We start from the raw sequence: 144,179 nt of genomic DNA, 5'->3' as shown, positions 1-144,179 counted from the left end.
TGAAGATTTTCTACATTTCAGTTAAACCTTTTTGTAGTCATTTCTTATTACTTTAGGCGATGACTTGTGTGTTAGAAACTATTTGAGTGATCAAAAGATCCTCAAAACATTCTGTCACTCTAGGATATTCCAATCGAGTCATCTTGACAGATTCTATTTATATCCATCTTTCATCGTCATTAACCAAGACTTGTCGAGCTACTTAAAAGGAAAATAGCTTGACCCTATTCCTCAAAGAGCTTGTCAAGTACATGCATAATGCATTCTCAAACATTCTTCGTGGAATTATGTCGAGGAAATGGAGGACATGAATCACTGAGTATAAACTCCAAGCTTTCAGCGATGAGAATCTTATCTATTTTCATTTCTGGTCTACATAATTTAGGCATTCGAGTTTACTTTCTTTAAGGATCGCAGGCAAATATTAAATGACATAATGAAGATTTGACAAATAAACTTATTATCACATACTCATGCTCAATACATAATCGCAAATAACCACAAAACAATTATGTATCTTGCAACTGTAAAATTAAAATTTTGTACCCTCAAGCAGAGGTCAATACGCATTAAAATTTTAGCAATTTTACTGGTCACAACATCGACGAATAGTCCAGAGACCGCAGCACGGCATGGCCGCCAAATGTTTCCTAAGCACGACCATCGGATTTAGCATTACAGAATCTTGTTTCTACAATACACACCCATAACAATGCTCATGTGCCGATAACAAAACCAAGCTATCTCATAAGTTCTGTTTGAACTTCTGAAACTTGTAATTTCTTAGGATTATTGTCCCCACAACATGGGTGGCGATAATATTAGAAACTACTTTCTAGTTCATACTATTTATACTTGAGAAGTCTGCCCTTATGAACTTGCTATTTCTTAGGATTATTGTCCCCACAGCATGGGTGGCGATAATATTAGAAACTAGCTACATAAATTTGCAAACCAACCGATGGAGACCGTATACAACGCACTTGTTGTAATCATCACTTAGATATTTTTATATGGTTTTGCATAATTATCACATAAGCAGATAAAACAGATAATCCACTTAAAATATATAAACACCAAATAAACAGATAAATCCATTTAATGCATGGCATTTAAACGCACATGATAATTATCAAAAAATATTTAATCTAGTCAAGGGAGAATCAATTAAATAATTAGGTTTTATCTTGGATAATAATTATCCAAATTCATTTATGATTTATCAAGATAGAGTCAACTATCTAAATCCACTTAGGATTATTCTAGATTTTATTTCGATAAAATCAAATCCTACAATTCAAGATAACGTTGATCTATGATTATCATTATTTAAATATTGCTAGGATATTACTAGATAGAAACAATTCCATCATAATCCATTAGATAAAAATAAAATCCTATCAACCAAGATTAATATCAATCTCAATTCTATTTAGAATAGACATTTAGAATATATCAAATATTACTTAGGATTTCTTAGATAAATAAATTCATCTAAATCCAATTAAATAAGGATTTTCTTATAGAGTATATATCTTTATCCTAATCTATCTAGGATATAAATCCAAAGGATAAAGATAAAAATTGGATTAATTAATGCTTATTTTAATCCATCTAGGATTTGTCTTAATAGAATTAAATCTATTCAAATCCATAAGATAAAATAAATTAATATAAATGTTTATCCTAATTCATCTAGGATTTATCTTGGAATAAATCCATATAAATCCATAGAATACGATAATATTATATTATAATTGTCCAAATCTATCCAAGATTTATCTAGGAACAAATCCATATAAATCTACAAGACAAGAATAAAATATTATATTATAACTATCCAAATCCATCTAGAATTTATCTATGAATAAATTCATATAAACTCATAGGATAAGAATAAAATAATATTATCAATATCTAAATCCAACTAGGATTTGTCTAGGGATAAATCCACATTAATCCATAGGATATAGATAAAAAATTAGATTGTCATTATCCAAATTTAACTAGGATTCATCTAGGAATCAAATCCCTACAAATCTATAAAGTAAGGATAAAATCTTTAATTAATCCATGATTTAATACAAAATCAAATCTTATAGAATATATAAAATCCATGAAAGATATATTCAAATCTTATTTCTAAATTTATCTTAATTATTTTCCAAAATTAATACCAAGGGTTAGAAACCCTAATCAAATTTGGAAACTGAAGTCACGGAACGAGACATCGTGATGTCGCGCGGCTGCTTACGGAGGGACGCTACTGCTTCGTTTCTGACGCTGCTCCTGCGTCACCTCCGACAGCCTGCTGGGCATCGCAGCAGCTGCTGCCCGGAACTCCGGCGTTGCTTCATCCTCTCCGGCGCCTGCTGTTGCTGCATCGTCATCGCTATTGCGACGTCGGCTTCGTAGCGCTGCAACTCGCTGCGCGCGGAGCTCCCACTGCTCCATAGGCGCTGCATATTCACTGCAGCTGCTGTCACAACAGCCCGCTGACAGCTTGCGACGTTCTCGCAAATCCAATTTCAATTCACGACAATGAATTGTATATTACTAATGATCAAACATTTAATACAATTCAATCACGTAAAGAATCTAATCATATTGAACATATCATGATTAGTAATCATTGCAATACGTCAAAAAAAAAAAATTACTTATTATATTCGTGAAGAATATCTCAGCGACGTGCAGCCCCTGGCGCAAGCGCCAACTGCAGGTCCTTTCCGTACTTCGTCGTTTATTGTTGATACAACTAAAACACACCACAAAGAAAACATGCATTCAAGCAATTCACATAACATGAAATTAATCCACATAATCAGAGCTAAAAACTTGTCTCTGATACCAATTCATGGAGTTTGGTGCCCCTTGCACAGTGGAAGAGTTGTACAAAACAAATAAATCAGATACGGATCAATTTGACCGATTATGCGATTAATCAATCCACATGTTAAACCGATAATTGCATGCAAGAACGCAAATAATTCATGTTCATAGAAAGAAAATCCTAAACATGAATACTACGGTTTTAGAGTTACCGATTTGATTCTCCAAAGAATTGACGATTGCTCGCGCCTTCTCCACGATGATCTTCAATACTAGACCACGGATCTTCTGACTGGTTCCCGAACTTTATCTTGATATCAGGGTGGGCTGATCTTATCAAAATACTAGGACTCGAATAGAAAAGACAGAACTTTTTCACGGAGGAGAGCTGGAAATCTCACGGGGGAGAAAATCATGAAAATTTCGACTCCTACTAAAGAGAGGAGAGGGACGAAAATTATCAATGAAAAATATAAGTGTGTTTTCTGTCTCCTTTATTCTCCTATTTATATTAAATTCATATTGGGCCCAGTCAGGGATTTATGGAAGGTTTTGGATATGAGCTCCCCCAATTAGCTTTTTACTAATTAAATTGAACCTCAATTTAATATAAGCTTTTAATTGGAATATTACGAGCAGCCACTACAGAAGTAATATTGCACTCCCCATCCAAATCCGAAATTACAAGTAATCTGGGTTTCCATTATTTATATTATTTATTTCCCACGCTTAAGATATAAATGTTCATTAATTAATTAATATCTGCTATGGACTTAATTAATTAACATCTTATTAATTCCAAGAGTGGACTTAGCAAGAAACACTTATTTATTATTCATAGAGTAGTAAAACTCCAACTGGCCAGTTTCCCGAATAATAAAATGTGAGGACATTATCAAACGAGACTCACCTCGTGCGCGATTCAACATTATAGCAATCCTAGCACCGCTAGATATTAATCACCACTACCCAATATATCAGGATTGGTTGCGAAAAACCCGCACCATTTGATAAGTCAAAGTAGTGCAAAATCAATACCGTATGCTCAATGCTAACGTATGTAGATTAAGAAATAATATTTTATCAAGACCTAGTCTTTCAGTAGATAGCATAAAGACACGTCTTGCTGTTAGATCCATTCAGTGCTATACCACACCAACGTCATCTTATTTCAGAAAGGCTTAGAAATAATCGGACTGACATTGCAACCTTTCACGATAGGTAGTCTACGCCTATCTGGGTTGTGAAATTCTTCTTTTTCTTTTGCAAAGCATTGCATAGAACCGACTGTGTTACCTTAAAGTGGACGACGCCCACAACTAGTCTACTAAGCAAAAGACTTAGACTTTGTTTGCTTCTTATACATTTAAATGTTTATAAAATATCTTATAAATGCACAAGCAAACACAATGTAATAATATACTGATTCTATTCGTGCGAAACTGCTCGAATAAATTTAAATGTAAGATGATTCTAATGAGACGGAATTGACATTAATACCCCTTATTTTTATTTAATAATTTTCTTGATTAAAAATATAATCCATGTGACATTATTTCAACCACTTGATCTCCTAATCTAATGGGTAAGATTTGGTCTTAATTTGGGATTGCTAATTAGTTAGCAATGGATCACTGCCCTCCTAAGTCATAATTAAGATCTCCTAAATATTTTCCATATAATATTAGACGTGATTTAGGAGTAATATTTATTTTCTAAATATTAATCAAATCTTAAACAAAATCATGTAATATTTTGTCATATAATATCTTAAATTCACCCTATACTCTTAATTAAATCCGTCATACCGTAAATAAGGTCCGAAGTTTGATATGCCAAAAATTTTGGTAAAGTAAAAATAGATTTTTACGCATAGAGAATTTTGGGTATGGTACTACTCCACGTAATAAAAAATAAGTTTGAAAGTATAAAAGCTTTTAAATTTAATTAGTCATAAAATAAAAGTTCAAATTTTTAAAATATCATTTTGAACTTTATCGGATATAATGCGTTATATGATTTGTTAGATAAAATTTTATATCTTTGAAATATAGAAAGGACAATTCAATTTGAAATTTCCAAACGTTTTATGATTTCTATAGTTAAAAGATTATATAAATGGAAAATGTTTTTAGTGATATCTTTACAAATATAAAAGGGCAATATGGGAATGAAATAATACATTAATAAGGAAACCAGTTTAACATTTGAGGGCATTTTGAGTGTACAATTTTTTATTAATATATCTTTACTCTACAAAATACTATTCCCTCTGTCCCAAGGTAGATGTCATACTTGGGAGATGTCACGAGATCTTAGGATATGTTATTTTGTGTGTTAAGTGGTGAGAGAAAATATAATTTTACAATTGATGTGAGAGGGAACTTTTTCCAGAAAAAGAAATGTGACATCTTTTTTGGGACAAACTAAATAGGACTATAGACCGGAGGGAGTACTATTTAGGCGTGATTTGTATTAAGCATGATTTTATCATATTTACTTTTTAAATCTTAATTAAAATCTCCTAAGTATTTTCCATATAATATTAGAGAGATTAAATAGGCATAATGAAAATATCCTAGATCTTTTCTATATAATATTAGACGTGATTTATGAATAATGCTTACTTCTAAATCGTAAATAAAATTATATACTAATATTTTTTCATATAATATCGTAAATTCACCCTATAATCTAAATCAAATCACGGTTATAATACTCATTCTCCGTCCACCTTAATTGTCCACTTTTGCTCTTTTCGTCTTCCTTATTAATTGTTCACTTTCACTTTTATTGTAAATGGGAAGTAGACTTTACATTCAACTAACTCATTCTAGTCACATTTTATTATTCAACACGAGATTTTATGTAGTTTTATTTTGGGTGTTAAAGTGGAGAATAAATTAAGGGAGAGGAAATAAAGTAGAGATAAAAAGGTTTTCTACTTTTCGTAATAGGTCATCTTTGTTAGGACAAACCAAAGAGAAAAATGAGCCATTTTCTATAACATCCCGAATTTCCGAACCCTAATTTTAGAGCCCTAAAATTTATTATTGATGACGTGGGAGATGTGAATTATTTGATAAATGGATTTATTGCATGAGTTTCTTTGACCGGGAAGTTTGAAAAGTCAAACTTGTTGGCTATGTGATGTGGCATGTAATTTATTAACTTATGAGGTAAATTATTCGTTTAAGGGTGAGTGAGAATAGTAGGGAAATTTTCCATTAATACTAGCCACCAAAATATTGAGATTTTCTAACCCTTGGACTTTTGGAGGGGGAATTCTATTTTCTAGATTTAATTTATTTCTTGGGATATTTATCCAAATTAAATCCAAACCCCAATTATTCCTTATTTTTATTTGAGAAAATCGAGCCCCTTATTTTTCCTAGGTGATTTTCAAAAATCACCCATGTAGGGAAGGAAATATTATTTTGCTTGTTTAATTGATTTCTTATTTGATTTCCTTCCATACCTAGAATTTAATATTCTACCAAATCTTTCCATACCTCAAGAGATCCTGCCATATCTTATTTTAGTTGATATTAAATATCCATGCCTTATTTAAAAGGCTACTACACGCCTATTTCCCTTCCTCCAATGGGAGAATTTTTATTTTATTTTGCTCCATGATATTTTATTCTACTCCGTAAAATATACCAACCCATAATTTTGGCTAATTAGGAGCCATATATTTCAAAAATTACCATGCTTGATACCCTAGAGCTTATTTTTGGTATTTCTTCTTCCCTACTCCATAATATTGTTTTATTTAATTGTGGAGAATAAATCTTACCAAACATTCTATTTATTTACCTAAAGATTTTATTGAGTTCTATAAATAAGAGAAACCCCTAACCCTAAGCCCCATAATTTTCGCCCCCTACCCCATTATTTTCGCCCCTCCCTCTTCTCCACACTCTCTCAATTTTCTTCTACTTTACTCCATTGATCCTTCATCCTTTGAGAAGAATTAGAGTTTGAGCCTCAAGATTTTTGAAGAACCAAGTCTTTACTCCGTTTCTACCGTTCGTTTTTCTTAAAAAGGTATTCTTATATTAATCTTCTTCTTCTACTCGATTTCTCTCCTTCTAACCGATTAATCGGTATTCTTGAACCCTCGTGCATCTTGTTTGAGTGAAAGTGGGATAAAGGGGATATGGAAATATGTATGCATGAGTGTGCGTGTGTGTGTTGTGTGTATGTTGGCAAAATACTCTTGTGTGACATATATTGATGTTAGATCTAGAGTTGAGATGCTAATAGAACTTATGCGATGAACATGACCTTGATTGATTAATGATGCTAAGATAAATCGGTGGGAAAAAGGGAAAAACGTTGAGACATGCATGAGTTAGGAGTTTGTATTGAATCTGATTTGTGATATGTGCCTATGTGATTAAAAAGGTGAAACCTCAGTTGCGAAGCCGGATAACAAAGGAAAGAACTTACTTGAAACCTAAGCAGTCGAGGTGGGCTTTATTCTTAAACTCTTTTATGTGCAAATATATGAATGTGGAGGAATAAGGGTGGTTTAACTGTTATGTCATGCCTATGTCTGTTTTTGTTGTGATATTGTGCACCTGACGCCTAGTTTGTGAGTTCGCTCCATTGGGCTATAGGGCTATGGATATGTTTATACGAATTCGGGTCTGAGTATGGGCCGCAAACCCAACCAGGCTGTGTACACGAGGGGATCGGGAGCCGTCCTTGCTAGTCGGTCGGTCTCGTGGGCGAAAAGTGTGGCCACACTTTCGTCGCACTATGGAAAGATTGTGATTGTGGAAAATGATGAGAAAAGTGGGGAGTTATTTTGACTGGCCAGTCTATGGAAAATATATTTTTGTGATACTCGTGATATTCTCTTTTAACTGCTTAAAACTCGAGTTCACTTGGTAAGGGTGGCATAACTTATAAAATGTTTTGGCAACGAGTTCACTGAGTATTTCAAAATACTCAGCCCTGCATGTGTTTTCCTTATGTGCAGGTTGAACGATGACGAGCGGTGGCGGGTGTTGAGCAGGATAACTAATTAAGATGGATGTTTTAAACTTCAAGCGTAGTTGTGTCTTCATACATAACTGCTCTTTCTCTTGTTCGTTTTCCGCTGAAATTATTTGAAACACTTTGGTATTTTTTGGATATTTTGCACTTTCCTTCGGTTTAAAGGCCTTAGACCTTCTTGTGGTTTTTATCTTGGAAACTATGTCATACTCTTGAGTTTTTTATCGTAATTTATGATACTTTCCTTTTTCTTATTTAAGCTTCTAGGTTAAGTTGTTGTTTTAAATGCTCTGATAGTTCCTTTAAACTTTTGGTCAAAACTCTTAAAATGAAACCCTAGCCTATGTTGAATTCTTTAAGCCCGTTTTGGTAGCAGTCGCCGCATTTATTGTACCCTAGGAGGGCGGGCTGTTACAGTTGGTATCAGAGCCTCAGTTCTTTCCGCTCTGGACCCAAGAGTCTTTTCAAAAATTTAAGTTGTCCTTGTAATCATTTTTTTTTCTAACGAACTGAATATGGAAGGCTCAACACTGCAACTCGTCTCGTTCAACCATGAAGAAAGAGGTACAAAATATTTCTATGATTGAAACTTTATGCTCTTGGAAATTTCGGTGGAAAGTGTTATTTTTGTGAAAAGCATGCCATAAGTGTTGGAAAAATTGTGAATGTGAAGCGATGCTTCCCGAATGATGATCGGTCGAATGTGTATGAGAACTTGTGAAAATTGTGAAATGCGAATGTGATTACGTGTGATTATGTTGAAATGTTGCGATGCTTAGACCTGGACTTTTGAACCTAGCATGCCTTAGCTATACGATCACAGCGCTTGTATCAACAGTAGAAACGCGGAATAACTAGTATGAGACTTCAAGATATGCTTGAAATTATAGAGTGCCTAAGGAATAGGCCAGACTGAACGTGCTAAAACGTAGTTGTAGGTTGACAACTGCGGTATCACTTTCCTGAGTGATGAAACCAACGAAAATAAGTATATTCCGAACTTTGGTGTGTCCTTACAATGGCGAGATCATACCTAAAATCTAATAAAACTATGCAGTCTTGCATACCAGGCAATCGAAAAAGACTTTGAAGATGCGACCATCAAAAATAGTTATTTTCGACGATACGATGAATCTCAACTTGGAATCCACGGTTTCATAGAACGACGTTACCATGATCAGGATCGGGAGAAATGTGCGAGGGAGTGCGACCTTCGTAGTTAGAATGACCGATTTTTTTTTTAAATCAACAGTACTTACTTGGATCCTAAGTTCTTTTCGGGACGTTTTGAATGACCATGAGCCCTTATCTATTTAAACACCTTGGTTGACTCACAATTTGCAAGTGACATCCCTTATTTCTTTTCTTATATCGAGTCATGACTCACTTGGCTTGAAATTGTGTTTGCCCTTGTAACCTTGGGCCTCTTGCTTGAGTAGTATTCTTTAATTCATAAGAACGATATCTGATTTTATGAGCTTCTGTCACTGAACTTCATTCCTAAAATTGTTTGTAGTTATGATCTTCAGTATGATCACATTCAGACCTGTTTTTCTTCAAAAGATGGAATATTCTTCTTGGAACTTTGGTTCACTCCTTTATTTTGTAACCATGTTTGTGGCAAGCTCTTTCTGGCAGAAGTGAAATTCTTTTTAGCTCGGTTTTGATTTTTCTTTCCTCAGCACCAAGTTAAGGCTATCATGTTCTCTTCTTCCTTAACGGTTCTGAAAAGTTCCAATCAATTCGAGTTACCCTCAACAAAACCGTTGAACCATTATCAGTGCTACTTCATGACATTTGTCTATATTTCTAAATTCTGACACGACTGATTGTTTTAGGCCTTGACATGTTTGATCAATAACCGCTGTCCAAATTTTTTGCAAATTTTGATCGGACAGTCTGGTATGGAATTTGAGATTTCTAAAGCTTTTATTCACCCCTTTTCGCATTTGCGTCACCCCTTTTCGTTCGTTGTACTGAGACTCCTTTGAGACCACATTTTGAGATTCTATGGGGAATTCGCACCTTTTATCTCGCTATGAGCTACTTCTAGTTTTTTCTACCTTATTGCGTGAACCTACTTGTCCGTTCTATTTTCTTCCAAGTATCTTTCATCTTGTTGTGCAACTTGATTATGTCTTTTCTTGCGCAATTGTTTTCCTACAATAATATGTTAATTAAATTTCAACAAAAAATGATTGCTTTAGGAATCTTACTCTTTCTTTTTTTGTGTTGTTAAAATGTAGTAATATATCTCTTTGTCTTCTTGGTTTAATCTTGTTGTTATTCTTACAATTCATTCGTTGAATGGAGAGCATAGGGCAAGGGTACTCCTTTTCTCGGCACGAGTTCTCGTTTTTATCTCCTCCATATTGTTCGTCTTGTTACCACCTTTTTTCTTGGCATCCACTTCCTCAACCACTTGTTCCTGTATGTCACATGCATTACATTTTTTCACAATAACACAATAGACATTTATATATCTAAGGGGCTCTATTTATAATAATACCTCTTCAAGGGTATTCAGCTAATATAATATCTACCAATTTTATACATAACATTTTCCAGAATATCAACATATAAAAAAATATATTCCTTTCGACCTTCAGATTCTTCGTCTGTTCCCTTGGCTTCATTGTCAAACTCCTCATTTTCTGCTCCATGATAGAATGTAGGAGTGGGTGGTTTGTCTTCATCCTTTTCATTGTATCACAAATGTTAAAAAAAAGTTGAATTAGTAATTTTTTAAACATTAAATAAGTTAATGAGATTTAAAATAAATAAATAAATAAATTGTTCCGACTAACTTACTTCTGGAAAATCTTCATTGAAGCTGAAACTTGGGAACTCTTCCTTGTTTGCCAATTTTTTACTCTCTCGTGCCGCCTTCAAAAGGATACTTATCCATTCTAGCCAATCAGTGTTTTCACATTTCTCCCGTGACATAGCCTGGCTGAGTGAATCCACTGGGTCCATCTCCTCGTCACTTCTTCTATCTTTCATTCCAATTGTATTACGTATAGTATCACAAACAATCTTGAAGCAATCCATTTTTCTGACATCAAGAGGAGTATCTTGTAGAACTCTCACCACTGTTACCAAAGCATCTCCCATGGATTTCGTTGCTTTCATTACATTGTTCATATGTTTTTCTTCCCTCTTGGTTGAGCTGCTTGTCTCACTTTCACTCTGTTTTCCTTTTCCCTCATTTTCTTCTTCAGTAATATCAATGATAATAGGCTTTGCATTTGGATTATATCTTTTATCCATGCGCCCACATCCAAATTTTCCCACCTTCAACTCAGCGTCCAGTCTCTTCATCAAATTTTCAGTATTCCAGCCCTTGTAGGTAGGATAGGTGCGAGGAACTGTGCGGGAGAAATGTATTACCCTATCCACGTAGAATAGCTGCACAATTCGAAATAATATTTCAAATTTCAATATAAGTTTATGATAATATCAGTAATGTAGTACAAAGATGTTCTTATAAAAATCTTACCACCAAGAATGAAATTGGTCCACTGAAAGGTGATTTTTTTTCTGAATTTGTCCAAAGCACATGTTCTCGATCCAAAATTGACATCAAATATCCACACCAGTTTATATCCCTGATATTTTCCACTTCATTTATGAAGTGTTGAATCTTAGGCTTGATATTTCCACAGGTTGAAGTCTCAATCAGTGCTCCCTCCACTAATAGCAAGAAAATCTTCTTGAACATCTCACCTCCAATTACGTTTTTCATCATAACTTTCTCAACAGCTTTCTGGTTCATATTCCACTTTCCACGTGTAAAACCTTTTGCTACATCATCCATCAATGTATGCCCTGTTGTCTTCCTAGTAGCCCTCGCAACAGGTTGTCTGCCCTTGGGGAATCCTAGAGTCATCTGGACATCTTCTTCTTCGATATACAATATTCTCTTATTAGCCAAACGTATACCACGACATACTAGGTCATAGTTATCCAGTATCCAGTAGGCTAATTTACCTGGTATCCTTTTAACTTTGAACTGGAGTAATGCCCCAAATCCCATTTCCTTCACAGCAGCTTTTTGCCTATCATTTAAACGTCCCAACATATCAACAAAATCTTTGGTTGTCTTCTTTATGTTCAATGTTTCTGTCTCCTCCTCATCTTTTTCTTTCACCGCCTTTATAGTTTATTTCTTCATCTTCTGTTCCCCCACCTTTTCCTTCTTTTTTTCTGACTTCTCTCCATGTTCTACCTTTTCCGTTTCTTCTTAAGAATTGCCATCAACTTCCTTTTTATCCCCCTGTTTCTGTTTTGCTGCTTTTGCCTTTTTAACTTTTTCAACAAAAGACATTAAGTTCTCATTGTTTTCAAAGTCACCATCTTCCTCTGGTCTAGATCGTTTCCCTGTGGCTGTAATTTTGGTAAACATAAACCATGATTAATTTAGAAACAAACTCATGACAAGTACTACAATCATTCTAACATGCTGTTGAATTCACAAATATCAACATACAACATACATTTAGCTAAGACATCATCAACACATATCTAACTCAATATCAACATAGGGCTTACCCATTATCAACATTTAGCTAAGACATCATCAGCATATACCTTACCCAATATCAACATATAGCTTACCCAATATCAACATAGGGCTTACCCATTATCAACATTTAGCTAAGACATCATCAGCATATAGCTTACCCAATATCAATATAGGGCTTACCCATTATCAACATTTAGCTAAGACATCATCAGCATATACCTTACCCAATATCAACATATAGCTTACCCAATATCAATATAGGGTTTACCCATTATCAACATTTAGCTAAGACATCATCAGCATATAGCTTACCCAATATCAACATATAGCTTACACTTCATCAACATATAGCTTACCTAATATCAACATTTAGCTACCTCAATATACATATTTGTACTAGATACAAAAGCTTTCTAATATTAACAGAACTTCTAAATAATTCATTATAGCTTCAATCTTTCAGAAAATGAAGATTCACATTCTCATACGCTATCAAATCAGAAATCAATCTACCAACAATACAACTACAGAAGCTTATAAACATATTTCACTAAAATTTGAACCCTAATTCTTTATTGAAATCTGAAATCTCAAACTGCAATGCGAAAAATCAGAAATCGTTAAATCAAATTGAAAAATACCTTTCGATTCAGCAGGAGCATTTTCTATTGAAACCATTGCACCTTTTTTGAAGTCGTTCACTACAAAATAAATCTATTAGTTTCATTTCTATTGAAAATTTAGCAAGTTTAAAGAAAATTTTAGAGTTTAAATTTCATATATACCGTCGGTTTTCTTCAAATCTGTGAATCTGCCCTAGGTTGAGCTTTTCTTCGTAGGAGAAGGTGAGTTTTCGAGCTGTTCTTCTGTATTTGAGTGAGAGATATGTGTTTTGAAGTAGTGAATCTGGTTTTGGACGGCGAAAGAGATTGAAAGAGGAAATGACGTGAACGGCGACGAGATTGATAGATTCAGAGAGAAAATGTAGTGAATGGGGATTAGATTGAGAGATTCAGAGAGAAAATTATGAGAGATTTGAGAAAATTCTGAGAAAACGAGGCGACATATTGAGAGAGAAAATGGAGTGAATGGTATGGTTGTTGAAGGTGGAGTGAATGGTTTGAGAAATGAAATTGAATGTGCACGTTGAATTTTATGTAAATTGTCCATTTTACCCTTTCGTTGAGATTGTTAATTCAATGTATTGATATTTTTTTAATTCAATCTCAGCCTTTGATTTTTAGATCAAAGGGTCCATATTTAGTCTCAATTTGGGATTAAAGCTCAAAAATCTTGTTCCTATTTATTAAAGCTCAAAATCTTGTTCACAGAATAAACCCTAATCTGCTGCTTCTAAGTGTGATTGAGTTCTCCATTAATGGAGAAAGATTTCTTCACAAATCTACCATCAGAAATCATCACCGACATCCTCTCACGCCTCTATTTCCGAAGCATTTCAATCAGCAAATGTGTTTGCAAATCATGGCTCAATCTGCTCGAATCCGAAGATTTCAAAATTAAAACCCCACCGGACCTAGTTTGCTTGAAGTCGATGAGGACAAACCTGTCTCGTTGCACGATTTGTGAACTTGAAGACGAAGCCGATTTGAAGAGTCACGATATTCTCTACTTTCCGTTCATAGATTTCAATACACCTAACGGAAGCAGAAGAATGAAATTTATATCGTGCTCCGCCCTCCTAAGGAATACACCTCACTTTATAAGTCTATTTTTTATTTTTGCGTGAGCAAAATAAGTGGGCAATATAAGGTGGTCTATATAATCTTTGAATCCGACTATTTTCAAGTATACACCCTTGGAACAGGAATATGGAGGCGCGTTGAAACTGGCGTTGCTTCTAGTTTAACATACTTTTCTTATGAACATGTTGAATGTAATGGCAACCTCCATTGGTTAGTACAAGATTTGGGTCAATACTACTTTCGGATTCTAAGTTTTGATGTTGAAACAGAATGTTTTAGCATCTTCTCAACTCCTCCGGCTCTTCCTTTAGATGTAGTTGTGGACTGTAAATTGGAGTTTACTGTTCTAAGGGACTGCCTATGTCTTTGTTACACACGGGACTATGAAATTATCATCTAGCTGATGAAAGAATAACGAGTTAAGGAACCTTGGACCATAAAGTACAAGTTGAGTACTGTTGGTTTTGATGCCTATGGTGGTTGGGTTGACACGCTTGTTTTCCCTATCAAAGTTTTCAAAGGTGGCGACGTTTATATGCTGCTGAACCGAAATGACCTCATCTACTACTCCAACAAGACAAGAACTACTCAACGAGTAGGTATGTTTAATGATGCAGATGCAGGGTATTTCCTTAACTTTGCCGCGATTTTCACACCTAGCCTTTTCTCACTAAAGAGTTTCGGATTAGAGAATGTGATCTCGTTCTAAATCACAATGTTAGTCTATATTTGTGTCTTGGTCGTGTTCGTGTAAAACAGTACAATTGTACAAGGTTTCTTTATTGTGTGGTTTCTATATCTCACTTCCCCTACCAAAAAGTAGTAAAAATGAAGTGAGACGATTAATATGCGACGGACCAAATGTAAAACTAGAACACATATTGTGGGACAGAGGGAGTATTATTTATTCATTGTTTCATTGCATAACATTTCTGTTTTAGCATAAACTATTCATTGCTATGGTCTTTGCAGTTGTACCAGATGAGTTTATGTTGAATGTTTTTATTATCGTGTGGTGTTCGCCTGTTCGGATATGACCATTTGATGCTTTGTTGTTATCTTGCTAGAGTGATTTCAAGTTTTGGTATTTCACCCATGCCCGCATTTTAAAAATAGGACCGAATATTTAAGACTGCTTGAATGATGATGAAAAGAAAGTTAATAAGATGTAGTACTACTATTTTTGGATTACAATCTAGCTAGTTCAAATGATGATGAAAAGAAATTTAATTTGTAAGACGATTTGCCTTAAACTAATAAGTTGAAAGTATATAGGACTATACAGTAATTAATTAACTACTCCTCCACCCACTAATGATGGCCACATTCTTGAGTGGAAGGAGATTTTAGGAAGTGTTGTTAGGTGGAATAAAGTAGACCGGAAAAAGGTAGTTGGATATTTTAATAAGGAGAGACGAGATAGGAGGTTATTTTCAAAATTGAAAAGTGGTCATCTTCATTGAGACAAACAAAAGGAGAAAATTGGCCATCTTGAATGCGACAAAGGGATTAATGATCATTTTAACTAATAGTACTTAGTACTAGTCGAATTATGCCAAAAATATGTTCAGAGTACACTAGTGGTCAAACAAAAATCAAAAGACTTTCTTAATAGGAAGGCAAGAGTCTTTTTACCTCCATACTTTTCTAATTCATTTCACAACATATGCAACCCGTTTATTAAACAAATTTATAAATTTCACAAAATGAAGAAACATTTCTTCACAAATTATTTTCCATATTTTCCATATAATATTAGTCATGATTTAGGCCTGATATTTATTTTCTAAATCTTAATCAAATCTTCAATAAAATCTTGTTTTTTTCATATAATATCATAAATTTATGCTATAATCTTAATCAAATCACGATTATAAAGATTTTATAGATAAATCTTCAAATCTGTTCATATACTTCATATTTTATTTTAATTTTCGTTAACTGACGCCAATATCACTAAATCATGTAACTAAATCACGCCTAATCATCAAAATTGATAGCTCGCGTATTTCAATATATAAAATATCAACAAAAGGGTAAAACAGTCAATCTGATATACTGTAATAATTTTCACTATTTTTTATATCACTATAACGTACTACAAATCTCAACGCAGTAACATAAGAATATCATTACAAATATCATTGAAAATATCAATACAATTTTATTGATATTGTACATGCATTATATTTGTTGATGCATTTATTGATATAAAATATTATTGTCAACGTATACGAAAATTGAAATAAAAATTATAAATTTTCTTCATCCGATCATCGTATTAGCTTTAATTTGATATGATTTTAAAAGAAAGACAAAGGAAACGCATGTAGAAGTATAAAAACTGATGACAAGAATACTCAATTTCTACCAATAATGGAGGTTGATTACTTCACAAATCTACCATCAGAAATCACCACCGAAATCCTGTCACGCCTCTCTATGAGAAGCCTTGCTATCAGCAAATTCGTTTGCAAATCATGGCATGATCTGTTTGATTTCGTCAAATCCAAAATCAAAACCCCACCCGCCCTAGTTCTATTTTACGAGGGTGCACGATTTTCGAAATTGAAGACGAAGACGAAGCCGATCTGGAGAGCCATGATCTCCGCAACCATCCGCTCACAGATTTGGAGATCCCTTACGGAAGCACGATCGATTGAAGGTATCACTGCTAATGGATTGCTTCTTCTCTACTCACCATCAGTTAATGGTATTTGCATATGCAATCTGATCACTCGTGAATATACTGAGCTTGGTTACCCTGATGGCTACACTCCGTTCCATTCGTTGCAATTGCAATTTGGATTCGGTGTGAGCAAAATAAGTGGGCAACATAAGGTGGTCTGCAACAATAAAAACACCGACTGTCATTATGTATACACCGTCGGAACCAGAACATGGCGGTGCGTTGAAGCCGGAGCTGCTCCTGGTGTCAGGTTCTGGGGTCAACCCATTTTATGTAATGGCAACCTCTATTGGAGAGTATTTGATTCGAGGATCCACATATGGCTTTGCTGTGGTTTTGATGTTGAAATAGAATGTTTTAGCATCTTCTCTTTTCCTCCCCCTATAGGAGATGGATGGAGGAATTTATCTGTTTTGAGGGACTGCCTGTGTTATTCTTATTATAACGGATGCCAAGATGAAATTGTCATCTGGATGATGAAGGAATACCAAGTCCATGAATCTTGGACCACAGAGTACAAGATGAGTACTAGTGGTTCAGATTTATCTTTTCGTGCGACATGAGAGGGCAAAACAATTCCCACATTGGAGAATGAACAAGACTTGCAAGTGTATAAATGGGCTACCCCTACTCCATTAGTATGAGGCCTTTTGGGGAGTACCCCAAGAGCAAAACCGTGAGGGCTACCTGTAACGCCCCCACTTTTTGGACCCTAATTTTCGAACAGTAAAAAGAAAAAAAAATTGTGTTTAATGCAGTGAAGTCCGTGAATTAATTGGCAAGTATATTTTGAGTATTTGCTATTCTTGTGACCTAATTTGATTTAGGTTTGAATGTGAGTTGATGGAATTAATTTTGTTTATATAAATAATTCTTTTCCATGAGGAATATTTATTGGACTCAATTTCGTATTGGATCCGATAAATTTAATAAATAATACAAGTCCAATCTTGCGAAAAATAAATTGTGGGCTACACAATTTGAAATAAAATACTTAGGGTCTTGAGCCCAAATTAATATAATTAAATCTTACGCTACCTAAATTCTTTTTCTTGAGCTAGAAGGTATAATTTGAAATACGCCAAAATCAATCCTCCTCCAATCTTTCACGCTTTACTCCATAATCTGCAAATCATGTTCCAAAAATAAACCTCCAATTATCCTTAAATTTCTTTATTTTGAGAATCAATCACCATAAATTACCACCTCTAAATACACGGCTATATATTCTTTTACCCTAATCTGTTCCTTCACCCTCTCCATAACCGTTCCCCACCCTACAGAATATCTTCCCAGAATAAATCATCTATCCATCAAGCAGTATATAAATCCACATACCCTAATTCCCCACCGCCGCTCACTCGCACAAGTCACAACACCATTCTTTCACAATCTCAAACACTCCAACAGTGACGAATTCGACAGAGAAGAAGCATCACCCAACGCCTTCATCTCCTTCCCGTCGCCGACGCTAGACTCCGAAACTTGGAGGAGCAAAAGAAAGCGGCAGCAACAACAACTCGTCCATCCACCAATCTTCTCCACGTGCAAACGGTATACACCTCCCTCACCCAAACCTGACTTCTTACTACTGCATCCATGCATCGCACCCTAATCTGTAATCAATCTTCAAATCGAATAAATCGAAACAAACCAAATTAAAGAATCGGACTTTAATTCATGAAACCAATTGCATAACTTATCTGCGGGGTTATCCGGGGTGAAATCGGGGTTGCCGGGACGAGGCACAGTGGACAGCGACTGCCCAAACTGACCCGGACAGCAACGGCGCCGAATTGGGGCCGACAGCGGCTGATCTGGAAGCAGAGCCGATGATTCTGGAACCGCGATGATCGAAGGCTGGCGACGCACGAACAGCAGCAGAGGTCGACGAGAGCTGCTCCAGTTTTTGGGTTAAATTGTGGAGAGTGGAAGAGAAATCAATAGAAGGAGTGATGGGTTTTGGGATTCTGCTTCTTCAAAACAGTAACTGCAAATTGGGGAAGAAAGATGAGGGAGAGAGAAGGGGGTATACGCATGTGGATTGGGAGTATTCTTTTTCTTGTTTAACTATTCTTTAATATTTTAGACTTGGGCTCCTACAAAATTTTATTTGAGTCAGGAGGTATTATTGGCTTGGGCAGTATTCATGTTTATCTTTGGGCAATAATTACTTGGATTGAAATAGAGTTAATTAAATCTACGGGGACTGAATTATCTCTTGCAATTTTTGTTGGGGACGTGCGCGATGCTTTTGGTGACCGAAACTAATCGAACGAATTAAGTTTATAATCGGAGAAAAAAAATTGTAATCCGATCGATAAAAATAATCGAAGCCTTAGGATGCATGCATCTTATTTATTTATTTGATCCATGATGTTGATCTATGTGTTATTTAAATTCAAAGGTGATATCTTGCAAGTGAATCGTGATCGCAATGAAAGAATATATTTCGGATTAAACACACGAGGTGGGCTCTCTTTTTAAATAAGGACAATGTCCTAACTATTTTATGGATGGGAATGAAATGCGAAACTGTTTATCATGCCGTACTTTATTTTAACGTGCCTATCTGAAATGGCTTTGCCATTTATTATTTAAATCGAATTCGGGTCCTTGTAGGGCCGCAAACCCTACTTGGATTAGTGTACACCTATGGTAGACCGTGTGTCAGCGTACGGGTTGGCCGGTCTAGTGACTTGGTTTGTGGCCACATTCCAAGTCATGTATGAGCAGATATGGTAAACGTCTGTGGGAAAATGATTGCGCAGTCGTGATTTTGAACAATGGAATATTTTGGTGCCTCGGGTCTTTCAAAAGCTAAAACCCCGATGGTGACCTAACAATGGCATGATAAATATAAATATTTTTGATAACTTGTTTTGCATCAAGTACTCAGCCCTGCATATGTTTTCCTTACGTGCAGGTTGAGCGGCGGCGAGCTAGGGGTGGTGTTGAGTCGAACCTGAATTATTGTTGGATTTTATTTTGAACTCCGAGGGTCATCGTGTCTTCATACACGACGTCACTCTTACTCTTGGATGCTTCCGCTGAGATAATACTATTTTTCACAACTATGTTTTGAACCCTTTTACTCTTGAATTATAAATGATGATAATTGTTGATCTTGGATTTAAAACCTAAGCATTTACTCTGATTTTTCCCTCGACATTTGAATATTAATTATCTTTGTCAAACTCTTTATTGAAACCCTAGAAAATTCTCCTTTCTTAAAGTCCCATTGGTCGCGACCTCCCGTATTTATTAACCCTAAAAAGGGCGGTCGTGACAAAACCGTGAGGGCTTTGCCCAAAGCGGACAATATCATACTAATGTGGAGTTCGGGTGTGCGCACGACATATATGCATGTTGAAGCAATTAAACTTATTAAAGATGGTAATGTTTTGATGTTGCCGAACCATTCTATTCTAGTCTACTACTCCAACAGCACAAAAACTCTTCAACAAGTTAATATGTTGAAGGATGCAGATGCAAAGAAGTATTATGCCTTGATTTTCAATCCTAGCCTTCTCCCACTCGAGAGTTTCGGATTCGAGAATGTGATCTCATTTTAGTCCATAATTTTAGTCTACATTTGTGTGTTCGTGTCGAAGATTTTCTGTTTGTGTAGTTCTCCAGTTCTAAGGCTTCTTTGTCATTTTTTGTTCGGGTTTGGCCTTGTTGCGTCGAATAAAAATTGTAGCTTAATTTACTCATTCGAATGAATTCCATGCGAATTATACACACAGTTGTTACTTACAATAGGGGAATTATCTAACACAATACATCAAACAATTAACCACACAAATACAAAGTAGTTCCAGGTTTTGATTTTGATATATATTCTTTTAATGAGAAGTTGCATTCTCGCAATTAAAATTACCGTGTAGGCAATATTAATTTACTGACAAAAAGTGCTTAGAAGAAGCAAAATTCCAGGTTTGGATCGGTCTAGAAAATCCAATTTGAAAAATGGGCCACTTTTTTATGATCAAATATTCAAATGTAATTTTTTGTGAAATTATGTGAAATTTTGAAAAAAATAAAGATATGTTTTAAAATAGTGCAAAAATATTTTTTCACGGCCTAATTCCCAAAAAAACATTGAACATATTAATTTGATATTGACAAATGCATAAAGATACCATAAGACACTTTTTCTAATATTCTTAAATTAAGAATAAAGTTACCTTTTCGGTTCTAAAAATTTTAAAATAAAAATGTGCGCAATATTATTTTATTTAAAAAAAAGTAAATAAGCTAAATGAACTAATACCCCTATAAAAAGTGATGAGAAGAACCCTAATTCTTAATTCACAAAATATACGCCTCTCTCAATTTCTACCGTTAATGGAAGTTGATTACTTCACAAATCTACCAATGGAAATCACCACCGAAATACTGTCACGCCTCTCTATGAGAGGCCTTGCTATCAGCAAATCAGTTTGCAAAGCATGGCGCGATCTGTTCGATTTCGTCAAATCAAAAATCAAAACCTCAGCCTGTGTTTGTTCGCTTAACGTCGACGTACGGGACGTACTCAACTCGATGCAGGATTTTCGAAATTGAAGACAAAGACGATTTAGAGGGCCGTGATCTGGACTGCCATCTGCTCACAGATTTCGAGATCAAAGGACTATTCGACATTGTCAGAGGAATACGGAAAGGTATCACTGCTAATGGATTGCTTCTTATTTACTCAACATCATTGAATCCTCTTTACATATGCAATCTAATCACTCGTGAGTATACCGAGCTCTTCCACCCTCTGGGACCGGATCATGTGATGCAATTTGGATTTGGCGTCAGCAAAATAAGTGATCAATATAAGGTGATTTGTATCAATACGTTCCCTAAATCCGACTCTCATTATGTGTACACCCTCGGAACAGGAACATGGAGGCGCCTTGAAGCCGGCACGGCTTCTGGTTTCGAATTCCATTCAGTTGGATGCATAGCATGTAATGGCAACCTCCATTGGATAGTAGTTGATTCGAGTCATATCAAATGGATTTGTAGTTTAGACCTTGAAACAGAGCGTTTTAGCATATTCTCTCTTCCTAATGCGGGAATTGGAAAGGGGGAATTGTGTGTTTTGAAGGACTGCCTTTGTTATTGTTACACACGCTGCTATGAAATTGTCATCTGGATGATGAAGGAATACCAAGTCGATGAATCTTGGATTATGGAGTACAAAATGAATACTTTTGATTTGTGTATTGATTGGCATTATAAATCGGTTGAAGTGATTAAAATTTTTAAGGATACTGACATTTTGTTTTTGCGGGACGAAAATCGTCTATGCCACTACTCCAACAAAACCAAAACTCTTCAACAAGTCGATATGTTTGAGAATGCATATGAGATAGGTCATTCTCTGGTATTTACTCCTAGCCTTTTCTCACTCAAGAAATTTGGATTCAAGAATGTGATCATGTTTTAGTCCATAATTTTTTTGTGGGTTAATTGCACCATACATACAATATTTCATCTGTATTTCAAATTTGTACAAAAAGTTTCATTTTTGTTTCAAGTTAATACAAATTCGTGTAGTTTTTAGGTTCTATGGCTTCTCTGTCATTAAGTGTTCGAGTTTAGTCTTTTCGTATCGAATAGAAATTGTAGTTTAATTTATCCCTTGGAATGAATTTATTGCGTTCTTATACACAAAGCTGATACAATAGTGGAATTATCATACTTCTAATTTCCATTTCATGAGTCGTTATGTGTAAATAATCTAACACTAAATGAAACCATTAACCATAGGGATGTCAATTCAACCCGAAACCCGTGGGCCGGCCCGAACAACCCGGTAATATGGGCGGGTTAGGGCTGTAATTTTATTACCCGAATACAAAACGGGCTAAACGGGTTGGCCCGAATGGGTTGGCGGGTTAAACGGGTTGGCCCGAACGGGTTGCGGGTCGGCCCGATGGGTTGTGGGTTTTAATTATAAAATATTAAGTTTTAGGGGTTTTTTTTTTATATTTTTGAATCCTCAATCTTCATTCTACACAATCATTAGTCTTATTCAATCTTCATTCTACACTTTTCCACTCGATCCCACAATATTAGCTTTCAAGTTCCATCTCAATTCATTATTGCACCGTCCCATCATCTGCTTACCACCACCAAAACCAATCAAGACAAAATTAAGAACTAACCCATCAAAATCTTAATATATTTATCATTTTAATAATGATTCATGTAAGATATGATTTTTAATTTTCATAAAGAATTAGTTACGAACAATGCCATAATAATGACACGAAGACAAGCTTTAATTTATATTGTAGTTGATCGAGATGAAAGGCTTCTTTCCAAGTATTATTGAAGAAAACTATGAAAATTTGAAGATTTTATATGATTCTAAACTAAAAGGAAAAAAGTATCTAAAATTTAAAATTATTTTATAGAAGAAAATTTTGATACAAGAGATTATTTTCGAAAGCTTTTAGGCCCGAATAGCCCGATGGGTTAGCCCAAAACCCGACGGGTTAGGTTTAGGGTTGAAAATTTATGACCCGAAAAATCCATAACCTGAATGGCCCGCACCCAAATAGCCCGGCGACCCGAGTGGGCTGGCCCGAACCCGAACGGGTTAGCCCGATTGACATCCCTAATTAACCATACACATACATATTAAAAATAAATCATAGAATAATAGATTTTTTTTGGTAAAGAGATTTTTTTTATTATTAACTGAGAATAAGATTCAAAAAGTAGAAAAAAAAATAAGATTTGTAAGATAGAAATCGATCGTTGTAGCTTATTCATCCGGAGCTTGTTTGGGGCATCTAATGAATCAAAGGTAATTCAATTCTTTTAAGTAAATTATAGAAAACATAAATTATCAGAGTGGTCATTTTTTTACGGTTCGGTATAAAACCTAACAGCTATGTCACTGTGCAATTAGCGTAGACCATTAGTTTTTTGATAGAATCGTAAAAAAAACTACTTCAGTGACATTTTATTTGATGTGGACCCAGTTTTCAAAAAGTAAATGTTTTGAGCTAAATTCGTATTTGAGTTATATGTTTAGGACCAAAATTAATAATTACTCTATATATTTAAAATTTTCTCCGTAATATACAAAAGCATAAAAGAATTTTAAAAGAAAATGAAATTAGGATCCTGAACATATTAATATGACAAAAATTAGAAAATTGAAACTTTCCTTACCAGGTGGAATCTTGAGAATCAAGGTGGAAGTGTTCTTTCAGATTTAGTGTTAAGAATTCTTCTTTGATTTTGATTTGTTTCCTTCTAAATTAGCGGCTGCGCAAATTAAAATAGAAAAGTGGACATCTTGAATTATGAATTAGAATAATAATTAATATATAATATTAATTTTTAGAAAAAGCAAATAAGCTAACAAATAAAATAATATAAAAAGTGATGGGAAGAACCCTGATTCTTAATTCACAAAATATACCATTAATGGAGGCTGTCACGACCACAACTCCCTAGTGGTAGTGATTGCATCTATACGTGACTAAATAACACTTTAAAAAAAACAATATAGTGGGATAAGCATAACTGATAAGTCGAATATAGGACATTAGTCTCATAGGCGAAAGTGAATCAAAGCCAAAATAAAGTCAGAGTGCGGTTTAGGCTCATAAATTTCTAGTACAAAATCCTAATGCAGCGGAAAAGTCCAAGACAAAGTAGTATGTATGGAGACATACTACCTTGGGCTACCTATCTACTTATTTAAGGATCGTACCCAACACCTTCGCCTCCTCGTACACGTTCAACCTGCACATTAGAAAAGAAACATGCAGGGCTGAGTACTTGATATACTCAGTGGGCACATTGCCAAAAACATAATTTTCGTAAAAGTTTTGTCAGCCAGTTGAGTGAGCACGGGGTTTTAACTTAAAAGGCCCGAGTCACTAAAAGTACTTTTGTTTTGTAGTATTGATTGCGCAATCACGTAACATAGATACCATATCTGAAACGTATGTGAACCGGGAATGTGGCCACATTCCACGACGGTCACTGGACCGGCCAACTGAAAGCTAGCTCACGATCCCCATATGTGTACACTAGTCCGAGTAGGCTTTACTTCCCTACTGGGACCCGAATTCGATTAAACATAATTGGCATAGCCAAGCAAATAGGTAATCCATAAAACATAAAATGGCATGACAAAACATAAATAGCACAATTTTCACATAATCATGCTAAAAGGCAAGTTCACATTTTGAAAGAAATGTCCACCTCAAAAGCTATCTCTCTAGCCAAACAAACTCCTTGAGTTGAATTCACACGACGCGCGAAGACGTCCCTTTAGAAATCATAGAAATAATATTTAATTAGGCTTACTAAGCCACATGAACTCAACATGAATGCATCCTAATCATTCTATTCCCTTCTTTTACTTCCTTAACTCGCAAAAGTCTTTTAGCGCTAACTACTCGAGCGACTTAAATCATTTGGAGGTTTTAACAAAATTAAACAAGTGATCAACTAAAACCCATCAATTTCATTTATCATCGTGGAATCTAACTAGTGGCCCAACTTAGAGGAATTAATACACAAAGGTAGTCCATTTCTCTAATTGATTTTCTTAGTACCTGTTTTTTTAATTAAAGAGGCCCAACATGCACTCCCTTAATTTAAATCCTCTGGCCCAAAGACAAAAAAATAAAAAGAGGCCCAGACTTCTCCTAAATTCCATCGGTTCTTACTCTCTCTCTCTCCTTTCCATTTCACCAAATCGATTTGGGGGAAAAAGAAATCCCTAGACTCATCTCCCTCCTTCCTCTCGGTGAAGGCGCCGCTCCACCCGGGTTGCCGGAGCGACGCCGGCGTTTCCCCTCGGCGTCTCGCGTCGCTGCCCATCGCCGGATGAATCGCCGTTGTTGCTCACATCTCCGTCACTTCCCACGGTGGCTCTGCACGGTCGGTTTCACCGCCGCCGTCGCGCCTTACTGGAGCTCGGCGGATCTGTGGCGTCAGGACAGAGGAGGCATTGCCTCCGTGACTCCCTCTACCGTTACTCTCGTTCGATCCCCAGCCGAACCATCTCCACAGCCTTCATCTCCGGTGAGGGATGATCGGCATCATCGGGATCTGTCTCTCCCTCTGTCTTGCCGCGACGCGGCTGTTGTCCGAGAGCTTGGAAGCTGCTCGTCACGGCCTCCCGATGCCGTCGCCGACGCTGCTCAGTCTGCTCCTCAGACCAGCGCCGACGCTACCGTGCCTCGCATCCCTCCGTCGTCGTCCAGATCGGGCAGCCCAATACAAATTTTTTTTTTTAAAAGCTAAGTCCTTTATACAACTTCTTTTAATTTGTTTGGCAGAAGCTTATGTTTTGGGATGAAGTCTTGTGTAAGCTAATGTTGTGGGAATCTATTGAGCTCTATGTTCTCTAAGTTCTTGGCTAAACTGTGTTGTTCTACAATGATGCAAGAGGGACTTGTTGAGGGGGGGGTTACCTCACAAAATTGACAGTAGCTTGAATCTCTAGTTTCCAAATTTTTCAAAGTTTACACCTTCTCCGAAGCTCCTAGTTTCAGTGTGAGGGAAAAGGTGTGAGCTTGAGTTGAGCAAAGAAATGCTTGTGGGAAGAAGAAAAAAAATAAAAAAATAAAAAGTTACCTAGGGGTGTAGGAGCCGTCTGCAAGAGCTCTTCTCCTCACTCACAACTCTCTATTGTGGCTGAAAATTTTATGTGGAATTATGTTGTTGAGAAGTGGAGAGGGGAAGTGAGAGGGGCTGCTTTTATAAGCCTCAAACCTTGGCTTCTTGTAGCAGATTCTTGGGCAATGGAGTTCCTATATTTGGCTACAATTTTAGTTCCCTTTTAAGCTTTATGATTAGGCTTCCATGACTACTTTGGTGTAACTTATGAGGCTTCCTTCTTGGCTGCTCCAAAACGTCTATATGGGTCAAACTTGGGCTGCCCCTTTTTTTCAAGATCCTTACTCTTTTTATCTTACCACATTAACCTATGAATTTGCTGGACTTGTACTTATTCTATTTTTGGTGGTACCTTGGCAGGTTGATGTGGAGGTTCTCTTTTGGCAACCTCTCTGGTCTCCAAGACCGAGAAGGATGTGAGAGGGGAAGAAGGTTTACTTATCATTTTTTTTTTTTTTTTGTCTCTTATCCCCTTTGATTAATCCTTCATTCTAGGTTAGAGATAGATGAAAGTTGTACTCCCATTTCCATGTAATACTAGGTATTGGAGTTGTTAAAGAAGTGTATAGTATTCTTTATTTTAGTATTCTTCAATTAAGCATCATGATCATGCTGTGGAAATGGTCATGCATAGTTGAATCTGCCTATATGTTTACTCCCAAGTATAAATATATATATATATATATTCATTATTCATTTACTTTCATACTTTACAAATTCTTTATCATTCCTTTAATAGAAGTGCCCCCCTTTGATTTCTCCATTTTGAAATTGTTCAAGCCCTTTATTTATGAAACAAAATACTTAGCATTCAAAGGTCGAGATTACAACGAGAGTTCTATGAGCACACAACTTCCAAAAGAAGCTAATTAAGTTAAAAGTTTCCGATTTACCTTGAAATGAAAGAATGAAATTCCGGGGCGTCACATTCCACCCTCCTTAAAAGAAATTTCGCCCCGAAATTTGTGCAGCTCTACTCGAAGAGTTCTGGGTATCGTTCCTTCTTCGTATCCTCCGGTTCCCACGTAGCTTCTTCATACCCGTGATGCTTCCACAGAACTTTCACTGTTACAATAGATTTATTTCTCAACTCCTTGACCTTCCGGTCCAAGATAGCCTCTGGCTTCTCTTCATAGCTTAAGTCTGGCTCCAAAACCATTTCTTCTTGGTGGACTATGTGTTTGGGGTCGAACACATATTTCCTCAATTGTGACACGTGAAAGACATTGTGTACATTTCCGAAGCTCGGTGGTAGCGCTAATCTATACGCCACAGGACCGACTTCCTCTAGAATTTCGTAGGGTCCGATGAAACGCGGCCTTAACTTGCCCTTGACGCCGAATCTCGTAATCCCTTTAGACGGGGATACCTTCAGAAAAACTTTGTCTCCCGCCATGAACTGCAAATCGGTTCGGCGAACATCAGCGTAAGACTTTTGCCTATCTTGAGCTTCCTTGATTCTTTCACGGATCTGTCGGACAATTACTATCATCTCCTCTACAGAATCCGGTCCAAGCATTTGCCTCTCACCGACTTCATCCCAGTAAAGCGGTGATCTACATTTCTTCCCATATAATGCTTCATACGGAGCCATGTTAATAGTTGCCTGGTAACTGTTGTTGTAAGCAAACTCTATAAGTGGTAGCACTGGCTCCCAATTTCCCCCGCGGTCGAGCACTACGGCTCTCAGCATATCTTCCAAGGTCTAGATTGTCCTTTCAGACTGCCCATCAGTCTGTGGATGGAATGCAGTACTGAAATTCAATCTGGTGCCCAGCTCTTGCTGCAGGCTTATCCAAAATCTAGAAGTAAATTTCGGATCACGGTCTGATGTGATTGTTACCGGTATTCCATGTAATCGTATGATCTCTTGCACATAGATTTGAGCTAACTTGTCCGATCCGTAAGTGATACGAATTGGTACGAAATGAGCGCTTTTGGTGAGGCGATCTATAATCACCCAGATGGCAGTGTTTCCTCGTTGGGACTTTGGCAGTCCCGTCACGAAGTCCATCGCAATGTGTTCCCATTTCCATTCTGGAATCTCTAGGGGTTGCAATTTCCCATAGGGTCGTTGATGTAGGGCCTTCACTTGTTGACACGCTAGGCATCTTTCTACAAACGACGCTATGCTCCTCTTCATGCCATCCCACCAAAATTGTTTCTTCATGTCTTGATACATTTTAGTACTTCCGGGGTGAGCAGTGTAAGGTGTTTCATGTGCTTCACTCATGATCTCATTTCTGAGTGCCTCGTCATTGGGTACACACAATCTTCCTTCAAAAGTGATGGCGTTATCCGCCTCCTCGCGGTAACTCTCTTCTTTTCCCGTCCTCACTTTAAGACGAATTTTCTCCAATGCTTCGTCACTCCTTTGAGCCTCAACTATTCTGGCCCTTAAGTCTGGTTCAATCACTAAGGTGGCGATCCTACTTTCCACCGTCTCTGGTGCTGTCACTACTTCCAGTCGCATCTTAGCAAACTCGCGTAGGAGCTCCTCATTCTGCGTGAGGAAAGTGGCCAATTGGGGTGTAGCCTTCCTGCTCAAGGCATCTGCCACTACATTCGCCTTGCCTGGGTGGTAATTTATACCACAGTCATAATCCTTGACTAATTCGAGCCATCTGCGTTGTCGCATATTCAAATCCTTCTGCTCGAAGAAGTACTTAAGGCTCTTGTGGTCCGTGAAGATCTCACATCGAACTCCGTAGAGGTGATGTCTCCAAATCTTCAGGGCATGTACCACTGCCGCCAATTCTAAGTCGTGTGTTGGGTAATTTAACTCATGCGTCCTCAATTGGCGTGATGCATATGCAATCACCTTGCCATTCTGCATCAGTACGCATCCGAGTCCGATCTTTGATGCATCTGTGTACACCACATAACCCGCTTCTGGAGCTGGCACGGCTAGGACTGGTGCAGTGGTCAGCTTTTCTTTTAACAGCTGGAAGCTTGCTTCACACTCCGGCGTCCAATTGACCTTAGCTCCTTTCTTGAGCTGTTGAGTCATTGGTCTAGCTATTTTAGAAAATCCTTCAATAAACCTTCGGTAGTATCCAGCCAAACCCAAGAAACTTCGAATCTCATTAGGTGTTGTTGGTGACTGCCAACGTTGTACTGCTTCCACCTTTGCAGGGTCCACGCGGATCCCTTCTGCCGTTACTATGTGTCCAAGGAAGTTCACCTCGTTAAGCCAGAACTCACATTTGCTAAACTTAGCATAGAGCTTCTCGGCTCTTAAAGTCTCCAAGGTGGTCCTCAGATGTTCCTCGTGTTCCTTCTCGTTCTTCGAGTAGATAAGCACATCATCTATAAAGACTAGGACGAACTTGTCCAAGTACGGGTGGAACACGTGGTTCATTAGGTCCATGAACACTGCCGGGGCATTTGTAAGCCCAAAAGGCATTACAGTGAATTCGTAATGGCCATATCTGGTGCGGAACGCAGTCTTGGGTACATCGTCCTGTCGGACTTTCAGTTGGTGATAACCTGATCTCAAGTCCATTTTTGAGAATACACCCGCCCCTCGAAGTTGGTCAAATAGGTCATCAATCCTCGGTAGCGGATACTTGTTCTTGAGCGTCAACTTGTTCAACTCTCGGTAGTCGATACACATTCTCAGTGTTCCGTCCTTCTTCTTCACGAAGAGCACTGGTGCGCCCCATGGTGACACACTGGGTCGGATAAAGCCCAGGTCTAGTAATTCCTGTAACTGTATCTTGAGTTCTTCTAACTCTTTAGGCGCCATTCTGTATGCTGCCTTCGATACTGGAGCAGACCCTGGTTCGAGATCGATTGTGAATTCCAATTGCCTGTCTGGCGGCAATCCTGGTAGTGCGTCAGGAAAGACATCTGAAAATTCTCGTACCACTGCTACATCCTCTATCTTTCGGTCCTCTTTCTCTTCTCCATTCAGATAGACGAGGTATGCAGGACATCCTTTCCTTATCATAGTGGTCGCTTGTAGTGCAGAAATTATGGACTTTCGTCGCCTCATGGAGATTCCGTGAAAGATTGTGGGTTCCTTTCCTGGGTATTGCAGCGAGATCTGCCTTTCCTTACAAAGAATGGTAGCGTAGTTTTCGGCTAACCAATCCATTCCCAATATGATGTCGACGCTCCACATCAACATCACATGCAAATTGTGAGCCACTAACTTAAGGTTTCCCATGGTGAATTCTACGTTCGAGTAAGTTCGTGAGATATCTATAAGGCCTCCTACGGGTGAGGACACCCTCATCTTATGTTCGATTGCAACAGTAGGAAGTTCTAAAGTATCCACGCAAGGTGCTGATATGAATGAGTGGGATGCACCAGTATCAAACAAAATGGCAATAGGTATGCTGAGGAGAGTTCCCATACCTGCCAGATTGCCCTACTCCTGGTTCCCTTGCTCCATCTTGGGTTGTTTCTGCCTCAGTGCAAAAGCTCTGGCTTGAGTGGGAAGCCTCTGACATAACTGCCGCTGGTGTTGTGGTGCTGGGGGTAGGGTTGCCTTTCCTCTCGGCTCAGCTTGAAGTGCCCGCAGTTGCGGACGCTGCCCCTGATAGTTCTATCTCCCTCTTACTCCAGCATTCTTATCTGGGCATTCTCTAGAGAAGTGTCCGCCCTTTCCACAGTTGAAGCACCTATCAGTCCCAGCCCTGCACTCCTCATGATGATTCTTTGAGCACTTAGCACAGGGAGGGGCTCTAGTTTGGTGCTCTACCATCTGATTCGGAGCGGTTTGCCTTCCACCATTCTGTGGTGGCTTCGGAGCAAATTGTTGTCTCCTATTCTCATGTGGGGCACGATCTCCATCCCACTTCCTGTTCTCTCGGAAGTTTTGTTGTTGCTGAGGTGGTGTTGCGGCAACAAGCATAGTTGACTTCTCTTTGGGCATGGCTGCCTCAATATCCAAAGCTCGACTCAGTGATTCGGGGTATGATAACCCTCCAAGGCTTGCTAAGGCCATCCTTATTTCGTACCTCAGACCGGCACAAAACTTATCAGCCATCTTTTCATCAGTATCAACTTGGTCAGGCGCATAGCGAGACATGTCGCAGAACATTCTGTCATACTCAGTAACGGACATCCGTCCTTGTTTCAGATTATAGAACTCCACTTCCTTGGTCTTACGGTAACTCTTCGGAATATACTTATCATACATTCCAGTCTTGAATTCATTCCAAGTCATCAGAGCCAGTTGCTCCGGGGTCATAGTTTTCTTCCGTGCCTCCCACCAGAAATCAGCTGACCCTGTCAGTTGGAAGGTCACACAAGTCAAGCGTTCCTGGTCATTGCAGTGCAGGAAATTGAAGATACGCTCCAAGGCACGTATCCAGTTCTCGGCCGCAGCCGGATCCCCTAAGCCATTGAACACTGGGGGGTTCTGCCTCAGAAAAAGTTCTTCCACTCGCCGCTCCTGTGGAGGTGGAGGCGGCGGAGGAGGTGGTGGGGTCATTCCTCTCCCCGCTCCATTTCCTCGTGGTACATTTTGTGGCACCTCGCCATTCCTTCTTGGCACATTCTCAGGCGTTCCAGCACACCGCCTTGGTCGTCCGACACGTCTCCGTGGTGGCATTCTGATTAAGACAAGGGTTAACATGGATTTATACTCGTTGAATGTCATGATCGTACGCATTAGATTCATTAAATACACCATTCTTTTGGACATAAGGAGCAAAATAACAAATAGCGAATAACATAGCCAAGAAACATCACATGTCATAAGTCAAGGGGAAATTGCCTCCAGTGAGGACTTAATATCTGATACATGCGAGGGCAAAAGGGAAATAAGAAAGCTCCTACAAAGTTCGATACATGAAATAAGGAAATGTAATGCTAAGCTACTGCAACGAACACGTCTGAGGCCCTTCAGATCAATCCTGCTCAGAGTCGCTGCTGATCCACATCGGGTCGCTATGACTAGTCCCCTGGTGGAGCACCTCGATCGGAGACAGCAGCTCCTCGGGGTGCCCTGGCACTACAACGGGCTCTGGTGGCTCTGGGGCTGCCACTGGTGCCATGGGAATGTCGGTCCTAGCGGCCAAATCCCTGCGCAAACGCCATATGCGGTGGTATAGCTCACAGAAGGGAGTCAAGTCCACCGGGTGGTGGGACAGCTGTAGCACCTCAAGGTGGGGCTCCACTGGAGGTGGAGGTGTCTCTGGTGGAGGTCCGGCCGGTGGTGGGGGAACGAACTCCATCCCCAAGTCAGCGAGGCCGCCAATCTGTGGCTCCTCCTCAGCGGGACCATCCTCCCTCATCTCGCTCCACTCCAAAACCTCCTCGGGCTCCTCATCCGGGTCCTCTCCCTCGGAGTCCTCCTCACTGACCTCATCGTCGTCCACGCCCTCCTCCTCTGAGTTCTTGTCGTCATCCTCATCCGCCGCGCGGCTCCCCATAGACTCGGTCTCATCACTCGAGTCGGGCGTAACCTCTACTCGGCCCCTCTCGCGGGCGGGAGCTCGAGACGACTGTCCCTCCTCGAATACTCCGCCTGCACCCCGCATGAGGGCCAAGGGTGGCAACCTGCGGAATCCCTCACTCCCGGGCGCCTGCGTCTCTGGTGGGGGCCCATCACCGAAGTGGAAGCACCCTGCTGAGACCGCGCTCAGGAAACCGGACATATCCCCAATAGGCTCATACGTGGGAGGTGGGGACGACGTGTACAACTCGGCAGTGGCCGTCATCCAACTCTGCCAGTCCTCAGGAAACAAACCGACGAGCCTCATGATACCCTCGTAGGGCTTCACCCCATGACAGTTGGCCTCCTCCCATAACTTCGCGTAGTGAGCCAAGAACTCCGCCAGCGTATCCCCATGGCAGCGGCGGTAGGACCGGAAATAGCGAACCACTGCCTCGGAATCCGCGCCAGCTCGGAGCGGCCTACGATGGGTGTAGCGCTGTCGTGCCATCTGTACGAAAGAATGGGCTCTCAAAAACGCGAAAAGAGAAAATAAAGTATAGAAGTAATATGCATAGTGAACTATATAGTACTAGCCGTCGTATCGATAAACCGTTAGGGTTTTCCCCGATAGGGGTAGATTGTATTAGTATTCGTTTTGAGTGACACGCGGGTCCTCAGAATTTTGGACGTTCTTCCTCCTTTTTAAACGTAAAGGTCGTAATATAGTATGTCGTAGTTCGCATTTATTATTCCATATTCCAATAAAAGTTAGGGGTTCGCCCTAACTTGCATGTTCCCATTGATTTCATCGCTCTTGGAAGCGGTGAAAGAGTTGTCATTCACAACTATTTGTTCATAGGTATTCTAGTCTAATATACTTTCTTAGGCACTCTAGATTCGCATGCATAGTCCCAGATATGAGTTATTAACACCATCACCATAAGTTCAAAGATCACATAGTTGATCATGCATAGCACATTACACTTAGTGTCCAAAAAGCAACTCCTAAAGTTTCATGAAAGATACATCTTCCTCAAAAAGGTGGTATAGTTTTTGCATGACTAAAACATTATTATATATTATTTTTTTTTGAAACCTTTCAAGAAATATAGGTATTTACCTCCTTTGTTGTGGTTGAACGCGACGAGTCGAGGTGTTGGGTCCCTTTTAAACTTTCCACTTTAGTCATATTCTAGTCTAGTACTATCATTCTAGACTAAGGCTTGAAAGAAGGTTCTTGGGTCCAGAGCGAAAGAACGGTGCTCTGATACCACTCTGTCACGACCACAACTCCCTAGTGGTAGTGATTGCATCTATACGTGACTAAATAACACTTTAAAAAAAACAATATAGTGGGATAAGCATAACTGATAAGTCGAACATAGGACATTAGTCTCATAGGCGAAAGTGAATCAAGGCCAAAATAAAGTCAGAGTGCGGTTTAGGCTCATAAATTTCTAGTACAAAATCCTAATGCAGCGGAAAAGTCCAAGACAAAGTAGTATGTATGGAGACATACTACCTTGGGCTACCTATCTACTTATTTAAGGATCGTACCCAACACCTTCGCCTCCTCGTACACATTCAACCTGCACATTAGAAAAGAAACATGCAGGGCTGAGTACTTGATATACTCAGTGGGCACATTGCCAAAAACATAATTTTCGTAAAAGTTTTGTCAGCCAGTTGAGTGAGCACGGGGTTTTAACTTAAAAGGCCCGAGTCACTAAAAGTACTTTTGTTTTGTAGTATTGATTGCGCAATCACGTAACATAGATACCATATCTGAAACGTATGTGAACCGGGAATGTGGCCACATTCCACGACGGTCACTGGACCGGCCAACTGAAAGCTAGCTCACGATCCCCATATGTGTACACTAATCCGAGTAGGCTTTACTTCCCTACTGGGACCCGAATTCGATTAAACATAATTGGCATAGCCAAGCAAATAGGTAATCCATAAAACATAAAATGGCATGACAAAACATAAATAGCACAATTTTCACATAATCATGCTAAAAGGCAAGTTCACATTTTGAAAGAAATGCCCACCTCAAAAGCTATCTCTCTAGCCAAACAAACTCCTTGAGTTGAATTCACACGACGCGCGAAGACGTCCCTTTAGAAATCATAGAAATAATATTTAATTAGGCTTACTAAGCCACATGAACTCAACATGAATGCATCCTAATCATTCTATTCCCTTCTTTTACTTCCTTAACTCGCAAAAGTCTTTTAGCGCTAACTACTCGAGCGACTTAAATCATTTGGAGGTTTTAACAAAATTAAACAAGTGATCAACTAAAACCCATCAATTTCATTTATCATCGTGGAATCTAACTAGTGGCCCAACTTAGAGGAATTAATACACAAAGGTAGTCCATTTCTCTAATTGATTTTCTTAGTACCTGTTTTTTTAATTAAAGAGGCCCAACATGCACTCCCTTAATTTAAATCCTCTGGCCCAAAGACAAAAAATAAAAAGAGGCCCAGACTTCTCCTAAATTCCATCGGTTCTTACTCTCTCTCTCTCCTTTCCATTTCACCAAATCGATTTGGGGGAAAAAGAAATCCCTAGACTCATCTCCCTCCTTCCTCTCGGTGAAGGCGCCGCTCCACCCGGGTTGCCGGAGCGACGCCGGCGTTTCCCCTCGGCGTCTCGCGTCGCTGCCCATCGCCGGATGAATCGCCGTTGTTGCTCACATCTCCGTCACTTCCCACGGTGGCTCTGCACGGTCGGTTTCACCGCCGCCGTCGCGCCTTACTGGAGCTCGGCGGATCTGTGGCGTCAGGACAGAGGAGGCATTGCCTCCGTGACTCCCTCTACCGTTACTCTCGTTCGATCCCCAGCCGAACCATCTCCACAGCCTTCATCTCCGGTGAGGGATGATCGGCATCATCGGGATCTGTCTCTCCCTCCGTCTTGCCGCGACGCGGCTGTTGTCCGAGAGCTTGGAAGCTGCTCGTCACGGCCTCCCGATGCCGTCGCCGACGCTGCTCAGTCTGCTCCTCAGACCAGCACCGACGCTACCGTGCCTCGCATCCCTCCGTCGTCGTCCAGATCGGGCAGCCCAATACAATTTTTTTTTTTTAAAAGCTAAGTCCTTTATACAACTTCTTTTAATTTGTTTGGCAGAAGCTTATGTTTTGGGATGAAGTCTTGTGTAAGCTAATGTTGTGGGAATCTATTGAGCTCTATGTTCTCTAAGTTCTTGGCTAAACTGTGTTGTTCTACAATGATGCAAGAGGGACTTGTTGAGGGGGGGGGTTACCTCACAAAATTGACAGTAGCTTGAATCTCTAGTTTCCAAATTTTTCAAAGTTTACACCTTCTCCGAAGCTCCTAGTTTCAGTGTGAGGGAAAAGGTGTGAGCTTGAGTTGAGCAAAGAAATGCTTGTGGGAAGAAGAAAAAAAATAAAAAAATAAAAAGTTACCTAGGGGTGTAGGAGCCGTCTGCAAGAGCTCTTCTCCTCACTCACAACTCTCTATTGTGGCTGAAAATTTTATGTGGAATTATGTTGTTGAGAAGTGGAGAGGGGAAGTGAGAGGGGCTGCTTTTATAAGCCTCAAACCTTGGCTTCTTGTAGCAGATTCTTGGGCAATGGAGTTCCTATATTTGGCTACAATTTTAGTTCCCTTTTAAGCTTTATGATTAGGCTTCCATGACTACTTTGGTGTAACTTATGAGGCTTCCTTCTTGGCTGCTCCAAAACGTCTATATGGGTCAAACTTGGGCTGCCCCTTTTTTTCAAGATCCTTACTCTTTTTATCTTACCACATTAACCTATGAATTTGCTGGACTTGTACTTATTCTATTTTTGGTGGTACCTTGGCAGGTTGATGTGGAGGTTCTCTTTTGGCAACCTCTCTGGTCTCCAAGACCGAGAAGGATGTGAGAGGGGAAGAAGGTTTACTTATCATTTTTTTTTTTTTTTGTCTCTTATCCCCTTTGATTAATCCTTCATTCTAGGTTAGAGATAGATGAAAGTTGTACTCCCATTTCCATGTAATACTAGGTATTGGAGTTGTTAAAGAAGTGTATAGTATTCTTTATTTTAGTATTCTTCAATTAAGCATCATGATCATGCTGTGGAAATGGTCATGCATAGTTGAATCTGCCTATATGTTTACTCCCAAGTATAAATATATATATATATATTCATTATTCATTTACTTTCATACTTTACAAATTCTTTATCATTCCTTTAATAGAAGTGCCCCCCTTTGATTTCTCCATTTTGAAATTGTTCAAGCCCTTTATTTATGAAACAAAATACTTAGCATTCAAAGGTCGAGATTACAACGAGAGTTAGCACACAACTTCCAAAAGAAGCTAATTAAGTTAAAAGTTTCCGATTTATCTTGAAATGAAAGAATGAAATTCCGGGGCGTCACAGAGGCCGAGTACATCACAAATCTACCATCAGAACTCACCACCAACATACTCTCACGCCTCTCTATCAAAAGCCTTGCTATCAGCAAATGCGCTTGCAAACCATGCACGATCTTTTGCAGTCCGACGATTTTGTCAAATCAAAAATCCAAACCCCAGATTTTCGAAATCGAAGACGAAGACGATTTGGAGAGCCATGATCTTCACTGCCATCCGCTCACAGATTTGGAGATCAAAGGACTAATGGAAGGCATCAAAGGACTAAGAGGTATCTCTGTGAATGGATTGCTTCTTATGTACTCAAGATCAAGGAATCATCTTCACATATGCAATCCGATCACTTGTGAGTATACCGAGCTCTGCTGCCCTGACAAAGACACCCGTGGTCATGTGTTGCAATTTGGATTTGGTGTGAGCAATATAAGGTTGTCTGTATCAATGCGTTCGGAAAATTCGACTCCCATTATGTATACACCCTCGGGACAGGGACATGGAGGCGCCTTGAAGCCGGCGCGGCTTCAGGCTTCAAATTTCATTCGGTTGAACACTTGTTATGTAATGGCAGCCTTCATTGGATGGGATATGATTCGCATCGCATCAATTTGATTTGTGGTTTTGACTTTGAGATAGAACGTTTTAGCATCTTCTCTCTGCCTCCGGCTGGAATTGGAATTGGGAAATTATCTGCTTTGAGGGACTGCCACTCTACAACTATGAAATTGTCATCTAGATGATGAACGAATACCAAGTCGATGAATCTTGGACCATAGAGTCCAAGATAAGTACTAATGGTTTTGGTTGCTACTTTCCTAGGAATTATTTATCTATTGAAGCAATTAAACTTTTTAAGGATGGTGACGTTTTGATGTTGGTGGACAATTCTATTTTGTTATACTGCTCCAACAAGACAAGAAATCTTCAACTCGTCGATATGTTTAAGGATGCAAATGTGAAGGGTTGTGCCCTGATTAGCCTTCTCTCACTCAAGAATTTTTTATTCGAGAATGTGATCTCGTTTTAGTCCATAACTTTAGTATACATATATGTGTTCGTGTCGATGGTTTGTTTATCTGTGTAGTTTTCGGTTTCTAAGGCTTCTAAGTCGTTTAGTGTTCGGGTCTGGCCTTGTTGTGTCGAATAGAAATCGCATCATTCGAATAAATTCATTGCGATATTTTACAACATAGTTGCTCAATGGAATTACCAGACTTCTAATTTCTGTAGTAGTCTGTTTACATTCTCGTTACTGTTACTATTCTGCAAAATTATCATGCCCGCCGGGCAATATGCTACTTATACCGACATATTATCGAGGGCTTACAGTCCTTCCGCCTTTCACTCCGTATCATATGTAGAGATTTTTTCTCCCTACAATAATCAGTTTTCAAGCGAGGGAGACGAATCAGATTGTGATTCGAAGTAGTGTTTAGTGCTCAGCGATGAGCTCAATTGTTGGTAATGTGTGTAGCTGTGATTAATAAAGATCAAGTCACTTTTTCTTCGATGTAAGTTCTTAAACCGAACCACGTAATTCTTGTGCTCTTGGTGTATTTTTTGTCCAAATTCTTTGATTCTTAATCCCATAATCGCTTTGTACATTCCAATTGTTCATCTATGTTTTATTCTCAATTTAATTTTCACACTAACTAAGAATAATATTTGGAAAGTAGAAAAAAAATAAAATTTGTGAGATTACAATTTTTACACAAACTTATTCAGGCTATCATGTAAACTTCTATAAGCCTCCGATTGGTTCACGGAATTGGAGGTGTGGAATTAGAATTGAAGTCTTCAATTCCAAATCCCGTGTTTGGTATCATAAAAATTCTTTGATTTGGAATTAAATTACAATTCCAAATCCTCTAATTCCACAAGTTTGAATTCTATAGCAAAAGTAGTAGTATTGCAAATATTTAATAAATTACACACATTGCACACATTCTTACACACACTACACACACATTCACATAGTGCAAGTATCCACACACACACACACACACACACTACACACACATTCACATAGTGCAAGTATCCACACACACACACACACACACTGCGCACACTCACACACATGCGTGCGCGCACGCACACACACCTTGAAAAAACACACATGACACATGCACACTCATACACACATGGCATGTAGTGTGTGTATTGTGAGTGGTATAGTGTGTGTATATAGTGAGTTATGCATGTGTGTAGTGTGTTTTTAGCGACTGTGTGTAGTATGTGTGCGCGCGCACGAAGTGTGTTTTTAGTGAGTATGTGTGTGTGTATTTTAATGATTGAGCAACGTGTGTAGTGTGTTCTCGCTCAATTTTTGAAATTCAATTCCATATCAATTATTTCATTTTGTCATACTAAGAATTTGGAATTGAATTCTAATTCAATTCCATGGAATTCCAATTACCACTATTGAGGAAAATAAATACAAAATTAGTTGGATTTAAATAGTAAAAAAAGAACAAATACTATTAAGGAAAAGCCCTAATTACCTCTTGAGAAAGCATACTCAGCTCTGCCACGACTACCATTTCTTCTTCAAGCAGTGATTCGATTCAATCCATCAGTGGGGCGTGATTACTGTACAAATCTTCCATTTCTTCTTCAAGCAGTGCTTCAATCCATCAATCGCGCGGCGTGATTTCTTCACAAATCTACCATCAGAACTCACCACTAACATCTTCTCACGCCTCCCTCTCCGAAGCATTGCAATCAGCAAATGCGTTTGCAAACCATAGTGCAATCTCCTCGGCTCTCTCGATTTCTCCAAATCCCTTCTTTCCTATTCCGAAACCCCTCCTTTGCAAATAGTAGAGTTCCAAATATTTAGTAAATTACACACACTGCACATATTCATACACAACGCACACATTCACACGTTCTTACACACACTGCACACATTCACACACACACATTCTTAGACACACACTGCACTCACTCACACACACATTCACACACGTTGCACACATGCACACTCATACACACATGTGGTATTTAGTGTGTGTATTGTGAGTAGGAACGGAACCAGAAATATAAATTGGCCGGTGCTGAAATTTAATAAAATAATAATATTATTACAATATTGAAAATAATAATAATATTTAAAAAATAGATAATATACTACTATGTATATAATTCGATTTACTGTTTCGTTAAAATCAAAATACATCTATACAAAGATGTATTAGAATCAAAACTAAAATAGTTGTTGTAAATTAGTTATTCATCTTTTAATTGATTCTACGTCATGAAAAAAATAAAATAATGAAATCTATAAAATTGATTATTAAATCGATGAATATTGTGTGCATTGTACTTTAAATAGTTTAACATGAAATATTAAGTTTATGGTGAGGAGATTGAAATTATTGTGCTTGCTAACTTTATATGCTTTTAAGAATTAAAATTTGGACAATTTGGTGACAAGTTTCCCACTCGTGGTTGAAAAAATGAAAATAAAATGTGAAGAAAAAAAGTAAATTAAAAAGAAAAGAACAAAATTCGTAAAAAAGAATTTCTCAGCTTGACAAAAGTGTAATTGTTTACACTTGGGCCTGGTTAAAATTTAATACTAGAAAATAGTCCTAAAAATATGATAAAAGTTAAGGCCCAACAACTAATAATACTACGTGATTTGAAGCCCAATTATAAAACATCTTCTTTCCTAAAATTTTGTGCGCCGCTTACTGTAAGTATTTTGGATTCATACTAGGGCGCCGGGGTGCCGTCACGGAGGGAGACCATAGGTGAGAGGTTTTTGGGACCGGCCAAGCCCCCGCTGGTGGTTCCGTCCCTGATTGTGAATGGTATAGTGTGCGTAATGGCGGATCCAGACCCCGGAAATGGCGGGGGCGGAATTTAGTAGTTTAAATATTAATAAATTTATTATTTAAATATTAAATATTAAATTTAATAGCATTATTTTAATAATAAATTAAATAATATTATATTAATATTTTAGTAGCACTAGCTTCGTTAATAAAATATAAACATGTACTATTAGCCTACAAATATGTATTACTCCCTCCGTCCCAATTTAGGAGTCCTGGTTTATCATTTTTGGGTGTCCCACTTTAGGAGTCTCGGTTGGAATTTTCCATAAATGATATTAGGCCTCACATTCCACTAACTTTCTTCCACTCACATTTTATTGATAAACTAATATAAAAAAGTAGGACCCACATTCCACTATCATTTTTCACAACTTTCCTTTATATTTCTTAAATCTCGTGCCGAACTCAACCGACTCCGAAAGTGGGACGGAGGGAGTATTCATTTTAAAATATAAAATTATTGAAATTATTATATGCATTCAAAACCATTGTAAATATTATATACAAAAGTGATATAAGGAATGTAGTAAATATTTAGATTTCAAAAATATTTATTTTGTTACATAGAGAATAAGATGCGAGATCACAAATTATAAGTACTTTAGGAAAAAAAAACTTTAACAAAAGATTAAAAATGATTTTTAACTAATAAATAAATATAACAACAAAATATATGCAAATTAGTAAAAGTTTAGATTTCATAAAGTATTTAAAGGTATTACTTTGATAATAAGAAGAAATATGAATTTGTAAAAAGAAAAAAAGTAAAGAATGGAAAACATATTGTTCTTGATTAGGGTTGAACCCTAGAGCTCTTAGTTAAAAATCCAACAACCAAACCATTGGGCTACTACGTTTTATATGAAATTTATTGAAAACAAATACATCTCTACACTCCACGGAGGGGGCGGATATGCTATTTTTGGCTCGATTCAAAGGAAAGTTTAGGCTCTCCAAACGGCCGGGAGGGTGCAACCGCCCCCCTCTTGCCCCCTAGATCCGCCACGTAGTGAGTTATGTATGTGTGTGCATGTATGTGTGCGTAGTATGTTTTTAATGACTTTGTGTAGTGTGTGTGCGCGCGCAGTGTGTTTTTACTGAGTATGTGTGTGTATTTAATGATTGTGCAATGTGTGTAGTTTGTTCTCGCGCAATTTTTAAAATTTAATTCCATATCAATTATTTCATTTTGCAAACAAAACAATGACTCGATGGATTTGACATAGATCAAGCTAGTGATATTCATTATCTCTTGAAATTATTTTCATTTTGTTGAAGATTACTTTAAATTTGAGGAATTGTTTCCTTATTTATTTATATGTTGACTTACTTTCCTAGAATAGAGTTCATAGAAGTTCTATAAATAGCTTCTCTTTATACTCCTAGCAAGTTATCTCCAAAAATAAAGTGTATATGATGGTATAAATAGTAGTAGCCTTCGGAGAGAGGGGATTATTAGGCCTCTTCAGAGGATAGTCTAGGGTTTCTTCGGAGTATTTTTCTTCTTTTGAGTTTGGCTTTTCTCTATTTTCGTTATTTTTTTGTCGAATTGTCTTTACTCCATATCAACGGTTGCAGTGAATGATGGTTTCTACTCGCTCCTTAGAAGCATGCTCAGTTGACAAGCCATTGGGTGTGGAAAGGATTGGAGAGAAGGCAGCGTTCGAGCTAACGCCAAGTTCAGTATCATAAACAAGTTCGATGCTGCTGTTCGAGATTCGTGCACCACACATTAATCACACACCAACAACACAGAGCCAACACAACCCTTACTTCTTCTTGCATCTGCGGAGATACTGTTTTTGATTCCTTTTTCTACCAAATTTAAAAAATATAAAATTAAATGGATTTAAAAAGCAAAAAAAGAATAAATAAGACTCCTGTTAAGAAGAAACCCTAATTACCAATTCACAAAGCAAACGCAGCTCTGCCGCAATTTTCATTTCTTCTTCTTCAAGCCGTGATTCAAATCCATCAATGGGGAGGGGTGATTTCTTCATAAATCTACCATCAGAACTCACCGCTAAAATCCTCTCACGACTCCCTCTCCGAAGCCTTGCACTCAGCAAATGCGTCTGCAAACCATGGCGCAATCTCCTCGGCTCCCTCGATTTCACCAAATCCCTTCTTTTCGATCCTGAAACCCCTCCTTTCCTAGCTTGCTTGACGCCGGCGAGGGCTGACGATAGGATTGGCTCAACTCGTTGCACAATTTTAGAAATCGAAGAGGAAGTCCTATTCGATTTCCTTGATGAAGAAGATGAAGAAGAAGAAGACGACCAAATTCAAAATCAAAATCTCCACGAAGTCGGAGAGGAAGTCCAAATTGAAGATGAAGAGAAACACGAAGACGAAGAAGAAGATCAAATTCAAAACGAAGACGAAGATCCAATTCCTCATGGGCTTCACTACAATCAGTTCACTCGTTTCGATATTCCTTTCAGAAACTCAAGACCGGAATCACTGGTAGGTATCGAAGCTAATGGATTGTTTCTCCTATACTTTCAGTTTGGGAATCCGGACAACCATCTCTTTATATGGAATCCTCTCACTTGTCAGTATATCGAGATCTGCCGACCCAAACAATCCATGTCGATTAATTTTAATTATAGGTTGAGTCTTGGATTCGGTGTGAGTCAAATTAGTGGGCAATATAAGGTCGTGTGCATCAATCGCGACGGATCTGCCCATCATGTGTACACCCTCGGGACGGGAGAATGGAGGCGCCTTGAAGCTGGCGCTGCTTCTGGTTTCGGATTCCGTTCATACGGACGGATTGTGTGTAACGGAAACCTCCACTGGAACGTGTATGACTCCACTCGACCCTTGTTGATATGTGGTTTTGATGTTGAAACAGAATGTTTTAGCATCTTCTCTGCTCCTCCTGCCGCTGTTCAGCATCCGTATGTGGAGTTGAGTGTTTTGAGGGACTGTCTGTGTGTTTCTTACGCGTGGAACGATAATATATTCTTCTGGTCGATGAAGGAATACCAAGTCGAGGAATCTTGGACCTTTGAGTACAGGTTGACTTATAATGGTTATGATTTTAATTTTGGCGATTGCTATGGAATAGAGTCTGTTTATCCTATCAAAGTTTTCAATGATGGTGACATTTTGATGTTGATGGTGCCGAAACACATTGACTTATACTACCAGAAGACGCGTCTCATCTACTACTCCAGCAAGAAAGGTACTATTGAACAACTCGGTCTGATTCATGAACATCTCGGTCCGATTGATGAATCACTCAGTACGATTGAGTATTCCAATAGGCTTATGGAACAACTCCGTACATTTGAGGAATTGTATGTGCGGAATCACCTTACCCATGCCATGATTTTCACTCCTGTCCTTCTCTCACTAAAGACTTTTGGAATCGAGAATGTAATCTCGTACTAAGTTGATATTAATGTACTTATAGTGTTTGTTTGTTGTCGTGTTTTGTCAATACAACTTAAATTTCTTATGAGTTCATATTTGTGTTTGATTAATCATGTCGTGCATTATATATATCTTGGGGGTACCGTCTATAAATGGAAATGGACAGATTTTATGAGGATGTACCAAATATGAACTATTGTGGTCTATTGTCTATAATCTCACTCTAGTTTATATTGTTAAATCGCTTTGTTGTCTTAATTTTACGATATGTGTTCGTGTTGAAGGTTTTCTTATTGTGTGGTGCTCGGGTTTGACCATATCATGTTTTGTTATAATGTTGTGCTATTATATACGTAGTGGATTACTGTCTTTCAAAGTTATCGGACTCATTTTTGTGGATGCACCAAAATAACAAAGATGAGTATAATTTTTATAAAGGAAGGATGTGTACAGTAAGAAACCCTTATCTTTGGTATTTCACCATATTCAGTATTTTCTCTGTCCCTTACTTTATTAATTCTCTCTCTCATTTCTTTACAAATATTCTCATAAAAATCACCATATATCTCTTTCTTGTTTTTGAATTATTTATTCGTTCTTAACATTTTTATATTTAATATAAACTAATTGTTGCTATTGTGTTTGCATTTGTACAAGATGTGTTTGTGCTGAATGTTTTCGGATTTATGCTTTTGATACCGTGTAGTTATCTTGTCTGGCTACTAGGAGCATATATATTGGGTTCAAGTTTTGGTATTTCACACAACATTCTAAAAATCAGACTGAATATTTAAATCTTCTTGAATAGGAAAAATCAATATTTTCGATCATGAAACGATCGATGGTTGACCTGATTTGGCATCAGTGATGTCCTAGAGGATAGGATTAGGGGACGGAGAAGGGACGTACATTGTGAATTACCGTAATTGTTTCAAGTTATAAGATATAGTAATATTTGTGGAAAACAATCTAGCAAGTTCATATGATGATGAATAAGATATTTAGTTTGTAAGACGATTCACCTCCAAATGAACCATTATTGATCATTTCAATGAATCCCTTCTTTCCGATTCCGAAAACCTTCTTTCCTAGCTTGCTTGACACAGGCGAGGGCCGATCATGAAACGATCGATGGTTGACACGATTTGGCATCCGAAAACCTCCTTTCCTAGCTTGCTTGACACAGGCGAGGGCCGATCATGAAACGATCGATGGTTGACACGATTTGGCATCGGTGATGTCCAAGACGATATGTAGGGAAGTGTGAAGGAAATAATGCTGCCACAGCTGGGAATCGAACTCGGACCAAACTCCACGCTGGAGGCAGAGAAAGATGCCATCTGAGCTACTTACATATTTGCTTTGAAGTGTCAATATAGATATACGCAAAATGTATGGGGGTTCCATAAACCATAGGACCCTGATGGCTCTGAGTAGGTCCGCCACTGATCTTATCATTATGAACTGTTTCATGTAAGACTATTATACTGAAGGATGTATGATAGTAATAAAAATAAATTATTTTTCAGGAACGAGGAACTGTATAGTTAGAAACATTTATCTTTGTCAACCTAGTGTTTAAAATACTTGATGAATTGTTGAATACTTGAGCCGTCTTGAACCGAATAATTTGGCCTCTCAAATATAATTTTAAATTGTGGCTAACAGTATTTGATCTCTTACAAGAATGATTGGGCACTGAGCTATATTTACATATCTGATGAGAGCTTAGCAGAGAGACCGGTTGCGATTTCCTTCATCGAGGAGATCTTCTTCTCTGGATCCTTCTGCGTAATTTTCGGGTTGACAAACCGCCGGTTCATGCCTGGTTGCTGTGAATTGCAATTTGATGCGTTTAAATACAAATATTTATGTGTAGAAATTAATTATTGCTTGCCACTACCTCTCTTCTCCTTTCACCATTAATAGTAACAGAATTTGGTTTTGTAGAACAAACACTCTCTTATCCACACATCTGCATTTGCCGTATACTATTGAAGCACCTGCGAATCGATTCACTTTTTCATGACAAAAAATTGCAACTCACTCATCAACTGTTGGGTTACATATACATCTTGGTCGTCCAATCGTTTCAAGCATATTTACTAATCTTCTGTATGTGTATTTATCCATACGTAATATTTCATGACATATTGAGTATGTAAATGTGACACGATCGGAAAAGCTCATTCATAGATCGTGAGGCCTTTAAATGATTTTCCAATTGTATGATGTGCTATAACAATTTTAATCACAAAAACATCATTAGCTTTAACCTTTAATGTTTCCGTTTTCTTTATTTGCATACGAATGATAGGAATTAATAATTCTAAATGTACAACTAAGTATTAAGGATTGAACTATTACTTGATGTATGATGCTCGATCGTGCTTACCGACAATGGAGAGGTCGAGTATGCTCGATCAAGCTTTTAACCATCAAATTATCTTTGCGCGTTTTTTGATGCAATATGCTCGATTGTGTGCTTGCTTAACATTTTGAGGTTGAGCATCGTGGCATGTCCCGGTTCAATTACCAAAAAACGAGACATAAGGAGCTCAATTGCTTGGTAACGTGTTACTTGGTTAAGGGCCACCGTTGTTGATGCCCTTAGGGCTGCCTGCTTAACCCGTCATCTCGTCGCTTGCCTTTACCCTTTAGGCGCCCTCGCTCCAACGGAGGCAGCGAAGCCAGAGTTTTAAAATTAGGATAAAAGAAAGTTTTCTATGTTTTTCAGATTTTTAAATAATGATGTCTCCCTTAGAATTAAGAGTGCAATTAATTTCGGAATATAAAGAAAACAATACTCCGTAGTATTTAATGTGAAGAAGCCCTAAATTCTACTCCCTCCGTCCCCGATTAGGAGTCACACTTTGACCGGGCATGGGTTTTAAAAAATGTAAAGAAAAGTTGGTTAAAAAAGTTAGTGGAAGGTGGGACCCATTTTTTTATATTGGTTTTATAATAAAATGTGAGTGAATTGAGTTAGTGGAATGTGAGCCCTACTTACTATTTATGGTAAAAATGAAGTGTGACTCTTAATTGGGGACGGACCGAAATGGAAAAGTGTGACTCTTAATCGGGGACGGAGGGAGTAATATTTTTGCCGCTGCTACTCTTTCTTCTTCACTGTAAGCATTCCATTTTTACCATCAATGAAACGCAAGTTCTTCACAAATCTGCCATCTGAAATCACCACCGACGTCCTCTCACGCCTCCCTCTCCGAAGCATTGCATTGAGCAAGTGTGTTTGCAAACCATGGCTCAATCTGCTCGATTTCGACGATTTCAAATTCAAAACCCCACCCGCCCTAGCTCTCTTGCAGCAGACAAACTCAACTCGGTGCTCGATTTTCGAATTCGAAGACAAAGACGAATTCGTTGAGGAGAAGAGTCATGATCTTCACTACATTCCGCTCACACATTTCGAAATTAGAGACGAAAATTCAGAAATACTGGTAGGTATGGCTGCAAATGGATTGCTTCTTATACACTCACAGGGAGGGTTTCCTCAAATTCCTCTGTTTATATGCAATCCGATCACTCATCAATATATCGAGCTCTGGTGCCCTGAGGAATACATTTTAGATGATGATGATGTACATATTATGCTTAGTTATGGATTTGGAATGAGCAAAATTAGCGGGCAATATAAGGTGCTCTGTAAATATATAGACGCGAGTTCCGACTCTTATCGTCATGTATACACCCTTGGAACAGGAACATGGAGGCTCGTTGAGGCTGGCGCTGTTTCTGGTTTCGGAACCTGTTTACCTGGATACTTTGGTTTTAACGGCATCCTCCATTGGGTAGGAGGAGAAGATGATTTGGCTCATACCTTATGGGTTTGTTGTTTTGATCTTGAGAATGAATGTTATGACATCTTCTCTCCTCCTCCTCCTCCTCCTGTTGATGGACATGGCCGTCAAACCAGGGAGTTGTCTACTTTGATGGACTGCCTTTGTTATTCGTACACATGGGAAGATGATATTGTCATCTGGTTGATGAAGGAATACCAGGTCGAGGAATCTTGGACCAATCTGCACAAGATAAGTAGAAATGGTTTTGATTTGGATTGGGATTTTGCATCTGATTGGAAATATATGGGTGTTAAACCAATTAGACTTTTTAAAGATGGTGACGTTTTGATGCTGCTGGACCAAAAGAAACTCATCTACTACTCCAACAAGACAAAAACTATTCAACAAGTAGGTATGTTAAATGATGCAACTGCGCAGAATTACGTTAGTGCCATGATTTTCACTCCAAGCCTTTTCTCCTTCAAGAATTTCGTATTCGAGAATGTGATCTCGTTTTAGTTAGTCTAAATTTGTGTGTTTGTATGGAAGTTTTGTTTGTGGTATAGTTTTTGGATTATAAGTCTTCTTTGTTGTTTCCTGTTCGGTTTTGGCCTTATCTTGTTGACCCGACACACACTATATGTGGGGCCTGGGTACTATATCTATTTTTGGATGTTGTATGTAATATTGTTGTCGCTACTGCACCTATAATATCTCTTGCGATTTTGCAATAATGCGAATCAATTAGCCCCAAATTGTACCCTAAATGGAATTTTGTTAATTACCTCTGTTATGGAGAGCCTTTCATGGGCTTTTGTCAGAGGTTCAATCAGATTTCGACATCCTTGGTTGAGATTCTGCAGTTTCAGCATCTGATTCTGATTTGGTTGCTGTTGAGATTCTGTTTATTGGTTGCTGTCTGATTTGGTCTTATTGTTTGACCTGCTGACACCACTGTTTGCAGGCCTGTATATATATTTTGCTATGTTGTCTATATTCTCATTCCAGTTCATAATGTTAGTCTACGTCTATGTTTATCCCTATATGTTGTTGTTTGTTTCAAATGTTTATTGTGTCAAGCCAACACGCAAGATATGTTAGGCTTAATTAGCTAGTGTATATATTAATGCGGGCTGTTGATTATTATCTCGTTCTAGTCTGTAATGTTAATCTACATTTTGTGTTATCGGGCCATGTCAACAAAAATTAAATCACATTGTTGTCGTGTTCGTTTTCATGCTAAGACTTTTCTTATCTTGTCATCTACGCCTTTGTTACGAAAGGAAGGCTCTTTAACACAAAATTAGAAAAAGACAAAAGACAAGATATAAACTGCAATTAAAACTTAAAGAAGTTAAATTCTCCGAAGAAGCCTATTGTTGTTTTAAGAGATGTCAAGCTCTTCTAAATAGGAATGAAGCAACTCTAACCTAGGAAAGTAAATTAACTAAAAACTAATTAAACAAGGAAACAAACCCTCAAACATGAAAATTAATGTTGACATAATGAAGATCACAATCTTGATCTCTATCAACTGCCCCGATGTTGATACAGCTTTGCACACTGGCTTTGCAACCGAATTATTGCCTGTGTTATTCTCACACATTCGTCGGTAAATTATCATCGGTATGTTTAAGGATGCAGCAGTGGCGGATCTAGGATATTCATTATGGGGGTACGATTAATTTAGTAGAGAGTAATACCTACTTGGAACTCCACAATTAATCATTTATCTTCTCTACGTCGTTATTTTTCCTCGTTATTTTTTCTGGTAAAAAACATTATTATCTATAAAAACGGATTACTTAATGTTACTATTTTGACTTTCGCTGTTAAAATGAAAGACTTAATGTTACTAAATAACACATCATCTATTGATTTAATCAATAAATTTCAATTATTTTTAAGAAAAATAGAAGATGATTAAAATACTACTACTTTATAAAATAATTGAGAAATTTTAAACACGCATAAAGTAAATGTATTGAAAAAATAATTTAAAATTTTTAAATACATTAAAAATAGAAAATATAAATAGAATTACACTTAATAGAATAGTTAAATACATTAGAAATAGAAAATATAAATAGAAAATATAAATAGAAAAACATTTTCAGTTCAACAGATCTTAAAATAAAAGAAAATTCCCTTCCCCAGAATTGAACCCAGGTCTTGACGGCAATATTAGTGTATTCAACCATTCAGCCAACTTATTTCCATGCAATCTTTGGGATTATATATACTATTATTTGAATATATTGGGGGTACCATCTATTCTCTATCCGCCAATGGGATGCAGTTGTGGGTTTCCTTACGACCCTGATTTCACTCTTATCTTTTTCTCACTCAGAAATTTCGAATTCGAGCATGTGATATCGTTTTAGTTCATAATTTTGGTCTACATTTGTGTGGAAGGTCTTTGAATTCGCGGACTTAAATTCACGCTAGAATCTTAATCAAATCAAGATTATACTAGTTTAATAGATAAATCTCCTAAATTATTTTCATATACTCCACTATTTTGTTGTATTAAATATTTCCTTCAATTTTGATTAAATCACTTAAATATTTTTTATATGGAGTATCGTTTCTACAAACTAATACTCATATTCGAATATAAAAAAACTAAGTCACTATATCCAAATCTTCAATATCATTTATTCAAGAATTGGTTAAGATTTAAGAAAGAAATATCATTAAATCAAACCAATAATATCACCAAATCATGTAACAAAATCATGCCTAATATTTTGTCTGACTTTTGTGTTATTTTACCTAATCCTCGTGCAGAAAAAGAATGGCCCATATTCGGAAGAGAAGAACCCTGATTCTTAATTTTCTTAATTTCTGTTGTTAATGGAGCTTAATTACTTCAAAAATCTACCATCAGAAATCACCATCGAAATCCTTTCCCGCCTCTCTATCCAAAGCCTTGTAATCAGCAAATCCAATTGCAAACCATGGCGCGATCTTTTGAAATCCGATGATTTCGTCAAATCCAAAATCAAAACCCCTCCCGCCCTAGTTCGAATTTACCAGGGGCATGACTCAACCCGGTGCAAGATTATTGAAAATAGTATCACCCACGTGTGATGCACAACCCATTTTTTTATTTAACCTTATTTTATACTGTAAAATGATTTTATAGATTCATAAAATTATCATTGTATGAAATCTGAAATAATAAATCTATAAAATAAAAATTAATTATTAAAAAATATTAAATCAAACAAAGAAAAAAAAATAACACATACACCTACTAAGAAACAATATTATTATTTCAAGTTCTAAAATCACAAATTTATACAATAGCAATTTATTGTACCAATAAAAACTCATATAACCAATTAAGTTTATAAACAAAAAATTGCATACAAATCACATATCATTCAAATCACTTTTATATCTATACAACAAAAGATCAATCACAAACACATGTCAATAAAAATAATGTATAAATATATATTAGAAGAAAGCCAAATCGATCAAAAATCATCAAAAAAAATACAGCAAAATAGCATGGAATATATAACCGATATCAATATGCATACATTTAGCCGGAAAAAAAAACTAATGGTTGCATACCTAATAGCATACCCCACATCGCCTATTTTCCGTGTAGCTGCTACCACCTATACCACGTCCAAGGACAAACAAATGAATAAGAGCTACCACCAACCTAATATTCATATAGAGCAAGCACTACATGAAAAAAATTATACATTCCACCATAAAAACATGCAAGGAGAACAACATAAACAACAAATGCGGAAGATGCATCTGCACCAAAAATTCAAAGGCAAGATGTAAATGTTACAATAATACTATGCAAGACTCAAGCGGACAAAGAGCCATGAAGTTGTGATTTTACCAGTAAAGGAGTAGGCCGAAACGCACAACACTCCATTCCTCTGAGACTTGTACATCTGTAATCAGTCATTGACAAACACACAGGAACACGCTTGAGTTTTTGGCCACATCTAAATTCCGGATTCCTGCTCCACGGATGGGAGGCGTGGTGGAATGCGAAAGTGGATTGCCATCTCATGGTCTTGCTCTTGGCTGCACCACCAACAAATTAAACAATTTTGACTATTGCAAAAAGCTAAGGTTTCATAGATTGATTGAAAGTTGTAGAAATTTCCTCCAGCTGTATATCTGCAGATTGAGATTGAGTGATGATGGAGATCTAAAAAGATGAACAATTACCTTGAAAGGAGGGCTCTTCTAAATTTCAAACGTAAAAAATAAATAAAAAATATTGGTTAAATTAGAATTTGCAAGTGCGGCGTGAATCTGAATCATGGATTATTGAAGAAAGGGGAAGAGAAATGGCAAAAGAGGTGGCAGCAGTTGGCGTAGTCTCGCAGAAGACAACCAAAGTGCAAATGTTGTACCCTTTTAGTAGGTAAGTGGTAATGAATGTCCTTATGGGTAGTTAATCATGAAAAAAATGAAGAATTATAGTATTAATATCTCATTTAATTTTAATAATATAGTAAATATATTAAAAAATTCTTTTTATATTATTAATGGCATTCATGTAATTATTTCCAAAACTCCCCTTTTATATATTTATAGATAGATTGTAGACGAAGACGATTTTGATATGGAGAAGAGCTACGATCTCCGCTACCATCCGCTCACAGATTTGGTGATCCCTCATAGAAGCACAGGATTAATTGATTGTATCACTGCTAATGTGTTGCTTCTTTTCCACTCACTTTTCATGAAAGATATTTACATATGCAATCTGATCACTTGTGAATATATCGAGCTCAGTTACCCTAAGCTCTACATTCCGTGGTATCAATTGTTGCAAGTTGGATTCGGTGTGAGCAAAATAAGTGGGCAATATAAGGTGGTTTGGATCAATCCGGACAGGGGTTCTAACTCTCATTGTGTATACACCCTCGGAACCGGAACATGGAGGCGCATTGAAGCCGGAGCTGCTTCTGGTTTCAGATTTCCGGGTGAACCCATTTTATGCAATGACAACCTCCATTGGAGAGTATATTTTTCGAAGAATCACATATTGGGTTTTTGTGATTTTGATGTCGAAATAGAATGTTTTTTGAAGAATCACATTTTTCGAAGAATCACATTTTATGCATAAAAAATTATTAATAAATTTATGTATAAAACAAATACTACCTCCGTCCCCCAAAATTTGCTACACTTTGACCCGACACGGATTTTAAGAAATGTAATGGAAAGTGAGTTGAAAAAGTTGGTGGGATGTGGGTCATACTTTTAAAGTATTAGTTTTATAATAAAATGTGAGTAGGAATGAGTTAGTGGAATATGGGGTCCACTACCAAAAATGATAAAAGTGAAGTGTATCAAATTTTAAGAGACGGACCAAAATAGTAAACTGTATCAAATTTTCAGGGACAGAGGTAGTACTATATAATGTGTGAAGAGATGACTGAATATATACCGCATTCGATTATCTTCACAATTCTGCCATCTGAAATCACCACTAACATCCTCTCGCGGCTCCCTATCCAAAGCATTGCGTTAAGCAAGTGCGGTTTGAAAACCATGGCTCAATCTCCTTGATTCCGACACCCTATCCAAAGCATTGCGTTAAGCAAGTGCGGTTTGCAAACCATGGCTCAATCTGCTCGATTCCGACGATTTCGAATTCAAAACCCCACCCACCCTAGATTTGGCATACGTGATGTCTAGGAGGGGGCGGTCTCCCCCTCCCGGCCGTTCGGAGAGCCTAAACCTTCCCTTGAATCGAGTCGAAAATAGTATATCCGCCTCCTCCGTGGAGTGTAGAAATATACTTTGTTTTCAATAAATGTCCTATGAAATGGTGTAGTCTAATGGTTTGGGTGAGGCTTTTCTCTAAGAGGTCTAGGGATCAAAACTCGATAAGAGCATATTTTTTTTCATTTTTTTTTCTTTTAGTTTATCAATTTCAATTCATATTTCTTTCTTATCATAGGATGGACATTCACCTCTAACAAATAAGTTAAAAGTAGACTATAGAGTAAATGATGAACCATTATTGACTCATTAACTTGTCATCAATTTGTAGTTCAGTTGAAAATTTAATGTAATTAGTTAGCACTTTATTAGTTAGTTGTTGTTATTCCATTTATGGACACTCATTTTTCGTTAATACGCTTTTTTTTTTCTTCGTATCTCCTTTACTTCATCAATTTTATATTAAAACACATAGTATCATTAAGAAGTTCTTGTTTTTAAAACACATACTCAATGTGTAGGTATGTTTAATGATGTAGATGCAGGGTATTTCCTTAACTTTGCCACGATTTTCACACCTAGCCTTTTCTCACTAAAGAGTGTGATGTGATTCTAAATCATAATGTTTGTCTATATTTGTGTTTTGATCGTTATTTGGACGCATTCGTGTACAATAGTACAACTGTACAAGGTTTCTTCATTGTGTGGTTTCTCTATCTCACTTCCTTTATTAATTCTTTCTCCATCTTCTTGACAAATATAATCTCTTTCTTGATTTTCTATTATTTATTTGTTGCTTACCATATTTGCTTAACATTTCTGTTTTTAGCATAAACTATTCATTGCTATCGTGTTCGCCCGTTCGGATATGACCTTTTGATGCTTTGCTATTATCATGTGAGGCATTGTTTCTATATGGAAATAGACTCAACTTTTCTAGAATGATTTCAAGTTTTGGTATTTCACCTATAGCCAGCATTTGAAAATCAGACCGAATAATACATCAGTCTTCTTGAATAGCAAAAATCGATCTGTTTGATCGTGAAACGACCGATGGTTGATCCGATTTGGCATCCGTGATGTCCCGTAGGATTGCATTGCTGTGGGATGCGTTGTTAAGGGGACAAACAAGGGACGTGTATTGTGAACAACCTTAATTGTTTCTATTCGGAGTAAAATGTTGTAATATTTTTGGATTACAACCTAGCTAGTTCAAATGATGATTTAAAGAGATTTAGTTTGTATGACAAATTGCCTTTAACCGATAAGCTGGAAGTAGACTATAGAGTAAAAGATTAACTACTATTGATCATTTTAATAAAATCTAGTTCATCCAAAAATAAACTTTTCAAAATACCCAGCAAACTGAATTTTACACTCTTCCCTTTCTATTGTGTTACATATATAGCTATAGGGTTGTGATAAAATGATAACCCATATTTAGGGTGATAATCATAATAAGCTATTATTTCATATTTTTATAGACGAAATATATCATTATTGTTAAAAAATAATGTTTACACTAAAATGATATTCTTTATGCAAGTATAAAATGGTACTTGTAATTAATAAAATGATATTCGGTTTGTATAAAATACTATTTTGTTGTATGAAAATTATCAATATAAATGATTTTATGTTGGTAAGAATATCATTTTATTGAGTATAAACATCATTTTAATGAAAATGATATATTTTATTTATAAAATGACAGTTTATTATGGTTATCACCATAATTTTAGTTATCATCTAACACACCCCTGTAGCTATATTTGTTATAAATATTCTACTGCGTTACACATATAGCTATAAGATTGTGATAAATTGATAACCCATATTTAGGGTTATAACCATAATAACTAGGCCTGAAAATTTAATCCGCGGATTTTGGGTATTCCCGACCCAGTCCCAATACCCGACGGGTTATGGGTACCCGAAACCCGAAATAATGGGTTCGGGTACGGGTTTGGGTAGTCAATGTTAGGATTTTTCGGGTTTAGGGTACCCGAAACCCGTATTAGGGTACCCAACTAATACCCGATTAAACCCGATTAATTATGTATTTGTGATAAATATTTTTATTTAGTATACGGCCTATCGCCCGTAAGGTAAATCTAGGGTAACTTTATTTAATCACATGTAGATTTATAAAATTTTCGTATGCCTCACCTTTTCAAGTTTCCTTCACGCCGCTGCTGCTGCTCTCTTTTTGCCGTTTGCTCTCTTCTTTACATTCGTGTTTGGTTCATGTTGCATTATTTATGTTCTTACTTGTTATCTTTTGAAAATATATAGTTAATTAGTTATGCTTTCTCTATTTTATTTACATATTCATTTAATGTCTTAAAAAGTTATTTTAATCTCTTTTATAATCCCTTTTATGTTTCAATTTATACCAAAAAAAAAAATATTTTAAAATTAAGTAGTGTCTATTTGTCTAAGGTCTATTTTATAAAATATAGAATTATAGTCAATAAATAGTATAAGTATTGTGTGATTTTTAATAATTTCTATTCTCATCACAATTTAATTTATATAAAAGAATAAATTTTAAATATAATAATTCCGGGTTTATGGGTACCCGATTAGTTGGGTTTGGGTACCCGCACTTACGGGTCGGGTATTGGGTATGATATTTTTGAGATTTCGGGTTCGGATACCCGAATTTTTGGGTTTGGGTACCCGCAGGTACCCGAACTTTCACCCCTAATAATAACCTATCATTTTACATTTTTATAGATGAAGTATATTATTTTCGTTAAAAAAAGATATTTATACTCAATAAAATGATATTCTTTCTGCAAGTATAAAATGATACTTGTAGTCAATAAAATGATATTTTGTATATATAAAATGATTATGTTCTATAAAATGATATTTTGTTAAAATTATATCAATATAAATGATATTTTGTTGTATAAAATTACATCAATATAAATGATATTTTGTTTGTAAAGAAGACCATTTTATTGAGTATAAACATCATTTTTAACGAAAATGATATATTTAATTTATAAAATGATAGTTTATTATGGTTATCACCATAAATTTTGTTATCATTCTAACTCACCCATATAGCTACATTGGTTATAAATATTATATTGTTTTACACTAATTACGAAATTAGTTAACTGTATGTTGAAAGTTAATATAAGTTGGTAAAATAAGACAAGAGAAATGCAGTTAAAGTAGTGTTAGTGGATAATGGGACTATGTTATTATTAGTGTTTTAATGGTGATACAAGTTGTAAATAACTTAATGTATAGGGACAATAAATTGGGATCATTTTTTATAAATGGAAATGTAATATTTTATGGAATGGATGAAAATGGAGAGGGCATGTATTTTTTACGTAATGGAGGGAGTATTTCACTATTTAGGAAACGCACTGAGTAGTATAAAGAGTGATGTGAAGAACCCAAGTTCTTCATTCTAAAGTATACACAACTGCTACGTCTTCTCTAAGTTTCTACCATCAATGGAGCCTGATTACTTCACAAATCTTCCATTAGAAATCACCACCGACATCCTCTCACGCCTCTCTATGAAGCCTTGCTATCAGCAAATCCGTTTGCAAAGCATGGCGCGATCTGTTCGATTTTGTCAAATCCAAAATCAAAATTCCACCCACCCTAGTTCGATTTTACTGGGGGGATAACTCTACTTGGTGCACGATTTTCGAAATTGAAGACGAAGACGAAGCCGATCTGGAGAGCCACGATCTTCACTACCATCCACTCACAGATTTGGAGATCCCTTACGGAAGCACAGTATCAATTGAGTGGATCACTGCTAATGCATTGCTTCTTTTCTACTCACCATTAGTTAAAGGTATTTTCATATACAATTTGATCACTCGTGAATATACGGAGCTCAGTTACCCTGATGACTACACTCCGTATCTGTAACAGCCCGCCCTCCTAGGGTACAATAAATGCGGCGGCTGCAACCCAAACAGACTCCAAAGAAGTAAACATAGGCTAGGGTTTCATTTAAAGAGTATTGACCAAAAGAAATCGAAAGAATTATCAGAGTATTTAAAACCATAACTTAACCTAGAAACCAAAACTTAACCTAGAAGTTTAAAAGAAAAGAGAGGTCTCATAAATGACGATCAAAATGTCTTAAGAGTACGACGGAATATCCAAGATAAAAACCATAAGAAAAGGGCTAGGGTGCATTATCCCAAAAGAAATTATAAAGAGTATCAAGATTCAGCGGAAAACAACCAAGAGAAAGAATAGATATGTATGAAGACACAACTACGCTTGAAGTTCAACATATCCATTTTAATTATTTATCCTGCTCAACACCCGCCACCGCTCGTCATCGTTCAACCTGCACATAAGAAAGACACATGCAGGGCTGAGTATTTTGAAATACTCAGTGAGCTCATTGCCAAAACATTTTATAAGTTATGCCACCCTTACCAAGTGAACTCGAGTTTTAAGCAGTTATAAAAGAAATATCGCGAGTATCACAAAACATATTTTCATAGACTAGCCAGTCAAAATAATCCCCCATTTTCTCATCAAAATCATAATCATTCCATGGTGCGACGAAAGTGTGGCCACGCTTTTCGCCCACGAGACCGGCCGACTAGCAAGGACGGCTCCCGATCCCATCGTGTACACAGCCTGGTAGGGCTTGCGGCCCATACTCAGACCCGAATTCGTATAAGCATATCAAATATCACATTGAAAAAACAAACATAGGCATGACATAACAGTTAAACCACCCTTATAACACCAAACAACATTTTGATAAAATAATAGAGAGTTTTTAGAGTAAAGCCCACCTCGACTGCTTAGTTTTCAAGTAGTTTCGCTTTTCCGTTATCCGGCTTCGCAACCAAAGTTTCACCTTTTAATCACATAGGCACATATCACAAATTAGGTTCAATACTACTCTTACTCATGCATGTCTCAATACTCCTTTTCCCTTTTCCATTGATTTATCTCATCATTACTAATTAATCAAGATCATGTTTATCCCACAAGAATATTTAACCATCAAACACACTCTACACAACACAACACACACACACCACACCACACACACACACACGACACACACACACACGCCACACACACGCACACACGCCACACACACACGCACGAACATATTCCCACATCCCTTTTATCCCACTTTCACTCAACCAAGATGCATGAGGGTTCAAGGAGACCGATTGATCGGTTAGAAGAAGGAAAAGAAGAAGAAGAAGAAGAAGAAGAAGAAGAAGAAGAAGAAGAAGAAGAAGAAGAAGAAGAAGAAGAAGAAGAAGAAGGAGAACTCATAAACAAAATACCTTTTTAGAGAAAAACAATCGGTAGAAACAAAGTAGAGACTTGGTTCTTCAAGAATCTTGGCGTTCAAACTCTAAATTCTTCTCAAAGGATGACAAAATATTGGTGTGTGGAAGAAGAAAATTTGAGAGAGTGAGGAATGGTGGCTGCCGAAAATTTGGGGTCTAGGGTTGGGGTCTTCTCTTATTTATAGTGCTCAACAAGATCTTTAGGTAATTAGAATAGAATATTTGGTAAGATCTTATGAAGAAGAATTAACAAAAATAGATCCTAGGGCAAATCCCATAGGTTTCAAAATGGCTATTTATTTAGCCAAGATTTTGTCTTGAATATATTTTACGGAGTAGAATAAAATATCACGGAGCAAAATAAAAATAAGGATTCTCCCAACTTGGGCTGGTAATAGGCGTCCCTATGCCTATTTAAATAAGGCATGGATTTTTGAATATTAACTAAAATAAGGTAGGACAAGATCTCTTGAAGTATGGAAAGATTTGGTAGAATAATTAAATTCTAGGTATGGAAGGAAATCAAATAAGGGATTAACTAAAATAAAATAATTTCTTCCTTCTCACAATAGGTGATTTTCGACAATCACCAAGAAACAAAGGGCTCGATTTTTCTCTCTTCAAAAGGAAATATTCAGGTCTTGGATTTAATTTGGATAAATATCCCAAGAATTAAATTAAATCCGGAAAAATAGAATTTCTTCTTCAAAAATTCAAGGGGGTCGAAAATTTCAAGAATTAGGGTGACAAGTATTTATGGAAATTTTCTCTAATATTCTCACTCACCCTTAGACAATTAATTTACCACAAAATCTCATAATTTAATAAATCACATACCACATCATAAAATCAATAAGTTTGACTTTTCAAACTTTCAACGCAAACCCTCGACTCAACTCGACCATAGCATCACATGAAATAAATGCATTCACGACTCCACGTCATCAACAATTAATTCTAGGGCTCTAAAATTAGGGTTCTAAATTCCGAGATGTTACAGTATCAGTTGTTGCAATTTGGATGCAGTGTGAGCAAAACAAGTGGGCAAAATAAGGTCGTTTGCATCAATAAAAACACCGACTCTCGATATGTATACACCCTCGGAACCGGAACATGGCGGTGCGTTGAAGCCGGAGCTACTTCTGGTGTCATGTTCTGGGGTCAACCCATTTTATGTAATGACAACCTCCATTGGACAGTATATGATTCAAGGATCCTCATATGGGGTTGTTGTGGTTTTAACGTTGAAACTGAATGTTTTAGCATCTTCTTATTTCCCACCCCTATAAGAGATAAATGGGGGACTTTATCTGTTTTAAGGGACTGTCTGTGTTATTCTTATTATAACAAACGCCAAGATGAGATTGTCCTCTGGATGATGAAGGAATACCAAGTCGATGAATCCTGGACCATAGAGTACAAGATGAGTACTACTGGGTTTGATTATCCTTTCGTGGGACATATATGCATGTTGAACTAATTAAACTTTTTAAAGATGGTGATGTTTTGATGTTGCTGGACCATTCTATTCTAGTCTACTACTCCAACAAGACTAGAACTCTCCAACAAGTCAATATGTTGAACGATGCAGACTATGCCCTGATTTTCAATCCTAGTCTTCTCTCATTCAAGAGTTTCGGATTCGAGAATGTGATCTTGTTTTAGTCCATAAATGTAGTCTACATTTGTGTGTTCCTGTTGAAGATTTTTTGTTTGAGTAGTTTTCGAGTTCTAAGGCTTCTTTGTTATTTATTGTTCGGGTTTGGCCTTGTTGTGTCGAATAAAAATTGTAGTTTAATTTATTCGGTCGAATGAATTCCATGCGAATTATACACATAGTTGTTACTTACAATATAGTGGAATCATCTAACACAACACATCAAACAATTAACCACGCACATACAAATTTATAAAAGTAGTTTGAGGTTTTGATTTTGATTTTGATTTATATTCTTTTATTAAGAATAAGGTTGCATTTTCGCAATTAAAATTACAGTGTAGGCAATATTATTTTACAGATAAAAAGTAGGGATATTGGCATCTAATATCACGAAACTTTCAAAAAGTTGGTTTTTTTCCACGAACTTTAAAATTGGCAAATAATACCATGAACTTTACCCTCAGTTTGTTTTTTCCCACGAATGAAAAAAATCACACAAATAATATTATGATACGGATTTATTTTCGTAATTTCTCGACAATAATTTTGAGAGTTTCAAGTTTTTCAATCATTGAAGATAGTTTTTCTTGAAGCACACCCTCCAAAATTGATCTCCAATCTATTAAAATAACATGAATTTTTATTCGTGGGAAAAAACAAACCCGGAATAAAGTTCGTGATATTATTTGCCAATTTTAAAGTTCGTGGGAAAAAACCAACTTTTTAAAAGTTTCGTGATATTAGATGTCAATATTCCTAAAAAGTAAAGTAAATAATAGGAGTATAAAAAGTGCTAAGAAGAGGCAAAATTCTAGGTTTGGACCTGTCTGGAAAACCCAATTTGAAAAATGGGACACTTTTTCATGATGAAAATGGGTGTTACACGTTGTCAGAATGAGTAATTATTAAAAAACACAAAAATAAATATTTCCTAGTTCGTTTTTTTGTTAATAGAGGAATTTTATTTTGGCATGGAAATTAAAAGTACTGTGTTAAATGGAAGGTGAGTACTGTGTTAAATGGAATGTGAATAAAATAAGAGAGAGTAAATTAAATTTATGCTATAATCTTAATCAAATCTTAAATAAAATCATAAATTTTCCGTACAATATCATAAATTTATGATATACTTTATCAGATCACGATTATAATGATTTTATAAATAAATCTTATAAATCTATTCATATACTTCATTTTTTTTATTTATTTATCATTAAATCACCCCAATATCACTAAATCATGAAACTAAATCACGTCTAATCTAGGGCTGGCTAAATATACCGTAATACCAAAATACCGCACTTATCGTATCGAAAAATACCGAAAATACCGAATTTGCGGTATACCGCAAGTTGTGGTACGGTATGATACCGTACCGATAGATTTCAGTACGGTAAAGGTATAGATTTTCCTATACCGTGGTATACCGCATTTACGATATTTGCCATAAATTCGATATATTGTTGTATTCAAAATTTTTATAAAAAATAATTAATATGTTAAAATCCCTAACCCTACTTTCATATTTTAGTTCAACCGCCCCCAACCCCAAACACACACACACACAGATGTTAATCAAGTCAATTATATATATTTGATTGTGGCGTAGTTTTAATCTTTCGGATATTATTTAAATAGGTGAAATTTTATTTTAAATAGTTGGCTATAATAGAATTTTTTTTGGTATGAAACACAAGTATTATGGTATGCCATACCTTATTTTAGTATATCGTACTCGGTATGCCATACCTTATTTCGGTATAACGTAAAAGTATGGTATACCGCATAGACGGTATGGTAACGGTATTGTAAATAATCATACCGAATTTTCGGTAAGGTACAGGTATAACATTTTCTCATACCCAGTAGCGGATCCAAGATTTATAAACGGAGGGGGCGAAATATATATTAGTAGGTTGGTTTAGGGCGAAAATGACAATTATTATCGATTTTAGGAGCGACGTCGGGGCAAACGGAGGGGATGGACATGGTAATTTTATGCCCGAAAGGAAATTAGTCGTACGGAGGGGGCGACCGCCCCCTCCTGCCCCCTAGATCCGCCAGTGTTCATACCACATGGCATTCTCGGTGCGGTATACCGTACCGTGCCAACCCTAGTCTAATCATCAAATCACTCCTAATATTTTGTTTGAGTTTTGTGTTATTTTTTGGTTTTGTATAGCAACTTTAAAATTAATATGTCAATTACTAAACTTTTGATTTATTCTCATTTTGCAACAGATTTTAAGTTTCTGCTGTCACGATCGCATTTTACTAAGGATAGTAAAACATGGTTGACCGTGGGGATGAGAAATTAGAAGAGGGAATAGAAATAGGGGAAGAAGATATAAGAGCAATTCATAAAATAAAAGAGAAACATAAAGGGAGTACTTAGATAAGGTATACTCAATCACATAAGGATTCGAGTTTAGAGGTTCATACAACACGATTTATTCAAATATCAGAGTCTTAGGGGGAAAGTAGAAACTAGCACAGCGGAAATGACTGAAACACGGTTCCTTGTATGAACACATGAACCTCCGAGAGTACTGCATGATTTAGAAATAAGCCCATTTGATCCAGTACTCTCCCTTTCATCGCAACTCAACCTGCACATATGTTGGGCTGAGTACAAAGGTACTCAGGTACTCAGTGAACACATTGTCGAAATATACACATATACATTTATAACTGGGACCCGAATTCGATTCTTATTTTAGTTGACATAGCACATTTGGTATAACCAACACAGATAGGCATCATTACATAAAACCAAAACAATTTATGGCAAGACAATATCATTTGCATAAATATTTTCTCAAAATATTTCATATTTTCATTTGTATATAAGTTAGAAAGTTCACCTTAAGACCTTGCAACTTTGGTAAAGAAATACCTCCTCCTTGGGATATTACTTCCTTGCAATTGCCCTAGTTAAAGAAAATTAATACTACTATTTAGCTTCAAAATAAGTAAAAGTAGATGTTGTGACATCCCAAACCCAAAACATGCATCAATTTGTATATTGATATGCATCATTTATCATTGCATATATATAATATTATTTACATAATTATATGTTATATGTGAATAAGCGTGTATGTGTACGTTTAAATAGCTAATTTAAGTGTGTGCATACATGTAAAAATGCGTGTGTGTGCATGGAGTGTTTTAGTGCTTGGAAATATATAGTATTACATGGGAAATGATAGTTACCTAAATCAATATAATATAATATAAATAATAGTAGTAACGTGTGTATATTTTTTATGGGATAAAATAGTAATAGTATTCATGTACGTATATATATATATATAAATTTGGATATGTGCATGTTTTTGGATAAACTAAGATTGGTATACATTACATAAATATTAAAATAACATCCTTTGATGGAGTAGATAAATGCAAAATATGTAAACTACATTAATGTTATATAGTAATACAATTAAAGTGATAAAATATATGTATGAATGTAATTAGAAAATGCATTAATATTTTAATATTCAACCGTTAGTTTCCATCACATTAACTTTATCTAATTAGTAATAGAATTAAATAGAAAGTTTCCAAAGTGATAAACGTACAACCTGCTTCTCCGAATAAATTACACGTATATCCACGTGTGATCATAAAATTTTGCATGTTCTGATATTATTTTAGTAAAGCAAAATTCTATAATAGGAGTATTTAGTTTAGCCGACTTTGACCTCTATAAATATGTAGTGTATGATTAAAAAAAGGAAGGAAGGAGGAGAAAGAGATATCATTTGTCTCACTATTGCTTTAGCAAATTTATGTACAGAGGGAGTTAGTGCAAAGAGAGGGTTTTGGCATTCGAGAAAAAAGAAAAGGATATAGGTTTATCATTATAGTTGATCAGAGATAGAAGAAGAGAACGATAAGATTTTTGGCTTGAAAGATTCGAGAGCTGTAAATAAGGAGTTGGAATCGATAGCTCAGGTGTGTATAAATCACACTTTTAATTTTATATATTTTATGTGATTGATTGCTATGTGTTAAATTGGAGTGAATATTTGAATTATATGATGTGAGCCTGAAATGGTTGTGTTATTTGATATTGATGTTGTAAATGATGTGGATATGTGATTTGTGCAATGAATATGTATTGGAATTATTATTGATGACATATGGGTATTTAATTGGTGCAATGGATACGATTGATGCATGGTATTGGAATTTTTTTGAATCATGGAATTAAAGAGGATATGTGACAATCTTGCCCTGGGTCTGATATACAATAGAAAAAGACTTACGGGTCATATTCAATGATAATGGACCTACGGGTCAAAGAATATATGCAAAGAGGGACCTTCGTGGAAAGGTCAAATCAAAGAGGGGCCTTCGTGGAAAGGTCAATATGCAAAGAGGGGCCTTCGTGGAAAGGTCAAAAAGCAAAGAGGGACCTTCGTGGAAAGGTCAAATAATGAAAAGGGACCTTCGGGTCTTATACAATGGAAATCCCGGGCAGATTCCAGGCTTGATCTGTCACAGAATATGTAACGCCCCGTCTTTCGAACCCTAATTTTGTGACGTGAAAATTTTTGCATTAAATGCTTTTAATGCTATGATATGTGGAATTAATTGATGAGTGATTTAACTGCAATATTCTATGTGACCTAATTGCGATTTTGAGTTGAGATAAACTTGTTGAATATGTGACGTGGCTATTGAATAGTCAACATGGTGGAAAATATGACGTGGCCGTGGAATGGTCAAAGTCGTTGGAAAATGTGGAATGGAGGTGGAACTTCGAATATGTGAATATTTTGATGTGGGAAGAAATAATATTTTTGGTGAATTGTTTTTCTAAGGGATGAGTGAGAATTAAATAGGAGCATTTTTTAAGTATGTGGAATTTTCGACCCTCCTATTTATTGGAAAGAAATCCTATTTTTCTTGGATTTAATTATTGCTTGGGATAGTTATCCGAATTAAATCCAAAGTCCGGATATTCCTATATATTCCATGAAATTTTCGAAATCCCTACTAGTTCATGGAGATTTTCGAAATCTCCTATTTTATGGGAGAAGGGATTATTTTATTCTATTATTGGATCTCTTATTTATTTTCTTCCATAAATAAATTCAAATATCCTAGTATATCTAGCCATATCCAAGAAAATCTTGCCATATCTTATTTAAACAATATTTGAAATTGATTTCCTTGTGGAGAATCAATAGGTCACGCCACTTTCTACTTTTTGAGAGAAATATTATTATTTTATCTTGCTCCGTGATATTTTATTCTACTCCGTGAAATATTCAAATTAAATCATATGCTAAATAAATAGCATAGAAATTCAAAATCCCTTTATTTCTCCTAGAAAATCACGCCAATTACAACTACCATATCTCCTCCAATCTTTTAATTATTTAATTGTGGGATTAAATCTTGCATTCTATAAATAAGAGTGAGAGACTTAACCCTAGCACACCAAAATCACGCCTCCCACTCTTGGAAAAACCGTCTCCCACTTCTCCATTCTCTCTCAAATTTTTCTCCTACTTTCTGCATCAATTCTTCATCTTTTGGAGAAGAATTGAAGCTGAAATTCAAGAATTCATTGAAGAATCAAGATTCTACTTGTTTCTACCGTTTGTTTTTGCAAGAAAAGGTACTTCTATTATTAATCTTTTCTTCCTCTACCGATTAATCGGTGTTCTTGAGTCCACATGCATGTAGAACGAGTGAAGGGGGAAATTAATCGGTGAATTTGGATGCATGTGTGTGTGTGGGTGTGCACGCCTCGGTAGGCGTGTATGTGTGTTTGTGTGTGTGCGTGTGTTGTGTGTGGGAAACACTCATGCGTGACACGATTTGATGATAAATCTGGAGTTGTTGTGTGATAAAAACGATATGATAATCGTACATTGATTCTGATTGTTGATTTTGGAAATAATCGAAGGAAAAAGGGAAACGAGAGATCATGCATTATTTTAATCCATGATTTGAGACTTATTTGAAATATATGAACTAAAGGTGATAGTTCGCGTTCCCGGTGGGATATCAAGAAGAAGTGCATTTTTGTTGAACTCGAAAGAAATCGAGGTGGGCTTTATTCTAAACTCTCTTCTATGTGCAAATTTATGATGTTGGAGAAATAAGGGTGGATTGAACTGTTATGCCATGCCTATAAATTATTTTGGATATTGTGTGTGCCTGATGCCTAGATTGTGAGTACGCTCCATTAGGCTACAGTGGCTATGATTAAACGAATTCGGGTCTGAGTATGGGCCGCAAGCCCTACCAGGCTGTGTACACGGTGGGATCGGGAGCCGTCCTTGCTAGTCGGCCGGTCTCGTGGGCGAAAAGTGTGGCCACACTTTCGTCGCACTATGAAATGATGATTGATGAGAAAATGGGAGGTATTATTATTGACTGGCCAGTCCATGATATAATTTTGTGATATTCGATGCTTATCTTTAAATAAATGCAAAACTCGAGTTCACTATGGTAAGGGTGGCATAACTATAAAATGTTTTGGCATGAGACCACTGAGTATGTTTAAAATACTCAGCCCTGCATGTGTTTTCCCTATGTGCAGGTTGAGCGGCGATGGGCGGTCGGTGGTGTTGAGAAGATTGAATCGAATAATATGGATGGTTGGGTTTGAGTGTAGTTGTGTCTTCATACATGGCTTCGCTTCCTCTTGGAAATGTTTCCGCTGAATATTTGAAACTATTATTTTTGGTTGTGGTGAACTTGATTCTTTGTTTTGGAATGAGGGGAAATATTGCGTTTTGTTGGAATTATGCTAAACCTTTGACTTTTGAGCCTATTCTATTAAGTCTTGATTCTCGTGAGTTAGTCGTTGACTTATTGCCTTGATGCTTCATTAAATTCTTGGTCAAATCTCTTTAATTGAAACCCTAGTCTATGTTCTTGTTGCACTTAAGTTCGCCTAGTTAACAGTCGCCGCATTTATTATACCTTAGAAATGTCGGGCTGTTACAGTAATAAAAAGAATGGAGAGGCATATGCATATGAATATTAAATTGTTTATGATATTTATTACTTCCGGTGATATATGTTGGTGAATGAATGTATTTGATATATGTATGTGGAATTAAAGGTAAGGTTTATATACACTGAGTTGTGGCTCATATAAACCACTAATATTTTTTTCAGGAATAAGATATCAATGATTCGTGGGTTGATATGAGTTACAGTTATTATAAGGGTCGGCGGCTGACGCATTTTGGCAACTTCTCTTCCTCATCATTTTTTTTTGCATGTAGATAAATGTATAGTATATAGAGTGGTGAGAGGGTCCCACTACGGATTAGAACGTTTTGAAATATGTACTTGATAAATGTTAATTTTTGAAATGATATAATATATGTGTTTTATTTACTTGACGTGTGAATTATTTCTTTTTAAAATTTTGAATTTATTTATAGTAAGTGCATACGTTATAAGGGTTGAGGTGTGACAGATGTCATGCACCTAGGATCATATCTCGTCCCATCTATCTATTTATACATCTATAAAAGGCGAGTTTTGGCCTTCTTTTAAAATATTTATAAGTTTTGTCCTCATTATAAAATATTTAAAGTTATAAATTCAATTTGAATAATTATGTGATAACTAATTCCTTCCAATAACTATTGAATACAAAAACGCCTTTGATATTATCATTCAATTTTGGAGATTCTATGACCAAAATCGTTTTATTCAGCTAACAGTTCAAATGAATAATGACTTATCTTTGATTGCTATAACGTATTTCTCCATTAATTGCAGATTATCATTGGAATTTAATCCAATAAAAGCCCATAATATAAAGTAGGGTCAACCAGAGCCATTATTGCTCATTTAATTTATAATAAATGAAATTAGGCTAACTAAAAGTCGATAGAAAAGAATGCCAAAAGAGAGAATTTCAAGCGCTATCAGAAATTCTATAAATACCAAATCTATTAATCAAAAGTTTCATGACCGTGGTGGTAAAAAGATTGTTGTCGGCATGATGTTCATGTAATGGCGCTGCTACCTCATGCGTGTGTTGTGTAGCATTCCATACAGCTTGGCTATCAACAACAGAGTACACTACACATCCACCTAAACTTTGGGCAGCTGACGACTATAGTTCTACTTATAAAGTCGTACAAGGGCGACAGAGAGCGACAACTAGAGGAGGCAGAGTAAAAGTTGATGGAAAAGTGAAAGATTCCAGCGGATGAGTGTAAAAAGTCATGGAAAAGTGAAAAGTTCCTGAAGAAAATAGAGCGACACAGAATGAGAGGGAGGCGCTCAACTCTTCGTCTCTTTTCATGACAAGGGTTTTCGAAAATAAGAGATCAACTTTGATGCAAATAAATAGGCTCCACCATCTTCCACTTTAAATACCATTGTATCTCAATTCTCAACTGATTACCAGAGATTATGATCAGATTTGAATGGAAAATTTGTATCATCAAATATGGAAGAGGAACCGAAATGTGGGGTCAAATTTAGTATGTTTATTAATTATTTTAAATTTTTGGGCATGTGGATATTATATATGTATGAATTAGATTTTGTATGATAGATATTGTTTTTCATTTTACAAATATTATTTTGAAATAAGTATGAAAAGAATAAAATAAATTCACATGAGTTTGATCTACGGCAACAAGTGATTGTAGTTGAATACGTAGAGTTCGAAGAATGTTCTTATTGATGTGTGTGTAACTTTTAGTTGTCAAACTTATATAATGATATGAATTTTTATTTAGTGTAGTAAATTGTTACTATTATAGACATTTACGAATTCAAAGAACTGGATATAATGACATTGTTTTTATTTTATAAAAATGTGAATTCTATTTCAAATTTGTGGAAGGAGAAAATCAATTCGGTCGTGCATCGCACGGGGTGCCACTAGTACATACTCCCTCCGTCCCAGAAAGATTGTCCCATTTTTTTATTTTCGTACGTCCCACGAAGTTTGTCCCATTTCACTTTTTATCATTTATGGTAGTGGACCGCATATTCCACTAACTCATTCCTACTCACATTTTATTATAAAACTAATATATAAAAGAAGGACCCACATTCCACTAATTTTTTTCAACTCACTTTTCATTACATTTCTTAAAACCAGTGCCTGGTCAAAGTGAGACAATCTTTGTGGGACGGGGAGGGAGTATATAAAAGACTAGTTTTGAGAGGTTTTGAATAACTATTTTTGTGTAAGGGATGTAAATGCAATAATTTAAATTAAATTTTGACTAAATAAATTTTGTTGTGGAAATTTTAATGTAGCTGTTACAATGATTATTCCCATTGATTACTTTTAATTCCTTTCATTGTTAGTAAAACAATATATTTTTGGAATTGGACCAAATGATGTAACCCCTATTAGAGCGTGCCATTAAATTACCTTAATTCTGCATCTAATATTTAATTATGCATCATTTTCAAATACATAGTAAAAAAATAATTTCAATTATTTGCTCACAATTTAGTGAATGGCTCTATACTCTAATCCATATATTGGACGTTTTTTAAACCGTCAAATTAAGCAATTAAGAGTATGAATTCAATATGATTATACCGATGATTTGTAACTTTTTTAATTTATATCATATACTAATTTTTGTTTTAATTACTATTTACTCTCTCCGTCCGCGAATAGGAGTCCCGTTTTCCCATTTTAGTTCGTCCGTAAATGGGAGTCCCGGTTCACTTTTATCATAAATGGTAATAGAGTCCCACTTTCCACTAACTCATTTCACTCACATTTTATTTAATATTAATATTAATATATACAAGTGTGACTCCTATTCCACTAATTTTTTTCTACCCACTTTTCTTAACATTTCTTAAAACCCGTGCCGCCCATAAATGAGACTCCTAATGGAGGACGAAGGGAGTATTAGCTAGATAAATGTTCTTTTATTTTTGTGATGTATAGTTGCATTTGAAAGGTTTTAGAAATTGTTGGTGATCTTTGTCTATAAATACATATTATATCATTGTGGAAACCATAAATGAGACGGAGCAGGTGTCATGTGAGAGAGTGAAAGACGAAGAGCCGAAGATGTGAATCAGAGGTAGTGGAGAGAGTTGTGCAAAATATTAGTTCATATCTAAGTATTTTCTCCATGTTAATTTATTTTATTGTACTAATGTTTATATATGTGTGTTTTTTATTTGTTTTGTTGTTCATTATTTTATCTGTTATGGCAATATCATTGTCCTAATTATATTTTTTAGCTGTATATTAAATATTTATATCAATTAAATATTGATAGTACTTTAATATTAAAGTGCATTTGTCAAGGATGGTAATTTTTTTTGTGGTAAAGACCCATATAAGTATTGTAATTAACAAATATTTCCATGTTGATTTAACTCAAAACTTATTTAATTTTATATTTATAAGTGGAGTAACATATTGTGATTATTACGTATTATATTATATTTTTAATAGGGATAACTGCTCCAAAAAGCATGAACTTTCCAAAAAGTTTGGTATTTCCCACCAACTTAAAATGTTGCACCAAAAATCACGAACTTTGCCGGGTTGTGCAAATTTCCCATCCGACCCGACCCTGTAGTTTTCTGTCAAAAATTTATCCAACGTGGCACAACTCCGGTATGACCTGGCAAATCGTCAATATAACATTTAAAACGACAGCGTTTTATTTTTGTTTATTGAACTAAATTAAAAATTAGGAATTCACTCCCTTCCTGCGATTTCACGATTTCACTCTCATCGCGGAGAAGTTTCTCCGTCCATCCCGTCGCGATTTCAACATCAACTGAAAACGAGGTTAGTTTTTTGGAAAGACATTGTCGAATTCATATTTGAATTCGATTTAGGGTTCTATTCGAATCGAATTTCTAGGTTCAATTCCAATGTGGGTTCAATGTGATGCTACTTTTTATGCTGAATTGGAATCGTATATCTATTAGAATTGTGGGTGTAATTGGAATTTGATTTAGGGTGTAATGCTGAATTGTTGGTGTAATGTTGAATTGGGGGAATTTGAATGGTAATTGTATTCCAATTCTGTTGAATTTAGGGTGACAATTCGACCTTGTATGCTGATTTTGGCATGAACATAGATAGTTGAACAAGTTGAATTCGGCCAGATAGTTGAATTGGTTTGCATTTGAGTTTAAATATTTTGCATTGGCCATAAATTTGATGAGCACAAAGAAGTTTGCAGATTTGTTGAGTTAGAATTGAATTGGAGTCTGCCACTGTCCAATAACTATAATTTGAGCATAAATTTGATCTGTTTTGGTTTAGGATGTCCACGTCGTCGTGTAATATGAGCCATGGGAGTTGGCCAATACCAAAAGTCATCGTTTGTAATCACGGAATTGAAGCTGAAATTGTAACATCGAAGACGGATGCCAATCCTGGACGGCGTTTCTATCGGTGCCATATTTGGAAGGAGGATGACTGCAAGTTCTTCCGCTGGATTGATCCATCTTTGTCAACAAATCAAGAGAACTATATGAACAAATTGAAGATGGAGAGAGATAGCATGGAAAAGGAATTGCAAGCAAGAGTTGCTATGCAGGATATGCTAAAGGAGAAAGTCTGTTCGAAGGAAGTTGAATTTGAATCACTCCAAATGGTGGCTGAAAATTTGCGAAGACAAAACAGGAAATTGAAGTATGTCATTTTGTGTTTATGTGTCGTGGTCTGGCTTCTTATATAGATTATAAGAGTCTAGATTATGTAGTATGGAATTAGGGACTTATGGTGGCAGAAAATGTAATGTTGTGTAATTGTGGCTGAAAATTGTGCCATGCTATGATATTATTTTGCCGTTTTGGTGTAATGGACTAGGGACTTATTTTGTTGTTTCAAGTGTAATGGACTACAGACTAATTTGTTGTTTTGGTGTAATGGAGTAGGGACTTATTAATTCATAATGTGTAAATATCCACCTGGAGCTGGAACAGGGGCTAGCCATGGCTGGAAATTTAGTTGATTATCACCCATAATTAATCTAAAACATAGTAAATCATTCATAAGTTCAGTTACAAAACTATAAACTAACTGTACACAACTAATTCAAGAATTTTGCAAATATGGAAACATGATACCTGCATGTTGCACTCATTTATAACCTATCACAAATCAGCCTGCCTACGTAGTGAACAAAAATAATCAAGTTTGTTTTTTAATGTCAACAACACATCCCAAATGTCAACAACACATCCCAAATATTACCAAATGTCAACAAAAAATCCCAAATATCTCCAAATGTACCAAACATTACAACACCAAGCAGTTAACAAAATAGAAACAAACAAAGAACATCTTCAAGTTGCACTTTGTTGAGTAGAGCCTACTCCAGCAGTCGGATTTGCTCCAGCGCTTCCTCTTCCTCTACCTCTCCCTCGAACCGTAGTCGATGCTTGTGGCGTCTTACGAGGCCTTCCCTTTTTTGCCTGTTAAAAATTGAAGTATCTCACAATGTATTCAACCAACACACAAATCAATGTATTCAAGTAAAACAAAAACCAACCTTTGGTTTCTCTGCCACATGCACAGTCTCATTCTTGCAACTCCTTGAGTTGTGGCCTTCTTGGAAACAGTTTTGGCAAGTCATGACACATATCTTCCTTAGCTTGTTTGGTCTGGCCGGATCCTTCTCAAATGGGTCCCTCGTCCTAACCTTCTTAGGCCTACCAGGCATCTTCCTAACATGTGGTGGGGTGACTGGAAAACCCTCAGCAACGGGCCATAATTTGACTCCATTCACAGCTGGTAGGCCATATCCATATGCCAACTTATACTTGGTCACAGAAAAGTATTGGTGGACAAATTCATCCACATCCCGCTTAAGGAAGTTAATAGCAGCAATACCATGCAAACAAGGGATGCCTGTTATATCCCACTTCCTACAACCACACTGCCTTTTTGAAGGAGTCACAACAAATCTGTCATCAAAGTGAGTAACTTCGAAATTTCCCCCTAATGCAGGTATTGTCGTGCAATTCCTACTCTCATATACCATTGCATTTATTTTTTTCTTAATTTTTGGACACACTGTTGAACTACTTTCAGCTGCTTCAATCTCTACAGCTTTTCTATACAACCTCTCCATAAGTGTTATTCTCATCTCCTCAAGCATGTCTATTATATGTTTATTTCTAGCCTCCAAAATGTATGCATTGAAACACTCACAGACATTATTGAGAATAGCATCAGAGTATTGTGTGGAGGTGATGAAGGCCTTACAGAATTTACTCGGGTTCCTGTCCATTAAATCAGCAAATGCTTGCCCATCTTCATTCTCTAACTCCTTGCATGCCAAGTCATACTCCTGCATGTAGGTGCTTCTAGCAAGCTTCCAAAAAAGCTACTTCAGTTTAGGACCCTTGTGAACTTTTTTCCAATTGGCATAGATGTGTCTTGCACAATTTCTATGCTCTGCCAATAGGATAAGCTCCTTGACTGCATTCTCAAGCCCCTACAATCATAAATATTTGTGTAAGTTGTAATTTAAGTATTTAGTTAATGCAAAAGTAAAGTGTCAGTTTAGATCATACCTTTTGCTGATCACTTATAATAGTAACTCCAACTCCTTCACCCAAGTTCAGCTCTTGCACTAGAATGTTAATGAACCAACTCCAACAAACCTCGTTCTCAATTTCAACTACTGCCCAAGCTATAGGATACATTTGATTATTCCCATCAGTTCCCACCGCAGATAACAGTATGCCACCCAAGTAAGTCTTCAAGAAAGCCCCATCCAGTCCAATCACCCTCCTACACCCTCCTTGAAACCCTTTCTTAAACCACTAAATCCAATGTACATTGACTTGAACACAGCACCTACATCCACATGTACCTCAAACCTACCTTCTTTGTCAGCTCTACTCAACTCAAGTACATAGCTCCTCAACTTGGCATAATGATCTTCCACTGATCCCTTCAACAAATCAATAGCTTTTCTCTTTGAATGGTATAGCTTCCACCTTGTGGCCTCAACAGCATACCTCTGCATTAGATCCCTGCCTAAATCTTTACAACTCATATTTGGTTTAAGCTTAAAGACATGAAAGTATTTTCTAGCAATCCAATTGGATGTAGCAATTTTATTTCTCATTGCCCTAGGACAAGTGTGAACCCCATTCTGATTTTTCATTAAAAAGACTCCTGTCTTCGTCACTCGACTCCCAGATATCATCCATTTACAAGGACTCAAACAACCTGCTTCAAGTTGCTTCTTAGTTGCTCTTTTAAAATGAATTTGCCATCCATTCAACACTGCATTATCTGTCAGTGCGTCTCTAGCTTGGTGCCCATCAATAAATCCCATACCAGCACTGAATGTGAGAACCTTATGATCACATTTTGGATCATACATCACTTTAACATGTCCTTGTCTAGATCGTCTCCCTTCATCTTCAAAATCAGTGGAATCAGAGTAAATATCATCCTCTTCAGAATTTTCATATTCAGACACATAATCACTCTTTTGTCCTCCATTGACTATCCCCTGGAACATCTCATCAGTTATTACAAAGGGCTTCTTTCTCTCTTTCATCTTCTTTCTGCATTGTGCATATTCTTCATCCTCAGACACTAGCTCATCGGCTTCCATTTCATCATCAGTCTCCTCATCATCAGTTGATGGTATATAACTGCCATCACAATCACTCTCATTCTCACCTTCTCCCAAAACCTCATTACCTGATCCAACTCCCTCATGTCCAAGACCACTCAAATTGTTCTCCACAGAACCACTCATATTATTCTTCTCCACAGAACTACTCATATTCTCCTCTACAGATTCACTCAAACTCTTACTCCCACCTTCACCAGCATTATTATCCACAGTTGTGGCCATTGTCTTACTCACAGATTCACTCATCTTCTTATTAAATGTTTCACTATCATGCTTCTTAGTAGACTTGACCACCCTCTCACTACCACTTCTACCTCTACCAAACGATATAGCAACACTCTTACTAACACTTTCAACAAGCCTCTTCTCCACTGATTGAACCACATTTTCTCCCACATTTTTTTCAATCACAGTCTTACCCTTGCTCGTAGAAGTGTTATTTCTAATTTTTGTGGCAGATTCAAAGTGACTCTTTTCAACCACACTCTTACTATTTTTTTCAACCTTTTCCACTACCCTTTCTCCCATTCCCACACTCCCACCAACAACATATATGCTACACATTCTGTTAAAACTAACACTTAGATTAGCAGATAGCATCTCCATCACCTCCTTATCACTTTTTATATCTACGTGGGTTGCTGACGTAGAATTTACAAAGGTGAGTTTGCTCCATGTGTGAATCCCTATATTATTCAATTCCTCAACCAAGTCAAAATACCCAAATCTATCTGGGTCTAGATCACTTGCCTGAGCCATTCCACCACCAATGTATTTCTGAAACTTGCCATTTGGAATGAAATGTCCTCCATGATGAATATAGAGGCCAAAAACGTCGTCTCTGAACAAATTCAAATTCCAGATTTAGAAACTGTACACAAACTATATTTATCACAAATGTAAAAAAGAAATGAGATACTTGGCAGGAGAGCTGATCAAACTATATTCAATGAAGCTGAATTACAGAATGCACTTAGTCCCCTCAAAGGGGTCACTGCTATCCATGATTAAATGTAGTAGGAGTACTTTGTTCAGTGAAGCTGAATTACAGAATACACTTAGTCCCCTCAAAGGGGTCACTGCTACCCATGATTAAATATAGTAGGAGTATGTAAGTTTCATGATGACACTGATATAATTAATTTTTGCATACTGCAATTTATGATCTATTAGTGATGCATCCATTTATTCTGGCACCTACTGACATTTTCCTATGGAGGGACAAGAAACTAAGATTTGAAAGTGGAAACAAAGAAGAAACTAAAGTAAACAAAAATGCCTCTCAAAAGTCATACTTCCAGATTCATACGATGCAAACACATATTTAGTAAACAAACAGTAAAGTGGAAACAAAGAAGAAACTAAAGTAAACAAAAAACCGGTGAATCAACTTCCAGATTCATACAATTCAAATTGAGAAAACTGAATCGAGCAATCTGAGTACAATTGAGCAACGAATTTAAAACGAAATGCATAACTTACGGAGTTGGCGGCGCCATCGGAGGTTGCGGTCGCCGTCGCCGTCGCCGTCGCGGTTGCCGTCACAGTCGAGGTCGCCGCCGCTGAGCAGAAGATAAGATTCAGAAGTTGAAGTTTAATTTTTGATGTTAGGGTTTTCTTGATTTTTGTCTTAGTCGTTTTTGCATCTTCCAATTCCAATTTGGGGGTGGGTGAAAGGGGGGTTATGTTAGAAGAATTTTTTTAAAATTTTTTTATTTATTTATTCCATGTCATTGTACATATCAGCATCCACGTCACCATCCACGTCAGACATATACACACGTCAGCAATCTACTTCGCCGGAAAACCCGACTTGGGAAATCGGAGCACGTTGGCAAAGTTCGTGATTTTTGGTGCAACATTTTAAGTTGGTGGGAAATACCAAACTTTTTGGAAAGTTCATGCTTTTTGGAGCAGTTATCCCTTTTTAATATTATGTAATGATGTAATTTTTTATTTTATTTGAATTATTCGCAATGTCTAATTAATAAAATAAAAAGATTTTATGTCGCACATAGCGCGCGTGGGCTAACACTAGTTCCTTATAATGCGCCAACTTTATCCATTCAACTAGGAGAATTAATTCATTTGTAAGAAATTCATTAATCGAGAGATTACATGTATATAACCATAATCTACTTTACTCCAATTATGCAAGAGTGCATTTTAATCTAAGGCACATAATCTTTAAAACTTTACCTTTTACCTCGACATAGCTTACTAGTTAAATAATTCTAACCTCAAATATTATTTATAATAATCATAAAAGTTGGGCTAGACCAACGCTAACGTTTAAAGAAAGGCTTGGGCTCTACTACCTTAATTTATAAAGGGTCAATTCCATGTAGTAAAGAATAAATAAAAGAGGCCCAAACTTAAATAATTTAAATTCCAATCTTTTAACCCAAAAGAAATAAAGATGAAACCCTACTAAAATCATACTCCCTCTGCGCCTCCTTCCCTCCCCCAACGCCTCTCTCTCAACTCCCTCCGTCCGACTGGAAAACAGCCGCTGTTCCGGTCACCGCCGCCGCGCCGCCATTGCTTGGGAGGTAAGATTATCTCACTTTTAGTTTCGTAAAAACAAGCTTCTAAATTTTGAATTTTTACTTAAAATTTCCAGGAATTAAAAGGGATTGAAAACACATTGAAGAGGATCGAGAGGAGTCGTCCTTTGCCGGATTTCGCTACCACCGCCAATCTGCCGGATGGCAGGACTCCAGCCAAGTTATGTTTTTCTTACTCCTTTAGTTAAATTCTTAATTAGGTGGCTTCATATATTTGTGATTCAAGAGGCTAAGATTTTTCTATTTATGCATAAAAGTTGAGAATACTAAGCATGCTTGTGTATTGGGTTTTGGGACAGAGATAATTGATGGCATGCTTTTAAGAAAGAATTTTGGTAGGAACTTACTTAGAAGATGAGAAAAGCTTGCTGAATGAACAATATGCAACTCTCCTCTCCCCTCCTTGCTAGCTAGACTCTTGAAGCACTTTCCTCTAAACTTGAATGTGTGGAAGCATGGATTTTTGTGGGTGAAAAAGATACATTTATGCGATGAAGCCGATGAGTGGTTGTGATGGGAAAAAGGTTGATAGGAGTGATCTATTTATAGTGGATTTCTTATCGTGTGATCTTGAATGTGGCGACAAGATTCATAAAGCTCTTCTCCTCAAATTCTTCATACTCATCATGGTGTTGGAGACTTTTATTCCTCTGATTCCAATTAGCTCACTATTCTAATTAACTCACTGTTGGAGCATGCGTGGGAGGGGTTTGTTCTTGCAAGATTTTGAAAGGTGGTAATACGCGCAAGCTTTGTTGTTACTACCAAGAGAATGGTGTCAAAGTTGTTTTATGGACTATTTATTCTTTGACTAAGTGAGGAAGGAGAGTGTAGGAGTACTTTATCTTCTAGTATGACAAGCTCATTTCTGCAGGACATGGTTTGGAAGAAAAAGTGGGCATTCAAGACTAAATCCGAGAAGTTCCATAATGTCTATTGCAAAGTACTCCCTCCGTCCCATAAAAGTTTAGACAAAACTTTTGGGCACAGAGATTAAGAATTTATATTAAATAAATAGGAGAGATGAAAAAAGTAGGAAAGATAAGAGAGAGTAAAGTAATTGATGGAATAAAGTAAGAGTGTTAGATGTTTTGTCTTTAGTTAAAAAAGGAAATGACTCAACTTTATTGGGACGGACTAAAAAGGAATACGACTCAACTTTTATGGGACGGAGGGAGTATTAGAGATATTAGAGAGTTGAATAAATATATTCACATGTATAGCTAGTGTATTACTCATGTTGTAAGGCAAAGAGTACTATCTCATATCTCGTATATGTACATGGACACTTAATATTCTTCTACTTTACTTGCACTTTAATAAATTATTTCTTGACTTCTTGTACTTACCATTCTAGCAAGCTTCCTTTCTCACATCTTAGTAATTAATTTTTTCTCAACATAGATAAAAGATGTAAAGCAAGCAAACATAGTAGTTTAATGTACTACTTCACTTACCATTCACTTATCATGCAAAACTATTATTACCTCTAAAAATAAATGTGGATGTTACATCTGCTATGACATGTGGCTTATTATTATGATCACATGTAAATTTTAGTGAAATTATTTGAAATTTTGAGAAAATCAAGACATGTTTTCACGAAAAATAGTGCAAAAATATTTTTCCTGTGCCTAATTCCCAAAAAAACATTGAACATTTTAATTTGAAATTGACATGCATAAAAATACCACAAGATACTTTTTCTAATTATATTTTCCAAAATTTTAATTTATTTTTCCACCAAATATTTATTTAAAATTTCTTCACTAATTTACAATTGCATAAAAAAGTTTAAAAATTAAACTAGGATCCTATCTGAACATATTAACATGATCAAAATTGGAAAATTGAAGCTTTCCCTACTTCTTTGATTTTGATTTGTTTCCTTCTGATTAGCAGCTGCGCAAAATTCCAAGAAAAGTTGCTTTGAGGTTTACATTTTGTTTACCCTTCTGGTAGCCAAAAATAGTACTCCCTCCGTCCCGGAGTATTAGATTCACTTCTTTTGGGCACATGATTTAAGGAATTGACATTTAAATAGTTAAAGTGGAGAGAGAGGTAAGTATGAGAGAAGGAAAAAGTAGGAGAGAGAAGAGAGAAAAAGTAGGTGGAGAATAAAATAAGATAGATGTTTTTTGCTAAAAAGGGAAATGAGTCTAATATGTTGGGACATCCCAAAAAGGAAAGTTGGTCTAATACCTTGGGACGGAGGGAGTAATTCTTTTTTCTTTTCCCTCCTTTATAAATAGAAATTTTCTATTTTAAATTTCTTTACCTCTAATGAGATGAAACCCATTTTGCACTAATACACTTTTTTTTTACCTATTAACCCGTGCTGCTTAAATAGTTCATATTTTTAAGGACAGTTGGAGTATTCTTTAATTAAGAGTAAAGTTGCCTTTGTTCTAAAAATTTATTTTAAAAAAAGTAAATAAGCTAAATAAACTAATACCCCTAAAAAAAGTGATGAGAAGAACCCTAATTCTTAATTCACAAAATATATTCCTCTCTCAATTTCTACCGTTAATGGAGGTTGATTACTTCACAAATCTACCAACAGAAACACCACCGAAATCCTGTCACGCCTCTCTATGAGAAGCCTTGCTATCAGCAAATCCGTTTGCAAACCATGGTGCGATTTCGTCAAATCAAAAATCAAAACCCCACCCTTGTTTGTTCGCTTGACGTCGACGTACGGGACGTACTCAACTCGGTGTAGGATTTTCGAAATTCCGTGATTTGGACTGCCATCTGCTCACAGATTTCGAGATCAGAGGACTATACGAATATGTCAGAGGAATACGGAAAGGTGTCACTGCTAATGGATTGCTTCTTATTTTCTCAACATCAGTCAATCCTCTTTACATATGCAATCTGATCACTCGTTAGTATACCGAGCTCTGCCAGCCTGTGAGACCGGATCATGTGATGCAATTTGGATTTGGCGTCAGCAAAATAAGTGAGCAATATAAGGTGATTTGTATCAATACGTTCCCTAAATCCGACTCTCATTATGTGTACACCCTCCGAACAGGAACATGGAGGCGCCTTGAAGCCGGCTCGGCTTCTGGTTTCGAATTCCATTCAGTTGGATGCATAGCATGTAATGGCAACCTCCATTGGATAGTAGTTGATTCGAGTCATATCAAATGGATTTGTAGTTTAGACCTTGAAACAGAGCGTTTTAGCATATTCTCTCTTCCTAATGCGGGAATTGGAAAGGGGGAATTGTGTGTTTTGAGGGACTTCTTGTGTTATTCTTATACACACCACTATGAAATTGTCATCTGGATGATGAAGGAATACCAAGTCGATGAATCTTGGACTATGGAGTACAAAATGCATAATTTTGATTTGTGTATTGATTGGCATTATGAATTGGTTGAAGTGATTAAAATTTTTATGGATAGTGACATTTTGTTTTGCGGGACGAAGATAGTCTATGCCACTACTCCAACAAAACCAAAACTCTTCAACAAGTTGATAAGTTTGAGGATGCATATGAGATAGGTCGTTCCCTGGTATTTACTCCTAGCCTTTTTCTCACTCAAGAAATTTGGATTCGAGAGTGTGATCATGTTTTAGTAATAGAGTGATTTTGGTACGTTACATAGTAATAGATTCATTTCCCTTTTTAGTAAAAGTCAACACATTTCTCCACTCTCACTTTACTCTTTCTTACTTTTTTCTATCTTCACCTCTATACCTTTTTCATTTTCCACTTTATTCTCTCTTTACTTAACTCACCTAGCACAATTTTTCTTAATATCCGTGCCAAAAAGAAACGTCGACATTAGTATAGAATGGAAAGAGTATTAATTTTAGAAAAAGTAAATAAGCTAATAAATAAACTAATATAAAAAGTGATGGGAAGAACCCTAACTCTTAATTCACAAAATATACGCAGCCGCTTCGTCTTCTCTCTATTTGCACCATTAATGGAGACTGATTATATCACAAATCTACCATTAGAACTCACCATCAACATCCTCTCACACCTCTCTATCAAAAGCCTTGCAATCAGCAAATGCGTTTGCAAACCATGGAGCGATCTTTTGCAGTCCGAAGATTTCGTCCCCAGCCGTCCTAGTTCGCTTAAAATCAACCGAGTCAACTCGGTGCACGATTTTCGAAATTGAAGACGAAGACTATTTCGAGAGCCATGATCTTCACTACCATCTGCTCACAGATTTGGAGATCAAAGGACTAATGGAAGGCATCAAAGGACTAAGGGGTATCTCTGTGAATGGCTTGCTTCTCATTGTGTATACATCCTCGGGACAAGAACACGGAGGCGCCTTGAAGCCGGCGCGGCTTCTGGTTTCAGATTTCATTTGGTTGGACGCTTGTTATGAAATGGCAACCTCCATTGGATGGGATATGATTCGAGTCGCATCAATTTGATTTGTGGTTTTGACTTTGAAACAGAACATTTTAGCATCTTCTCTCTTCCTTGGCTGGAATTGGAATTTGGAAATTGTCTGTTTTGAGGGACCTGTGTTATTCTTACTACACACTCTACAACTATGATATTGTCATCTGGATGATGAAGGAATACCAAGTTGATGAATCTTGGACCATAGAGTTCAAGATAAGTACTAATGGTTTTGGTTGCTACTTTCGCAGGCATTATTTATCTATTGAAGCAATTAAACATTTTAAAGATGGTGACGTTTTGATGTTGGTGGACAATTCTATTCTGTTCTACTACTCCAACAAGACAATAACTCTTCAACACGTCGATATGTTTAAGGATGCAAATGTGAAGGGTTGTGCCCTGATTTTTAATCCCAGCCTTCTCTCACTCAAGAATTTTGGATTTGAGAATGTGATTTCGTTTTAGTCCATAACTTTAGTCTACATACATGTGTTCGTGTCGATGGTTTGTTTATCTGTGTAGTTTTCGGTTTCTAAGGCTTCTATGTCGTTTAGTGTTCGGGTTTGGCCTTGTTGTGTCGAATAGACATGTAGTTTGATTTATTCAATCAAATAAATTCATAGCGATATTTTACAACATAGTTGTTCAATAGTGGAATTACCAGACATCTAATTTCTATTGTGTTCTTGTTTACATTCTCGTTACCGTTACTATTCTTCAAATTTATCATGGCTGCCCGGCAATATGCTACTTATACCGACATATTATCGAGGGCATACAGTCCTCTCAACTTTTGCTCCGTATCATATGTAGAGGTTTTCTTCCTACTATGATCGCGTTTTCAGGTGTGGGATTGTGATTCGAAGTAGTGTATAGTGCTCAGCGATGAGCTCAATTGTTTGTAATCTGTGTAGCTGTGATTAATAAATATCAAGTCTCTCTTTTTCGTGGATGTAGGTTCTTGAACCGAACCACGTAATTCTTGTGCTCTTGGTGTATTTCTTGTTCAAGTTCTTTGACTCTTAATCCCAGCAATCGGTTTGTACGTTCTAATTGTTCATCTATATATGTTTTATTATCAATTCAATTTTCACTCTAACTAAGAACAATATTTGGAAAGTAAAAAAAAAAAAAATTGTGAGATTACAATTTTCACAGTAACTTATTTAGACAATCATGTAAACTTCTATAAGGCTCCAATTGGTACACGGAAATGGATGTGTGGAATTGGAATTGGAGCCTTCAATTCCAAATCCAGTTTTTGGTATCATAAAAATTATTTGATTTGGAATTAAATTACAATTCCAAATCCTCCAATTTTACAATTTGAATTGCATATCAAAAGTAGTAGCATTTCAAATATTTATTAAATTATACACACTACACACATTCACACACTGCACAAATCCACATCACTCTGCACACACACACAAACTGCACACACTCACACACGTGCGCGCACACACACACATTGAAAAAACACACGTGCACACTCATACACACATGGCATGTAGTGTGTGTAGTGTGTGTATTGTGAGTGGTATAGTGTGTGTATTGTGATTACTTTACAAATCTACCATTGTAAGAAAAACATGTGGAAATGTGAGAGGTCTAATCCTTTCATTTCCTTAAGACCATTGGCCTTTCATATGTTGTAACCTCCAATATGTTTATGAGGTGCCTTAATGCCAAGACCTTCTTCTTCAAGCAGTGATTCAATCCATCAATCGCGCGGCATGATTTCTTCACAAATCTACCATCAGAACTCACCACTAACATCCTCTCACACTCCCTCTCCGAAGCATTGCAATCAGCAAATGCGTTTGCAAACCATGGTGCAATCTCCTCGGCTCTCTCGATTTCACCAAATCCCTTCTTTCCGATTCCGAAACCCCTCCTTTCCAAATAGTAGAGTTCCAAATATTTATTAAAATACACACACTGCACATATTCATACACAACGCACACACTCTTACACACACATTCACACATTCTTACACACACTCTGCACACACGTTCACACACACACTGCACACACTCACACACACATTCGCACACACTGCACACACTCATACACACATGTGATATGTAGTGTGTGTACTGTTAGCAGGGACGGAAGCAGAAATACAAATAAGCCGGTGTTGAAATTTAATAAAATAATAATATTATTACAATATTGAAAATAATAATAATATTTAAATAAATAGTTAATATACGACTATACTATGCATATAATTCGATTTATTGTTTCGTTAAAATCAAAATACATCTATAGAAAGATGTATTAGAATCAAAACTAAAATAGTTGTTGTAAATTAGTTATTCATCTTTTAATTGATTCTACATTTCTACGTCATGAAAAAAAATAAAATAATGAAATCTATAAAATTGATTATTAAATCGATGAATATTGTGTGCTTTGTACTTTAAATATTTTAACATGAAACATTATGTTTATGGTGAGGAGATTGAAATCATTGTGCTTGCAAACTTTATATGCTTTTAAGAATTAAAATTTGGACAATTTGGTGACAAGTTTCCCACTCGTGGTTGAAAAAATGAAAATAAAATGAGAAAAAAAAAGTAAATTAAAAAGAAAAGAACAAAATTGGTGAAAAAGAATTTATCAGCTTGACAACGGTGTAATTGTCTACGATTGGGCTTGGTTAAAATTTAATACTAGAAAATAGTTCTAAAAATATGATAAAAGTTAAGGCCCAACAACTAATAATACTACGTGATTCGAAGCCCAATTATAAATCATCTTCTTCCTTAAAATTTTGTGCGCCGCTTACTGTAAGTATTTTGGATTCAATACTAGGGCGTCGGGGGGCCGGAGCGGAGGGAGACCATAGGTGAGAGGTTTTTGGGACCGGCCAAGCCCCCGTTGGAGCGTTGGCTTAGCCGCTGGTGGTTCCGTCCTTGATTGTGAGTGTTATAGTGTGTGTAATGGCGGATCCAGAGATGGCGGGGCGGAATTTAGTATTTTAAATATTAATAGATTTAATATTTAAATATTTAATATTAAATTTAATAGCATTATTTTTAATAATAAATTAAATAATATTATATTAATATTTAAGTAGTACTAGCTTAGTTAGTAAAATATAAACATGTACTATTAGCTTGCAAATAAGTATTATTCATTTTAAAATATAAAATTATTGTAATTATTATATGCATTCAAAACCATTGTAAATATTACTCTCTCCGTCCCCGATTAGGAGTCACACTTTAACCGGGCATGGATTTAAAAAAATGTAAAGAAAAGTTGGTTGAAAAAGTTAGTGGAATGTGAAACCCATTTTTTTATATTGATTTTTTAATAAAATGTGAGTAAACAGAGTTAGTGGAATGTAGGACCTACTTACTATTTATGGTCTAAATGAGGTGTGACTCTTAATTGGGGACGGACCGAAATGGAAAAATGTGACTCTTAATCGGGGACGAAGGGAGTATATACAAAAGTGATATAAGGAATGTAGTAAATATTTTAGATTTCAAAAACATTTAAAATGTTTATTTTGGTTCACAGAGAATAAGATGTGTAAATCACAAATTATAAGTAGTTTAGGACAAAAGAAAATTTAACAAAAGATTTAAAATGATTTTAACTAATACATAAATATGAATTGGTAAAATAAAAAAGTAAAGAATGGAAAACATTTTGTTCTTAATGAGGGTTTAACCCTAGACCTTTTAGTTATAAATCTAACAACCAAACCATTGGGTTTCTACACTCCACGGAGGGAGCGGATATGCTATTTTTGGCTCGATTCAAAGAAAAGTTTAGGCTCTCCAAATGGCCAGGAGGGGGCGACCGCCCCCTCCTGCCCCCTAGATCGGCCACTTAGTGAGTTATGTAGTGTGTGTGCGCGCGCGCAGTGTGTTTTTAGTGAGTATGTGTTTGTATATTTAATGATTGTGCAACGTGTGTATTGTGTTCTCGCACAATTTTTAAAATTCAATTCCATATCAATTATTTCATTTTGTCATACAAAGAATTTGGAATTGAATTCCAATTCAATTTCAATTCCATGTACCAAACATACCATAAAAGGATAGACTAGGAGGTTAGGCGGGGCATCCAGAAAAGATCATATGTAATCGGTGCAAACCATATGCCTTAGTGAGAGGATTAGTAGGCCTTTTCAGATGATTTTCTTGAGCTTCTCCGATGACAACCGCCTTTTCTCCATATCAGTTGGTGCGGTGAATGTGGACCCGAGCATAATGAACACTCGCAACACAAAACAATGACTCGATGGACTTGATAGAGATCAAGCTAGCGATCTTCATTATTTCTTGAGATTATATTCATTTTGTTGAAGATTACTTTAAATTTGAGGAATTGTTTCCTTATTTATTTATGTGTTGACTTACTTTCCTAGAATAGAGTTCGTAGAAGTCCTATAAATGGCTTCTCTTTATACTCCTAGCTAGATATCTAGAAAAATAAAGTGTATATCATGGTATATATAGTAGGCATGTTCATAGGATTGTCTAGGGTTTCTTCGGAGTATGGTTCTTCTTTTGAGTTTTTGTTGCAGTTGTTGTGTTCGGCTCTTTTCGTTATTTTTTTTTTGTCGAATTGGCTTTACTCCATATCAATTGTTACGGCGAGCGATGGTTTCTACTTGCTCTTTTGAAGGAGGCAAAGTTGAGAGGCTATTGCGCGTGGAAAGGATTGGAGAAGGCCGTGTTGGAGCTAACGCCAAGTTCAGTATCATTAACAAGTCCGATGCTAGTGTTCAAGCTTCGTGCACCACCAACAACACAGAGCCAACACTACCCTTACTTCCCCTTATGCAGGAGACCCTGTGTTTGTTTTTTTTTTTTTTTCTATCAAATTTATCAAGTTCACTTTCCAGCAAATGGCGGCTTAAAATTTAAAAAATACAAAATTAATTGGATTTAAAAAGCAAAAAAAAGGATAAATTGAATTGATAAGAAACCCTAATTACCAATTCACAAAGCGTACGCAGCTCTGCAGCGACTACCATTTCATCAATGGGGCGTGATTACTGCACAAATCTACCATCAGAGCTCACCGCCAACATCCTCTCACGCCTCCCTCTCCGAAGCCTTGCAACCAGCAAATGCGTCTGCAAACCATGGCGCAATCTCCTCGGCTCCCTCGATTTCGCCAAATCCCTTCTTTCCGATTCCGAAACCCCTCAATTCCTAGCTTGCTTGACGCCTGGGAGGGACGAAAATACAATTGGCTCAACTCGTTGCACAATTTTCCAAATCCAAGAGGAAGTCCTAATTGAAGTCCTTGAAGACGAAAATGAAGAAGAAGAAGAAGAAGAAGACCAAAATCAAAATCAAAATCTCCACGAAGTCGGAGAGGAAGTCCAAATTGAGGATGAGGAGAAACACGTATATGAAGAAGAAGAAGATCAAAATCAAAATCAAATTCAAAATGAAGACGAGGAGGAACACGAAGATCCAATTCTCCATGAACTTCACAACAATTAGCTCACATGTTTCGATATCCCTTTCGGAAAATCAATGCCGGAATCAATGGTAGGTATCGCAGCTAATGGATTGTTTCTTCTTTACTTTGAGTTTGGGCATCCTGGCATCCATCTCTTTATATGGAATCCTCTCACTCGTCAGTATATCGAGCTCTGCCGCCCCAAACAATCCATGTCGATTAATTTTAATTATATGTTGAGTTTTGGATTCTGTGTGAGTCAAATTAGTGGGCAATATAAGGTCGTGTGCATCAATCGCGACGGATCTGCTCATTGTGTGTACACCCTCGGAACGGGAGCATGGAGGCGCGTTGAAGCCGGCGCTGCTTCTGGTTTTGAATTCAATTTAGAGGGACGGGTTGTGTGTAACGGAAACCTCCATTGGATCATGTATGACTCCACTCGACCCTTGTTGATATGTGGTTTTTGTTGAAGATTTCTCCACCGACTTCTAGAGAAGCCGAGAAATCAAAGACAAGATATTAGGCAATTTAAGGAATAGATATTTTGTAATATTAAATAATTAAAGAATTGGCTAGAAGCATCTGGCTCCTTGTAACCGACTTAGTATGGAAAATGGGCTAAGTATAGACTAATCTAGAATAGGTAATTAGTACTGAACTATGTCGGTTATTTTGTATGCTAACCGACATTGAACTCCTATAAATAGGCATCAATCTTCATTGTAGGAGTATGTACACAAGAGAGTGAGTGAGTGCACTAGCTAAGTGTGCGTGAGTGTGTACGAGAATTAGTGTGCGAGGTTTGTCCTCGTAGAGCTAGAGGTGTGTCCTCGGGTGTCTTGTGAGGAGTGTCCTCCAAGAGTCGTAGTGTTGTGTTGGTGTTGTGTACACCACTGTTGTGTTGTGTATTGGTGTTTCGTACACCGTTGTCGGGAGCTTAATAAAATTCTGTTTGTGTGTCGATCCTGGAGTACCGCTGATACCCAACAAGTGGTATCAGAGCCACGTCACGTGGAGTTGTGGTGATCGTTGTTGTAGCCGTGATATTTTGAGGTGTTCTTTCGCAGGTCGAGAACCGTTACTCTGCCGGAATTAACAGTCAGGGACTGTTGTTGGAGTCGCTCCTCTGCCGGAGTTAATAGTCTGGGATTATTGTTGGCGTCATTACTCAGCCGGAGTTGACAGCTGGAGAACACCAGTACCACCAGATGGCGGATTTTTCTGGAGTTGCAAATAGCATCGAGAAGCTAAATAGCATCAATTACGGAAATTGGAGTATCCGGATGCGATATTATCTCATAGGCCAGGACTTATGGGATATTGTTGGAGGAGACAGCACCACACCACCGAGTGGTGATGCGAAGGCGCGAAAAGAGTGAGAGATGAAATGTGGAAAGGCGATGTTCGTATTGATGGTTGCGGTAGAAGACGAGCAGATGCAACGTATCAGGTCAGCTATGACACTGAAGGAGGCGTGGGAGATTCTGAAGACCGTTTTCGCTAAGAAGAACGAGGCAAAGCTGCAACGCCTAGAGAATGAGCTATTCTCCATCTCGCAACGGGAGCTCACTGTAAGTCATACTTTTCTAAAGTTAAATCGTTATGCGAAGAGATTTCAAAATTAGATCCAGATAACATGATTAACTAGACGAGGATGAGGAGGATCATCATCCATGGTCTAAGACCCGAGTTCAAGGGTCTTGTGACTGCCACGCGCGGTTGGGCTACACAACCAACTCTGGACGAGTTAGAGAATATCTTGTCCAACGAAGAGACTTTGGATGATAAGATAGCTAAAGTTGCAGTTAAGGACTATGAGGAAGAAGCTCTGTTCATCGGCAATAGAGGCCGCGGTGCCAGAAATGATAACTGGCGCATGAGAGCAGAAGGTGATCGAGAATATCAACGTAGAAGGGACGAAGGTATTCGAGATCAATGGTGTGGACGAGAAGAAGATGATCGAGAGGAGAGGCGTTCTCAGCTAGGGGGAGCATAACGCAGAGATGGCCGGAGCAACGAATCTCAAAGAAAATTTGATAGAGTATGTTATAATTGTGGGAAGAAGGGCCACATAGCCAGGTATTGTTGGTCAGAGAATAAGCCAGTAGAAAGTCATGCAGTGATAACTAGCGGAGCATCACCAGATGAAGAGGAATGGGACGTGAAAGCATTAACTATTCTGAGTGAAGGAGAATTGGAGTCCCAGGTGTCCTCCGTTATAGAAGAAGAAGATTGGAACTTTGACGATTCCATGTTGATTATTGAAGACGAAGAGGGGAATATTATTGAGGAGACTTGGGGAGAAGCAAATGGAGAAATAAAGCTGGAGTTGCTAGAAGTTGAGGAGGAAATTGACGAGCGACTTGTGGAGCTTCCGGAAATACAATAAGATAATGAAGAAGATGGAGATATGGATGTATCAGAGATTGAAGCGGATCAAAAAGCGACAAAGCTGAAGCAACTAGAAAAGATTTTGGAGTCCAGAGAAGAAAAATTTAGAGACGCTGACTCAACGGAAGAATCGTGTCAAGGTAAATATCCCGAAGAGCTCAGTGATTCGAAGTTACAGAAGCTACAAGAACAACTTAACATACGAAGAAGGAAGTCGGTGTCGAGGGGGCGTGTTGAAGATTTCTCCACCGACTTCTAGAGAAGCCGAGAAATCAAAGACAAGACATTAGGCAATTTAAGAAATAGATATTTGGTAATATTAAATAATTAAAGAATTGGCTAGAAGCATCTAGCTCCTTGTAACCGACTTAGTATGGAAAATAGGCTAAGTATGGACTAATCTAGAATAGGTAATTAGTACTCCCTCCGTCCCAAGGAAGATGACCCCTTCCTTGGACGGCACGGGATTTTATGCAATCTTATTTTGTGTGTTAAGAGGAGAGAGTAAAGTAAGAGAGAGAATAAAGTAGAGATAAAGGTGTTTCTATTTTTGGTAATGGGTCATCTTGGTTGGGACAAACCAAAAAGGAAAGTGGGTCATCTTCAATGGGACGGAGGGAGTACTAAACTATGTCGGTTATTTTGTATGCTAACCGACATTGAACTCCTATAAATAGGCATCAATCTTCATTGTAGGAGTATGTACACAAGAGAGTGAGTGAGTGCACTAGCTAAGTGTGCGTGAGTGTTTACGAGAATTAGTGTGCGAGGTGTGTCCTCGTAGAGCTAGAGGTGTGTCCTCGGGTGTCTTGTGAGGTGTGTCCTCCAAGAGTCGTAGTGTTGTGTTGGTGTTGTGTACACCACTGTTGTGTTGTGTATTGGTGTTTCGTACACCGTTGTCGGGAGCTTAATAAAATTCTGTTTGTGTATCGATCCTAGAGTACCGCTGATACCCAACAGTTTTGACGTTGACACTGAATGTTTTAGCATCTTCTCTGCTCATCCTGCCGCTATAGATGAGCGCCTAATTGTGGAGTTGGGTGTTTTGAGGGACTGTCTGTGTGTTTCTTACGTGTGGAATGATGAAAGTTACCTCTGGTCGATGAAGGAATACCGAATTGAGGAATCTTGGACCTTAGAGAACAGGTTGAGTTATAATGTTTTTTATTTTGATTTTGGTACTTGCACCGGAATAAAGTCTGTTTATCCTATCAAAGTTTTCAATGATGGTGACGTATTGATGTTGATGGTGCCGAAACACATTGACTTTGACTACAGAAAGAGGCGTCTCATCTACTACTCCAGCAAGACAGGTACTATTGAACAACTCGATCTGATTGATGAACGTCCTGGTCCGATTGATGAATCACTCAATACGATTGATTTTTCCAATAGGATTACGGAAGGATTCCGTATGATCGAGGAATTGCATGTGCGGAATCACCTTACCCATGCCATGGTTTTCACTCCTGTCCTTCTCTCACTAAAGAGTTTTGGAATTGAGAATGTAATCTCGTACTAGTAGATATTAATCTACTTATAGTGTTTGTTGTTGTCGTGTTGTGTCAATACAACTTAAATTTCTTATAAGTTCATGTTTGTGGTTGATGTTTTCTTATTCTATGGTATTTGGGTTTGATTTATCATGTTTTGTCATTAATCGTGTTGCGCTATTAAATATTTCTTGGCGGTACTGTCTATAAATGGAAATTGACTAATTTATATGGATGTACCAAATATGAACTGTTGTGGTCTATTGTCTATAATCTCGCTCTAGCTTATATTGTTAAATCGCTTTGTTGTCTTAATTTTTGGAGATGTGTTCGTGTTGAAGGTTTTCTTATTGTGCGGTGCTCGAGTTTGACCATATTATGTTTTGTTATCACTGTCTTTCAAAGTTATTGGACTCATTTTTGTGGATGCACCAAAATAACAAAGATGAGTATAATTTTTATGAAGGACGTGTACAGTAAGAAATCCTTATCTTTGGTATTTCACCATATTCAGTATTTTCTCTATGTCCCTTACTTTATTAATTCTCTCTCCCACTTCTTTACAAATATACTCATAAAAATCACCATATCTCTTTCTTGTTTTTGTATTATCTATTTCTTTCTTAACATTTTTGTTTCTAATATAAACTATTTGTTGCTATTGTGTTTGCATTTGTACAAGATGTGTTTGTGTTGAATGTTTTATTATAGTGTGGTGTTAGGATTTATCCTTTTGTTACTGTGTTGTTATCTTGTCTGGCTAGTGAAGTATATATATTGGGAGGCACTGTCTATATATGCAAATAGACTCATTTTTGCTAGAGTGATTCAAGTTTTGGTATTTAACCCAACATTTTAAAAATTAGACCAAATATTTAAGTCTTCTTGAATAGGAAAAATTGATCTTTTCGATCACGAAACGGTCGATGGATGACCCGATTTGCTATCTGTGATGTCAGAGGATAGGATAGTTGTGGGATGCCTTGTTAAGGGGACGGACAATAACGTGTGCATTGTGAATTACCTTAATTGTTTCAAGTTATAAGATCTAGTAATATTTTTGGAAAACAATCTAGCTAGTTCATATGATAACGAAAAGATATTTATACTGTAAGACGATTCACCTTCAACCGATAAGATCGAAGTCAGATAGAGTAAGTAAACGATGAACTATTATTGATCGTATTAATAAAATCTAGTTGATCCAAATAAAAACTCTTTAAAGTGCCTAGCTAATAAAATTTTACACTAACAAACTATGATCTTACCTTGTCTTGCATAGCTATATTGGTTATAAATATTCTAATGCGTTGCACTAATTAACAAGCCAGTTGTTGGCGTGTGAAGAAATTTCAACTACTTTGAATGTTCTACATAAACGCGTTTCTAAGAAAAACAAGACTTTTCCAAATAGGAAGGCAAAGAGTCTTTTCTCCCATACTTTTCTAATTCATTTCCGTACAAATGCAGCCTATTTATTTAACAAATTTATTACTATCATACAAAACTCTCCCACAAAATGAAGGAAGAATTCTTCACAAATCTACCATCACACATCACCATTGACATCCTCTCCCGACTCTCCGTCCCAACCATTCTCCTATGCAAATCCGTTTGCAAGCCATGGCTCGATCTTCTCACCACTCAAGAATTCATCAACCATCATCTTTCCAACTCCAGCCCCGGCCTAGCCGTCTTCCCCGAATTCCTCTCATCACAACTCTACGAATTCAAAGACGAGCATAATCTCGAGCACCATGAGCTTCACTACAATATCCTCATCACCAACTTAAAGCTCCCCCTTCACGGATTTATATCAACGTCAGCCAACGGCGTCCTTCTCTGGCGCAACGCCAACATCAGGCCAAATGCCCTTGCCATATGCAATCCGATCACCCGTGAATACATAGAAATCCATTCACCTCAAGACTTCGACTACACGTACCCTCAAGTAGTCACATTTGGATTCGGAGCCAGCAGAGTCAGCAACGAACATAAGTTAGTTAGAGTTTTCCATGATTGCATACTGGATCAAGACACGTACAGAGTATTACAGATCCCCAAATCTGAGTGCCATGTGTACACCGTTGGAGCCGGATCATGGAGGAGGGTCGCCCCTCCCGCTCCCTTCGTGTACAGCTGTCATTCCGTTGGGGCATTTCTGAATGGAAATCTTCACTGGCTTGTGCTTGATTTAGATAACAAGCCCGTCATTTCTTGCTTTGATCTTGAAACAGAGATGTTTCGCGTATTCTCAGCTCCTCCTCCGCATCAAGGAGGAGGGCTTCTGATAGACGTGTTTGCTTTGGGGGAAAGCCTCTGCGTGTGTGATAACTCATCCGAAGATGAGATTGTTATCTGGCTGATGAAGGAATATGGAGACGAGAAATCGTGGAGGAAAGAATATGTGATTAGCAAAATTGAGGATTATAAGGGTCAGAGTTATGAAGTAGTTCGGCCACTCAAAGTGTTCAAAGATGGAGACATGTTGATGGCGTGCGGTGAGTTCTCCCTCTTTTACTCTTCAAGTAAGACAAGAACTATTTCGCGGATTGAAATGTTTGGCTATGCTAATTCAGTCGTTCATACCTCGAGCTTTCTCTCTCTCACGAGTTTTGGAACGGAGAACGTTAGCTACTTCTGATTTCTATATATGTTGTTTATGATTCTCAACCTCGTTGAAAATTGAAGAGTAAATATCAAAATACGAATTTGGTCGAAAAACAGGTCCGTAATAAATGAAATCCTTGTCGGAGTGGTCCTTTTTTTTTTGACGTTAACGAAGAGAGCAATGTGAGTTCTTGATCCAGAGAGTCAGCTCCCGTCAGATTATTTTCCCCCAAAGTCGAAGTACTTCGAAAGACCTTAAGTAATCAAAGAAGGGAATGGAGCCAGTGAATGAGGTTTCATTGAACTGCAACCAAGTAAGCATGGAAGCATTGCCGATAGTGGTTGGGATTTCTCTGGTGAGTCTGTTGGAAGATAAATGTGAGAGGAAGACTGCCGGAGAGATGGTTGAGCAGAAGAGATAATATACTTCCAATGTAGAGAGATTAAATATGGAATGTGAGTTGAGCATTTGCTTATGCATGAATAAGTGTGATGTTTTTGAGATTACCAAGCTCTTCTGTTAGTTCACCTTTCATCAAGTAATTCATATTCAGTAACAAATTTCAATAATATGTAATGAACTTGCATGCTTCAATGTATTCTTTTGTCAGAAGAGGATGATGGGAGAAGGTGTTGAAATGCTTTGAAATGTTTCAAGATCAAAGCAAGAAATTTGTGATGGGGATTTTGGATCTACCACCAGCCACTGAAGATTTCCGTTAAGAAATACCCCAAACGAATCATACATTAGCTTGTCACCGGTTATGATACTTCTCAATAAAAAATTCCCTAGTCTAGACATAACATTTGACATAATGAGTTCTTATGCCCAACAAATACTTATATGACAAGTAGAACTCTATAAAATTTATATTCCAACTAGCATAACTATACATGGAAACTAGTCGATATATAAATCTACAATCAATGAGTATTTCATTAAATTATGGAAAATTTTCCAATTATTTTAAACCATTTTTGAATACTCTCAACTACATATTGAATCTTATGGGAATAATATATGCGTACAAACAATAATACATATCTTTTGCAACTTTATTTTATAATTTTAAAAATTTCTTAAATTTTTATATGCTATCAAATAAATAGAAAAAATTGGCTACATTAACAATATACAAGTAGTTTTAAGGGAAAATTAGGAATTTTCAACGTAGCATGGTTTTTTCCGTGAACTTTAAATATTGTATGAAAAGTCATGAACTTTATTGGAATGTGCAAATTTCTCATCCGACCCGATCTAATAGATTTCTGACACAAACTTATCCTACATGGCGTGCCGGAGACATTTCTTGACACAAAACTCAACTAATTCTGATTTTTCTTCTATCTTTGCAATCTCTGACTCTGAACTTATCACAAACATAAAACTAGCACAAATGAAATCATACAAATCAAATTCCACAAATCGAATTCAGCATACAACTCGACATAAACATACAAATCGAACTCAGCTTACAACTCGACATAAACATACAAATCAAATTGAACCCTAAATTTGTTATTGGCCATGTCACGCCTCCGGCGAGCCACGTAGGATAAGTTTGTGTCAAAAATTTATATGTAGGGTCGGATGGAAAATTTACACAGTCTGATACAGTTCATTACTTTTCATGCAACATTTAAAGTTTACGGAAAAAACAAACTATATTCAAAATTCATAATTTTACAAGCAATTTGCCCTAGTTTTAATTGAAAAAGTGAGTAAATGAACCAAAAAAACGTCACAGCACCATGGCATTGTAGCCCCGGCTGTGTTTCCTCCACGACAGAGGATGCACGATCGCTGATGATGTGGAGTTTTATTTTTAAAATTTTTAAATTAAATAATAAAATAAAATCCGTCGTTTTAATTGCCACCTAACTTTAATTTTGAATTTAAAAAAATAAAGTTGCTTTTTTGCCTTTAAGAATTCAAAAATAAAATAGTATAAAAAGGGGATGCGAAGAACCCTAGTTCGTCTTCTTCATCACTTTGTTTGAACGGCAGAATTCTATCAGAAATGGAGCGTGAATTCTTCACAAATCTACCACCAGATATGACAATCAACATCCTATCGCGGCTCTCTATACGAGGCATTGCAATCAGCAAATGCGTTTGCAAACCATGGCTCAATCTAATCGAGTCCAACGACATCGTCAAATCCAAAATCAAAACCGCATCTGCCCTAGTTCATTTCACGCCCTCGGCTCGATGCACGATTTTCGAAATCGACGATGAAGACGAATCTGATTTGGAGAGCCATGATCTTCACTACCATCCACTCACTGATTTGGTGATCCCTCACCCAAGAAGAGAATCAATGGAAGGTATCACTGCTAATGCATTGCTTCTTCTGTACTCAAAATCAACCAAATATGTTCCTCATGTTTACATATGCAATCCGATGACTCGTGAATATACTGATCTCTGTTTCCCTCTTTACATCTCGAAACGTGTGTTCAAATTTGGATTCGGTGTGAGCAAAATAAGTGGGAAGTATAAGGTGGTCTGTATCTATACGGATAATGGTTTCAACTCTCATTATGTATATACCCTCGGAACAGATAAATGGAAGCGCGTTGAAGCTGGGGCTGCTTCTGGTTTCATATTCTGGGGTCAATCCTTTTTATGTAATCACAACCTCCATTGGAAGGTAATAGATTTTTGGGATAACTATTCGATTTGTGGTTTTGACGTTGAAACAGAATGCTGTAGCATCATCTCCTTTCCTTCTAATGGATATGGATTAGGGAATTTGTGTGTCATGAGGGACTGCCTGTGTTATTATTATAGGTTGGGAAATGATTTTGTCATATGGCTGATGAAGGAGTACCAAGTTGAGGAATCTTGGACCTTAGAGTACAAGTTGAATATTGATTCTGATTTTGATCGGTTTTGTATGCTTGTTGACCCAATTAAACTTTTCAAAGATGGTGACATTTTGATGTTGATGAACAAAACTCGTCTCATCTACTATTCCAACAAGACAAGAACTTTTGAACATGTGGGTATGTTTAAGGATTTAGAGGCGAAGAATTATGTCAGTCCCCTGATTTTCAATCCTAGTCTTTTCTCACTCAAAAATTTTGGATTTGAGAATGTGATCTCATTTTAATTCATAAGTTTAGTCTACATTAGTGTGTTCTTTTCTAAGATTTCTTTATTGTGTAGTTTTTGGTTCTAAGGTGTCTTTGTCATTTAGAGGCAAAGGAGTAGGTCAGTCCCCTGATTTTCAATCCTAGCCTTTTCTCACTCAAAAATTTTGGATTTGAGAATGTGATCTCATTTTAATTCATAAGTTTAGTCTACATTAGTGTGTTCGTGTCTAAGATTTCTTTATTGTGTAGGTTTTGGTTCTAAGGTGTCTTTGTCATTTAGTGTTTAGGTTTACCCTTATTGTGTCAATCCAACACACACTATATGTCGGGCCTAGCTAGCATATAGTTTTTGAGTTATTGTCGATGATCTCGTTTTAGTTCATACTTGAATCACTTCTATCGTCACATCATATGTCAGCATGTTGTGTTGTGATATCGATTCGAGGTGGTAATTCACCAAGGATGAAATATTGTCCGCAACCATCCTATCCGTCCGTCGAATCAACAAGAGGTTCATGGAGAAAGAGAAGATCAAGGATGATGAGATTTGCTAGACTTTCATGATTTATTAATAGCTTTGCACTATCTTTTGTTAAGTAAAAATAAGGATGGGATTTACAAGACTTTATTGATTATTTAGTACTATTACTTTTCTTTAATAACTTTGCAGGATCTTCTATTAAGTAATAAGGAATTGTTTTGATGGCCTAACTTATTTAGACTGTCATGTAAACTTCTATAAAAGGATAGACTTGGAGGTTGGGAGGGGCATTCAGAAAAGTTCATTTGTAATCGGCGCAAACTGTAGGCCTTAGTGAGAGGATTATTAGGCCTTTTTGGAGGATTGTCTTAGGCCTCTCCGATGACTTTTAATTTGAGTTAAATTCTAGTTCTTATTTTCCGGAATCAAATCACTTTCCACAATCCAGTCCATCCTAGAGAACACGTACGTTTATGGTATTCGAAACCATTACAAAATGGAGTAAAACATAATGTTTCGGACCAATAAATAATAAACTTAATTTGTAGGATCATAAATATTTTTTGATCAAATGTATGGGACAAACGTTGACCTTTAGTCTATTAAATATTATAAATTTTTTAAGTCAAATAATTTTTTAAGTCAAATTTTTTAGACAGTATGTATTTTGGAGTTTTCGAATAAGATGGGCTGGGCCTCAACTAACAATTATGACTTGGGCTTATTAAAAGGCTAAAATTTCATAGGTGTAATTAACTTAGTCATTGGCGTGACAAGTGTCTATCTTTAGCCATTAGTGCCTCTCTCCTAAAAAGATGAGATGTCGAACCAAATGCCTCTAATTTGATTTCCTCTAATTTTCAATTCTAACATTTTAAACGATCGATCATACACACATGTGCTTTTTTTGCAGATTAATGGGGAGATTCGTTGTAGCAGTTTCAGCGGTAGGAAACCTTCTGAAATTGGGAATTTGAGGCTGCTTTGAGTTTTACTCTTTTGAAGGTACGGTCTTCTTCTGCTTACTTTTTGTATTGTAAATTCTGATGCGCTAAGGTGTTTGTGACAGTGTCTCAACGACCATACACGATGCATCTATTCGAGTTAAATTGTGGCTATGATTAATAGATTGTTTGAGAAATAATAAATAAACACTAAAATTGGAAATCTTGTTAGATGATTGCAACTTGAAAATGAATATTTTATTCGTCACTTCATTTAGCTTTCGGTTACTTACTACTCCCTCCGTTTCTTCATAGTTGAGTCATTTTTCTATTTCGGGAAGTTTCTTCATAGTTGAGTCATTTCCATATATGGTCACTTTTTTCTCTTTCTTACTTTACTCTCTCTTACCTATTCTCTCTACTTTATTCACTTTATAATTTATTCCCTCTACCTTTTCGTCTCTCTTACTTTTTTTATCTATTTATTTAACAAACCCATTCATTCATAAAACTCCGTGCCGAAAAGTTCCGCCTCAACTATGAAGAAACGGAGGGAGTACTATTTAATACCCTCTTACTTTAACAACTCCATCATCATCCTGAACAAAGTTAATTGCAATTTACTACCAATTTCATGGAGACCTCTTTCTTATTTCCTTTTTCACTCATGCTTTTATTTACATTAAACATCTTCTTCACCCTCACCTCACCTGCATCACTAACTGATTTCTCCACTGATCAAGATGCTCTTCTTGCTTTCAAACAAGCCATCACTGTAGACACAAATGGTGTGTTGAGCAACAACTGGCTCCCCAACAATTCCATATGTCACTGGACCGGCGTCTCCTGTGGCATCAAACACCACAGGGTCACAGCTCTCAATCTCTCCAACTTCTCCCTCCACGGTAAGCTCACTCCACATCTAGGAAACCTTACGTTTCTTCAGTCCTTGGATGTCAGCTCCATCAATTTCACTGGTGTCTTACTTGCTGAGCTGTCTAATCTACGCCGTTTGAAGCAAGTAAATGCAACATCTAACAACTTTACCGGAGAAATACCGAGAGGTATCCTTACAAACATGTCTTTATTGGAAGACATTGATCTGAGGTTTAACAACCTATCAGGCGAGCTCCCAAGTGATATATGCAATAATACTCCAAAACTGAAGAGATTATATCTCAGAGATAATCAAATTTATGGAAAAATTCCAACGAGTATGTATAAGTGCATAGAGATGGAGGATCTGAGCTTGTCCATGGAAACATACCAACTGAAATTGGGAATTTGAGCATGCTTACGCTTTTATCTATATATGATAACCATCTCGAAGGTAGCTGTTAAGGGTGAAGTTCCCTTAACCCGATAAAAGGCAGTCGCCGGAGCTTTGCCGGTCGATCAAACCAAGAATTAAGATTGCAAAACGATAAAAGGTAAAAAGATAATTTCATATTTCTTCATTGAATATTCAAAAGATAACAAAGACTCCTATTTATAATACTAATAGCCTAATACCCTAACTTAGTGACCAAGAAAATAATCATAAGAGATATAGAAAAGATACAATAATATAATAATAGAGATATGGGAGATATATTGGAAGATTTAATCGTATCAACTCCCCCATGGTTGAAATCCACCTTGTCCTCAAGGTGAAAACCACGAAGCAACAACGAGGGATCCTCCAGGATCAAACACATGCTCGCCAAAATTGCATTCGGAAGGGATTTTCAACTTTCTTTTCTCACCCAAGCACATCCCCAATACTAGTAGCCATCGTTTGATTACTTGTCCACTACCAAATTTGATATCAATTGGATCCCCCCGTTCAAAAGTGGGATTGAAAATTGTTCCATCAGTAAGCATTCCCTTGTAGTGTATGTTAACACCGTCACTTTCTTGAACCTGAACTTCACAAGTCTTAGGCCTGTGCTCTTTCATTGAGCGCGGGAGATGGAGGAGCGAGGGCTGTTGGGAATCGTCTACCTGAGATGGGGCAGCATCTGCGGGAATGATTGATAGGGTATGAATCCTATCGGGGCTACACGGCAAGAAGAAAGCAGGTGATGGTGGCGGCGGGGCAACAGCCAGCAGCTGCGCTGTTGAAGAGCCGTGAGTCAGCGGTGGCGGTGGTGGTATCAGGACAGTAGTGACGGCCAACGGCGTGAGTTTCGAGCAGTAGGGACTTGTAGGACGGATCAGCGGTTGCTGCACATCAACGGGATATTTTTGGCAGGAACGACCTTGAGTTGTCGTTGTCGGGGCAATTGTCGAGGCTGCATATGCCGGGCCTGAGTACTGGATGTGTTGTGGTGGCATATCGGCCCAAGAATATGGTGAACGAAGATGTGGTGGTTGCCAGACAGTAGCTGCAGCAGGTTGGATATAACGGTGGTATGACTCCGGAATCGGCACAGGCGGCGTCGGCGGTGCTGAATTGGTTGAAACATCAACAACGTCAGGCAAGCTCCAAGGGTTGTTATGTGGCGGATATCTGTCAGGCTGATATGGTGGCTGGTAGGGTGGGTAAGGTGGCTGTGCTGAGGTGTACCGCTGGGTTTGGTCGGGTGGATCAGGTTCGGGTTGCAACGGAGGGAGCGTTGCTGCTACCCTGCGCTCATGCTCAAGCAATCGGGACTCGATTCTGGCCAACCTAGCGAGAATATTCTCCCATGTTGCTGCTGTTGAAGTCAATTGCAAGCCTTCATATGCTTGCGATATCTCCGAAGACCATGAAAGAAGATTGACTTTAGCCATGAGTTCGAAAATGGAAGCACCAATTGTTAAGGGTGAAGTTCCCTTAACCCGATAAAAGGCAGTCGCCGGAGCTTTGCCGGTCGATCAAACCAAGAATTAAGATTGCAAAACGATAAAAGGTAAAAAGATAATTTCATATTTCTTCATTGAATATTCAAAAGATAACAAAGACTCCTATTTATAATACTAATAGCCTAATACCCTAACTTAGTGACCAAGAAAATAATCATAAGAGATATAGAAAAGATACAATAATATAATAATAGAGATATGGGAGATATATTGGAAGATTTAATCGTATCAGTAGCTATATTAACCTACGTATAATCAATGAAATGGAGCTTTCACTGTGATTTAACTATGTATTCTAGTTAATCTCATTTTCCTACATTTTGATAGGAAATATTCCGTCTTCTATTTTCAATGTTTCACGGTTGGAAATCATATTTCTCAGTGGGAATAAACTGGATGGAAGAATACCAACAAACTTGGACAATTTACTCAACCTCAAAAAGTTATATCTTAGCGGGAACAACTTAACAGGTGCGAACTTTCTATTAGCCCGGAATTAGTGCTTCATATATTATTTTAAGACAAGTGTCTTATTTTTGAGTTTTGTGATAATAATTAGGACAATTGATTACTAATATTACGAATTTTGGTTTTTCCACTATCTTAAAACTTGTTGTAAAATTCATGAACTTTATTATATTTTGAGATTTCTTGTAATAAACAATTCCAGCCAAATGTTATTCCGATGTGGCTGTCGGATAATCTAGATAGCCCAAACTATATCGGTTTGGCAAATCAAAATGCTTATCTACACAAAATAAAGTTGTTTTGGTATAAAAATATTTTATAAAATTAAAAGTAATTTTAGATTTTACATATCATATTTTCTCTATTCTAATAATTTTCCGTCGTCATCACTCTCCTAACTCTCCTGCTCTTTTCCTTCTGACTCTCACTCGCTCTCTCTCCAAATCCACCTACACCGTCACTCTCTGTAAATCTGCTGCCGCAGTGTCTCTGTAAACACTAAATGCCACATCATTGCTATATTTAATTGTCTAAGTTGTTTTTAAGTATATATGTGTAATTAATTGTACACGTTTCTATGCTATGACAAATTGGTAGGCGAGATACCGAAGGCGATTGGACATCTTACATCCTTGACTCATCTCTACCTTAGTAGGAATAGCTTGACAGGTATGATTTGTTTACTACTCACTCTTATCGAGTTATTTTAGTGTAATTTTAACTTAATATTCAAATTTTAGAATATAAAGTAAATTCAGACACTATGTAAGAATTTTCTAGTTAATTTCTCATGATTGACTAAATTCTTTCAATTTCAGCATGTTTATTAATGCGATTAATACTATATTAAACATTCGTTACTACAACTTGAATTTACATATCCATTACTCCTTTGCTTTCCCCAATCACTTTAAGTATCCAGGTTTCTACATTTCTAATATTCCAAAAAGTGGGTAAAGTATCAAATTTACTCCCTTGCACCCCAATCACTTTAAGTATCCAGTTGTCTAACAAATCTAATAATTTTCATCCCAACAAAAGCGATTCGTATTCCTTTTTTAGACGTTCCATTTAAATTGATTGTTTCTAAGCATATGATATAGATATAATTGATTGCACCCACTGCTGTGACATGACAAATTGATAGATGTCATACCGAAGGAGATTGGCCATCTTACATGGTTAATTGATATGTCCCTTGGTTCTAATAGGTTGACAGGTATGACTTTATCACTACTTTAATTTCAGTTTACTAAAGTCGATACTTTATAGTATTAATCACTTTCCACAAATCCAAGTCAAATCGTCTAATTTAATTCTAAGATGTCTATCACAATTAGTCTAATTTCCATATATTTTAAATCAATCTTAAACATAAAATTGTAGTCAAAACTCTATTTTATTTTCTTTTATTGTGTTCATTTTTCGAATAATTAGTTAACAATATCAGGTTCTGGTTCTTTAATTAACAGTGCTTAGCTTGTTAATGAGGTCAACTAGAATTGCTTTTGATGCTTCCAGTATAAAAGGACCAATTTTGAGACCAATTCATATTGTTGGAGACCAAAACACAATATATTTTGCGTAGGACAACAACTTTAGTTGATGTAATGTATATTATCTAAATTACACTTCCATAAATTATTAAATAAGTCTTACTCCTTCCGTCTGAACTATTTCCTTTTTAGTCTGTCCTGAAAATTATGAACTTTCTAATTTTGGAATAGTTGAACAACACATAATCTCTACACCATTTTATTTACAACTTATACCATTGTACTACACTACTAATACTAATGATATGAAGCTCACTCTCCAATAACACTACTTAGACTACCATTTATCCATCTCCCTTACTTTACCAATTATGCATTAAAACTTGTGTCGAACCAAATGTTCACACCTTTTAGGGATGGAGGGAGTATATTTCATGGCTTGAAGTTTGACCAATGTCCCAATGTAATAACTCCGAAATTTATAAAAGCAACCGTTTAAATTATGGTAGATGAATTGTTAAAAGAGTTTGGTGAGTAGAGTAGACCTTGAGTTTTTATGTGTCATATTTTGATAGGAAATATTCCGTCATCTATCATCAACATTTCTTCGTTGGAACTCATATACCTCGATCAAAATAACATATCTGGAAGCATACCCTCAAATTTAGACAATTTACTCAACCTCCAAGCATTGCATCTAAGCGCCAACAACTTATCAGGTGCAAATAAATGATCTGCTTTAATAGGAGATATTCAATCTTCACATTAACTTAACAAGTGAAATTAACCTTATTTGTCATATTTTGATAGGAAATATTCCGTCTTCTCTCTTCAACGTTTCCTCGTTGGAAGTCATAGACCTCTCTTTCAATCATCTATATGGAAGTGTACACACAAATTTGGACAGTTTACTTAACCTCCAAGAACTGGATCTTACCTTGAATAACTTGACAGGTGAGTGAACCAACTCATATATAGTACTCTTCCGTCCCCAAATGAATGCTCTACTTTTAAATTTATAGTATTATTTTCAGACAACAGTCTTAGTAATTTTTTTTATCAAATGATGTAAAACTTTCAATATTATTGCCAAGATCTTATTAACGACAGAAGGGATAACTATATTCTCTATCTGTCCCCTCTTTAATTGGCACCAAATTCTTTTTACTTTTGGTAATGAACTCCACATTCCACTAACTCAATTCACTCACATTTTATTACTCCCTCCGCCCCTCATTATGTCTCTCAGGTTTCCATTTTGGTCCATCCCAGCTTAATCGTCCCATTTCATTTTTACCACTTTTGGTAGTGGACCCCTTATTCCACTAACTCATTTTCACTCATAATTTATTACTATAAAACTAATCTATAAAAGTAGGACCCACATTCCACTAACTTTTTCATCCCACTTCCTATTACAATTATTAAAACCCGTGCCGGATCAAAGTCGGACACATATTGGGGAACGGAGGGAGTATAAAATTAATATATAAACGTAGGATCCACATTCTACTAACGTTTTTACCCACTTTCCACATTTAAATCCGTGAAGTTAAACGGTGTCAATTAATGGACGGAGGGGGTATAACTGTTCAAACTGATCTTGTTATTTCAACATGTGGATGTGATTCATTTCACACGCCCCTATTACTGCCATACCTTTATGAATTTCGACTTCTGAATATCTATATTTAATAAGTTGTACTGCTGAACTAATCACTGTCCACTACCCAATTCAAATTTGTACTTAAATGAGTATAACTGTTTTAAACTTAAATTTGTGTTTGGCATGATATCTCTCCAAGCTACTCTATCAATCAATATTCGCTCTATTAAGGTATGTTTATAAACTTGTTACATGATCATATCCATATTAAACCTTACTAAATTTCTAGTATTTTCAAATAATTGATATTACCTCCACCAAAAAATAGTTAGTTTTTCCATTTTGATCTGTTCACCAAAATTAGTCTGTACAATAAGTTTATTTTGCTAATGAGTTGGATTTTATTTTTCAGTAACAATATTTCAATTACATTTTGTCATTATATATCTTTTATTTTACTAAGCTTGCATTAAAACTCATGTTGTCTACCATCCCTATTAAAATTTATTTCATAGACTTGAGGTAGTACTATATTTTATGGCTTGAACTTTAATCAATGTTACAAAAAGGATTACTTGAAATGTACAAAAACAACCCTTTAATTTATACTCCGTATTATAACCTTCCTGTAATTGAATCGCCGAAAAAACTTGGTAATCCAACATTCCTTTAGCTGTAAATTGCATGCTTCAACAATTTGTTGTCTTTCATGCCTTCTTTCACATATTAAAGTTATGAAATTTGAAGTTACTTTCTTTTCGTTATTATTGTTTTATGGTAGTTTTCCTTCATACATATGGGCTCACTGGAGTAATTTCACCTTTATCACTACGCTTCTTATCATAATTCCTTCATCATTATTAATATTACTATTAATTGCACATGCTGCTATGATATCATATGGAAAATTGATAGGTGCCATACCGAAGGAGATCGGGCATCTTACATCGTTAACTCAGCTGTCCCTAGAGTTTAATAGATTGACAGGTATGACTTCATGTCCATCACTACTTAGATTTCAGAATAACTAAAGTCAATACGTTATATTAACCACTTCCCACAATTCAATTCAAATCGTCTAAGTTAATTCTAAAACGTCTATATCACAACTAGTCTAACTCCCATATAATTTAAATCAATCTTAAACCTAAAAGTGTATTCAAAAGTTGAATTTTTTTCATACAATTTCAGCATTATAATGAAATCTTGTTTGACATGTCTGTACTATTAGTATTGGATCTCAAATTGATTTTTTTTTTCCATACAGTTTCAGTATTTTAATAAAAATTTGTAATTAACTTTGACATGTCTTTACTTTTAGGATTGGATCTTGCTTTTCAATAAGTTTGCTGCGTATATTTTTAAACTCTGTACATTGTTTATATTGTACTCCCACCGACCCATCGAAAATTAACCACTTTCCTTTTTGGTTTATGTCAACCAAGATGACCCATTACTAAAAATTGAAACATTTTTATATCTACTTTATTCTTTCATCTTAACACACAAAATAAAATTGCATAAAATCTCATACCGCCTGAAAGGGATATTCCTTGGGACAGAGGGAGTATAAAATGTTCACAATTCCATTACTACAACTTGGATTTAGATATCTATTACTCCTTTGGTCCCGAAACACTTGAAGTATTTAGTTTTCTACAATTCACCAAATCTAATTCTACTTTCCAAAAGTTAATGTATCTAAAACCCGCCAACCACTACTTGGCATTTGCCCGAGTTGGATTTTGAACACTTGTAATGAAATGTACTATCTATTCATGATTCAGTGTTCTCTATTTTATTAGTGCTTCAAGAAGTCATATTTTGATATGAAATATTCCATCTTCTCTCCTCAACGTTTCATCGTTGGAATTGATACACCTTATTGGTAATGAACTATAGGTAGCATACCCACAAATTTGGGCAATTTACTCAACCTCCGAACGTTGTGTATTAGCGGCAACAGTTTAACAGGTATGACTAGCAACTTATATCTAGTGTACTCTTTTGGACCCGGAATAAATTCTCTAATTTTAATTTAACATTATTTGCAGACGATTGTCTTGTTAATATTGTGATGAAATGATGTTAAACATTCCTAATTTATTGCCAAGATATACATATTAAGTACAGAGATGATATCTATTAAGGAATGAGATCAATACTAACTACTCTTAAACGCTAAACGTCAATCGGGTCATTATAAGATAACCTGGAGCTCATTATAAGTTTCTTCTTAGGTCATTGTATAAAATTCGAATTTTTAAATTACGCAAATGGCATCTGTCAATCTGAATTCTTTACAATGAACCCCTTGTTGTCTTATAATGAAGTGTTCTGCGTTTTGTGTGTAATACTAACCCTATATATATAATAACTGTTCATACTCATCATACTGTATTAATCACTTTCCACAGTCCATTTCAAATTTGTCTTATTTAATCATAAAATGTTAGTCACAATTAATCTAATTCCCATAAACTTTCAATCAATCTTAGACATAAATTTATATTCGGAATTTATATCTCTTCAATACTTTCGTAGTTAATTTTGAATCTTAACTTTGGCTTCTTTCATACAATTTCAGCACTTAAATAATGTTTTGCAAGTAAATTTGACCTGTTTTCACTATTAGGCCTGTCTAGCTGAATTTGTAAATTGTTATTATCACTATATATTAATAATAAAGTTACTACAACTTGGACTTATATATCTATTACTCCTTCGGTCCCCAATCACTTGAAGTATCCAGTTTTCTACAATTCACCCAATCTAATTCTAATATTCCAACAGTTTATGTATCTAAAACTCTCCAACAACTACTTGGCATGTTCCTGATTTTATTATAAACCTGCAAGAAGTCACTCAAGTCTATTTAATCGATGTTCAACTTAGGTTCCATACCGAAGCAAGTTGGCAACCTCACTTCGCTAATGATTCTATATTTGGGTGGCAATAAGTTTACAGGTATGTTTCCATATGATTCAACATATAGTTTGAGTACATTATTATCTTACATACTTGAATTATTTGTATGTGTTAGTAGACAAATTGACAGGTATGTGTTGAATCATACCCCATGGTTTTGGGACACTATATATTACTTGCAGCTTTATTCATTTTATGATATGCAATGCGGTTTGCACCCCATCAAATATAATTCAGTTACTATTTCAATTTCAATACTACTTCTATTTCAAAATAACTACTGAACTTAATACGCTGCCATATTCACTTTCCATACTCAAATTCGAATTTGAATTTCTCTAAGGGTGCGTTTGGAACACGGAATTGGAATTGAATTGGAATTGGAATTCTGTGGAATTGAATTTGTAGGAATTGAATTCTAATTCAATTCCAAATCCTATGTTTGGTATAGTTAAAGAGTTGATATGGGATTGTTTTATAATTCCAAATCCTTTGTTTGGTAACTAAAAACAAATGATTTGGAATTGAATTTGAATTCAAATTTTTTAAAGTAACTAATTTTTTTTTTATTAATTATAACAGTTCTTTTTTTTTTCTCTTGCTCTAAACTTCAAATTTTTTTATTAACTTAGTTGAGTTATTCAAAATTTTAATAATTTTTTTTCTCTTGCTATATATATTCAAATTCATATTTTTTTATTAAAATAATAAAAAACTAAACAATATATATCATAATTAAAATAATTAAGTTATTATCAAAACAAGAGCATTATACATGAATATAGTTACATACAAACTACGATCATGTCAATTATATTTAGTATATATTTTTACTAATAAGACAAATATCAAAAATAAATTTGCATCTAAAGAACATAACAAAAAAGATTATTTTTTGAATCACTTATTTGAATAAGTCGATGCAAACACAACTGAACCAAATTACAAACAACATACAATATCAAAACCTACCCCCCTTTTGTCTTCCTCTTCTTAGATTCAAGCCCTTCACCGAGAGACTCCCCCGTCAGGCACGCCACCTCCTCTTGAGGGCTACGACCACTACACTCAGCCTCATCAGAGTCATTACCCGACACCCCAGCTACCTGTTTAGCCTCATCATGTAAACTCTCGTTCCTCTTCTCATTCTTGAAAAGACTCCCTTTAGCCCCTTTTTCTCCAGAAAGAGACCTTCCTCTTTGGACAACTCGGCCATGTTCATTTCATGTCTCTGCGAGTGAACCACACCCATGCCCCACAAGAACGGATTCTGCTGATTAGGAACAGCAAACAGGTTCATCATTTCACCGAAATTGCCCCACTGAAGCACGGAAATCTTGCTACCATCTCGATGAAACCCAGAATTAGAAGGTTCATCATTTGCATTAGAAGGTTCATCATTTGCATTAGAAGGCTCAACACTAGCATCATTTCCAACAAAGCTCACCAGAATCTTGTTGCCCTCTCGATGAAACCAGAACCTTGTTGTATAAAGAATCATCATTTGCATTAGAAGGCTCGACACTAGCATCTTTACCAACAACATCCATAGCTAGAACTATCAACCCTAATGATCAACAAAATTCAAGAATTCTCCACAAAATTTAACAAAAGAGCTTCAAGAAATTGTTGCAATACTCGATAAATGAGAGTAGTTAGAACACCAAACTCACCCGGTCAAAGTAGTCGATTAGAAACGGTTGAGCATATTAGGTATAAAAAATCTCACCAAGTTCTCTGACTCGACTCATGAATTGAAGAGAAGAGAAACAAAACACCACACGAAGCCAAAAACATGTATCGGAATGCCAACTACACCACCGTTAACACTGTTCCCAAAGCTATTCTCTCTAAAATTAAAGCACCAAAACCTCCATAAATGCAGAGAGGGAGAACGCATACTAGTTGTGTTCAATTAGAGAGTTCAAAGACATTAAATTGAAGCAGAGAAGAAAAACACAGTCAATGGAATCAGATGGAATCAGAGAGAGCATCATGAATACCAGTAGGCACCCCCATTTACTCCGTTCAAAAACAAACCCCATGAAGATTACATACAAATAATAGTTACAATGTCATGAATGGATAATCATTCTTCAATAAAATCAAAACTTTCCCATAAAACCCTAACCCCTAATTTGATCCACACCTTCAAATTTTGGTAGTAATCCAACAAGGAGAAATCATTTTTGAATTGAAAAATTAGGGGAAGCAACAGCTAGTTAAGATTCTAATGTGAAAACAAAAGATAGCTACATCATAAGTTGGAAGCAGTTCACAAGAAACTTCCATCGATCAAACACGAAACTCATTCTATCCATCAATCGAGTACTTTTATTACCAAACTCATGATTATCCTTCAATCGATCTTAGAGGAGCGGCTAGGGCACAGCGGCGCTGGCGAAGAGAGGGAGAGAAAGGAGAGAAACACGAAGAGAGAAGGAGAGGGGGAGAGAGAAGAGAAACACGCTGCATATTTTTCTATTTTATATGCCCCGATTACATTTTGACCCGGAAGTGGATCCGCGCTTTTTTTAATTTTGACCCGTTTTTAATGGAATTGAATTACAATTCTTTTGTTAATGTATGGAATTAAAATTGTAGAATTGGAATGGATGAAATTGGAATTCAATTCCAAATCCATGAACTATTATTATACCAAACAGTGGAATTGGAATTGAAGCCTCCAATTCCAATTCCATAGCTCTAATTCCATGTTCCCAAACACAACCTAAGTTAATTTGTAACCAAACTCCAAATAAATCTTAAACATAACTTTGCATTGGCTTGAACATCACTTCAATGTTATCATACTTAATCTTGAATAATGTATATTGACTTCTTTAATACTCCCTCCGTCCCTCTGTAGCTAAATATACATTTTGGGTTACCCCATTGATGGCTGAGTCAATTTTTTTCCGGTAAAATTAACATATCTCTTTTTTCTTTATTCATTTTCTTTTTTTACTTTATTTTTTCTTCATCTCTCTTACTTTACCTTTTTGCTACTTTATTTTCTCTTTCCTTAATCCACATTTTTCTTAACAAATTTTTTTAAAATCCCATACCCAAAAGAAATGCCCTGCCATAGAGGGACGGAGGGAGTATAATTTTAGAATTTGTTATATATATGCCATGTAAATTTGTCAATTTCATTATTTGGATCATCTGGAACCTCTACTTATTACTATTGCTGGATTTTGGTTTGAATAAGTTGGCTTATAAATTTGTACGTTGTTCCTTCCAAAATGGTTGACAAAATACAAAAACAGGGCTTTAGTTTTCAAACTTGAATTATTACTATCTTTTCCCATCCGCTCTTCCAAATTCAACTCATCAAATTTAAAGACGTTGTATCTTAATCATACCCAGTGTTCTGTTAGTCAATCTCCTATTGCTTGATTTATATTATAACAGACTCGTACTCAGGCAAAATTACTTTATCCAAGATTTGATTTATCTGTTTTATAAATCCTGCAAGAAGTCATTTAAGTCTATCTAATACATGTTGAACTCAGGTTCCATACCCAACCAAGTTGGTAACCTCACTTCGCTAAGAAGACTGAATTTGGCAACCAATAACTTGAAAGGTATGTTTATACATGATTCAATTAATAGTTTGAGTCTTAAACTGTAATTTATTCGCCCCAATATTATCTCGTGCTTGAATTATTTGTACATGTTTGGATAACAAATTCACAGGTATGACTGAATTACTACTCCCTCCGTCCCAGTTTAGATGACATATCTCTTAGTTGGCACGAGATTTTAGGAGTTGTTGGTTAGTATAGTTAATTGTAAAGAGAAAGAGTGGGTGTAAGTATTAAATGAGGAGAGAAAGAGAAAAAAAAGTTGTTGGGTGTATTAATTAGAAAGACAAAGCTACCAGAAATAGAAATGTGTCATCTTGGTTAGGACAACCTAAAAAAGAGAGTGTGTCTTCTTAGTTGAGACGGAGAAGTAGTACTTAATTGGGAATACCTAATAAAATTGATACGCAAGCATAATCACTTCCATAGTCGAATTCGAATTTTAATTTTGATTTAATCAAAGTTGTAACCAAATTCCGAATAAATAAACTTAATTTAGGTTATCTAGAACCTCTTTCATTACTATTGCTGGACTTTGGTTTGAATAAATTTTGGCATATAAACTTTTATTATCAAACTTGAATTATTACTGTTCACACTTCCATATTCAACTTATCAAATTAGTAGACGCTCTATCTTGATTTGCATTATAAATGATTCACACTCACTCACAGGCGAAATTCCAACCTCTATCACCAATGCTTCTCAGCTTACTGATATAGACTTGAGCAGCAATTCATTCACTGGTCCCATCCCCGACTTCGGTAACTTAAGACATCCGCAATTCCTTGGTCTGAGGGAAAATAATTTGACTGGAGTTGAATCGCCGAATCAAGAATTGGAATTTCTCTCCAGTTTAACAAACTGCCAAAAGTTGAAGAAGTTGGATATTAGTAACAATCCGGTGATGAATGGTATCCTTCCAGATTCCATTGGAAACTTGTCTACTTCTCTTTCCAGATTTTCAGCATCTAACTGCAGCATTAGAGGTATAATTCCTAATGAAATTGGAAATTTGAGGAATTTGGATGTTTTAGATTTGTCCAAGAATCAACTCACAGGATTCATCCCAACTACATTTCAAGTGGGTTGTACGATTCCGTTGGCAAGAGTGCCACCCCAGTTTGCAGAACTGGTATTCTCTTCCTTTTGTAGTGGTATACAGAATTTGGATTTATCCAAGAATCAATTCCCGGGATTCATCCCGACTTCATTTTCAAATGGTTGTAGGCTTGAGTCACTCAACTTGAATGGTAATAAGTTGGAAGGAGCATTACCCCAATCCCTTTCAAATTGTCGAAATCTGCAGGTTCTTGATATTGGAAACAACAAAATACAAGACACATTTCCAGTTTGGACCGGAAATCTCTCTGATCTTCGCGTCCTCATATTGAGATCCAACAACTAGAGTGGTACCATTCCTTCTCTCACTTCCAAGACTAGGCTTCCTTTCCCCAACTTGCAGGTTTTTGATGTATCCCATAATGCATTCATTGGCAATCTGCCCCAAGGATATCTGAGGAATTTCAAAGGGATGATAGATGTACAAGAAAAATATCGAAGAGAATTGGGGCCTCTGATTCCGATTCCGTTTCCCATTCCCATTCTCATTCCCATTCCAATTGCAGTTTATTCATATTCATATACATTAACAGTTAAAGGTTCAGATCTAGAATATAAGAGAATGTTGATAACCTTGACAACAATTGATGTGTCATCCAACAGATTCTCAAGCAGTATACCAAATTCCAAAGGAATTTTGAATTCCTTGATTAATTTGAATCTGTCTCACAATTGCCTCACAGGAGGTATACCTGCATCTCCTGGAAACATTACGGAACTCGAGTCGTTGGACTTGTCTTCAAATCGATTGGAAGGGGAAATTCCAACAGAGCTTACAAAGCTCACATTTCTTGCCATGATAAACCTTTCCATGAATAATCTTTCAGGGAAGATACCTCAATCCAATGGCCAGTTTTCCACATTTGACAATACCTCATATGTTGGGAATTCTGGACTATGTGGGCTTCCATTAACACGAAAATGTGAAGAGACTTTGCCTTCAGCGATGTTGAAAGAAGATATGATGATGATTATGGTATTCTAGAGGGATTCTGTTGGCAGGCCGTTGTTTCTGGTTATGGATGTGGATTCCTAATTGGGGTTATTATTGGCTGTCTGATTCTTGGGTATGGAAGGACTACATGGTTGTTGGAATGGATCTACAAATTTTACAGGATAAAGATGAGAAGCCGTAGAAGAAATGTGGCACCACAAAGAAGAAGAAGATAACAAGGTTGAGCCTTTGATATTGAATAATGGGTATTGTTGTTTTCCCATATTTATTTGCATGTTATGTTGAATTATTTAAGTCTTATCTTAAATTCAAGACTCATAGAATAGTATATGTGTGGATAGCTTAGCTTCCTATATGTTGAATTATTTAAACTGCTATGACTTCTCCACCATTTACTATAGAGAGGCATATAGCAGCTAAAACCACCAACTTAGGCCTCTTCTGGTTCTTACAGTATACTTCTAAAGTAGTCGCAATGTCACGAACTATGTGTATTTCCTTTACTACTACTGGTTTTTTACAGCACTCGTAATCTGAACTATGTCCTTTATCACGATAATGTGAAGAGCCTTAACTTACAGGGATGCTACAAGAAGATGGTAATGATTGTGGTATTCTAGAAGGATTCTGCTGGCAAGCGGTTGTTTCCGGGTATGGATGTGGATTTGTAATCAGTACGACTGTGAGTTGTGTGATTCTTGGGTATGGAAGGCCTAAGTGGTTGTGGAATGGATCGACAGATCTTACAAGATAAAGACGAGAAGCCGTGCCGTAGAGGTTGTATTGAGCTTCAATATAATTATGGGTGTTGTTGTTTTCTGAATGTTATGTTCAACTTTCTATGTTGTGTTGAATATTCATGAATGATGCTTTTCTTTTACAATTTCGATATAGAAAAAAGATACTACTCCCTCCATCCTATAATAGATGGCACAATTTCCTTTTTAGTTTGTCCTACAAAAGATGTCATATTTCCTCTTTTGGAAAAAGTTCCTTCTCACATCAATTATAAAAGTATATTTTCTCTTACCACTTAACACATAAAATAACATCTCCTAAAATCTTGTACTATCTTCCAAGTGTGACATCTACTATGGGACGGAGGGAGTATATGTTTTTTGTGATTTTCAAATAAGATGGATTGGGTTGATTAATTGTGTGACTTTATATATAGTGCGTTCTCTTTGATCATAAATTTATCACTGGAAGATACAAAAAAATCTTCTTAAAATTTCTTATTTTGTCACTACTTTTTTTGTTGAAAGAGAATTTCAGTGTATCTTTAAACCTTAGTCTTCGTCCTCAAATTTTGATTGTTATATGTGCCTAAACATGAAAGAACAAAATTTCTTATTCTTATTATCGACTCCATACTTCGTAGTTTGTACTGGTTAAAGACGACAATATAGTCGTCAACAACATATATTCTGGGAATATTTCAAAAAGTCGAACATAAAAGTTCCCACAATTAATAGAAAGAAATAACATTTCCGCAATTATTTTCTAATAGATTCAAAGAACCATATACTTAATACATAACACAACGCAACACAGTATAATACGATACAATACAATTATAAAACAATGAAAGTCAAGTTTTGTTTTTGTCACCATTTAAGTAAAGTAACTTTATTTTTCATTCATCTTCATAGTGAAATGGTCCCTAATAAAACATTATAGGAGTGTACAATTTGCAAGAGTACAAACAACAACGACTAACCGTCCAAATTAAAATATATTGTCAATTATCAGTAGATGATCATTTCGAAACTATGACAATTTTTTGTATTGCACATTCAAAGTTGGTAGTCTGTCCGAAATATAATACTCCCTCCGTCCGCGAATAGGAGTTCCGTTTTTCTATTTTAGTCCGTCCGCAAATGGAGTCCCGGTTTAATTTTACTATAAATAGTAATAGGGTCTCACATTTCATTTAAAATTAATATGTACAAGTGAGACTCATATTCCACTAACTTTTTTCCACTCACATATCTTAGCATTTTTTCAAATCCGTGCCGTCAGAAAATGAGACTCCTAATGGCAGATGGAGGGTCCTTCTTTTATAATTTTCAAATTTCAACTATGAAAAATTAAGAAGGAAATCAAAACAGAGAGAGAAACTATTTATTTACATAAAACCAGATAAATTTAATTTGCATGCAATTGATTTCTTAATAGTTTATGCAATATTATTTATCACTACACCCCCTTTAAAGTTGATAAGGAAATCTTGTTTGATATGCTTAACTTATTAGTTTGGAATTAACATAGTACTCCCTCCGTTCCAGTTTAAGAGTCACATTTTGTCATTTAAGTCCGTCTCAGTTTAAAAGTCATATTTAGAATCTACCATATTTGGACATAAAATTTAACTGCATTATTCATTGATTTTACACTCAAATGTCATTACTTTCATAAAAATAAAACAAAACAAAATCTTAAACATACAAAAAGTCAAAAGGGTCTCGCTTTCCACTACCTCACTTCAATTATTACACACTCCAACAACCACTACACCCCACATCAATTATTACACACTTCACCAATTTCTTAAAATCCGTGTCATAACTAAGTCTTACTCTAAAATTGGGACAGAGGGAGTACTACTCAATAATACCCTCATCATCATTAACATAACCAAATTGCAATTTACTACCACTTTTATGGAGACCTCTTTCTTGTTTCACTTTTCACTCATGATTTTAGTTACAGTAAACATTCTCTTTACCCTCATCTCATCTGCACCACTGACCGATTTCACCACTGATCGAGATGCTCTTCTTGCTTTCAAAAAAGCCATCACTGTCGACACAGATGGCGTGTTGAGCAACAGCTGGCTTACCAACACATCCATCTGTGTCTGGGCCGGTGTCACCTGTGGCATCAAACACCACAGGGTCACTGCCCTCAATCTCTCCAACTTCGCCCTCCACGGAAACCTCTCCCCACATCTGGGAAACCTAACGTTTCTCCGGTCCTTGGACGTTAGCTCCAACAACTTCACAGGCATCTTACCTACTGAGCTGTCTAAACTACACCGTCTGAAGCATCTAAGCGCATCATCGAACAACTTCAGTGGAGAAATCCCGGGAGTCATCCTTACGAACATGTCTGTATTGGAATATATTGATCTGAGGTCGAACAACCTATCAGGCGCGCTGCCAAGTGATATGTGCAACAATACTCCGAAACTGAAGATATTAGTTCTCAGAGAGAATCAAATATATGGAAATATTCCAAGGAGTATATATAAGTGTAGTGAGATGCAGAAGTTGGGCTTGTCCATGAATATGTTAAGTGGAAACTTACCAACCGAAGTTGGAAATCTTAGTATGCTTACAGTTTTATCCCTATATGATAATGATCTCCAAGGTAACTATATTAATCAATTATTCAAGCTTTCACATTAGTTAACCATTTTTATTAACATCATTTTTCTATATTTTGATAGGAAATATTCCATCTTCTGTTTTCAACGTTTCACGGTTGGAATTCATCTACCTCAGTGGCAATACTCTGTCAGGTGTGAGCAAAAACATGGAATTCGTGATCTATTTCTGACTAAGTCTTATTTTAATACTTTCTTTGTCGATCTAGCTGAATTGTACTACTTCTTTTTGGATTTTGCTCATTTTAGCAGTAATTTTTTTTATGGCAAAAAGTAATGTATATTTATTCTTTTTATTTTACTTACTCTTACTTTATTCTATCTCCTTTTTTATTCCTATTTTATTCTCATTTAAAATAATTTTTTTTTAAATTTCGTGCCGAAAAAGTCAACTTTATTGGAGATTGAGGGAATACTATTTGGTCAAACTTTCAACTTAATCGCACTTCCTCGGTAGTTATGTGTAATTAATTGCACACACTGCTATTCCATGACAAACTGACAGGTTGCATACCAAAGGAGATTGGAAGTCTTACCTCCTTGAAATATCTTTATCTGTATTATAATAACTTGACAGGTACGTATTACTCTTTACGTTCCACTTAAAATGGTCATATTCTTGAGTGACATGAAATTTTAAGTTGAATAGTTATTTGTGTTAAGGTAGAATGAAAAAAGTAATTGAATATTCTAATGAGAAGAAATTAGTGAGAGAGATTTTATTCTAAATATAGAAAAGTAGACATCACAGACTAAAAAGGAAAGATGGACATCTTAAATGGGACGGAGGGAGTATGATTTTATCAGTATTTGGATTTTAGGATAACTAAAGTTGTACGCTTTGTCTAAATTAACATAACACACTTTTCATTTTTGTTTGTACCAATGAATAAAATACATTTTTATTTTTAATAATTCTCTCTATCCAATTAATACATTCAACCACATTTTTGTTCTCAAATTAAATATTTAATCCTCTCTCTTTATATAATACTTAGATCCACTCTTTTTTTCCCAGTAAACTATATTAAAAATAACTTCTAAAATCTCATATCGATTGAGAAATGTGTCATTTTATCCGAAACGGAGAAAGTAGTAATCAATTCCCGCAACTGAATTCGTATTCGTCGAATTAATCGTAAAACTTTAATTTGTATTATGACTCTGTCTTGATCTCGATTCTCAACATTCATTGCATGTTAACTAGTTTTATATATTTTCGATATTTTTATAAATTTTGCAAGTAAATTTGTCAATTGCATCATTCAGGTCATATTCCAAGACAATTCGGGAACCTCTCTTCACTATTAGGGCTGAATATTGCTTCCAATAAGTTGGCGGGTATTCATGATCATATCATTACTAAATTTCTACTAGTATTTTAAATAATTCATATTGTCTCTGTTACATCATAAGCAAGTTAAGTTTTTTTTTTTTTTGAGATATCTCTCACTACCTCCGTTCCTAAAAATTTGTCTCATTTTTCTATTTTCGTCCGTCCCCCAAAATTTGTCTCATTTCACTTTTTACCATTTTTTGTAGTGGATCTCATATTTCACTAACTCAATCCTACTCACATTTTATTATAAAATTAATATTAAAAAGTAAGACCCACAATCCAATAACTTTTTCAACTCACAATCCACTAACTTTTCCAACTCACTTTCCATTACATTTCTTAAAACCCGTACCGGATCAAAGTGGGACAAATTTTGGGGGACGGAGGTAGTATAAGTTAGTCATTGGCTCTAGAGGTCACCACGGTTCAAGAACCGCCGGTTCCCCGGTTCGGAACCGGCGGTTCAGGTTCGAAAAAATGACGAACCTGAACCAGCCCGCCATTTCCAGCGGTTCCGGTTCTTGAACCGGACAAACACGGTTCACAGGCGGTTCAAGACCCGGCGGTTTTCAGCCGGTTTCGGGCGATTCCAGGCTGGTTCCTGGTTGGACCGCCAGTTCAATTTTTTTTTTTTTTTAATTTATTCATTTATAGTACTAATTACAAATTACACCTTGTAGTCTTGTACTATTTAATAAAATAAAACGAGAATGACTATTGAATAAAATATTATTACAAATTTGAACGATATGTCGATATTACAAATACAAATGTTGAAAATTGAAATTACAAAAGAGTCAAAAGACTTAAACAATAATAATTAATAAATGAATGATGAATGTAAATATACATAATACATGCTTGTTAGCTTGTATAACAATTTAAATAAAAAAACTTGAAGTAAAGAACAATAAATGTAAATAGATAGTATATATATATACTCTTAGTCGGTGAAGGAGATGTTTCTAGAAAACTAAATTGAGGATTCCTTTAGCAATTCAACCTTAATTGTTGATGACCTTAATTGTTGAGTTTAATTTAATCATCAACAATCATGGTAGAATTGTCAAAGGTCTCCCGGATTTAGTCTTATAGAGAAGTCTTCTTCACCGATTAGAGTATATACAAATACAATTATATAACTGTATTTGTATATTTTAAAGTTGAAACAATTGAAAAATAAAAAAGAAATAAAGAAAAACGACTTGAGCCCTACTTAAATTTAAAATTTAAGTTGGGTTGCCTACGTATACTTAATGCTCAATTACATTATGGAATCAAAGTCCACGTAGTTCTCTTACCTTACTTACCTATTCGGCAATTGACGGTAGACCTCTCACTCCACCTCATTCTTGTTGTTGTTCTTCTTCTTCGTCGGGGTAGTAGTCTTGGTCGGTTTGTACTTGGGTGTTCCAATCTAGCTCTTGGTCTCTAATGTCAGCCGAACACCAATCGTCAAGTAACATGGTGACTTATATATTTTGGCCGAAGCCGGAATTGAAAAAATCTCCTTGGCCATTGATGCAAGTATGGGAAAATCTTTTTCATGTGTTCCCCACCAATCGAGGACGTCGATTTGGTTGGGAGCGGGACCTTCGTCTTCATTCAAAGGAAAGCGTGAGTCAAAATATAAATCTAACTCACTTACCGTCCTTGCCGACGAACTGCCGCTGGTGGTGTAACCGTATAGGTCGGCCAATTGGGATTGTGCGTTGGGGTCATCAACTTGAAAAAACCCAAAACTTTGTGGTTGTCGAGGGGTGGGTCGTTGTCTCACTTGGTGGGTACTGTTGTACTTGGCTTCGTATTTGGCAAAGAGAGTTCGCAACTCAAACTCAAATGCATGTTTGATGACGGAGAGATTGGGGAGGTTTATTTGGAATGTTTCGGACAAACGTGTGTTGTTGTCCTCATTGTCATTGGTGTCCGATTGCAAAGACCGAAGTGGTTGAAGATCAATAGAACTCAAATTGTTGTAATAAAATTATAAAATCTTCAAGGTAGCGACTAATTTCCATTTCGGATCCAAAACCTTAGCAATCAAAAACACCGTTGGAATCTCACTGAAATACTTAAGTCATTTGTCAATCATATAATATAAAACACACATCAACTCAGAATTTGTAACGGAATTTTTCATAGCCGTCTTAAAACCAAGTGATATACACATGCAATGATCTAAAACACGAACAGATGTGCAATAATAAACACCCGATAACTCAACAGTCGCATTTTTGAAACCTTTGAACAATTTAAACAAACTCATGCTTTGCTCCCAACATGCATGCGATAGATATAAATCAGCAACGAGATAAGTCCTAAAAAAATCAATCAAATAATCTATATGCTCCAAAGTAGAGTTCAAACAATCATATGTGGAGTTCCATCTAGTAGACACATCAAGTGAAAAATTTGTGTACCTTATTTTCTTTTGATGATAATATTTCTTCCAAGCCTTACCAATCTGAGGCTTCCAATGGATCAAATTTACGGCAGTTCTAATAGGATCAACATGCTTTTGCCACAAAGAAAGAGCATCTTGTACACATAAATTTAAAATATGACAAATGCATCTTTGATGAAAATACTTACCATTTATAACCGGAGCACAAGCCGCAATTAAGTCGGCAATACTTGCAGTGTTAGCGGTTGCATTATCAAAACCAACAGAAAATACCTTATTGCACAATCTATATTCATTCAAAACTTGAATAATTAAAGCAGCAATTGCGGGTGCGGTGTGTGGTGTAGGAAATTGTCTAAAACCAATCAAACGCTTGTGCCAAAAAATGACATGTAATGCTCATATAAGAATTTCTTTGAAAAGCATCAGTCCACACATCAAAGCAAATGTTTACTTTGTGACCCAAGGTGGACAAAAAACGTGTTACTTCTCTTTGTTTATCAAAAAATTGTTTGTTGTTAGATCTTTGATGTGAAGTTGCGGGTATTCTTTTAGCAGCGACATTAAAAGCGGTTTGCATAGTGGCTTCATATTGTTTGTCATCAAAAAAATTGAAAGGCAAATGCTTCATTGCAGACCATCTAACCATAGCATCTTGAGCGACTTTATGATCATATTTAAAAAGAGACGTACCTGTTGTTTCAGATGCACCGGTTGGGAAGTTTAGTTGGGTTTGGGATTTGGCAGTCCCATAATCGATCGGATGCTTTGCCTTCAAATGACGATGGAGAGTACCATAGCCCCCACCGGGACTAAGGGGTAGAATTTATCGCAATAGTTACAATATGCGACAAATTCATTGGTCTCTTGTTGAGTGTTTGGATCTATTACCGGGACTTTTTTATAATGTTTAACAAAAATATCCGATTTCAACGCCTTCTTAGTCTTACCCCGCCCGGTTTGAGTTTGAGGAGAAAGAACCGCTTCATCATTTTCACCAACTAGTCCGGCGCTCGTCGGAGGATATTGTTCATATCTTCCACCTCCAGTTCCACTATTACCATCGTTGTCGTCGGACGATAAATTCACGTCGCCATAAGAGTAATAAAACCCGTAACCTTCGCCACCGAAATGGCTAAGTAGCACGGCAACCCTATGATCTTCTTCGGCCTACAAATATTATATACAAACGGTATAAATAATGTATAGTACCAAAAACAAGAATATATTTATATATTATATATAGTTGTGAATTTAAAAAGAATTTGTAAAATTAATATTCGAACAACTTACTTGCAAACGCAAAGCGGTTTGTCGGGAAACCTCATCCATAACCTTATGACGAGTAGGGCGCCTTGATTTCCGACGACCACTTTGATCTTGGTCTTGGGCAATTCCATTGCCCCGATCACCACCACGACGAGAGGAAGACATTTTGCAAATTGAAAAGTAGAGTGTAGAGAGAGAGTATAACTAGAGTAGTGAGGGACGTATGTGATATTATGATACACAATTGAAATAAATTATAAGAACAATTTGCACAAATATTATAGTAAACAACTTGAGCAAATTAAAGAGAATGGAGATAAAGATGAGAGAAATTGTGAGATTGAGAAGAGAAATCATTGTTAACACAAGAATGAGGTGAGTAGAAGTGAAGGGGGAGTGGATATTTATAGGAGAAAAAAATCAGATTTAATAAAAAAAAAAAAAAAATTGAATTTTGAAATCGGCGGCCGGTTTTCTGCCCGTTATGCACCATAGACTTGCACCCCTACGCCTGAACAAGCTGCCGGAACAGGCGGTTTCTGACCGGTTTCCGACCAAACCGCCGGTTTGGTCGCCGATTTCTGGACCGTTCTGCACCCCTACGCCTGCCACCGCCTGCCGCCTGAAAAAGCTACCGGAACCGGCGGTTTCTGACCGGTTTCCGATTAAATCGCCGGTTTGGTCGCCGGTTTCTGCACCCCTACACCTGCACCCCTATGCCTGCCACCGCCTGCCTCCTGAAAAGGTGCCAGAACCGGCAAACCGCCGGTTTCCGGCGAACCGGCGATTTCGAACCGCCGGTTACAGTTCTTCATTTTTTGACAACGTGAACCGGCCTGTTGGAACCGCCGAACCTTGTCCCGGTTCCGAACCGTCACCGCGGTTCCGGGCCGGTTCGGTTTGGTGACCTCTAATTGGCTCATTGCCAAAAACATCCGCCCTGCTATTTTATTTTCTCTTTTACTTAATTCTATTTAATTACTTTTCGGCAGGTAAATTGCCGAGAGAGCTTGGTAATCTAGCAGAGCTCGAGTTCTTAGAGGGATCCTTCAACGGTTTCTTAACCGGACCCATCCCCTCTTCCATATTCAACCTATCAAATTTGAAGATGCTCTCTCTTCAGCAGAATCAGTTCTATGGTCGTATCGCTTCAAACATGGGGCTCTCACTTGTCAATCTCGAAGTTCTTTATTTAAATTATAACAGACTCACAGGCGATATTCCAACCTCTATCAACAATGCTTCTCAGCTTATGGCTATAGAACTGAGCAGAAACTCATTCACTGGGTCCATTCCCAACTTTGGCAATCTAAAACAGCTGCATGTCCTTCGTCTTAACGACAATAATCTGACCGGAGCAGAATCGCCAAATCAACAACTAGAATTTCTCTCTTCTTTAACAAACTGTCCATATTTGCTTCGATTGGAAATTGGCAACAATGGGATGATGAATGGTATCCTTCCGGCTTCCATTGGAAACTTATCTACTTCTGTTATCAGCTTTAGAGCATCTAACTGCAGCATCAGAGGTATTATTCCTCCTGGAGTTGGAAATTTAATTAATTTGCAGGTTTTGGAATTAGCCAATAATCGACTCACAGGATTCATCCCGACAACGATTGGAAACTTGGAAGGACTTGTGAGGTTATATCTATATAACAACCGGTTAGAATGGGGCATCATACCAACTACATTTGGAGCGCGTTGTAGTCTTCAGTCACTCAACTTGAATCGTAATAAGTTGGAAGGAGCATTACCGCGATCCCTCTCCAATTGTCGAAGTCTGCAGCTTCTAAATTTTGGAAACAACAGAATACAAGACACCTTTCCAGTTTGGACCGGAAATCTCACTTATCTTCGTGTCCTCATATTGGCATCCAACAACTTCAGCGGTACCATTTCTTCTCTCACTTCCAAGGCTACGCTTCCATTCCCTAACCTGCAAGTTTTTGATATATCACATAATGAGTTCACTGGAAATCTGCCCAATGAATATTTGAGGGATTTCAAGGCGATGATAGATGCAAGTGTGAATCATCGAGGAGAGGAAGATCAGTCTCCATTTTATACAGATTCATTGATATTAACGGTGAAAGGATTGAATCTATCGTATGGTACGATTCTGACAACCTTCTCAACGATCGACATGTCATCCAACAGATTTTCGGGCAGTATCCCAACCTCCATTGGAAATTTGAATTCATTGATGTATTTGAATCTGTCTCACAATTGCCTCACTGGAAATATACCTGCGTCTTTTGGAAACGTGACAGAACTCGAGTCGTTGGACCTGTCTGCAAACCGATTGGAAGGGGAAATTCCAACAGAGCTTACAAAGCTTACATTTCTTGCTATGATAAACCTTTCCATGAATAATCTTTCAGGGAAGATACCTCAATCCAATGGCCAGTTTTCCACATTTGAAAATACATCATATGTTGGAAATTCAGGACTTTGTGGATTTCCGTTAACACGAAAATGTGAAGAGCCTTCGCCTCCTGTGATGCTGCAAGAAGATGGTTATGATGATTATGGTATTCTAGATGGATTCTGTTGGCAGGCGGTTGTTTCCGGATATGGATTTGGATTCGTAATCAGTTGTGTGATTCTTGGGTATGGAAGGCCTAAATGGTTTGTGGAATGGGTCTATAGATTTTATAGGATAAATATGAGAAGCCGAAGAGGAGATGTGGCACCACAAAGAAGCTGAAGATGATAATAAGGTTGAGCCTTTGATGTTGAATAAAGACTATTGTTGTTTTAATTGCATAAGTTTCTAATTTATGTTGAAAATTGAAGATTCTATGAAATATTACTCCCTCCATCCTTCAAAATTCGGCATCATTTGATCCGGCACGAATTTTAAGAAATGTAATAGAAAGTGGGTTGAAAAAGTTAGTGGCATGTGAGTCCTACTTTTATATACTCCCTCCGTCCCACTTAAAATGAAACATTTGGGAATTGGCACGAGATTTTATGTAGTGTTGTTTTGTGAGTTGATGAGAAGAGAGTAAAGTAAGAGAGATGAAAAAGTAGAGATAGAGTTGTTTCCATTTTAGGAAACGTTTCATTTTTAATGGGACAAAGGGAGTATTAGTTTTAAAATAAAATGTGAGTGAGAATGAGTTAGTGGAATGTAGGTCCACTACCAAAAATGGTAAAAGTGAAAGGTGACAAATTTTTAGGGACGCATGAAAAAGAAAATAAGTGACAAATTTTCAGGGACGGAGGGGGTATATGTGTGGCAGTGGCGGATCCAGAAATGTTTTTCAGAGGGGGCGAAATTGTGTTCTCTTATACTTCGTTTGCCGTCTTCTCGTACGCGTAAACGACAACTTCACTCATAATAATCATCATATTTTCTTACTACATTTGATATATCCAATACACTAAAATCCTAAATTGGTTCCATAAATTTTGCTCAAAAAAACTTTTAGTCATACACATTAAGTGTCTTAGCTTTTGTTCCAAATATTTATGATCGTTCAAAAATTAGTTATGGACTATATAGTCGCTAAAATTTTCTTTTGAAAACTCAACTCGATGATGGAACTACTTTATAATATTATACAAAAGTATAGCTTATAATTTAAAGACATATAAAATAAAGTCTATTGATGCTTTAAAATTATAATCAAACTAATATTACTATTTAATATATTCCCATAATAAAACGTCTAGTGATTATTTTTAAGAAATAACTCTCCTGAGAAGTGGAGAAATAAGCCTAATAAATAATAAGTCCACTAATTTCTTAAAATTTGCCCAATTTCTTAAATAATAAGTCCACTATTTTCGTATTCCAATAACTTTATCATCCCAAAATTGGACAATTCTCCACTGCCGCCCGATTAACGAGTCTTTCTTTTCTCTGTTTCGTTATAGTTGAGGCGGAACATTTTGGCACGGAATTTTAGAAGTGAATGTTGGGTATGTTAAATAAATTGATAAAAAAATAAGAGAGAGAAAAAGGTATAGAGAATAAAGTATAAAGTAAATAAAGTAGAGAGAATAAAGTAAGAGAGAGTAAAGTAAGAAAGAGAAAAAAATTATCAAATATGAAAATGACTCAACTATGAAGAAATTTATCGAAATGGTAAAATGACTCAACTATGGCGAAATGGAGGGAGTATTATTCTGAAAATATAGTATATGTATTTTGGGATAATCAAATACGTTGGTTTGGGCCTCAACTAAATATTATTACTTGGGCTTATCGAATACTAAATATTATCACTTGGGTTTAAATGTTTAATAAATTGCTAAGACTTTTCACTTGTGTTTTGTTAATGGATATCTGACTAATCATTTCGCCTAGCTTTAGGCTTTTGGGATTCTCCTAATGCTAAGTGTCAATAATAAATAGAAAAGGATGAGATGTCACAATGTGTATCTAACACAAGGTCAATTCCAGATTTGATTTCCTCCAATTTCCCACAAACATTTAAAACGATCTCACACACCTGCGCTGTCTTTGCAGATTAATGGGGAGATTCATTTCAGCGGTAGGAAACCTACTGAAATTGGGAATTTGAGGCTGCTTTGAGTTTTACTCTTTTGAAGGTACGGTCTCTTCTTCTGCCTACTTTTTGTACTGTAATTACTGATGCGCTTAAGGTGTTTGTGAAAATGTCTCAACGACCACTTTTTCTGGAACTGTAACAACTTGAGCAAATATTTATAAATCTTAATTCTATTGTATAAAGGTAAAATTCAGGTGCTATACTAAAACAATATTAGATTTATTTAGCCCGATATTTCTGCCTCATTGGGCCTTGAAGTGAGCAGGCGCACTATACTAGACTTCGTAGGATTATACATTTCTTGATATGGACCGGGCCAATATTGATATAGATATGACTTATTCTCGAAACTTCGGAATCATTAATACTAAATATTTGGAAAATGCTAATCATTTTCATGTTGATTGATATGAAAATTCTATGTTGAATTCATAAAGGAACTAATTCCATACACAAATTTTGAAATACATGCCATTAGTTTACAGCTCTTAGTCATTCTTCTTTTTTCAATCATATTTAAAATTGTATAGTTCTAGGAGGATAAAATGATTCCACAGTTTGTATTGCTAAAAATCGTAAACATATATAGGAACAAATAGTATCAAAATATCCTCGAATATGTCCAAGGCGGAACTATATATAACTATATAAAAACTAGATAGTAGTATCAAATTAATTATATTTTCATGCCTGGAGTACCACCAAAGTGTTGATTTCAATTGAATAGTCGTCGTTGGAAAAATTAGATGAATCCATACAAGTGGTCCATGTTATGTTTTTGTATATATATGTGAAGAAGCAATAGACGGTTTCTCAATATGTGGAACTGTTCTTAGCATTTTTCTGGCCATGCATTTAATATGTGGACCTAAGTCTATGTTATGTTTTTGTATATTACGATAGACCTAAGTCAACCTTTTGTTTTTGTAGGACAATTGAATCTATATTCACGTTATGTTTTTGTATATTATGTGAACCTAATTAAGTCCATGCATGGTGGGTAATTGCGTGATGGATATTTTTGAACACTCGATTATTTGATTACATACACGATGCATCTATTCGAGTTAAATTGTGGCTATGATTATTAGATTATTTGAGAAATAATAAACACTAAAATAGGAAATCTTATTAGATGATTGCAACTTGAAAATGAACACTTTTCTTAGCTAACTTCATTCTTGAGAACACAAAATATCTCCATTTCATTTAGCTTTTGGTTACTTACTACTCCAGTATTTAATACCCTCTTTCTTTAACAACTTCATCATCATTAACGAAATTAAATTGCAATTTACTACCACTTTCATGGATACCTCTTTCTTACTTCCTTTTTCCCTCATGCTTTTAATTACATTAAACATCTTCTTCACCCTCACCTTATCTGCAACACCAACTGATTTCACCACCGATAAAGATGCTCTTCTTGCTCTCAAACAGGCCATCACGGTCGACAAAAATGGCGTGTTGAGCAACAGCTGGCTCAGCAACACATCTATCTGTGATTGGGTCGGTGTCTTCTGTGGCATCAAACACCAGAGGGTGACTGCCCTCAACCTCTCCAACTTCGGCCTCCATGGAAAGCTCACTCCACATCTAGGAAACCTAACGTTTCTCCAGTCCTTGGATGTCAGCTCCAACAGTTTCATAGGTGTCTTACCTGCTGAGCTGTCTAAACTACGCCTTTTGAAGCAATTAAACGCGACATCTAACAGCTTCAGTGGAGAAATACCGAGAGGTATCCTTACAAACATGTCTATATTGGACGACATTGATCTGAGGTTTAACAACCTATCAGGCGCTCTCCCAAGTGATATATGCAATAATACTCCAAAACTGAAGAGATTGTTGCTCAGAATGAATCAAATATATGGACAAATTCCAACGAGTATACATAAGTGCAGCCAGATGGAGGAGTTGAGCTTCGCGATGAATATGTTCAGTGGAAACATACCAACCCAAGTTGGAAATCTAACTATGCTTACAGTTTTATCTCTATATGATAACGACCTCCAAGGTAACTATATTAATCTATGTATAATACAATGAATGGATCTTTCCGATCTAATTTTCCATATTTTGATAGGAAATATTCCGACTTCTATCTTCAACGTTTCATTATTGGAATTCATATCCCTCGGTGGCAATAAACTATCTGGAAGAATACCCACGAATTTGGACAATTTACTCAACCTCCAAGTGTTGAATTTTAGCATTAACAACTTAACAGGTGCGTAGATCTTATACTCCCTCCATCACACCGAAGATGACTCACTTTCTTTTTTGGTTTGTTCCAACGAAGATAACCCCCTATTAAAAATAGAAACACTTTTATCTCTATTTTATCCCCCTTTTCTTACCTTACTCTCTCCACTTAACAAACAAAATAAATTAAAATTGCATAAAATCCCGTGCCGCCTAAGGAATGGGTCATCTTCCTAAGGACGGAGGGAGTACTCTTTTGGCGAAGAATAAATGCTAATTAATACTTCATTCGTCCCAAGTTAATTGAGTCGTATTCCTTTTTGGTAGTTGAGTACAAACCTATCTTACATCGGATGAGTAAGGAAGTTGGATGCAGTATATAAGTGTTGTCCAACCCCAATTAAGATGATGCCTTTTGGATGAACCAAAAAGAAAATCTGTGTGAGCTTGGCTCCTTCCAAAGCGGACAAAATCTTCTAACATTGGGTTACCAAGGTAGTTACGTCATTTCTTTTTTCTTTTTTTTTGTAAAAATTTATTCGCATTCGTACTTTATTCTCTTCTTGTTGATACTATATTTTCTTTGGTAACTTATTCTTCATTTTAACCTTTAACGCTTCGATTTTTTAGATCTAGTTACCAAAAAATGCTTCAACTATCTTGGGGCGAAGGGAATATTATTTTCATACAATTTTTTTATTAATTTTGTCATAAAATGATGTTAAACGTTCTATTCTATTCATCCCATTAAAAATGAAACATTTTCCATTTCAAATTTTCTCATTAAAAATGACACATTTCCTAAGATGAAAACATCATCTTTATTGTTTTACTCGCGTTAATCTGTTCTCCTTACCTAACTCATAAATTAACACTACATAAAATCTCTTGCTAAAAAATAAATAGTATTTCATATTGAATGGGATGGGGAGAGTTTTATAGCCAAGATGTACTTATTAAGTAGAAGAGATAATTTTATTCTCTTTCCTACTCCCGTCCGTCTCACCGAAAATGATCCACTTTTCTTTTTAGATTTGTCCCAACAAAGATCACTCATTATTAAAAAAATAGAAACATTTTTATCTCTATTTTATTCTCTCTTTTACTTTATCATCTCTCCTTAAGACATAAAATTTCGTGCCGCTCAAAGAAGGGTCATCTTCCTTGAGACAGAGGGAGTATTTTACTTTTTCTCTTATTTCTCCTATTTCCATTTAACACAATTTTATAATTTTTGTGTATAAAAGAAATGCCCCAACTAAGTTGGGACCGAGGTAATATCAATTTTAGACATTAATTTGTTTTGAAATAAGTAATAAATTTCATTTATTACATTTTGGTTTGTTGTCCTATTGACATCCCCTCTTCGATATTCAACTTATCAAATTTGAAGATACTATATATCTCTTCAAAAGAATCAGTTTTCTGGCAGCCTTGGCTATAGAATTGATACTATCTCTATTCACCAATGCTTCTCACCCTATTCCTATAGAATTGAAGAGAAACCTATTTACTCCGGTAATATAAGACAGCTTGAAGTCCTTATTCCTTAACCTTGGGGAAAACCAAGAATTTTGTGATAACGATATCCTAGCTAATTAATCTATGTATAACTAATTCAAGTTTCACATTAATTTAACAATTTGAATTAACCTTATTTGTCATATTTTGATAGGAAATATTCCATCTTCAATCTTCACCGTTTCTTCGTTGGAATTCATAAACCTTGGTGGCAATAATCTATCTGGAAGCATACCTACAAATTTGGACAATTTACTCAGCCTCAAAGTATTGTGTCTTGACAGCAACAAATTAACAGGTGCGAGGAACAACTTATATCTACTGAACTTAATAAGTTGTACAAATGAACTAATCACTTTCCGCAATCCAATTCGAATTGTCTGTCATAGTTAGTGTGATTTTTGTAGTAGTATATTCTAAATTAGTATATATTAAACTTAAATTGTATTCAGCTTCATATCTCTTCAGTAACTTTATCAATTTAATTGTTTAGGTCACATACCAAGACAAATCGGGAACCTCTCTTCACTAATAGCACTGGATCTTTCTTCGAATAAGTTGGCGGGTATGTTTTTTAACTTGTAAATTGCTAGTTTATTACTCCCTCCATCCCATTCAAAATGAAATATTTTCCTTTTTCGGATGTCACACTCAAAGTGACACTTTCCCAAAAATGGAAATATCATTTTCTCTACTTTATTTTTTGTCATACATTATATTTTATCCATATAACACACAAATTAACACTGCATAAAAATCGTACCAAGAAAGAAATGGAACATATCAAAATAAACATTGCAAAATTTCTAGTGCATATTTTCAAATAATTGACGTATTTCATGGCTTGAACTTTGACCAAGGTTGCAAAGATGATGACTCTAAAATTTACAACTTTAATTTGAATTATTACCGACAGAGCTTGGTAATCTAGCAGACCTTTGGTTTTTATATGCACCCTTAAATGATTTCTTGTCTGTTCCCATATTCAACTTACTAAATTTATATATATCTAACTGCTTTATTTATGTTATCACCAATGCTTCTCTGCTTACTGCTATAAAATTGAATAGAAAAATGTACTCCCACTGTTTTCCAAAAACAGAAACTCTTTCATTTTTGTTTTGTCCTCTAAAAGTAGAAACTTTCTTTTTTGAGAAATTTCTTTCTTTCTAATATAGTGGACTCATTTTTCACTAACACATTTTTCTCTTGATTTCTTTCTTACTTTACCAATTTTACAATAAAATTCGTGTCACTTCAAATGTTCCTATTTTTAGAGGACGGAGAGTATAATTTTTTGATTTGTGTGTGAGTTGACCAATCGGTAAAGAGATAATATTTGATGCCTAAGATCACGGGTTCAAGTCCTCCGTAACATGACCTTTATATTTATGTTCATTTCTTCGTTGAGAAAAAAAGAACAAAAACTTATTTATACGTTTTCTTTTTCGCACGTGTTTTGAAAAAAAGATGATAAATAGTTTAAATAGAGAAAAAATAAAGTAAGTTAGAGAATATTGTAGAAGACACTATCTTCTATATTATTATCTCTTTACTTTATTTTCTCTTCACTTTAACTATTTATTATCATTTTTTTAAAACACGTGAAATAAAGGAACGTGTCATCTTAATTGGGAGGAAGGGAATATTATTCCTATGGCCCAAAATAAATAAATTTTATTCTTGGTCAACCGTCTTATTTCATAAGTTGTGATAAACGATGTAAAAATTTAATTCATGCCACATCCTTACTATATTTATATATAGATGTAACTAACTTAACAGCTTGTTATACTTTGACAAATTGATAGGTGGCGTACCAAAGGAGATTGGACATCTTACTTACTTGACTTATTTGTATCTGTATCATAATAGCTTGACAGGTATGATTTGATTTGATTTCAGAATTAGCCTAATTTTCATAAATTTTAATCAATACTCCCTCGTAATAAAAATAAGGACTTTTGTAATGACATAATTTTTAGTGCGAAATTGGTAAAGTATGAGAGATGTAGAATGAAAAATTATTGAAGTATAGCTAGCTAGTGGATAACTGGGTCCACCTTATAATAGAGAAAAGACTTGCTAAAAATAAAAAGGCCTATTTTTTAGAGAGGGACCAAAACGTGAAAAAAAAACAAAGACTATTTTTATGGAATGGAGGAAATATTAAAAATAAATTTGCATTAAACATCAATATCTCTTAAGTAGTTTCTTAGTTGATTATGAGACTATTTTTTGTGGGCAGATGGAGAGTTATGATTCGTTAGTTCTAATCCCAAACAATAAGAATTTGTCCAAAATTGGGGATGCCAGTTCATTTTTACCAGTTTAATCATTTGTACTGTAGTAATTATTATTTGACCTTGTTAATTTAAAAACCGACCTAATTATAAAGACTAAAGTCCATTTTCAGTCCAAAATATGTGCTCAACGATAACTTTATGATTCTACCTTGTTAATTTAGAGACTGACCTAATTAGTTTAAAGATCAAAGTTCCATTTTCAGTCCTAAATATATGCTCGAAGATAACTTTATGACCCTACGCAATATGTTTAGTACTCCCTCCGTCTCACAAAAGATGTCACACTTGTGGGACGGCACGAGATTTTAGGAGGTTTTGTTTTGTGTGTTAAATGGAAAGAGAATATAATTTTTATATTTATGTGAGAGAGAACTTTTTCCTAAAAGGGAAATGTGACATCTTTTGTCGGACAAACTAAAAAGGAAAGTGTGACATCTTTTGTGGGACGGAGGGAGTAGTACCTTTCCCAAAAATATGAATTTGATCCAAAAATTACAAGAAATTAAATTATATTTTGAAAACATATAGTAATACTTTCTAAAAGAAAGGGATATTGACGTCTAATATCACGAAAGTTCACAACAAAATTTCCACAAAATTTAAACTTGGCATATAATATGACGAATATAAAAGTTGTTTAACTTTTTCCACTGAATAATAATAGTGATGTGATTACAAAGTCCATGAATTCCAAATATGGTTATCCATCTCACTTTAATGTAATCAGATTTTGTCGCAGGTAAGAAATAGATTAAAAAATTATTTAAGTTGGTGATATTATATGTCGAGTTCAATATTTATGGAAAAACACAATTTTTTTAAAAAGTGATATTAGGTGTCAATATCCCTTAAAAAAATATAAATATCGTATCATAGTATATTTTCTTTGAAAGAAACTCCTCATATGTTGCACTTAAATACAAGAAAATAATAAATTTTATTTCTGAAAAAAGTTGTATTAGAATATATATTTGTATAATAAAATAAAGTTATACTACTATAAAATATAATACATATAAGTAATTATATATTGTTTCTTTCTATAAAATAAATCATATTTTTCAGAAACAAATAATAAAAACATTAATATTATTTTCTAATATTGTGTTATTTTTTTATAATTACTAATAGTACTCCTAATATTCAAATTTTTAGTTAGTTGTGATGATTAACTTGCTGATGAGGTCAACCCTAGTTATTTAGCGCTTTCGATAAAAATAAGACCATTTTGAGACCAATTCATATTTACTCATTAATCTAGTTAATTACAATGACAATCAACTCACAAATCTGGTAAAATTGACTGTTAATTATTGGTGGAATTTTTAATCATAGAAAAAATATACTAATACTTTCTCCGCCCGTCGTATGTGATTAATTTATTTGGCATGAGATTTAAATGATTTGTTTTGAGCTAAAAATGAAAATCAATCAATCCATAACTAGAAGTGGGAGATAGGAAGTATTTTAAAACCAAGAGATAAAAAATTTAATACTCCCTCTATATCAGAGTAACGAAGTCATTTTGCTATTTTGGTGCGTTCCATAGTAGTAGAGTTATTTCCCTTTCTAGTAAAAGTTAACCCATTTCTTCTTACTTACTTTACTTTCTCTTATTTTATTCTCTCTTCATCTCTCTACCTTTCTTAATCTCTGTGCCGAAAAGAAATGTCTTCACTATTATGGAACGGAGGATTACGTTGGAGCTATAAAGTTTATTGAACAAATGTAGAATATCAATTTTGGACTTAATCTATACACAAAGATAAATATACATTGATAAACTCAAACGATAAATTCGATTCAATTGTAACACGGCAACTGAAATTAGGAATTTGAGTAAGCTTATTAGAAATCCGTCCCCAAAGAATATGCATTTTAGGTTTGGCACAGGTTTTAGTGCAAAAATAGTAAAATAAGACAGAGGTAGATAGAAAAAGTAATTAAAGTATTATTAGTGGAGAATGAGTCTCCCACCTCGTTAGAGTAAAAAAGAATTTCATAATTGAAAAATGCATATTCATGTGTGACAGACTAAAAAGGAAAGAGCGTATATTCTTGTAGGACCCATTTGTATATTTGAATTAACCATATTTGCCACATTTTAATAGGAAATATTCCATCTTCTATCCTCAATGTTTCATCGTTGGAAGTCATACATCTTGATCGGAATAAACTGTATGGAAGCATACCGGCAAATTTGGGCAATTTACCCAACCTCCATAAGTTGCATCTTAGCAACAACAATTTAACAGGTACGAGTAGCAATTTATATCTGGTACTCTTTTGGCCCCGAATATATTATTCTTTAATTTTAAATTAATACTCCCTCCGTTTTATAGAAATAAGACATTTAAAGTTAGTACGAGTTTTAATGCATCATTGATAAAGTAAGATCCGTCTTATAGAAATAAGACATTTAAAGTTAGTATGAGTTTTAATGCATCATTGATAAAGTAAGAGGGAAGAAAAAATATTTGAAATTGTGTAGTGAATAGTGGGATCCATAAATGATAAAGTAAAGTAACTATCTTATCAAGCTGTTAATCAAATCAATCTTAAACAAATTTATATTCCGAATTATATCTCGTCAATTTTTGTGTAGTTATTTTTGAATCCTAATATAAAGTTTTGTAAGTAAATTTGACCTCTCTAATCCTAATATAAAGTTTTCTAAGTAAATTTGACCTCTCTTCAATATTAGGCATGTATCTTGCTCATTTTGTACATTTTTAATATTATACTCCATCCGTTCCATAGTAATTTTGTCATTTTGTTATTTTGGTATGTTCCATAATAATAGAGTCATTTCTCTTTTTAGTAAAAATCAACACATTCTTCTTACTTACTTTACTCTCTCTTCATCTCTCCACATATTTTAATCTTCGTGCCGAAAAGAAATGTCTCAACTAATATGGAATAGAGGGAGTATTATATATTCATAATAACGGTACCTTGACACGGGTTTTAAAAAATATAGTGGAAAATTGGTGAAAAAAATTAGTGAAATGTGGGTCATATCTTGATAGATTAATTTTATTATAAAATGTCAGTGAAATGAGTTAGTGGAATATGAGTTTCATTACCAAAAGTGTAAAAAATAAGGGTATCAATTAATTGGGAACGGACGAAAAAGGAAATAGGTGCCAATTAATGGGAGACGGGTGAACTCATGTTCCTGATTTTTGGATCTTGAATAATTGTTATGAACCTTACAATCTTGTCAAGACTCGATTTTGTTTGTTTATTATAATCCTGCAAGAAGTCATTTAATTATCTATTTAATCAATGTTCAACTTAGGTTCCATACCGAAGCAAGTTGGCAATCTCACTTCGCTAGAATATCTAGATTTGGGTTTCAATAAGTTTACAGGTATGTTTACATATAATTCAACATATAGTTTTGAATATTAAACTGTAATTTACTATCCGCGTATTATTTCACATGCTTGAATTATTTATACTCCTTCGTTCTATAGTAGCGGAGACATTTTTTCTGGCATGGAGATTAAGAAAGGTAGAGAGCTGAAGAAAAATAAAGTAAGAGAGAATAAAGTAAGTGAGAAGAAATATATTGACTTTTACTAAAAAGAAAAATGACTCTGTTATTATGGAACGTATCAAAATGGCAAAATGACTTCATTACTATGGAACGGAGGGAGTACGTGTGTCAGTGTTAGTGTTAGTGTTAGTGTTAGTAGACAAATTGACAGTTATGTGTTGAATCATATGGCCTCATGGTTTCGGGAAACTTCTAGGTTTACTAATTTCCAGTTATGTGACGTTGTTTGCAGACAACATTATAATTTGGTTACTATTTCAATTTAGTTATTACTACTTCGATTTCAAAATAACTACACTTAATTCGCCCCCATAATCACTAATTCACTTTCATCAGTCAAATTTGAATTTGTCTGCTCTAATACTCCATTCGTCCCCCAAAAATAGACAAAAGTGTACTCCCTTCGTTTCCAAGTATGAACTTTTAGTTCGGCTTGGTTTTAACGCATAATTGGTAAAGTAAGATAGATAGATAGAGAAAATTTTTTAAGTATTATTAGTGGAGAATGGGTCACGCCTCATTAGTGAAGAAACTTTTAGAGAGTTTTTTAAGGAAATAGTTCATACTTTTCAGGGACAGAGTGAGTATATAACATGGATTTTAATGGGAAATTGGTAATATAAAAGAGAGATAGAAAAACGTAAAAGAGGAGAGGAAAAGGTAGTGGAAGTATTGTTAGTGGATGATGATGTCCACATTATTAGTGGTGTGTATATGTTCGAAACTTTCCTTATTTAGACTTTATCTAATTTTGGGAGACGACCCAAAATGAGAAAAAACTAGTCTATTTTTTTGGGACGGAGGGAGCATGTAACCAAATTCTAAAGAAATCCTAAACTTAAATTTCATCACTTCAATATTGTCATACTTAATCTTGAATATTGTATATTGACTTCTTTTATACTCCCCCTTTCTTAAATGTAGCAACTTTTGGTGTGCAACATCTTTTAATGCAAAATAAATAAAGCAAGTAATTGAAGCGTTGGTAGTGAAAGATGAGGCACACCTTATTAGAGAGTAAAACTTACTGAAAAACATAAGTAGACCAATTTTGTGGGAGGGGACAAAAATTAGTACTCCCTCCGTCCCACGTTACTTGAGTCACTTCTTTTTTGCACTCGTTCTGAAAAAATAATAATAAATAATTAAAGTGAAGAGAAAATATAGTAAAAAAAAGAATAATATAGTTAAGACTCTTCTCTACATTATTCTCTCTCTTACTTTTTTTCTCTCCATTTTAACTATTTATTATTATTTTTCCAAAACGAGTGCAAAAAACAAATGACTCAAGTAACGTGGGACAGAGGGAGTATTGTTTTAAATTTTGCAAGTAAATTTGTTACATTATTTGGGTCATCAGGAACCATTTTCGTTGCTACCACTGGATTTTTTGTTTGAATAATTTTGTTCCAAAATGGTAAAACACAGACAAAATACTAAAACAAGGCTTTAATTTTTAGCATACTTGAAATATTACTGTTAGGTCCCATCCTCTCTTTAATATTCAACTTATCAAATCTACTAGTACTTGATTTATTTTATAACAGACTCACACTCACAGGCGAAATTCCAACATCTGTTTCCACTGCTTCTCAGCTTGAAGTTATAATATTGCGCAGCAACTCATTGGCTGGTCCCATCCCCGACTTTGATAATCTTAGTCAACTTGCTTTTATAGACTTGAGCAGTAACTCGTTCACTGGCCTCATCCCTGACTTCAGAAATTTAAGCAAGCTGGTAAATCTTCAACTCAGGGGAAATAATCTGAGTGGAGCAGAATCACCTAATCAAGAATTGGGATTTATCTCTTCTTTAACAAACTGCCAATATTTGATGTTCTTGGATATTAGTGACAACCCAATGCTGAATGGCACACTTCCAGCTTCCATTGGAAACTTTTCTAATCTTTTATTCTTATTAGTATCTAACAGCAGCATCAGAGGTACAATTCCTCATGAAATAGGAAATTTGAAGACTTTGCTGTTTTTGGATTTATCCAAGAATCAACTCACAGGATTCATCCCAACTACATTTTCAGTGGGTTGTATGCCTCAGTCATTCGACTGGAATGGTAATGAGTTGGCAGGATCGTCACCCCAATTCTTTCACTATTGTCTTACTGTGCAGGTTTTGGATTTATCCAAGAATCAACTCACAGGATTCATCCCAAATACTTTTCCAAAGGGTTGTTGGCTTGAGTCACTCAACTTGAATGGTAATAAGTTGGAAGGATCATTACCCAAATCCCTTTCCAATTGCCAAAGTCTGCAGGTTCTTGATATTGGAAACAACAGAATACAAGGCACCTTTCCAGATTGGACAGGAAATTTTACTGATCTTCGCGCCCTGGTATTGAGATCCAACAACTTCAGTGGCACCATTTCTTCTCCCACTTCCAAGACTAGGCTTCCATTCCCCAATCTGCAAGTTTTTGATATATCCCATAATGCATTCATTGGCAATCTGCCCCAAGGATATCTGAGGAATTTCAAAGGGATGACGGATGAAAAAGAGAATCTTATAGGAGCTCAAGAACAGTTATACTTTTATAGATATCTGCTGACATTAACAGTGAAAGGTTCAGATCAAGAATATAAGAGAATGTTGACAGCCTTGACAACAATTGACATGTCTTCCAACAGATTCTCAGGCAGTATCCCATATTCCATAGGAAATTTGAATTCCTTGATGTATTTGAATCTGTCTCACAATTTCCTCACAGGAGGTATACCTGCATCTCTTGGAAACATTACAGAACTTGAGTCGTTGGACCTGTCTTCAAACCGATTGGAAGGGGAAATTCCAACAGAGCTTACAAACCTTACATTTCTTTCTACGGTGAACTTTTCCATGAATAATCTTTCAGGGAAGATACCTCAATCCAGTGGCCAGTTTCTCACATTTGACAATACATCATATGTTGGGAATTCTGGACTATGTGGATTTCCATTAACACGCAAATGTGAAGAGCCTTTGCCTTCAGCGATGTTGAAAGAAGGTGATCATGATTATGGTATTCTAGATGGATTCTGTTGGCAGGCTGTTGTTTTGGGGTATGGATGTGGATTTGTAATAGGTGGTATTGTGGGTGGTCTGATTTTTGGGTATGAAAGACCTAAATGGTTGCTGGAGTGGATCTACAGATTTTACAGGATAAAGATGAGAAGCCGTAGACGAAATGTGGCACCACAAAGAAGAAGAAGAAGAAGAATATAAAAAGGTTGAGCCTTTTATGTTGAATAATGGCTATTGTTGTTTTCTACCATTTATTTGTGTCATATTGAATTATCTAAGTTAAGTTATGTTGTAAATTCAAGACATATACAATACTATATGTGTGGATAGTTTTGCTGCCTAAACTCCATTGATTTTCCACAAATAAGATAATTTGGCATCCATTATCAATCATGACTTGGCTTATTAAACTGCTATGACTTTGGGTGTGCTCTCCACCCTTTACTATAAAGAGGCAAATAGTCGCAATATCATGAACTTTGACTGGTGGTGCAAATTTTCCACCTGACCCGACCCTACTCATTCCAACGACATTTAAATGCAGCGCTCTAGAACCTCAGATCCATCAAGAAGTCATGTGCAATCTCGCGCACAAGCCTCTAGAATGGAAACTGCAGATAAGAAGCTCTCGACTTCTAGTGATTTGCAGAGAATTCAAGAGTTTCTACCCCCACACCTCCATCTACTAGGGGCACAACCAACAAGTCTACAATTCAAAAATCCCTAAAAACAGAAAACCAAATTAAAAAAAAATAAAATCAGAGGGACAGAAGTGCAAGGTGTACTTAGAGAATTCAAAATGGGGAATGAGAATGGACTAACACCTTCACCATCAACATATCAACCACAACCACTTCAAACTTCACCTTTGGACTAAAACCTTCACCCCTTTTCTAACTCAGTTTTCACTTTCCAGGCCAACAGTCACCCATAACAATTCTCCCAACACACCATAACACATATACAGATTAATAAAAGAGTAAAGGACAATTTTGGTCCTAAACATATGGCCGAAATACCAATTTGGTCCAAAACATTCACTTTTTGAAAAACGAGTCCATAACATATGAAATTCGTGTCATTTACGTCCAGTTTTGACAATGCCGTCAATTTTTTACGGTCAACCGTCCATTAACACAATTTTGACCTGATTAAGCTTCATCTAGATTATTAGTCATCTAATTATTTTGCTAATTATTTTTCTAATTAAATTGTTTTTTAAGACTTTTTAAATTTCTTTTCTATTTCTAATTCAAAAATAATTGTACATGAATCGACACAAAAACAACAAACCCTATTTCCCAACCCTGCAGCTCTCTCTTCTATCTATCTCTGCTCTTTCTCTCCACACAAAAATCACAAAAACCCTAAGCCCAATTCCGACCCACAACGCCGTCGAAGCCGCCGATTTTATCTTGTTGTCCCTGAGGAAGAAGACGACGCAGGGAGGAGATGACGAACCCTAGTTCTTCCGACCATGACTGTGGAGCTCCGCCGTTCAATTTTCCAGAAACCGAAGAGAATTTTGAGAGGAGGACTAAGCACCGACAAGATCGTCCGCTTCTGCAGCCTCAAAAACCAAAGGAGAAGGGAAAGGTTGCCTCTTTTGAGGAGAGGACCAAGGCCAGACACGGCTGTTCACTTCCACATCCAATTCGTCCAACTCGAAATCACGAATGTTAGAATTTTGGTGCTTCTTATGCTATCTCTGTCAAAAAATTGAGATGTTATAAGGGTTTCATGAGATTTATATTCTTTGTCGAAAAATTCTTCTACATAATTGAATTTTGTTCTTTTTGTGTTGTCTTTATTTGTGAAGTGGTCCCATTTACATGATGAGGGTTTCCATATGATTTGGAACTGATTTGGGGATATGCAAATGTTTTGAAATGGTGTGTATTGGGTGTTATGTGGGGTCAATTTGTCTACATTGAATGAAGATTCAATGGGTGTGTTGGCTGGTGGTGGGGAACACGTGGTTTGGTTGTAGGGAACTAAACGACAATGTGACCTTTTGTTATGTCTGTAAATGTTTAGGACTAAGCTGGTTTATTTATCAAATATACTGGATCTATTTGTTCTGAATAGTTGATTTGCGTTTTGTTATGAATGCAGATGGGACCTTCACTACGAGGGTGCACTACAATGGTGTAATTGAGGCTGAGAAAGGGTGTGGGAGGCAGTACCTGAATGGGGAGCTGGAATACATTCACAAGTGCGATCCAAACAAATGGTCGAAGCTGGAGGTTGATGACGTGTTGGAGAAGCTAGGGATTGATGTCTCGCTGAAGAAGAAGAAGAAGTAGAATTAATGGAAGGGTTGTAATGAATTCTCTAAATACTTGTTTTTGTTGGTGGCTACTTGTTTGATGATGGTGTGTACTGGTGTTTGTATGGTTGATAGTTGTTTTTGTATGGTGGTTTTGACTGTGCCATGCCATACAAACTTGTTTTTGACATCATTGGCACAAGCATTGATTTCATTTGTTAAATGTTCAGGACCGATTTGATCATGATTATGAATATCAAGGACTAGTTTGTAAGTTTATTATGTCGATTGGGTCAAAATTTTGCATTTTCAATTTTGCATTTTCAAAATTTTTCATATTCAATTTTGCATTTTCAATTTTTTTTTCAAAAATATAATAATAAGATTAATCGGGTTAAAATTAGCTTAATCGGGTTAAAATTGCGTTAATGGACGGTTGACTGTCAAAAATTGATGGCACCGTCAAAACTGGACGTAAATGACACGAATTTCATATGTTATGGACCCGTTTTTAAAAAAGTGAATGTTTTGGACCAAATTGGTATTTCAACCATATGTTTAAGACCAAAATTGACCTTTACTCTTTAATTAAGGTAATTAGAAACAGTTTTCAAAATCAAAAAGGTACCCAAATTGTTGTCGGTCGTCAAGTTCTGGGATAGATTTTTATTTACCTTCTACCAATCCATTTAAAACCTATTACCACAATTTCAGTTCAGTACAAAAAAAAAATCAACTGGACATATTCAAGCCTATGAAGCATTAATCTGCACTTAAATCCTTCAAATATTTCTGTCATTTCCTCATAAACTTCAAGATTTAATCTTTGTTACACCATTGATACTTCATACTTAGCCCATTATATTAGGAAAAATTTAAGCAAAACAGAGCAAAACTCTATGGGGAATTCTCGTCATTAATTTTTGAATTCTCTACCTAAGTGAGGAGTTCTTCCGATTTAGCCCATAATTTCGTGTTTAGAAGTTGCTAGTGACAAATTAAATCGAATTGTTACCTTGCTTTGTGCAAATTAAAGGTGGAAAACTTGGGCCTTCAACTTGAAATTTCCAACTGAAAATGTGAAAAGGGAGATATCAGATATGGATGAGAAATAGACAGAGGAAGTACTGTAATACTTCTTTTACCATTTCTTAAATTAGTAATGGTGGCAAGTGTCCACAGTGGGAGGGCTCTGTCACGCCACGGCTCCTTGCCACATCATCAACTGCCAGTGCCTCCCCATCGCGTCCGCGCACAATGGAGAGGGACCCGCCACACCTCCTTGTAGCCTCGTGATTCCCTCCAAACGTCCACTGTGAATGCTCTTATTCGACCTTGCTTAAACTGCCATTAATTTCGTCCACAATTTAGTAGAATGTAATTTTTTCATTTTCGAAATTGATTATAATAATTTATGATTTTCAATCTATTATCGTAATTCTTAAAGATGGTAATCGAGAGAGGTATAGCAAGATTGAGAAGACATATTGAAAGTAGAGAGAAATAGTGTTGTGTATTTCTTGTGTATTTGAGATACTCATCTCCCTAGTATTTATAGGGAGATTTATGCCTCGTTGAGTACACCAATTAATGAATATTGGAACTACACCACAACTAGGAACTCTACACTATTAAGTATGCTCTAGGGATTCCACTGTAATGAATGTCGGGCGGCCATTTATGATCTCTTTTTCCAACACTCCCCCTCAAGTTGAGTAACGGTATCTCCGATGCTCAACTTGCCCAGAAAATCTTTGAAAACTTTAGGACTCAACGCCTTTGTCAGTATGTCTGCAAGTTGTTCGTCAGATCGAACAAATGGAAATTCGATGATGCCGCCTTCTAGTTTTTCTTTGATGAAGTGACGATCAACTTCAACATGTTTTGTTCTGTCATGCTGTACAAGATTCTCTGAAATGCTGATTGCTGCTTTGTTGTCACAAAAAAGTTGACTTCTCCTTGTCGGTGGAAAGCCAATTTCTGTTAACAATCTTTTAAGCCAAAGTATCTCCATAAGACCACTTCTAATTCCTCGAAATTCGGCTTCCGCACTTGATAGGGCTACGACTTTTTGTTTCTTGCTCCTCCAAGTGACTAAGTTACCTCCAACAAAGGTAAAAAACCCTCCAGTGGATTTTCTATCGACTGGATTGCTTGCCCAATCGGCATCGGTGTATCCATCGATTTCCAGATCTTCTTTCTTTTCTAAGAATACCTCATAACCAGCTGTTCCTTTTAAATACCTCACAATTCTCATGACAGCATTCATATGATCTTCCTGAGGCTGGTGCATGAATTGACTCACAATGCCAACTGCATATGAGATATCGGGCCGGGTATGAGCAAGATATATAAGTTTTCCTACTAATCGTTGATACCTTTCACGGTCTGTAAGCTTAGCTCCATCCTCAATTTTCAACCCATGGTTAGGTATCATTGAGGTTTCCGCAGGCTTGCAGTCCAAT

At 36.2% G+C, this 144,179-nt stretch overlaps 9 protein-coding genes, 2 long non-coding RNA genes and 2 pseudogenes across 13 annotated transcripts; 11 read left to right on the top strand and 2 right to left on the bottom strand.

Moving 5' to 3' along the window:
• The first annotated feature begins 16,443 nt into the window (after window positions 1-16,443).
• LOC125199589 (F-box protein At3g07870-like) lies at window positions 16,444-17,319 on the top strand. Its single transcript, XM_048097563.1, has one exon. It carries the CDS (start codon window positions 16,444-16,446, stop codon window positions 17,317-17,319), a length of 876 nt encoding a protein of 291 aa, XP_047953520.1.
• A 13,640-nt stretch (window positions 17,320-30,959) lies between these two features.
• LOC148923665 (uncharacterized) lies at window positions 30,960-32,018 on the bottom strand. Its single transcript, XM_089061568.1, has one exon. The coding sequence runs from the start codon at window positions 32,016-32,018 to the stop codon at window positions 30,960-30,962; it is 1,059 nt and encodes a 352-aa protein (XP_088917694.1).
• Window positions 32,019-43,007: 10,989 nt separating this feature from the next.
• LOC125199588 (putative F-box protein At1g32420) lies at window positions 43,008-44,429 on the top strand. Its single transcript, XM_048097562.1, has 2 exons — window positions 43,008-43,262; window positions 43,539-44,429. The coding sequence occupies exons 1-2, from the start codon at window positions 43,008-43,010 to the stop codon at window positions 44,427-44,429; spliced, it is 1,146 nt and encodes a 381-aa protein (XP_047953519.1).
• Window positions 44,430-47,566: 3,137 nt separating this feature from the next.
• LOC125199587 (uncharacterized) lies at window positions 47,567-48,730 on the top strand. Its single transcript, XM_089060529.1, has 2 exons — window positions 47,567-47,907; window positions 48,268-48,730. Exons 1-2 carry the CDS (start codon window positions 47,567-47,569, stop codon window positions 48,728-48,730), a joined length of 804 nt encoding a protein of 267 aa, XP_088916655.1.
• A 24,351-nt stretch (window positions 48,731-73,081) lies between these two features.
• Window positions 73,082-77,111, bottom strand: LOC125199600 (uncharacterized; annotated as a pseudogene).
• Window positions 77,112-77,908: 797 nt separating this feature from the next.
• Window positions 77,909-79,407, top strand: LOC148923664 (uncharacterized). Its single transcript, XR_016132443.1, has 2 exons — window positions 77,909-78,065; window positions 78,137-79,407. It is a non-coding gene; the product is annotated as an uncharacterized LOC148923664 (long non-coding RNA).
• A 13,900-nt stretch (window positions 79,408-93,307) lies between these two features.
• Window positions 93,308-94,885, top strand: LOC125199242 (F-box protein At3g07870-like). Its single transcript, XM_048097322.2, has one exon. It carries the CDS (start codon window positions 93,308-93,310, stop codon window positions 94,430-94,432), a length of 1,125 nt encoding a protein of 374 aa, XP_047953279.1. The 3' UTR covers window positions 94,433-94,885.
• Window positions 94,886-96,419: 1,534 nt separating this feature from the next.
• On the top strand, window positions 96,420-98,966 carry LOC125199239 (uncharacterized). The gene is made up of 3 exons (XM_089061567.1): window positions 96,420-96,726; window positions 96,964-97,439; window positions 98,892-98,966. The coding sequence occupies exons 1-3, from the start codon at window positions 96,420-96,422 to the stop codon at window positions 98,964-98,966; spliced, it is 858 nt and encodes a 285-aa protein (XP_088917693.1).
• A 581-nt stretch (window positions 98,967-99,547) lies between these two features.
• Window positions 99,548-100,263, top strand: LOC125199603 (uncharacterized; annotated as a pseudogene).
• Window positions 100,264-102,094: 1,831 nt separating this feature from the next.
• On the top strand, window positions 102,095-103,435 carry LOC148923663 (uncharacterized). The gene is made up of 3 exons (XR_016132501.1): window positions 102,095-102,219; window positions 102,814-102,885; window positions 103,364-103,435. It is a non-coding gene; the product is annotated as an uncharacterized LOC148923663 (long non-coding RNA).
• Window positions 103,436-104,266: 831 nt separating this feature from the next.
• LOC125199240 (uncharacterized) lies at window positions 104,267-111,989 on the top strand. The gene is made up of 6 exons (XM_089061566.1): window positions 104,267-104,431; window positions 104,523-104,666; window positions 107,221-107,292; window positions 108,214-108,285; window positions 111,765-111,836; window positions 111,949-111,989. The coding sequence occupies exons 1-6, from the start codon at window positions 104,269-104,271 to the stop codon at window positions 111,987-111,989; spliced, it is 564 nt and encodes a 187-aa protein (XP_088917692.1). The 5' UTR covers window positions 104,267-104,268.
• A 4,587-nt stretch (window positions 111,990-116,576) lies between these two features.
• Window positions 116,577-125,030, top strand: LOC125199241 (uncharacterized). The gene is made up of 6 exons (XM_089060015.1): window positions 116,577-117,285; window positions 117,365-117,436; window positions 117,807-117,878; window positions 118,571-118,642; window positions 123,306-123,917; window positions 123,993-125,030. Exons 1-6 carry the CDS (start codon window positions 116,577-116,579, stop codon window positions 125,021-125,023), a joined length of 2,568 nt encoding a protein of 855 aa, XP_088916141.1. The 3' UTR covers window positions 125,024-125,030.
• Window positions 125,031-128,050: 3,020 nt separating this feature from the next.
• On the top strand, window positions 128,051-139,789 carry LOC125207295 (uncharacterized). Of its 3 annotated transcripts, XM_048106572.2 has the most exons (8): window positions 128,053-128,853; window positions 128,923-129,066; window positions 130,717-130,860; window positions 131,056-131,127; window positions 132,374-132,445; window positions 134,980-135,123; window positions 136,170-136,241; window positions 137,992-139,789. In XM_048106572.2, exons 1-8 carry the CDS (start codon window positions 128,145-128,147, stop codon window positions 139,644-139,646), a joined length of 3,012 nt encoding a protein of 1,003 aa, XP_047962529.1. In that variant the 5' UTR covers window positions 128,053-128,144; the 3' UTR covers window positions 139,647-139,789. The 3 variants fall into 3 exon arrangements, with proteins under 3 accessions (XP_047962531.1, XP_047962530.1, XP_047962529.1); XM_048106574.2 differs by lacking the exon at window positions 130,717-130,860 and having other exon boundaries at window positions 128,051-128,853; XM_048106573.2 differs by lacking the exon at window positions 136,170-136,241 and having other exon boundaries at window positions 128,051-128,853.
• The last annotated feature ends 4,390 nt before the right edge of the window (window positions 139,790-144,179 follow it).

The sequence above is a fragment of the Salvia hispanica genome, chromosome 6, assembly GCF_029641045.1.
Source record: "Salvia hispanica isolate PSC_SH4W2 chromosome 6, Shi_PSC_v1, whole genome shotgun sequence".
NCBI classification, from domain to species: domain Eukaryota; kingdom Viridiplantae; phylum Streptophyta; class Magnoliopsida; order Lamiales; family Lamiaceae; genus Salvia; species Salvia hispanica.
Note: the sequence above shows the minus strand (reverse complement) of the source record. Positions and strands in the feature narration are given on the sequence as shown.

Excerpts from the sequence above, each read along its gene's own strand:
- LOC125199589 (XM_048097563.1), top strand. The coding sequence starts at position 16,444 with ATGGAGGTTGATTACTTCACAAATCTACCATCAGAAATCACCACCGAA.
- LOC148923665 (XM_089061568.1), bottom strand. The coding sequence starts at position 32,018 with ATGACATTCAACGAGTATAAATCCATGTTAACCCTTGTCTTAATCAGA.
- LOC125199588 (XM_048097562.1), top strand. The coding sequence starts at position 43,008 with ATGGGGAGGGGTGATTTCTTCATAAATCTACCATCAGAACTCACCGCT. Across the intron at positions 43,263-43,538 it reads TTTTAGAAATCGAAGAGGAA|TTTGGGAATCCGGACAACCA; the intron begins GTCCTATTCGAT and ends CTATACTTTCAG.
- LOC125199587 (XM_089060529.1), top strand. The coding sequence starts at position 47,567 with ATGAAACGCAAGTTCTTCACAAATCTGCCATCTGAAATCACCACCGAC. Across the intron at positions 47,908-48,267 it reads GGATTGCTTCTTATACACTC|TGATCTTGAGAATGAATGTT; the intron begins ACAGGGAGGGTT and ends GGTTTGTTGTTT.
- LOC125199242 (XM_048097322.2), top strand. The coding sequence starts at position 93,308 with ATGAAGGAAGAATTCTTCACAAATCTACCATCACACATCACCATTGAC.
- LOC125199239 (XM_089061567.1), top strand. The coding sequence starts at position 96,420 with ATGGAGCGTGAATTCTTCACAAATCTACCACCAGATATGACAATCAAC. Across the intron at positions 96,727-96,963 it reads AAGAAGAGAATCAATGGAAG|ATAAATGGAAGCGCGTTGAA; the intron begins GTATCACTGCTA and ends CCCTCGGAACAG. Across the intron at positions 97,440-98,891 it reads ATTTAGAGGCGAAGAATTAT|ATTAATGGGGAGATTCGTTG; the intron begins GTCAGTCCCCTG and ends CTTTTTTTGCAG.
- LOC125199240 (XM_089061566.1), top strand. The coding sequence starts at position 104,269 with ATGTGTCATATTTTGATAGGAAATATTCCGTCATCTATCATCAACATT. Across the intron at positions 107,293-108,213 it reads TAGCGGCAACAGTTTAACAG|GTTCCATACCGAAGCAAGTT; the intron begins GTATGACTAGCA and ends TGTTCAACTTAG. Across the intron at positions 108,286-111,764 it reads GGGTGGCAATAAGTTTACAG|GTTCCATACCCAACCAAGTT; the intron begins GTATGTTTCCAT and ends TGTTGAACTCAG.
- LOC125199241 (XM_089060015.1), top strand. The coding sequence starts at position 116,577 with ATGGAGACCTCTTTCTTGTTTCACTTTTCACTCATGATTTTAGTTACA. Across the intron at positions 117,286-117,364 it reads ATATGATAATGATCTCCAAG|GAAATATTCCATCTTCTGTT; the intron begins GTAACTATATTA and ends ATATTTTGATAG. Across the intron at positions 117,879-118,570 it reads GTATTATAATAACTTGACAG|GTCATATTCCAAGACAATTC; the intron begins GTACGTATTACT and ends TGCATCATTCAG.
- LOC125207295 (XM_048106572.2), top strand. The coding sequence starts at position 128,145 with ATGGATACCTCTTTCTTACTTCCTTTTTCCCTCATGCTTTTAATTACA. Across the intron at positions 132,446-134,979 it reads GTATCATAATAGCTTGACAG|GAAATATTCCATCTTCTATC; the intron begins GTATGATTTGAT and ends ACATTTTAATAG. Across the intron at positions 135,124-136,169 it reads TAGCAACAACAATTTAACAG|GTTCCATACCGAAGCAAGTT; the intron begins GTACGAGTAGCA and ends TGTTCAACTTAG.